Below are 144,179 nucleotides of genomic sequence, written 5' to 3'. Positions count from 1 at the left end.
CCTCTTCGTACCTTTCACCTATTACTCTCTTGTCTGCACTCTAGGAGAAAAAACCAAACAAATAAACAAACAGATCCAGGTGTTTGTATAACCCTAATGGTTCTTTGATTTGGTTCTTTTGATTGATTCTTAAGTCCATGTAATTGATCCTGCTCATTCACTTTAGTGTTTCTTTTTATGGTGCTGCCTTGTCTACAAATTGCCATCATACTCTCAGCTCTCCATCTAATAACAATATGTAATCATCTCAGTACCCAGATTCCAACAACTGCCCCCTCGGATGGGGATAGGATACTTAGAAATATAGAATTTTATGTCTTCTTGCTTTTCAATTCTTGCTTCCAAGGTCCTGAAGAAACCAACAATCATGGACTCCAGATTAGAAGAAAATAACACTCTAAAACATATTCCTACCTCAAATAAAATGGATATATCTAAAATGTCTTTGAAGAGATATATAACCAGCAGGTGACTGAAATTGATGATAGAGGGGAACTGAATAAAGAGGAGTGGATATCAAGGCAATACTGCAAAGTATAGAAGGTGCTATATCTTTTGTGGAAATTCTACATTGGGATGCTTGGCCCCAATATAGCTGGTATTTTCTGATCATAAAATACAAATATGAGTAAACAGAGAAAGGCCGAATTAAGTCCCAAACATTGCAAGACACATTAAATGAGGTGATAAAACATATCCAGCTGCTCTATTTCAGGGAGAGGCAATTAAGATTTATGGGAAATCCTTTACCCCCCAAATTTTTATATTCTCTTATTAGGATATTTAATCAGGGGAAGTATGACAGTGTATAGAGTGCTAAATACAGGTTAGGAAGTTAAAGTCTCATTTCTTAACACTGACTTCCTGGGTGGTCATTGGTAAGTTATTTAAGACCTTTGAATATCAGTTTCTTCATCTTCAAACTAGGGATAAATTACCCATAATACTAAATTCAGAGGGTTGTTGTGAGGCTCTAATAAGATCATGTATACAAAGTGTATCTGCATAAATGTCAGCTTTTATTTCCCAATAGAAGGGGAGCAGGTTTATTTTTTTGTTTTTTTATCACTATGTCCAAGCACCTCGTGCAGTTTCTTTAGCATAATGGTTGCTTACTAAATATTTGTGAATTGAACCAAAAGTTCATAAAAATAATCACAACCAGGAGTAAGTCTGTATATGAAAAGCAAAATAAACCAAGAATATTCAGTGATACCTGTGAACAGAAGCAATTTCAGTTGTACATTTGTCTTTAATTCAGGCTATCTGCATCTCCTGATATCCTGCTTTATATATGTCATAGAGCTTTACCTGTGTTTCCTGTTTTATAAAATATATAGCACCATCGCCCCAAAGGTAGTAATGTATATAAAGTAAAACTTCTTCTTTTCTTCTTCTTCTTCAATGTCAACATCATCAGTAATAACAATACCAACAGATCTTATTAAATACTTTATTGGCTTACAACAACAATAGCACTTATATAGTACTTTAAGGCCTTTTAAATGCTCTATAAATATCTCATTTTATCCTCACAGAAAGTCCAGGGGGCAGTAAGTCCCATTATTATCTCCATTTTATAGATGAGAAAACTGAGATGGACAAATTGTGTCTTGTCCAGGGTCACACAATTTGTGAGTGTCTGAGGCTGGATTTGATTTTGTCCTCCTGACTCTAGGTCCAGCACTTTATCTGCTGTGTTGTTGTTCAGTCATTTTAGTCATGTCTAACTCTTCATGACACCATTTGGGGGTTTTTTGGCAAAGATATTGGAGTGGTTTGCCGTTTTCTTCTCCATCCCATTTTACAGATGAGAAACTGAGAAAAACAAGGTTAAGGGTCACACAGCTAGCAAGTATCTGAGGCTGGATTTGACTCAGGAAGATGAGTCTTACTGATTCCATGTCTGGTATTCTATGCACTGCACCACCTAGCTACCATCCACTGTAATAACTATTTGTGTTCTGTTAGGGGATGCAAAGAAGCATAAGCTATACTCCCAACTCTGAAGGACCTATAATATCACTTTTACAAGGAAAAGATAGGTGGATACATAGTTTTATTAAAAAACATTGTAAGCTAGTTTCCTCATGTAAAAATGAGTCAATTAAAGTAGGTCATTTATATGGTCTCTCTCATCTCCAGAATTCCATATGATTGGGAGCAAGAGAGGGATAGAAACCAATAAATAAAAATACAAGACAGTATTGAACATGCTAAGTATCAGAGTAATTCAGCCTTGACAGCATATATTTTGACACTATGAATACATATTAGCAGCTTCTCTATAATTTCCTAGAGTTCTAGACTTTCCTGGGATAAAGAGTAGTTAAGAATTATATTGTAGTTGCCCAATTAGTTTGTTTTAGAGGCTGAACTTAAACTCAGGTCTTCCAGAATCCCAAAGTTGTGATTGGTTCTTAAGTCCCCTCACCCCCACTCCCACCATTTACTATATTTGGATCATTTGTTCAATTCTCAATGTATTGGTCTATCATCATGGTAACAGACTATGTATTTCAAGTCAACAACTATTTATTAATGTCCTACTATTTGCCCAGTTGCAGAATTTGGCACTAGAGACAGAAAGGAAAAAACAGAATACACTCTGCCCTCAAAGAGCTCACATTCACCTTGGCAGAAACAATATGTACACAAATTAGTCATTGGAAAATGTATACAAAATAAATACAATGAATATGAAGTTATTGGCATGGGTGAATTTAAGAGGTAACAAGGCAGGGCAGCTAGGTGGCACAGTGGATAAAGCACCAGCCCTGGATTCAGGAGTACCTGAGTTCAAATATGGCCTCAGACACTTGACACTTACTAACTATGTGACCCTGAGCAAATCATTTAACCCCCATTGCTCCGCAAAAAAAAAAAAAAAAAAAAAAAAAAAAAAAAAGAGGTAACAAGGAGGATCAGGATATGTCTTTTGTTTATGATGTATTTTTGCTGCACTTTAAAGAGAGCTAGGTATTTGAATATGCAGAGTTGAGGAGGCCTTCCAGGCCTGGGGGACAGTCTGTGCAAAGGCAAAAAGGGAAATCATCTTGTCTATATACTAGGATCACATTATTTGAACTGTACAAGAGCAAGTTTTCAAAACCCTTTGTAAACTGTAAAGCTAACCACACACACATGACTAACTCTTATCTTTCTTACTTTTATCATTTTCATGTTTACATTGAATCAATGCAGCAGAACCATAGATGTACTTTTCCATTATAGTTAGTTTGTCTTTGGCTTCAAGGACATTACTTAATAGCCCCTCCCCTCCTGGGCATTGGGTGCTATAGCTTATCAACCTATTTACATTGCATTAGAGCAAAAGTGACTGAAACCTACTGTAGATTTTGTAAGCCTTCAGTTGCAAATCACATTCTGTTTTAATGGGAAACTTATTAGAGGAATCTTGACTTTCAATAATGAAATGAAAGTTTATGAAAGTAGCGTAATTGATCGTCCTCAGAATGAATCATAATTTACATTTAATTACAAAGGCTGTGCTCAGGATGGGAGCCATGCCAATTAGCTACCTACTTCCCCTGATCTGTATTTCAGAACTGAGCAGTAATACTGAGATTGGTATTTGGGAACGTGGACTAACCAAGGGTTGTTTTTTTTAATTAGTTGCATTCACTTCAAATTAATTTGTATAAGACTGAGCCTTACCATGTACTTAGTCCACCAGCTATATATTAAGGTAGAGACCAGGAAAGAAGATATGGGCCTTGTCCTCCAAGAACTAGTCTAGCTAGGGAGAGATCCACAAACACAAAACATTTAGAGAAAAATACAAGACAGCATGTAATCAAACACAAAATTGGAAAGAAAAAAAAAAACGTCTTGTCTGCTTTATGATACAAAAACTGAGTGGTGGTTAGGAATGGGAGAAATCAGTTTGGAGATATTAGGGAAGGCCTTCATGGACAAAATAGGACTTGACATGGGCCCTAAAAAACTGGTAAGATTTGCAAGTGCTATCTTTGACATTCTTGCTATGGCCCCTTTTGCAATTTTTCATAACAACATTTTATATTAGCTAAGGTACTAAAATTTAATCTAGAGCTAAACTGATCATAAAAGAAAGATAAAGGTGAGAGGACATGGAGAGGGAAATGTGAAATTAAAGGGTATTATGCTACATTTTACAACTATAATGGTCTGATAATAGCTCATGGAGAGTCAGTGTTGTATAGTGGATAAAGAGCTAAGCTACAAGACAGGAAGGCTTGAGTTTAAGTCCCACCCGCCCCTGACACATACTAATTCTGTGACCCCAAATAATTTACTTGACCTCTTATTTCTATTTTTTTTTTGGGACAATGGGGGTTAAGTGACTTGCCCAGGATCACACAGCTAGAAAGTGTCAAGTGTCTGAGGTCACATTTGAACTCTGGTCCTCCTGAATCCAGGGCTGGTGCTTTATCCAGTGTACCACCTAGCTGCCCATGGTTGATTCGTTTATCATCACCATTTTATATCTAAAGAAGGTGAGTCACTTGAATCATTTGCTAAGTGATTTGCTCAGGATCACAAGATAGAAGTTTCAGCAGCAGGAGTAAAATCCAAGTCTTCTTGACCCCAAGTCCAGTGCTCTGTTTACTCTTAAATACTAACTTTAACAAACAGTATAATCTGGGTTGTTTTATTTTGTAAACAATAAATTAATGAACCATTCAAGTTGGTATGGACCTTAGCTAGTAATTGGTCTAAAATTCATTTGCCACACAAGGAAACTGAGGCACAGGGAGTAACTTATCAAAGATCATATAACAAGTACTTAGCAGGATCATAAAGTTCTGGAACCCAGGTCTTTTTTATTCCTAATCCAGTGTTCTCTTTATCTTAGCAGGTAGTCTTCATATCTATTTATAGATAGTAGTTCCATTGTCTTTAACTTTGGGTATCACATCTTATAAGAGATGTGTCTCTAATAAGTACTTTCTGATCTATAAATACATACTAGGGAAGAACCTTTAAAAGAATTTAAAGTACCTATAATTTATCTGTTTTCTAAGATGGTCCAATATTGGGGTTTTTTTAATATGTTGCTAACCCCAGAATTTTTTCCCTCACTCAACTGTCATAAAAATCAAACCCAAAATACATTCAAGTAGCAATTCTAGGGAATTTCATAGCACCTTTATTCCAAAACTGTGAATACTATCATATGAATAAGTTATTGAAATTAAAAATTGCAGAGAAAACCATTGTAGGATACTCAAAAATAGCATGTGTCTATACAAAAAGTAGTATCTGAGAAGGCCTGTGTTCTAGTCCCAAATCTGCCACTTTTAGCATACCTTAGACCAGTCATTTTATTAATATGAGCTTGCTTCTTGATTTGTAAAAGGAGTCAAAGGTTTTGGACTAGACAATTCTTAGGGTCCCTTCCAACTCTAATATTCTACAATTTAATATGCTTACAATATATAAAGCCTTACCATGCAACACCAAGCTCTTTATCTTTGATTAGATCCTTTTCCCTTATTAAGCTTCAGTTTTCTTATCTACAAAATGGGGATAATACCAGCTTCACTAAATTCAATGTTCTCTTGTGGAATAAGATTATGTATAGGAAAGTTCTTTGCAAATATATACTTTATGTTTATTTACAAATGTAAATATATGTAAATGTAAATAATTCTGTAGTATGGTTGCCAGTGCAATGTAAATTTCTTGTTATCAAAGACTGCTTTTATTCATCCTTCCATAACCCTAACCTAAATTCAAGTAGCTGTATAGAGTGAGTAGTTAATACATGCTTGGTGAATGGGTTTCAGGATGAAGAGTTTGATGATGGTGGTTGATTTAATTCTAGTTAATTCTGTATCTTCTCAGAGGGTTGCCTGAGTCACCAAACCTAGTTTGGCTTGGACATGTAATATTTTAGCAATGTATCTTCTTCAATCAAGATAGCCTTGTATCCTAGAAGAATTAACACCACTTGTTCTTCTTATAAATAGAATGAAAGAATCATCGAATCCCAGATTTATGCATGACCTCTGATATCATATATTGTATGTCTTCCTATGTGAAGCACAAATTTCATCTGCAATATGCCAGCAGTCATTTAGTCTTTTCTTGAATACATGAAAAGTTGCAGGTTAACTGAAATCAATTGGCAAGAATTTATTGATCACCTACTATATGCCAGGCATTGTACTAGGTGCTGAGAATCCAAATACTAAAATGAGCAAAATTAGTTCATTATGTTACAAGGCAACCCACAAAATTTTTAGCCAGCATGGTAATATAAAAACACATAAAGGGAAGCTGAAAATTATGAGGGTAAATCAGTGAAGAGAAGTCTGGAGTATTGGAAGCAGATTCCAGAAAGTAATGACATGAACATGTCACTTTCCTTAAAAGAGAATTTCTGGGAGGAACTGACCAATCAAAGGAAAGGATCCTAAGGTGAAATGATATTCCATCATGAGAAGGCATCTGGGTCATAGTGGAGAAAAATGTCTAGAGTGTCAATGATCGAGTCCAGAGATGAATGAAGGGGTAAACATGGCTGGCCTGTGCATGCACAAGCTTTTATATAATTTCCAGTGATACAAATCAGCAAAATTAATAGTCTTGAACCAATTATTCTTTAACTTTATAGAATATCCAAACCCAGACAAGCATTACAATATAGTCTAATAGAGTCTCTAAAATGAGAACTTTTACTTGCAGACATGATGCAAAAAAAATCTAATCAGTGCAAACCAAAGAATAAAGTAATGAGTGAACCAGGTTACAGAATTATTAGCTACTCACAAAAAGGTATATTCTATCCTAATTAGAGGGTAGGGGAAGTATTATCCCCTAAATCATCAATTCCAAGAATATAAAGTGGTTGGTTGATACAAGATGCATTAAAGGAAAAAAATAATTCTCAAGATTCACCAAATGGATTCAAATGAATAAGGTTGTCCAATAAAAGAAACCGAGTCATCTTGTTAAAAGCAAGTCCTTCATGGTCTAGATTAGTTGGGTTTTCTGGACCAGTGATAAAATGAAAAACTATATGAGTGTTGGTGAACACATGGTTTAGTCTCTGGAAGTCTAGAAGAACAAACTAGAAGAAAAAATATAATGCCAGTCCTGTTTCTCTCTTTCTATCATCAATTTTCTTTATTTCAGAGCTGGAAGGAATATTAGAGAACATCTCTTTCAACATTCCCATTTTTCAAATGAGGAGCTGAGACACAAAGAGGTAGCGGGACTTGTCCAAGCTCATATGTTAGGGGCATGAACTGAGACTTGAATCCAGAACTTCTCATCCCACAAAGTCTTTCTAAAATAAGAATTTTGAGTAAGTACACAGCATCATAAATTTAAAGCTGGAAGGCATCTCAGAGATCACTTAGTCCAGCCTCTTCATTTTAGAGATAAGAAAACTAAGGCACAGAAAATTATGCTACCTGTTTAACCAAGTTATACTACTATGTCCCACATAGAAGGAACACAAATTTGAGCTCAAGTCCTCTGACTTAGTTCCCATTCCATTGTCCCACAATATTGTTTGGTTTCATTCTCAGTCAAAACCTGCCTCCCTAGAAGTTCCATTCATTGGTTCTAGTTCTGCCCTCTGGGACCAAGCAGAACAGCTTGAATTTTTCTTCTACATACAACATGTTAAGTGTTGGAAAAGATTTCTCATTTCTTGAAACAAGAAATCATGGAAACTCTAGCCCATGGATGCTTACGAAAGAACCTGGAGTGATGATCATGGTTAAAAAAAAAATGTTACAGTCTGGATAAGGCAAAACTCCTCTGTCACTAAGCTGTCAATAGGCAGCACCACTGGGCCCAGATGTTTCAGTTAAGGAGTGGAGCTACTTCTGAAGGAAAACATCCAGACCATGATCCTCTGTTTTGGAGTTCCTTATGGTTAGCAAAAGAAACTATGGCTACATTCTCCTAAACAAGTTTCAGTCACACTGGTCTTCCACCTTTTGAATCAAAAGAAGGTAAGTTAAATGCATTTCAGTGGGTCAGGGCAGTTTGTGGTCTTCATTCTGTGTGTGTGTGTGTGTGTGTGTGTGTGTGTGTGTGTGTGTGTGTGTGTGTGTGTGTGTGTGCACGTGTGTGTGTTGTGTTTTGTTTTGTTTTTCCTTCAGTTCTTGTCTTTCTCCTCTTGATTCCCTCATGGTTAATCTGCTACCATCTTGTGGCACATCATGGAACTGCAGGTTCTTATTTTGAAGGAACCTGCCATTTGGTTTCTTTAGGCCTTTATTTTGGTAAAGGGGACAACATGGATATAAATGCTTTCATAAGCTGAAAGTTAGATAAGATATCTCCCTTATTTGCCTTTTGTCGGAGGGAAGACAAAATCCCTCAAAGATTAACAACAATATCAAATTATTCTATTCTTCCATATGTTAAAACATATACATGCGCACACACACACACACACACACGCACACACAAACAAACAAAAAATCAAAGCTTGCTCAGCTCATAGCCTTGGGGAGAGGTCTATAAGTAGGCAGTGGAGGAAGCCACAGTTTTGAAGCAGACAGTCTGATTGCATAGAGCTACAAGATGTTAACCAATCTAAAAATCTAGAGAGAATTCTATAGAGATATTCCAATGGACTGCAGGAAGAATTTTAGAAAGAATATGTGGGACAAGGAGGCCTTGATTCAGGTATCATCTCATGCCATGAAATTATTTGACCTTGGGTAACTCTTTTGACTAGTGATAGCTCAGTTAATTTGTAAAACTAAAGGATTGAACTGGATGATTTCTAATATCCTTTCTAGCTCTGATATTCAGGAAATCCACCAGGGATAGAGAGGAACAGGACCGGTATTCTTTTTTCCCCCTTCTTATTTGTTTAAAGTGACTATTTCTATCATGTCACATCTTTTTTGGAACCTTCTTCTAGGCTCCAAGGGACAAAAGAATGTATTCAGTAAACTTAAACATGTCTTCTTAGATGGTAAAAGCATTGAGACAAAGACAGAAAGATAGATATAGAGATAGAGATAGAGATAGGGATATAGAGATAGAGATAGATATAGATATTATATATATATACATATATGTGTATATGTGTGTACATATACATGTGTATATGTATGTATGTGTATATGTGTGTATGTATATATATGTGTATATATGTGTGAATATATATATATATATGGAGAGAGAGAGACCAAAATATAAAATGAAATAACAGGACAATTTCTCAACTATAACCTCCAAGAATTGATTTCTGACTTAATGAATTTCTCTCTAATTTCTTGCATTACTATAGACACTAGTCTTCATTAATGTCTTTCTCTGATATTTTGTTATGAGGTAGAGGTGACCCTAGGTTCTTGCAGATCCTTTTAGGGGAATTCAAATGCTGTCAGATTCTTTCAAAGTAGAAAGGCTTTGAGTATGGACTTAGTACCCCTCCCCCTTAAATGGAAGGTACACAGGCCTAAGTGAGGAGAAGCTCATCACCCAGAATGTTGGTCACCAAAGGATGACCTTTTTTTTTGGCTACGGTGATTTCTATATACCACCTATAAATTTATGGAGTAGTTGACATTTCTATATTGGAGGAAAGAGAACCTACATATATGAAATTAAGAATCCTCGAAGCAATAGAATATCAGTATATAGTGGGTGACTGTAAGGAAAAATAGTACAGTTTTTCCAAATTCAGAAATGTATGTAAAATTGCCAAAAACAATGGAGCCCAAAGCCAGAAATTATATCCTAAGCTAAAACCCCAGCCCACCTTCCTAAATGCAAACTTAAAGTCATCCTTGACTTCACTCATTCTGACCAATTACCTTTCTCAGCCTTTGCCAAATCCTGTTGATCTTGCCCCTTCGACATCTTTTGCATACTTTTTTTTTAGCAAGACAATAAATTTAAATATGGCGCATATGTGTCTGCAAACAAGGATGTAGAAATGGGTGTAGTGGGAAAATTAAAAAAAGAACTGTGAATGGGTACAGTTTTAAAGTTCTAATCATTCATCAAAGACAAAAGACATCTTGATAGTAGCACACAAGCAGTAGGTGTTCTGAAAAATCATCCTGGGTCAACTTAAGGCCAAATCTGTTTTAACATAGGTCTTAAGGCCCTACTTCTCAGATAGTTTGAGTATCTGGGTAGTTGTTCTATGTAGTCATTTCTTGTTTTGGCATTGACATTAAATGTGGCCACTTCAATAATACCTATGCACTTGTGAGGTTAGCATGTGGCGATTTTTCTGGAGACAGTGTGATAAGTGTAAGAAGGTTACCATGCTCACCACATGATAGCATCATGTATTCATTCAACAAATATTTATTAAGCATATCATACTATCATTATTATCCCTATTCCACTACTATGCACAGGTATATTCTTCACTGAGGGCATCTCCATATCTCTCATATGCACCTGAGAAGTATAATGGCATTGAGAAATGCTATTATACTTAAAACTGTATCTGTTGAACACCAAGCTGAGTAACTCTACTACATTGTAAAAGAACACTAACTCTTGTACAAAGCAAATGATATATTGACATACTTTAGTGTCTGGGAGTTCTGAGAGTCAGGGATGACAAGATTGAAATTCAGTGTACATATCCCAGTAGAGAATTGTTTCTAATAAAATTTCAGTTAACTAATCAGTAGACTCCTTTGGTAAAAATTTAAAACTTTAGTAACAACTCTTTTTTAAACTAGCATAGCTGAAATGGTTAGTGTCTTATTGGCTTTCCAGACTAGCATGCTGGCTCAAAATTGGACAGGCTGCCTTATAAAATAATGTACGTTGGTCCAAGTTTTGTATTTGTATCATCAGCACCTGACACAATGCCTGGCATAAAGTAGGTGCTTACTAAATTATATTTCTGTTGATGTTACTCATGGTTGCCACCTAGGAATCATCCTTGACATTCTGATCTCCATTACCTATTATATCTGACCAGTTGCCAAGTGTGCTTAATCCTCTATCCCTAATATCACTTGTCTCTGTTTCCTGCTCTACTTATATCACAACCACCCTAGATCAAGTCCCTTATCACACCTGTACTAAATGACTGCAACACATCTTAATTCACCTTCTGGCACCTAATCTAATCATGTATTTACTTGTATGTGAACACATTTTATCCCCACAATAGAATGTAAGTTTCCCAAAACCATTGACTGTTTCACTTTGGGATTTGATTCCCTAGAGCCTGACACAAAGTCTGAAACATAGTAGGCTTTTGATAATGCTTGTTGGTTGATAATCAGAGACTGTTCTGAGGTTTCATATAGATCTTCCTAATTTGGATTAGCTAGGTGAAAAATAATCTGATCTATTGACAAGTCTGATTTATATGCTACAAATCTAAATATTTTGTTTATGTTTACATATATTATCAATGAAACTTCCTGGTGAGAACAGGTTCTAATGGTCCTACTTTAATGAACTGATAACTCTGTTATAACATTTGCATACTGACAACTTATTTGTATAATGTCTCTAAAAACACTTTGTTTTCTTAATTAGGTTAAAGATACCCCTATAATTTTTCTTATCCTCAACTAAGCTTAGGAAATAGTTTTGTTTTCCCCCCAAAGGCAATACTATAAGCCCAAGTAATATTTGAATGATGACAAAAGATGAATTAATGGGATATTGAATGAATGGAGTTTTACTTTATTTAATTCAATTTAACAATCCAAGTATCAAGTACATACCATTTAATCATCATAATAAGAAATCTTGAATATAAAGCCCTTTGATGTTACAAAATATTTTGTATACATTGTCTCATTTGATCCTAACAAAAACTTCCTGAAGTAAGTGCAATATAATATCTATATTTTATTGTGGAGGAAATTGTGACTGAGAGGTTGTTACTTGCTCAGGGTCTCATAACCAGGAAGTTTCAAAGGCAGGTTTTGAACTTGTCTTTGTGACTTCTAGTGCTCCATCCACAATACTACATATGACTGTAACAAAAGCCAAGGTACCAACGTAGACCAACATTAGCTGAACATTCTGTTGCCTTTTGCAGAGCACCTTCACAGACATTAGATTCTGATCCCCTCCCCATTCACGAAGACCCTGTTTGGCTACTAAGACAGTCTGATTTTATACCTAAGGAACATGAATATTAGAGTAGATAAATATGTTGCCTAAATCACAAGGATTTAGTGGAGAGTTAGGACAAAAATTGTAATCTGACTTCAAGTTCAGGCTTCTTTCCACCCTACCACTAAAACAAGTCACGTGCATTTACAACACATAAGTCTACTTGGTAGAGGATGGGAAAGGGACCCCACAGGAAAAACCATAAGAAACAATTAGGAAAAAAAATTCTGATCAAATTTGTGATTAATTCAGTGCTATAGAAAAGACCAATCCAGTCTTGTAAGAAAAACCTTTTCAGAGAGAATATAATTATAACCATAAGCAAGTTGCCCATGGAAAACATGCACAGTAAATCTTTCCATTAGGCCAAAGAAGTATGTGCTCAGTGCCCCTAGAGTGGCCAAATTTCTCCAGGCTGCATCACATGGAAAGGACATAGATCCCATGTGGAAGGCTCTACCTAAGGAGTTGGGACCAACAAACGATGGAGGGCAGATTGTTCAGTCTCCAGTCAATTGTGTGACTTGGATTTTCTAGCCCAACAGGGGAACTGGAACAAAGCTGAGCATGTGTGCAAATGTGCATTGGAGACAGGTCCCGATGGACCCACCCTGGAAAAAGGGCAGATTAAGCCCTTTATATTGAGTTCCCCTCACTAGCAAAGGTTATTGAGAATGTCGATGCTATTTATAGGGCCTGACTCCACAGAGCTCAGGGCCTTTTCAAATTTATTTTTTGCAGCAATGCTGGGAGGGTCAGCTGGGTTATTCCTCTAATTTCAGATGGAAGGTAACAAAGGTCAGGAAAAATCAGCAAAATCGTAAAGTTGGCAAAGTTTGTCTTCTATGTCTTTCATCTTCCCTTGTCTTTGCCTTTGTCCCTTTCTATCCACTCCCCTTCCCTCCTTTTGCATCAGTCCCCTCATACTTCCCAGATTTACCTACCTACCCACTGCAGCATGTAACTCTAGTTTGCCTTCTCTGTATAATGCTTGGTTTTTCAAAATAATTCACCCTTCTTCCTCTTCCTCTCAAAACTCTCAGAGTAAGCTCTTTTGGAGCTTATGCATGAATTCACAATAGTTTATAAATTACTGATAATGACCTAATATGTTATTTTGTCAGGGCATTTTAAGAGGATGCTTAGACTTAGTGATCATTCCCAAAAGTATGAATCCCTAATAGTAGAATTTATACTGTAATGTTTTGGAGGCGAGAAGAAGGAAATTGGTCTTTCTGGCACTTTCAAATCATAAGAGCTTACAAAAGAGGGGCTTTAAAGAATGAGTTGCCCAAAGGTATTTGAGGATTTACAATTATCAAATACTTAAGTGGGGGAGAGCAAGTCTGATGAGGGAACAGCCCTTGCCCGTGTAAGATCTGTTAGCAATGGAATATAGAATTTGGTTTCCAAAAATTTGACTTAGGGGGCAGCTAGGTGGTGCAGTGGATAGAGCACTGGCCCTGGATTCAGGAGGACTTGATTTCAAATCCATCCTCAGACACTTGACACTTACTAGCTGTGTGACCCTGGGCAAGTCACTTAACCCTCATTGTCCTGCAAAAGGAAACAAAAAGGGGAAAAAAATTGCCTTAAACAACTTTCAAGAACCATACCAGTTGTGCTAAATAAGGTCAATTTACATTTGGACTCTTATTGATGGATGTTTGTGTTCCCTGATCCTAGTAAAGTCAGAGGAGCAGTAGGGGAAGCATGGCTTAAATGAGGATTCAGTACATAACAATATAGAGATGGAAGGGTTCTTTGAATTTATCAGACTTAGATTTGGCAGAAACCTTATAGATCAGTGACTCCAACTGCCTTATTGTACAAATGAAGGTAATTGACACCTAGGAAATTTATAGGATTTGCCCAAGATTTTACAGATGGTAAGTGGCAGAGAAAGGATCTTTCTGAGTTCAAATCTAGTACTTACTTCAGTGCATCTGTATGGCATAACCAAAACCAACTAGGGTTAATGCAAACATTAGACAATGTTAGAAATCTAGGTGTGAAAATTGGCATGCAGATTTTCACAAAGCCATCATAGGAAGCCTTAGTAAATGTCCCGTACCCTATCAGCAGATATCCAAAGATCACTGAAATACAACAGATCCCAATTGTGGTGGTTTCATGATAACCTAGCATAGATAGTAAGGGAGTTGGAACAAATTTCTTTCCCCAGTCCCTATAAGCTTTTAAAAATTCTTTGATTTGTCATTTTCCAATAGATCTTTGTGCTCCAGGAATGGAGATGTCTCACCTACCTGCCTGCCATTATTTCCAATCCAGTGATTTCTGACATGTCTCTGTGTAGTAGCCAAAAATAGAAGCAACATCTTAAATTCTTAATATCTTTCCTAGAGCTGCCATGTGCCATGACCCTGGCATGACTTACATGCACTGGGTGGGTATTTTATTACTTTTGTTCTAGAATTTCTCTAATCACTCTACCCAGCACAATATTCCTAGCACAGACCTCTTCCTGCCATAAAACAATAACTGCAGAGATATTTGCTGAGACCAAGATAGAAAGGAAGAAAAGAACAGGAAAGAGAACTTTCTGCCTCTCTTGTTTTGATAAATGAGGTCTAAAAATACAGACCCACAAAGCAAGTTAGTAGCTATCACCTTTTCATATACAAGGAGGAGCTGATAGAGGTCTGGAGAGAAGAAAAGACGGGGACCATTGCTTCTAAGAGGGTAGGTTTAGACAATGAAAAGTGTGGGCTGAGGGGCAGCTAGGCAGCACAGTGGATAGAGCACTGGCCCTGGAGTCAGGAGGACCTGAGTTAGAATCTGGCCTCCGACACTTGACACTTACTAGCTGTGTGACCTTGGGCAAGTCACTTAATCCCAATTGCCTCACACAAAAAAGAAAGAAAGAAAGAAAGAAAGAAAGAAAGAAAGAAAGAAAGAAAGAAAGAAAGAAAGAAAGAAAGAAAGAAAGAAAGAAAGAGAAAGGAAGGAAGGATAGAAGGAAGGAAGGATGGAAGGAAGGAAGGAAGGAAGGAAGGAAGGAAGGAAGGAAGGAAGGAAGGAAGGAAGGAAGGAAGGAAGGAAGGAAGGAAGGAAGGAAAGAAAAAAAAGTGTGGGCTGAGCCTTGGATTTATTTTGTTATCCACAAGTAGAGAAATAAAGTCAACCTCTTTCAAAGCACTGGCCCCAAAAGGAGATATTTGCATCCTTGCCTCTTAATATCCATCAATCACATCTTCAACTGGGCTCTAGACAGTAAGAATTTCTTGATTCTCCAATGTGTTCCCAGTCCTGTGTATGGCACTCTAAAGGGTATAGAAGTATCCTCAAGATATTGATAACATAGGTAGGGGAGACATCATATACACAGAAAGCAATTTGAGAAAGTTTACAAAATAATAAACTTAAGGTTACCAAGGTTCCATTTGCACAAAATGTGTTACCTTTAGGAAGGGCAAAGAGCAGTATAGATTAGAATTATCTCAGATTGGACTTTGTGCTTTTGGTAAGGAATCAAGGAGAGGAGATGATAGAAAACTGCGTGGTATCACTTCCAAACTTTCAATCAATCAACAAATGTGCACTGAACACCTCCTATGTACTTAGAGATAATCTTGTACAAGTCCCTTATATTGAAGAAAAGGGATCTAGGACCCAGAAAGATTCAATCAATCCAAAAACATTTATTGGCATTGGCTATGTACTAGGCTCTGTGCTAGTGTGAGGGTTTTATCTATGAAGAAGACAACCCTTACTTTCCATGAACTTGCATTCTAAGTGGGGCGGGGGTGGGGGTGGGGGGGAGGCAGGTGCATATTTGTCTATATAGAATGAATAAAAAAAGGAATGAATATCAATAATACAGATCTCTTTGGGAGAGAGGTCACTATCTACAGGAGATCAAGGAAAGGTTCATTTAGGAGGGGCTTGGGCTGCAGGAAAAGACAGGAGAGAATGCATTTCAGGCATGGAGGACAGCCTGAGCAAAGGCATAGAGAGATCACACAGGTAGCCAAAAACAAAGGCAAGGTTTGAGTCCTGATCCTCAAATTCTAAATCCAGTGCTTTCCTCATTACATCATGGAAATAGGATACACCTAACAAGGAGACACTATCTATGCCCTGAAGGAATTTATATAGTGTTGGAGATAGAAGATGTGTAGATGTAAATGTGTAGCACAAGGCAGTATGTGTATGTACATGTATACACATGAGTGTATATATGTATTATAAACAATCCATATTGTTAAGGGCTAAAATTCTAGCTAGTCTGTCTAAAATATCTAATGAGTGGTCACCAATAAATTATAAGCTTTAGCAAGAGTTAGACTTTTAAGCATTTATTAAGGAGAATAAGAATTTGGTAAAGAGAGAGAAAGGCCTAGATTCCTATCTATTAAAGGGAGAGCACATTTCTAGCTCCGCTCTCCACCAGAGTCCCAAGGAAAGAGCGTGTGACTGAGCCGCCAGTCTCTTCCTTCTTCCTCCCACTAGCCCACGTCACTTCCTGATGCCAAAGAAAAGACTCCTGGTCTTGCCCTCAAAGACCTTCACTTCATGGGCAGAACTCTTCTACAGTAAGTCTCCAGCAGGTGGCGTCATTCCAATCGTTATAACATATATCATATATGCATGTGTATATATGAATATATGTATTAGTTTCTGTGCATGCATGCTAAGGACAAAGGAGTGGCCTGGACAAAGTTGTTAAGTATAGGAATTCAAAGTAGAGAGAGATCTTTGTGGTCTGAATATTCAGGAAAGACATCATGGACCTACCCATCTTGGATCACTGCCTTGTTGTAGTGGAGGGGCTTGTGTAACTCAGTGACACCATGAGTTACATGGTACAGGTTATTTAAGATAGACAGGTCATAGTGGAGGTGATACACTGGAGGAGGAAATGGCAAACTACTCTAGTATCTTTACCAAGAAAGCCCCATGGATAGCAGTACAATGATAAAAGATATAATATCAGATTAGCCCCTCAGTTCAGAAAGTGTCCAACATATTAAAGGAACATGAGTTTGGACAGATTTCAAGAGACAGTGGCATGCTATCATCCATGGAATCATGAAGAGTTGGACATGACTGAATGATTGAACAACAAAGAGCCTAAGCTGGTTTATGAAGGATCAACAAGATTTAACTAGACAGAGGAGGGCAGACGGTCTATATGCATGTGACTAGGAAAGGGCAAAAAAAGGAATAAAGAATAGTAGGTGGGAATATTCAAGGAATTTTCCTTAGAGAATAACAGAGTTACTTGAGAGTTGTGTTGTGGAAGAGTGGTAAGGTTGGAAAGGCACTTTGGAAAGAGATCTTAATTACACAATATGTTTGTGTAGGGCTTTTCAGCAGTCATTATACAAGATGAGTAGACTTCTTACAATCTACCCTGCTGCTACACCACTTCTCTTCACCTGGACCAGATCATAGAAACCTTTCCTCTGGAATTTAATCCACTCATCTTTGGAACTGTAAACTGAAGCTGATCATGACTCATGAAGTAGAAAGTCATCTAACACAATATATCTAACCAGTCCTTGATCATGCTTCACATACTATATATAACCATATAGACATTTTGCTTTTAACATTGTTATTGCTGGCCCCTACCTTGCTATAGGAACAGTAATCACATGAATACAAACTTTGCCTTTGGAGAGGTTGAAACAAATGAGTTCCCTGAAGCTTGACTCTCTGCACCAAAAATCTCCTTCCCCAGCTCCCACTTCCCTATGTATGCTGTCTCCCTCTATTAGTATCAATCACTTGTAATCATCTTATTTTTTGGATTATATTATGTTATAGGAATGTTTGTTTTATTCTATAAATTTAAAATTAAATGAAGAAAAATTAAGAAAAAAGAATCAAGGTTCCTTGAAGACAGTAACTTTCTCACTTTTAAATTATAGTGCTGCTGGCCAATACTGGCACCCAATAGGTGTTGAGTAAATACTTTTTCAAAAATTCAAAATACAGGGAGAACACAAAGGTCCTGCATTAACAATTAGGTATCAAGCTCTTATTGTGTGTGCCTATGTTGCTTACGGTATAGATTAGAATCACAGAATTCTAGAACTGGAAAGGACTTTAAGACTGCTTTTGTTCAATCTCCTGTCTTGGGCATATTGAAGATCTAAGACATCAGTCATCTATTCTGTTTATAAATGATTGGGAAATTTTTCCTGGACATAACACTGACCATAAGCACTTGCGCACAATAATGAATATCAGACATTGTAGTTGGCTGTTCTTTTCCTACCAGGAAGTCAGGAATGGAAAGACATCATCTCCCTTAGGGAAATACTTTCCCAGAAAAATGGGGATATTCAAAATCTGTCTGTTTAGCTCATAGCTTTTCCCATGAGACTGTTCATAAAGGTTTTAATCTACAGGGTTCCTTAAGTGCTGTTAGTACAAGGAATTTGTACCCCTTCCATTCCCACCTCAGGGAGTCCTAGTGGGACACTTATGACTTCAGGTAAGTCACTGAATAGCCATTTCTAGGATGGTTAAATAAACATTTAATAATTCTATATGGCTTCATGCTAAGTGCTGGAGTATGGGTTCATGATTTCCTTGCAACAGATTGGAACTATAGAAATACTGGTGACTTGGGGGCTGAAGAATACTGGGTGTGATAACTCTCTCATGGGATAGTCATCCCTGATGTGATTATTCCTTATCTACCTGAAAGGTCCAGGCCAGTAACCATACCATGTTCTAATTGGCCTGCTTCACACAGCAACACAGCACAAAGTAAGGAGAGGAAACAGCCATGAGCTAAATGAAGAGACCTTTTCAGAAGGGAGAAATTTGGGAGGTAGCCACCTTTCTTCAGTGTTTGAGATTCATTGTTATGAGCTAAGGTTCATGGCCAATTTTATGTGAGGGGAGAGAATTTCATAGTCTTTTGTAAACAGAATGGTGAAACATGTGTTTTGAATGGTTTAGACATTTATCTTCCTCAAGGCAAAAAGGATGGGAGAGGAGAGATGAAGAAAGATAAATGTAGATGGGGGTGGAAGGGATAGAGGCAGTAGAAAAAGACCCATGCTATTTTCCTTGCTTTGACAGTGGTGAAAGTTAACAACTTCTCTGAGGTTTGTTTTCTTCAGCTTAACAAGGATATAGGGGGCAGTAAGGTGGCGCAGTGGATCAAGCACCAGCCCTGGATTCAGGAGGACCTGAGTTCAAATCTGGCCTCAGCTAGGTGGTGCAGTGGAGAGTTAGGACAAAAATTGTAATCTGACTTGACACTTACTATCTGTGTGACCCTTGGCAAGTCACTTAACCCTCATTACCCCCCCAAAAAAAACCCCAAGGATATATATATATATATATATATATATATATATATATATATATAGAGAGAGAGAGAGAGAGAGAGAGAGAGAGAGAGAGATTGAGAGTTAGTTAGAGAGTGTTGGACTTGCAGTCAGGAAGACCCAGGTTAAAATTTCACCTCAAACACTAGCTGTGTGACGTGAAACTTCTTAGCCTCAGTTTCTTCACCTATGAAAATGGGTTAATAATTCTACCTACTTCACAGGGGTCTTGTGAGGATCATATGAATTAACATTAATTAAATGTTTTGCAAACTTCAAAACACTATAGGTGTTAGCCATTATTATTAATGGTACCTGATCAAACTACCTCCCATGGCTGTTATGAAAGGCAAATGAGATAACAAGATTTGAAGGTACATTTTTAAAAGTTTGAACTAAGATAACCCCTCAATTTTTTTTTTTTTTAGCGAGGCAATTGGGGTTAAGTGACTTGCTCAGGGTCACACAGCTAGTAAGTGTTAAGTGTCTGAGGCCGGATTTGAACTCAGGTACTCCTGACTCCAGGGCTGGTGCTCTATCCACTGCACTACCTAGCTGCCCCACCCCTCAAATTTATAGTGAACTTTATACTTTCTAAGATACTTTTATGTCTATCACCTCATTTGATACTCAGTACTCAAATGGATCTGTGATCTCATTGATTTGGAAGTTGATACAATAATACCAGTAACAAGCCATATATGGCTGTCCATCCTGTGAAAATGTTATTCATAACATCCACATGGATTTTTCCACAGGGTGGTCCACTCAAGATGCTGGAGGCCTTCCTCAATTTCTCTTGAAATTTCAAAAGTGGAGCATCTTAGTTGCTGACCTGTCAAAGCATTTCCTAACCATGGGATTATACCATCTGCTCTTCTTTTCTTATATTTGCTTTATTATTTCATCTGATAGCAGGTCTTTAATAATATCTGTTGAGTTGAATTGCTGATAGATAATTCTAAGAAATTTTGACTGGAGCATTAAAGTTGAGAGACTCCCAGATTTTTATCTTTTGAGATTCCAAAAAACTAAAACCAAATCAAACCAAAAGAAAAAAAAGTAAAACCACATTTTTTGACTCTGATTGTGTCTCTTGGTAGATAGATATATAGATGATAGAGATATAGATATACATACAGATACATATATATATATACATACATATAGACATATAGAGATAGATAGGTATGTGTTAAATTATTGGGGTGCTAGGCTGGGTTTTCTAAAATATTGCTACTTATACATTAATGACTATTGCACCTTGTTTGGCAGTATTTATATAAAATATTAGTAAAGAATTGATCTTATGGCATTTAAAACAAGCATAAAAAATCCTAGTGTCATTTTGTCTATACATTACTTATACTGTCCTAAGTGGAGAGTGCTCACCAATAGGACAGCATTCTTAGCCTAGAGTTCAAACCAACTGCACACACACACACACACACATATACAATGCCAAGAAGTTATATAGAGAAAATATATAACATGAATATATATATATATACATATATACACATACATATATATATATACATACATATATATATATATATATATATATACACACATTTTAACTTCTTGGCATTGTGTACTATATCAGAAATCTCTAGACAATCAAAGTTTATGAAAAAAGCTGTTCTAGTAAACTAAGTTTTCTGAGAAAATGGGGGTTAACCAAAAGCTCATTTTGTTCTAACTTTTGCTATTGAAAATCTTTCCAGAATACATGAATCCCCTTTATATTTCCAGTCAATCCAGACTACCGTCCATGACTGCATCTGACTGACTGAAAGGTCAGTAGGACCTCAGAAGCATTATTTTGAGTTTCATTGATAGTTATCTAGCCATTTGGGTGGAGATGAAGTGGAGAAGATGAGGCTGAGAATATGCTAAACCCAAGATACTTCCTGGGAATATATTTTTTTACTAAATCCATGACACAATATTTTTTATGTGATTTGCTTCTTTCTTTTTTAAAAGTATATGCAATTAAATATCTTTTACCTAAGGATTATGGATAATTTAACTGAAGTTAATTTAATTTTTACTGTATTTCCCCATTTCTGTGGGACACCTACATGCAGATTAACTGTGGTTAAAAACATTAGGTTCAAATCTCTTGCTTTGTGACCAACTAGCTATATCACTTAGTGGAAATTAATTAACCTTCCTAGAATTCACTTTTCTTGACTATTAAGTGAAGGTGTTGAAACAGGTCACATCTAAAGTAGCTTCTAGTTCCAAATCTCATTTCATACTCCATGACCTTAATGTTTTATGATTTTGAATGACTAATAGACTATAAGTTACTTGAGGGCAAGAACTGTGTTGATATTCATGTTTATATCCCTATCACCAAGTACAATGCCTTATACATAGTAGGTATTATATGTTCATTAAATTCTATATAAATTAACTAGAAGACCAGGGTTTATACAATTCCAGCTCATGTTTCTCTTTTGTTAATTGTACCTGTAGAAAGGATGTCTTTTGCAAAATTAACTGGCAAAAGATTAGGAACTATCTAGTCCCTGCTTCAAGAGAGATAATCTCAAATAAGTACCAACCCATATGCCCACTTTCCCAACTCTACAAAATTTCTGTGAAGAGTACAGAAGTAACATAAAGGGATGTTACCAGAGAGCTGTTTGACTATATAAAAGGAGGAGTCAATCCCATAATAAAGGTGATGGTTAACTAATAGACCAAATATTCCATTTGGTATCCACTCAAAGCCTAGAGATTTAGGGAATGTCTAAGCATGATGAATGAATCCCCTATAAAAGATGTATGAGAGAAGAACAAAGACAACAGTCACAGGAGCTGTGCATATTCAGATTGGTTGCAATCTGCATCACTGGAGGGAGAAGACAGAACTTATAAGATCAAGAATCCATTAAAGTTCTGAAGTAAAAAGCCTTCTAATCAGTAAACAAGAATTTATTATGTTCTAGATACTCATATTAGCTAGATACTCAGCTAAATGTGGAAGATACAAAGAAAAGCAAATGGCAATCCTTGCTCTCATGAAGATATAAGTAGCTATGTATAAATAAGATATATGTGGGATAACCAACAGAAGGAAGCCACTAGCATTAAGAGGGATCAGGGAGGTGTCTCCTGATCAACAAATCCAATGACCTTCATTCAAACTTCATCTACTTTGACTTCATTTTCTCTGCTTCCACAATCACCACCTAAATTCAAGCCCATATCCCACATCACCTCTCACTTGGTAGTCCAAGTCCAGTGGTCTCCTGATTGATCTTGCTGCCTCAATTCTCTCATCACTCCAATTTAATCCTGGTCTCTACTCCCTCTTGTGGAGACCCTGATTCTAAACTGTGGAAATTTGTTTTGGTCTCAACAGACAGTCAAACAGTCATAGTCCTTCAGGAACAAAAGCTTGTTGGGGCCCATAACCCCACAGCACCAGCCTAACAAAGTTATGAATGGCTAGTGCTAGGATGGACAAACCTGTAGACTCAGCAGATCCAGAGCTGGACCAACAACCCCATAACACCAGTGTAGCCAGTGCCAGAGTGAACAGCCCTGTAACACCAGCATTGCAAAACTCCAAACTGCATGTACTGGGTCATATAATTAAGGAACAGAGAAGGCAAGATAGGACACCAGGACAGGATACTGTATATATGGGAAAGGGACAGTTGTGCAGAACTTCACTACACATGAGGCAAAGAGCACAGCAACTAGGCTGTTGAATTTCCCAGCACAGGGACAGGGTGAGAAGCTTTGAGATCCAACCCCCAAAGAAAACAAATTCAGAGAGGAAGGAATTAGAAAGTAAGCAATAGAGGAAATTAAGGTGGAAGGTGGGTGTGGCAGGGAGACTAAATTACCAAAGATTTCAGGAAGAATAAAAGTGAAAGACTTTGAACATAAACAGATAAATAAAGAGGAAAACCAGTAACAACAAAAGGAAGTATGACCTTCAGATCTAGTAAATTAGTTCAGGCATTTATAAGTAAATACGGGAAAAAAAAGCAAAAGAAAATGATCTATCACTTTATGAGACATAGGACCCAATGGAAATTATGAAAGCAGAATTTATGTACTACACAGGAGAGAGAGAGAGAGAGAGAGAGAGAGAGAGAGAGAGAGAGAGAGAGAGAGAGAGAGAGAACAGAACTGAAAAACTGAAATCTTTGATGGCAAGCCTCACCAAAACTTAAATAAATAAATAAAAGAGAGAACAATCAATTAGGAATTTGAATACACAAAACTTAAAGACAATCTGGAAAAAGTAGCTTTAAAATATATTCATTTATGTAAGCAACATAAACTGATCTCAATTATAGCAAAGTGACTACAGTTTGAAAAGAATTCTGTATATAGGGTCACATATTTTTCCTCTTCTAAGAAAGATTAAAATGTAACCTCTTAAATGAACTAGTGAGAGACAGAGTTGACATTCCATCATTGAGAGTGAAAAGCACAAGGAGGAGAGTTTCTGTAGGTTTCAAGGACAGCAGAAGCCAGCCAGCTCCCAGGTGTTGTTGATTCCAGTGTCTCCCAAACGTGTTTGTTGTTGGGTTTTTGTTTTTGTTTGTTTGTTTTTGCCTAGAAGTAGATCTATTTAAGTAAACACTAGCCAGAGCCAAAAAGTAGAGTGGAACTACCAGGGTGGGAAATTTAGAATGTGTTAACAGTACTGTCTGAGGGGAAACAGGGGAGGGGAGGTTACTTCCTCCCACCTTAGCATCTCTTTAGCTGCCATTGGTCTCAGTCTTGAGAATCTAAATAGCTTCTTGTCAATTGTGTTACAGAAGGAAATCTTGTTCAGTCATGAGTTGGGCAAGATAGATTCTCATGTTACTTTTACTTATGTGATTCTGTGATAATGATTTTTCTTGTCTGAAGCAGGGAAAGGAACAATTTTCCATGCTGTTTTTTTGGAAGTGACCTACAGTAAAAACAGTTAGAAGATATCTGATCTTATAAGCATTCAAGCCAAGTTATGCTTATGCCTAGAAAAATAGCCATAAAAACGTCATGAAGTGACAGATAAGTATTTTAAATCTGGAAGTCATATGACTTAATGATGCATTTGTATTGATGGAATGATGCATCTATTTTCAGTTTTACACCATTATATATTTGTTTATCCTTCTTTTAAGATAACAATTGAAAAATAGTATAATATTTGTGGATTAAGAATTGGCCTCAAAGTCAGGAAGACCTGGATTCAAGTTTTACCTCTGACATACTAGCTATGTGACCCTGAGCCAGTCACAAAATCTCAATACCCACGCAGCTATTTCAGAGCAGGTGCTAACTTGAACTGGTAGAGAGTACTCTGTACCCATGAATTTACAGGTCTGGCCCCCCAAAAGTGATTAACTATTTAATGCTTGCTATTATTTTATTAGAATTGTATTTTTCTGGAAAGTCATCCTTGGGGGTACCTTATTCTAAAGCACGGCAGTTTATCTGGAATTGCAGCTTGGCTGCCTAGGAGAAAATAAGCAGCCTCCACATAACTGGACTTCCTAATCCAAACCTATTGAGTGCCAGAAAATACCACAACACAAAAGAAAATGACTTTCACAGCCAATGAGACTCCCCTGCAAGAGGCTGAATTTTACTCCTGGTCAGTTCCAACACACAGATGCTGAGAAAACATGACACTTGAATCTGACGAAAAGCATACTAAAAATGAGATCTCTGATCAAACTAAGTACTTGTTAGTAACCCAATGGTAATGAGTCAGCATATGTGCATTAAAGACAAACAAATCCCAAAGTTTGTAAAAAACTAGAACCAGCATCATTTTTCTCATCCTGTGAATTGCCTTTGACAGGTCTGTGAAGTGCAAACCCCAACATCTGCTGAATATAATCCCATGACTCAGGATTTCCTGGGTATATTTAACCCCACATATGAATCCTTAATTATCTCAAAATCATTAAATAGAGGATGCAAAAGCTGAATGAATATGATGCCAAACATCTGTATGGGGGAAAAAAATGAAGATTTGTGCCCATCATCCAGATATTTCCAAATATCTGATTATCCAATATGATGTAGGGAAACAGAATAATAAACTCATAGTTGGAAAGGGTAATAAAGAACACTTATCCTTGGTAACAATTTAGTACAAGTGAAACAGGAGTTCCTAATATTTCCCAGAAATTGACTAGGGGAAATAGAACAGTGATGTAGTGGATATTGAAAAATATACAGACATACACTTCTTGACATCCTTGAGTTTTCCCTTTTCTCTATTTTTTTTTCTGGTGAGGCAATTGGGGTTAAGTGACTAAGTGACTTGCCCAGGGTCCCACAGCTAATAAGTGTCAAGTGTCTGAGGCTGGATTTGAATTCAGGTCCCCCTGACTGTAGGGCCGGTGCTCTACCCACTGCACCATCTAGCTGCCCCACCTTTTCTCTATCCTTAAAGTGATTTCTGGTCTGCCATTCATTTCACATTGCTAAGAGTTGAGATGGATCTAAAATGGTTTGGAACTGGGAAAGTTAGCCTGCAAGTACTTACTGTTTGCAACTCTTGATACAGCTCTTGAATCGCCATAGCTATAAACCAAATTGGATTCCATGACAGATGAACTGAGATGAGATATTTCCTCTAAGTAATTTTGTAACATTTTCTTTTACATGCCCTTGAATCTTTATTAAACTTGGGGCCAGGACCTTGGCACTATAAAATGTGTCAAACTGGAGAGGTAATATGGGGAGTAGTCTAAGCATTTGGAGGTTGAGTATACTCAGGTGAGAAGTGAGGATACAATGGCCTTTAGGACAGACAGCCTATGGACACTAAATGCCCCTGATGAAACCATTTTTTCTTAGTAACCCAAGGGTAGCACCACCTAGTAAACAAATTATATTTTGCACTTCTTAGCTGGTTAGTTACATAGACATCATCATGTCTTTTTGTTCCCCATAGATAACAAAAAGCAAAGAATCATAGAAGCACAGATTTAGAGTTTGAAGGGACTTAAGAAGTCATTAATTCCAATTGATTCCCCCTCATTTTACAGATGAGGAAACTGAGCAAGAGAAGTTTAAAAACTTGCCCAGAAAATGAGCCAAATGTGTACTATTATTACTTCTGCACTACTACCAAGGGCAAACATATACTCATTATCTTACCACACAAGAATTCCATACAGAGCTTTGACAAATGAACAACAACCTTATGTTTATTATGCATACACTTTAAACTAAACACTAAGCAAGTGCTGGGAGGGAAGGTGAGATAACAAACACTTACTAAATGCTTACTATATACCAGGCACTTTGTAAAGTGCTTTACAAATATTATCTCATTTAATCTTCACAACAACCCTGGGAAGTAGGCCCTATTATTATCCCCATTTGTCATTTAAGGAAACTAAGATAGAGGTGAACTGACTTTTCAAAGGTCACACATCTAGTAAGTGCCTGAGGTTGGATATGAATTAAGGTCTTCCTGACTGCAAGTCGATTGTGTCACCTAGCTATGGATCATATATTTTTGTTAATACAAAGATAAACAACATGGAGTCCTTACCTTCCTAGAATTTCTACCTGTGCAGGATGTAATCTTAAGGAAAAATTTATTTTTCTTTTCATCTTTAAACCCCTAGTACAAGGTTTAGCACAGAGACTTACATAGAACAAATGTTTAATAAGTATTTCTTATTGTTATAGTCTAGGAAAGGTCCTGGAACATACACTAAGATACTCAAACCCTCAAACAGACCTTTCCTCACCTTGATGTGGCCTTTCTTTTTAATGATGTGACTAGCTTCATTACTCTCCTGGATGTGCTTCTGGCTTTCTGACCTTCAATATCCTACTTCAGGTATACTTTTACCTAAGAATCTCTCTCTTTGATAAAACCAAAGACTCCAGCTTCTGTGATAGGAACTCAGTATTTGACAAAAACTGCTGGAAAAACTGGAAGATAGTATGGCAGAAATTAAGCATAGACCAACGTCTTACACCTTATACTAAAATAAGGTCAAAATGGATACACGATTTAGACATAAGAGGTGATACCATAGGTAAATTAGGAGAGAAAGGAATAGTATACCTATCAGATCTTTGGAAAGGAAAACAGTTTTTGACCAAACAAGAGATAGAGTATATTATAAAATACAAAGTGGATGATTTTGATTACATTAAATTAAAAAATTTTTGTACAAACAGAAGCAATGCATCCAAAATTAGAAGGGAGGCAGAAAGCTGGGAAACAATTTTTGAGGCCAGTACTTCTGATAAAGGCCTCATCTCTAAAATATATAGGGAACTATATCAAATTTATAAGACCCCAAGTCATTCCCCAATTGAAAAATGGTCAAAGGATATGAACAGGCAGTTTTCTGATGAAGAAACCAAAGCTATCTATTCGCATATGAAAAAATGCTCTAAATCTCTAATGATTAGAGAGATGCAAATAAAAACAACTCTGAGGTACCACCTGACACCTATCAGATTGGCTAAAATGACAAAAAAGGAAAATAATAAATGTTGGAGAAGCTGTGGGAAAATTGGAACACTAATCCATTGTTGGTGGAGCTGTGAACTGATCCAACCATTCTGGAGAGCAATTTGGAATTATGCCTAAAGGGCGATAAAGCTGTGCATACCCTTTGACCCAGCAATCCCACTTTTGGGTCTTTTTCCCAAAGAGATCATGGAAGGGGGAAAGGGACCCACATGTACAAAAATATTTATAGCTGCTCTTTACGTGGTGGCAAAGAATTGGAAGTTGAGGGGGTGCCCATCAATTGGGGAATGGCTGGACAAGTTGTGGTATATGAATACAATGGAATACTATTGTGCTATAAGAAACGATGACCAGGAGGAGTTCAGAGAAACCTGTAGGGTCTTGCGTGGGCTGATGATGAATGAGATGAGCAGAACCAGAAGAACATTGTACACAGTAACATCAACATTGAGTGTTAATCTACTGTGATGGACTATATTCTTCTCACCAATGCAATGGCACAGAAGAGTTCCAGGGAACTTGTGATGGAAGAGGATCTCCAAATCCAGGGAAAAAAAAAAAAAAAAGAACTGCAGAGTATAGATGCTAAATGAACCATACTATTTCTTTTGTTTTTGATGCTGTTGTTTTTTTTCTATTTTGAGGTTTTCTATCATTGCTCTGATTTTTTTTTCTCTTATAACATGACTAATGCAGAAATAGGATTAATGTTATTATGTGTGTGTGTGTGTGTGTATATATATATATAAATATATATATATATATATATACATATATATATATATATAACCTATATCAGATTACCTGCTGTGTAGGGGAGGGGGGAGGGAGGGGAGGGAGGGAGAAAAATCTGAAATTGTAAAGCTTGTATAAACAAAGGTTGAGAACTATCTTTACATGTAATGGAAAAAAATGATTTATTAATTAAAAAAAAAGAATCTCTCTCAATGCCTGGGGCCTCCTTACCCTGGGACATCCCTTCTGCTACCCTGGCTCCCTTATCCCATTTTGGAGATGTGGCCCAGAACAGTGTGCCTTCATCCCCTCCTTGGTGTGCTTCTCATTTTCCAGATTCCAGTACTTTCACCTTCCATCCCCAAATGCCTTTTTCAGCTCCCTCTTGTGTGTTGTCTTCTTTATATATGTAAATTCCTTTAGGGAACAGACTGTCTTTCCTTTTGCTTATATTTGTATTCCCCGTGCTTAGCACAATACTTGGCACATAGTAAAGGCTTAATAAATGCTGGTTGCCTTGCCTTATCTATACTTGCCTATTTTTGTGAGAATCTTGTCCATGTGTTCCCAGGAAGTCTACTCAATATTTTCATGGCCTTCCTATATTTCTCCTGAAAGTGCAGGGATATTGAAACATTTGGAACACACACACACACTTGAGTGACAAGCCCATCTTCTTTTTTCCATTATACCATCTTTAATGGCATTTTTTCCTTAATAGTTCCTTGTCACTTGTTGCTGCTCATTGATACCCATGATGTGCTTCCTCATTGCTTTTAGAATGATCTATAATGTACTACTTCAGAAATTGTAGTATTCTATAACTTGCATATATTAATAATGGTAGAATATTGTTAATAAAAACATTTACTTTTGTTTCATGAAGAAATTTGGAGTCATTTAAGGAATTCTACAATTTCTCATGAACAATCTAGCCTGCTCTCTTCTTCTTTACTTCTGAATTCAACTTGTTGTCCATTGGTGGTTGCTGATTACAATTAGTGCATTACAACTCAAGAGACTGAAGGGCTTCTGGATCAAGACCCAAGCCATTAAGAGTTTTAGCCCAACAATCCACATATAAGAAACAAAATGGATGAAGAATGCCTATTGTCCAAACTATGACATGCAGTTAAATGGACAGCCTATGGAATTTATCCATTAGTATATATGTGTTAGACAGACAGACAATATAAATTGACAAATTAACAAAAACATTCAAAATAGAAAAAAAATGGAACAAAAAATATGAGATAAAGCCAAAAGAAGAATCATTTTAATGAGTGTGTGTGTGTGTTTTATATAAGAAAGAAGTAGAGTAGTAGACAAGGGAAAGTTTTGTGGTGGAGGTGACATTTTGGATGGAGTTCCAGATGAAGGAAATGCCATGAGCAAAGTTCTCTATGGAAAGCATGAGATGTGAGTAATGAAATGTGGTCAGAGTGTGAAGAACAACAACAAAAAAATGTAGGCTAGGATATGAAGAGTCTCAAATGACATTATCTTATCTATTTAACTTTTTGTGGTAACTAATAAGCATCTACTAAATGATTTTAAATAAAATCATGGGGGCAGCTATGTGGCTTAGTGGATAAAGCACCAGCCCTGGATTCAGGAGAACCTGAGTTCAAATCTGGCCTTAGACACTTGACACTTACTAGCTGTGTGACCCTGGGAAAGTCACTTAACCCCCATTGCCCTGCAAAAAAAAAATTTTTTTTAATTAAAATCAAATCAAATCATGGAATGATCAGGTTTGATTTTGGTGTAAAGAATGAATTTTAGGTGAAGGGAGATTAGAGGTAGGAAGATCTAATGGGAGATTGTTGTAATTGTTTAGGCAGGTAACAATGGCAACTGGTATATGGCAGAGGTAGAAGGCCTAGAGACTAGAGATGTGATAGAAGTAGAATAGACAGAACTTAATAAACTATCTGGTATGAAAAGTAAAAGAGTATCAGAAATCTCAAATTTCAGGTTTGAATAATTGGTCATACCATTGACAAGCTGAATTTATTTTTCTTCCAGAATGTCTTCTGTGTATATTCCTTCCTTACCATTTCCATTTATACCTTGATAGTCCAGAAACCTCATTCATGGACTACTACAACAGCTTCCTCACTGTTCTCTCTACTTTTTTGCCACTGTCATCCTATAAACTGCTACAAAGTTAATTTCCCCAATGAATTTCTTTCATAATGTTGTTTTTCTATTAAAACATTTCTAATGGTTCCCAATTTTCTATAAAATTAAGTCTAAACTGTTGTAAGGGGCTAAAATTCTAGCTATTCTGTCTAAAATATCTAATGAGTGATCGCCAATAAATTATAAGCTTTAGCAAGAGTTAGACTTTTAAGTATTTATTAAGGAGAATAAGAATTTGGTGAAGAGAAAGAGAAAGGCCTAGATTCATCTATCTATTAAAGGGTGAGAGCATTTCTTGCTCCCCTCTCCACCAGAGTCCTGATGAAGGAGAGTGAGACCACCAACCTTGCCCCCTCTTCCTCCCACAAGCAAACGTCACTTCCTGATGCCAAAGAGCCACATGGCTTGTCCTCAGATGTCTTCTCCTCATGGAGGAGCTTTGCTCCAGCAGGTGGTGTCATTCTAATCATTACACTGTTTAACCTAAGAATCTAAGGCTCAAATTCCTACTGTTATTTTTCTGGAGTCAACAAGTATACTAGAGTAAAGTAAGAGCACCTAGATCTTTTACTAGCTTCCCAACTTTGTTTTTTGTTTTTGTTTTTATTTGTTTGTTTTTTTGGTGAGGCAATTGGGGTTAAGTGACTTGCCCCGGGTCACACAGCTAGTAAGTGTTAAGTGTCTGAGGGCAGATTTGAACTCAGATACTCCTGACTCCAGGGACTGTGCTCTATCCACTGTACCACCTAGCTGCCGCAGCTTCCCAACTTTGGAAAATTCAATAATTTAACCTTTCTTCCCCAGTTTTTTCATTTGTAAGATCAAATTTAAGTCCTCTTTTCCATAAAGGCCACCATGAAATCATACAAACCATGGGTTTAAAGAGTGAAATAGGCTTGTTGACATCACATGAGGCATTATTATCGATGATAATTTAGAGACACCATTCCTGCCTTCTAGGAGCTATTGAGCTGGCATGCATACTTAAATGACCTTTAATTCAAAGGACTTAATGAAATTGATAAGGCAAATAATATAGTCTATGCACTAAAGTAACAAAAGACTACACTTAAGTCAAAATATTCCATGCTTGTGAGTGGTGTCAGACTCTGTGGCATAACCATAGTTACTCAAGAAGCTCACCGAAGAACCATAAAGGTCATCCTGACCCCACTGATGTTTGCCAGCATTTAATGAACTGGTCATTATTGTGGAGCCTTTTGGCAGATTCATTTGATCCTGCAAAGTGACTCAGACATGCCCCACCCTCAAACCCCCTAAAACAAACATCACCAATTATCTAACTGGAAATCAGCTAGGGCAAGCAATAGAAGGACAGCCAACACATTGCTGTGCCTGTTTGTCAACATTTCAAAGCAGGCTCACCCTACAACAGAGAGTGCTAATAATAGTTAACACATTTCCATATTAATCGAAACCTGGCATTTCCAATTGGGTCACTGTCCCCAATGTGTCATCTTTCTATAAGGATGGAAATTAGATAATTGTCCCTGGAACCAATCATTATTCATTGGCCTTCTAGCTGTAAAAATACAAATCTTACACATGACATTTCATCATTAAGAACTAAAAATTGTTCAAATCTTTTCCTTTCCCTTTCTCTGTTTTTCCCTCCCACCTTGTTTCCCTTCTCCTTTATACTTTATTCTGCCTTTCTTTTTTGCTCTTTCCTCTCTTCCTTCTTTCTCTCTAATACCCCCTCCTTTCTCTGCCTTCTCAACTTTTCCCTATAACTAGTGCTATTATCTGATTCATGAATTCCAGGGTGCTCACAACTTTAAAGAACAAGAAGGGATATTGTCAGCATGTTTAAAGGAATTAAAATGAAAATGAAACTACATAAAACCATGTTACAATACTGTAATGGCTTTAATTCTTCATATTTGACTATCATTAAGTAAATTGGTAGTCTTTATTAGTCAGTCAATAGCATTTTTAAGCACCTACTATGTGCCAGGGACTGTATTAAGTGCTAGAGATATAAAGGAAAAGGTAGTTCCTCTACTCAAGATGATCACAGTCTACTTAGAGAAATAATATACTAACAACTGTGTGCAAATAATATCTATCTACCTATCTATCTATCTATCTGTATATATATATATATGTATATATATATATATATATATATATTTACAGAATAAAATGGAGATAATTAACAGTGAAGTCACTAGCATTAAGGGGAAATCAAGAAAGCCTCCTTGTAAAAGGTCAGATTTTAGCAAGGAATTGAAATAATCCAAGAAGTGAACAGGAGAGAAAGAATTTTAGGCACAAGGGACAGACAATGAAAATGCCTGGAATTTGGAAATGGAGTGTCTTTTCCAAGGAACAACAAGGACATAATTGTCACTGGATAACAAAGTACATCTGTAGGGGAGGTGGAAAGAATTAAAGTATAAAAAAATCTGGAAAGATAAAGGTCCAGCTTGGGAAGGATTTTGAAAGTCAGAAGATTTTATATTTGATCCTGGAAATTGTAGAAAGTCAGTGGAGTATATCAAATGGGGGTGGGGTGACAGTTATAGCTTTGCTTTCAGAAGATTAATTTGGCAGCTGAATGGAGTATGAATTGGAGTGAGGAAAGATCTGAGGTAGGGAGACCAACCATAAGGCTATTACAATAGTTCAATCATGAGGTGATGAAGGTCTGCACCATGGTGGTGGCAGTGTCAGAGGAGAGAAGGGGATATAATTGAAAGATATTATGAAAGTAAATTTGACAGTCCTTGGCAGCAAATTGGATTTGATGAATAAAAGAGAGTGGGGAGTTAAGGGAGATGCCTCGATTGTGAGCCTGTGTGACTGTGAAGGTAGTGCTACTCTCAAAAGAAACAGGGAAGTCAGGAAAAGGGGAGAGTTTGAGGAGTGGAAGATGAGTTCATTTTTTTATATGTAGAGTTTAAAATATCTCTGGAGCATCCAGTTAGAGGTATCTAATAGTCAGTTGGAGATGAAAGTCTGACGGGCAAGAGAGAGGTTAAGGCTGGTAAAAAAGATCAAAGAATCATCAGCATAAACATGATAAATAAATGCATGTGCTTATTATGTATCAGGAACTGTTCTACGCACTGGAGATACAAATACTTCTTTAGAATAAAATACTTCCTCCTCGAAAGGATCTTACATTCTGAAGAAGGAGAGAACAAGTACACATATAACATTTTATGATCCCATTACACAGTGAATACTCTATCTTATGCTCTTAAAATAGAATAATTGGGTTTTGAACTGAAAATGTCCTTGTAGATCATTGAACCCGAGCACCTCATTTAAAGATGAAGAAACTGAGACTCAGAGAATTTAGGTGACTGATTTAGGATCATACAGGTGAATAGTTGTAGGCCTTCTCAGAACAAAGTCAATGTTCTTTCACCATGCTGCCATTTAATCTTGGTTCTGCCTTTCAGCTAATTTGTATCCTTAGTAGTCATATTCCGATTATTTTGTAATTCATTACTCACTCCTAGCATTATGTCTGTATTGACATGGTTGATATTGGTTGATGACAGTTTCTCAGATCTTTCTCCCAGTCTTGAAATTGACTGAAATTGACAGGGATTGCCCCTACCTTCCACCAGAGACATGGTGGCTACCTAGTGACTTCCTACCACCTAGTGCTTAGAAATGACAAGAAGATGAAAGACAATTCCAGGAAATGGCTTTATGAGAAATAGAGAACGTGATGACTTACTCAAATCTAAGAAAGACATCTACAGCCATTGAATCCATCTTTTTGTCTCCTATCATATTAACTCATATTATTTCATGACAATTGCAAACCAACAAGAACAGGTAATTGTATGCTGGTCAGGCCAGATCAAGAAAACCTAGGATCAGGAATGTCAGCACCATGGCCAGAAGAAAGTGGTACTTAGTTTTGTTAGTGCCACAGAAAAGGAAATCAGAGGCTGTTATATTATGTCTGCATTAAAATACTACCATGGGGAGCAGCTAGGTGGCACAGTGGATCAAGCACCAGCCCTGGATTCAGGAGGACCTGAGTTCAAATTTGGCCTCAGACATTTGACACTTACTAGCTGTGTGAGCCTGGGCAAGTCACTTAACCCTCACTGTACCACCAAAATTTAATATATGGAGCAATAATTGGGTGACTCACCAAACTATTGGGGTCCCGGAAATAATGAGGGACCTCTAGGTTCAAAGCTCTCTCCCCTCCAAACTTCCTTTTTAGATATTTCACCCAGGCCAATAAGAAAGGAGCCTTACAGCTTCTTTTCCATAAAAGGATCAGGTTTTATTACTTGGAAACTAATTAAACAAAGGTGAAATTAATAAAAATCACAGATAAGGAAGTAGGGGAAAAGAAATACAGATAAATTCTCCTAGCTCTAATCTAAATCTATACAATCCCCAGCTCATTTCCAATTAAGTTAATTCAAAGGAATTTGTGTTCACTCACCACACCTAGGATATCTGCAGTTGCTCGCATCACTGAAAAGGCAGAAGAGAGAGAGAACTAGCTTTCAGGAAGCACCTCAGCCTCCCCTCAGGGAGCATTCAATCTTCCTCCCCCAAAAGGGGAGGTCCTCCAAAACTGCCTATGGAGAGCTTTCTCCTTCTGACCTCAGTAGCATGCCTAACTTCAGGGTGGGCCAGGTGTGGCCCCTCCCAAATGAATCAGCTAAAACTCCAATAAGTTTTACCACATCCCCCCACCCTCACTTTGTTTCTTTGAAAAACATGTGTGGTTTGCTCAATGAAACAGCCAAAAATAACAGAACATAATACCCTATGCTAACAAACAATATGTTAATAACAATATAGAAAAGGGAGAAAGGAAAGTTTGTCCAGAGGGGTGGTCTCTCATAAATCAGTGCTTTAACACTGGCTTGCAGCGGGAGGGCCTCTGCAGAGAATACATGTTACAAATGGTTTATATAATAACAGAAGGTAAAAAAAGGAAAACAGCAAAAGGAAACTGTTCATTTAAAGTCTTTGAGATATTTTCTTTTTCAAGTGGTCATCAGGAAAGACTGGACTCCGGTTTGGACTCATTATGGAAAGGTTACTATACCACATCTCATGGTTCTAAGACATCCAGCAATTGTTCTAGGCCACAGTTGGATGGATGGATTCTGACCATACCATTAGACTGAGTGAAAGAAAAAGAAATCAAGTTAAATTAAACTAGGTACATGTATTGGAGCTTCCATGACACCAGGCTATTTTAGGAGGGAAAGAGGAAGAAACTGGACTATGTCCAGCAATTGTGGTCTACATAGTCGCCATCATAAGCAAACTATGGACTTATGTGTACCTGTCTCTCCTCCTGTTGTACAAATATTCTCTTCAGGGCCTGCATCAAGCTCATTGTAAGAGCAATTAGTCTCTGAAATAAGTTTCCATAATTCATAAATCTCATTTTAATTCTACCTAAGACAATATGATGGTAAAAATGCATGTTATGCTGCATAACTGAGGATATACTTGTAATATATACAATAATTCCAAACCATACTCAGAGTATATAGTCACAATGACATATAAATGATAAATTAATGTAAATGGCTGATACTTAGACATTAATACATAATCTTCTTTGAGCAATAAAACCATGTCATCTTGTACATGAATTCTCTATCTAGTATGACAATAACAGATACTTAAAGTGTTAATCAAAGCATACATAACTTCAGGGTGAGCCAAGTGTGGCCCCTCCCAAATGAGTCAGCTAAAATTCCAATAATTTTTACCTATATATATGTGTGTGTGTGTACACACATATATAATACTTCCATTGGTGGGCAAGGGCTATGTGTAGCAGGAAGATTCAAGGAGAGGGACTGTACAATCAGAGGATCATAAATATGAAGCTAGAAGGGATGTTAGAAGCATTTAATTTATTTCCCCTCCCATTTTATAGGTGAGGATACTGTATTGTATTGATCCAAGGGAGGTCAAGAAATTTGCTGAAGGTTAAACAGTTAATAGGTATCAAAAGTGGAATTTGAATCCAGTGGGAATGGCTGCTAATATTTAGTTGACTGGTTATTCTTGAGGAGCCTTTTGACAGATTTACATGATCCTTTGAAGGTAACTTGGATGCAGGTAAGCATCTAAAGTGCTGAAAAGTTATGCATATATTGTTTATGATTTCTAGAATAATTGTTTAATGGAGTCTTATGTGCATATGTCATACCCATTACACTGACCTATGGGATGTTGTCCAGGAAAGTTGTATGTTGTGATGGCTCTTCCCGAGTACTTACTGTGCTTGCAATATTGGTACCTCTCAAGTAGAAGGGGATTTCATCTTTCTGCCCCAGAAAATTGTGTCATTATGAGTTCTCTTTGAAACAGCTAAAGTTGGGTCTCTATCATAATTATATAGGAACCTGCCCCATGAATCTTAGGGCTTTTTTAGTAGTATCATCAGCTTCATTTCTCCTTTTGTTTCATGGAGGTCCTGGTGCATCTTGTTCATAGGCTCAAGGAACAGCTGCCCAAATTGGGTACAATGAATTCAAGGGCAAAAAAATCAGGCCATTCTGATCACTGTAACCATTCTAATATCAATTAATTTTGGCAGCTACAACTTATTTCTCATTTTTAAGAGGCATTGTTAGTATAAATACTTATAAAGAGAATGACAAGGAATCAAACAATCATTTGATCCAAGAAATTTGGCTACTGTAGAATGTTAAGGGCTAAAATTCTAGCTAAACTGTCTAAAATATCTAATGAGTGGTCGCCAATCAATTACAAGCTTTAGCAAGAGTTAGACTTTTAAGCATTTATTAAGGAGAATAAGAATTTGGTAAAGAGAGAGAAAGGCCTAGATTCCTATCTATTAAAGGGAGAGCACATTTCTAGCTCCGCTCTCCACCAGAGTCCAAAGGAAAGAGCCCGAGACCGAGCGCCAGTCTCTTCCTTCCTCCTCCCACTCGTCCGCGTCACTTCCTGATGCCTGGTCTTGCCCTCAAAGACCTTCGCTTCATGGGCAGAACTCCTCCACAGCAAGTCTCCAGCAGGTGGCGTCATTCCAATCGTTACAGTCCCCCCTGTTGTTCCTCAAGAAACAAAATGTTTCCTTGACGGAACAGTAAAAACAATATAATAACTATTGCTAACTAATAATATGTGAACAACAATATAGAAAAGGAAGAGAGGAAAGTTTTGTCCAGAGGGGCGATTTTTTGTCCTCATGAACCGACGCTTTGACATTAGTCTTGCAAAGGGAGGGCCTCTGCAGAGAATACATATTACAGATGGTGTATATTATAACAGAAAGAGAAAAAAAAACAACAACAACACAAAACTGTTCATTTAAAGTCTCTGAAAGTCTTTTCTTAGATGTCCTCTAGGTGTAGTCGTGGAATGGAAGTCTTTTCAGGGGTTGAGGTGTGGATGCTGGTAATCAGCCAGGAAAACTTCCTACAAAATTGAGCTTAACACAACTTTAAAATAGCTTTGTCAATAATCAAATCAAACAATGAAAGTTCTCAAAAACATGTCTAAGGGAATTCAGAATCTTGGTTGTTACACATGAAACATATAATAAAACAAAAATTGAAACATTCTTTAAAATTATAATATTACTATAGTCCCCCCTTATGGAGGGTAATTGAGAAGACAATTGCTGCCATATTAATTTTTAAAAATAATTTTTATCGTTGTTTCATCACTTTTTGCATCATCTGCCTAATTATCCTCATGCCATCATGAGAAATTAAAAAAACCTAATATAATTGGTAACAGATGTCAAGGCCAAATTCAACACTGTTATTTATCATGACATCTGAGATAATTATGGGGGTTACCATAAAAGAACAGAAAAATGATGGGATATGAGCATTCCCACACTTGAGCAATATGTACTGCCCATACAGTATGCCAGGCTTAAAATAGGTGGATGGAATATATGTCCATGCCACCGAACATATTGGAAGAAACTGAGTCAGACTTAATCAGATGCATGGGATTGAGATGTCCATGGCATCAGGCATATAGGAGGGAGCATAGAAGCCAGGTGTAGAAGTGAGATGGGTGGGATGAATACTTCCAGCCATCTGTACAATATTGTGGGGAAAAAGAGAATAAAATATTAAACCAAGAGAATCCAACCTCAACATTTGTCAAAAGCTGTTCCCTCGGCCATACCTTGACTTCATGCATGTCTCCCCTCATGTGACAGTTCAGTGTCTGCTCTTGCATGTATTCCTCTTGTGATTGGATGGCATCTTGGCCAACTGGCATTTGATAACTCAGAATAAAGGCAATTAATGTCTTAAATGATAAGTTCCCATAATCCAAGTCTCATATGGATTTAAAAATTGAGGATAATAAATGATTGCAAAAAATGTGAATACATCTTGACTCAGAACACAATATATAATTATGCAACAATTTCAAATAATACCCCTTTTTTGTACTTAGTATAAAATTACTTTTGTGAAAAATCAGAACATATTTAAATACAAGTTAAAGCACAACAGAATCTCAAAGAAAACTTTTTTTAAAAAAAGAAAACTTTTACAAATGTTCCCCTCTTTTTTTTTTTTTGGAATATGCTTATCAAAAATAATACTTCTAGAATCAATTTACACTTGCCATGGCAACCAATTTGCCAGGGAAATGCTTTGAAGAGTTTGATCAAATAATCAGTTGAGAAAAAATAACAAAAACAAACAACTCAGAACATGGGAGCACAATACTCCTAGAATTAACATTGTATTATGAAATCAAAACCATCTTGCAATTTTTTAAAATTAGATAAATGTATAGAAGAAAATACACATGGAACAATAAAAGACAGTGAAATTCAAACTAAGGAAATCTAAATGAGCATGAACTTAATATTAATGAGTATTATAAAATATAAACTTGATCACATGACTATAAAAAACTTTTACAAATATTCTCCTTGTTTTAGAAACTAAGTATAAGACACAATCTCAAATGCATGAAAATCTCTATGAAAATAAACCCATACCATTAATTTCAAATGTATATATAATAGCATAGAAATCCTATGTAACCTCTGAACTGACATTAATAATCTGAGTGAATTCAGAACACTCTTGATTCCGATATCTAAAATCCCCAATACTCATATCAATACCTTGCTGCTTACTTCTACATTTCTGTAAAATATATACCCTTCCATGGCAAAAGAAGCAGAATCTTGAACTATGTTGATTGTCATTCTTATTCAGCTTAAGTTTTTCTTCTTTAACCCCTCTATATTGTCTGTCGGGCTTTTCACCATACAAATGCTTTATAAGATTACTAATTAAAGACAAAAGCAGGTTAGCAAAATTATGAACAAAACGAGCATATCTGGAATTTAAAGAGTTTTCTAAGATTGTCTCAAAAGCACAGCCAGGCCGGGGAAGGGCTGAGCCTGAAGCTGCAAATGCAGGTAGAAAAAGTTGAGCATGGGCACCAGATCTCTGGACTTCCCAGGCAGGGGAAGCTATGGGCTTGGCCATAGGAGGAGTAGAGGGTGGGGTCTGGAGAGGAGGGGAGGGACCAGAGCAATTTGAATCAGACTTGATTTTGAACTCAGGCCTGGATTCCTCTTCCCCCACTTTGCCTCCAGGTGCTAGGGGATTAAAAGCTTCTAGAGGGTGGGTCATTGCCTCCAGGCATGCAAAATTAAAGCAACAATTACTGTTAGAACTGGGAAAAGCTGCGGGAATCTCTTCAGGTTTTTCTGAAAAAGCATGGTTGGGAGAGGGAGAGATATTTCCTTGTGTGAGTAAGTTGCTGGCTCTTTTAACAAAAATAAAAAGAAAAATAGAAAATCCACAAAAACAAAGCATTAACATGATCTTATCTCCCATTTGTCTGGTTAAACAGACTAAAATCAAAAATAGGATAATTAGGGAGTTTAAAAGGTCCATTCGAAAAAATTTAAAGGGAAAACACAGCCAGTATGCCAGTACTTTGCAGTTAAAGGGAGAGGGAGGGGAAATTTCTTACCCAACCAGAAGATCAGAAGACTGAGGTTTAGCTTTCCTCTTCGTGGTCAGCCATCTGTTAAGGGCTAAAATTCTAGCTAAACTGTCTAAAATATCTAATGAGTGGTCGCCAATCAATTACAAGCTTTAGCAAGAGTTAGACTTTTAAGCATTTATTAAGGAGAATAAGAATTTGGTAGAGAGAGAGAAAGGCCTAGATTCCTATCTATTAAAGGGAGAGCACATTTCTAGCTCCGCTCTCCACCAGAGTCCAAAGGAAAGAGCCCGAGACCGAGCGCCAGTCTCTTCCTTCCTCCTCCCACTCGTCCGCGTCACTTCCTGATGCCTGGTCTTGCCCTCAAAGACCTTCGCTTCATGGGCAGAACTCCTCCACAGCAAGTCTCCAGCAGGTGGCGTCATTCCAATCGTTACAAGAACTAATCATAGTAATATTTTGAAAGAGTTGTGAAACTGGTAGAGAACCACACTATTGTAAAGCTAGAAAGATGGAAATGATAGACAAATAGATGCTGGTATAGATTATGTAAATAAAGAGATATAAAGATATAGTTAATAGCATCTATCATGTGCTTACTATGATCTAGGCTTTATGCTAAGATATAAGATATAGATATAAGCAAGCAAGATAGTCTCTGCACTCAAGAAGATTACATTTTAATGATGAAAGGCAAAATATAAAAGGGAGCTGGAAAAGAAGATTTTGGAGGAAAGGGTTGGAGCAGGCTAAGCTAATCATGGAGCAGCATTGTTTGAAACTTTCCATGAAGTGTCTTGGAGACCCATGCTTCATCAAAATAAGGCAAAAGTTCACCTATAAGAGTCAAGAGACACAAAGACATAATTTATGTTACCAGTGGGGTTGCAGTGGAAATGTTGCTTGGAATAGAAGACATAGTGTTGACTTTTCAGGGAAGGGACATAGAGACCTGGACCCTAATAAGAAAAGGCAAAAGCACATCTAACAGAGTTGAGAATTTGGTCAGCTCTCTCATTTTTATAGAAAAGATGGGGAGATATGGGCTAGATGATAGCAAAATTAAATGTATTTAGAACAGTTTGAATGACCTGATTCAAAGTCATTGTTAATGCCATTGTTAGAGGCAGGAGATGCCTAGTGTTGTGCCCTAGGGAATCGTGCTTGGTTTTGTGCTATTTGGTATTTTCATCAATGACTTGGGTAAAGGCTAGATAATACATGCATCAAATTTGCAGATTACACAAAACTAGGAAGAATAGTTAATATGATGGGTGATAGACTGAAGATCCAAAAAGATCTTACATTTGAGAGCATCAGGCTAAATCTAATAAGAGGAAATGCAATAAGATGTCAAGTCTTATATTTGGGTTCAAAAAAACCACCCTTGGGGACTTGGTAGAAGCACTTGGAGTCCTTAGTCACAACCTTAATCAACCAAAAGAAATTAGTTTATTTCAAGAAACCCTAGATATTATTGAAATGCCATAACCAGTAGATATTATTTTCCTATGCTTTCTTTTCCTGCAGATGATTCATGTTCCTGTAATAAAAAGACTTTCACCGATGCACTACTTAAAGCCTGGAACTTGGTGGGGAAGAAGCCTAGACTGATCCATCATTTAAGCCCAAGGGTATATTCAACCAATAAAAAAAGTAAGACCACCTCTGGTCATCATTTTCCCTGGATATGATTCTTCCAGAGGTAGGTTGTACTAGACATGTGATTATTAGCCTTTTTGTTTCAGGACCCCTTGGAGACCTTTTCAGAATAGTTCTTAAAATACAAAATATGAAGTAAGATTACAAAAATATGAATTATACTAAACTATAGTTATCTTTAAAAAAACAGACCTCAAGTTAAGAAACCTTTCATTCAATGGAAGAGGTTGTGCAGGCTCGCCATAATGAATTTATGGTTCAACATCCAAAGGAATTAAAAATCAAATATAGACAGGTAGATTGATAAAGATAGGTAGGTAGATATATGGCTTAGCTGTACATCTAGATATAGATTCTTTTTCTCTTCTCTGTCAGTCTGTCTATCTGTGTCTTTCTACCAGTACTACTGTTATGAAAAATCCCCAGTGTTTCCCCCTGAACTTCTTGTAATATACCAGCTATACCATAGTCAAGGTTGTCTAGTCTGGTGCTCCAGTAATGCCCTTTCTCTGAATATCCATTTAGAGGATCTTTCATGTTGAAAACTCTCAGCTTCTTAGTTCATTGGTTCCTACCTGCCTGTCACCAATCAGATATGCTTAAAACGATTCCATCCATCCCTATAAAACTTTTGGTTGTCTTCTTCCAGCTACCCCATATGGTGTGGGACAACTTTGGTGTTCTCTGAAGGTACTACAGGATAAGTGGTGAGAATGAGTATAACCTAGATCTTGGATCACATGGAGGCTATAACGTGATCATTGATCCCCTTTGTTTTTCCACAGTGACCACAAAAATATCTCATCCAAGGCCTAGACTGCTGTCTTGGCTATCAAAGATATATCCTATACATCCCTAAACCCAATTGTACCCTTGTCTTTCAAGTGGCTATGATTATGTCTCTTTGCCACCTTTTCCTCTACTCCATTCTCCATCCCCCATCCCATGAAAGATGTCTCAAGTTAAATCCTCATGTGAGATAAAATAAATCTGTAACAAGAGTCATTTGCCCTTAGAATTATTAGTTGTTCATTTCCAAAATGTTGAAAATAGTTATAAAACCCTGGGAGAAAGGGACAATAATATAGCTATTATTAAATTATACCCATTTTAGAGATAATGAAACCGTTTCAGAGAAGTTATTTTCCTGGAGTCACACAGCCAAGTATCATTAAGAAAAGCTTAAGGGGGTCAGCTAGGTGGCACAGTAGATAAAGCACTGGTCCTGGATTCAGGAGGACCTGAGTTCAACTCTAGCTTCAGACATTTGACACTTATTAGCTGTGTGAACCTGAGCAAGTCACTTAACCCTCAATGCCCTGCAAACAGATTATTAAATAATTAAATAAGCAAATGAATGAATGCTTAAATAAATAAGTAAACAAATGAATAAATAAATAGATAATCAGATAAGCAAATAAATAAGTAATAAAGATGCATAAATGAATGAATGCATGAATAAATAAATAAACAAAAAATATAAATAAGCAAACAAATAAGTGAATGAATAAATGAATGAATGAATGAATAAACAAATACATACATACATAAATGAATAAATAAATGAATGGATGGATGAATGGACAAACAAAAAACAAACAAATAAATAAATGGATAAACAGATAAATGAATGAATGAATGAATGTATAGATAAATAAAACTTAAATTCAGGTCTTCCTAACTCCAGATCCAAAATTCTTTTCATTTCAACACACCACACTCTCAAGAAGTTCCAAGGATCCTTCATATAGAACCCACACATTTGATCATTCTAGGCACTAAATGAGACTAGTAAATAGAATGATTAAAATGGCATTCAGGGTAGATAATGGCTAAAAAGTCATATGACCAAAGGGATAAATATTCATAGTTAATATGAATACTGAGCAAGGAGCTAAGATGAGAATGGAAGAAGCCCAAATTGGAAATCATAGGTAAGGGTAGGAGGTCAAAGAAGCAAGTTGTGGGTTGGTATTCAGGTCCAAGCAAGGGAAAGTGATACATCTAGAAAAGAAGTCTGAATATTCAGGTATGGGACAGGATTCAGGTTCTAAGATATGAAGAAATGAGCAAGTGTTTCAGACAGATAACAACATCTCAGGATATTTTTTTTTATCCAGTGTATCCCCTTAAAAAAAGTGTATCCAGGGGCAGCTAGATGGTGCAGTGGTTAAAGCACCGTCCCTGGATTCAGGAGTAACTGAGTTCAAATACGGCCTCAGACACTTGACACTTACTAGCTGTGTGACCTTGGGCAAGTCATTTAACCCCCATTGCCTGCCCAAAATAAATGAATGAATGAATGAATGAATGAATGAATGAATGAATGAATAAATAAATAAAAGAAACAGGGTGATTAATTTTTTTAAAAAGTGTATCCACTTTATCCCCTAAGGTTTTTCTTAATCCAAGTCCAGTCTTATATTCACTTTACCACCTAGCTCCTGCCCTAATTTGAGCGAATGGATGCTATCCTGGCATCTTCACCTTTAAAGTCCTGTATTTCCCTAGACACCATGTTCATTTGAATATTTCCAGTTAGACCTATGATCTTCTCTTAATCATATGAAATAAAAATTCTTTCCAACATTGATTGATTTGTCTAGTTCTTCTGAGAATTTTCTCTAAGTCCCAGCAATACACCTAGATACTAAGAGAGAATCTTTTTTTACCCTGACTTTAAGTAAACTATGCACTTGATGCAAAGTCCAGAGAATCAGGAGATCAGAAACTGTTATCAAGTTACAGCTGTCACTGAACTTGTAACAGTGTCATCATTGCCATCCTTTATTGTTTCTTGTGGCTAAGATCTCAGGCAGCTTTCAGCACAGACTGGTGCACAAGAATTGCCTGAGCATATAAGTGAACAAAAACACATTCTGGAAAATGTATCCAGGCAACAAGATATCCCAGAGTTGCCATGTGTTACCATTGAGAAATACTACTTGCCTCTCTTGTTTTCCTTTGTGTCAAGACAATGGGTTCTAGCCAAAGTTTGAGTAGACCATCCTAGGAGTCCTGCATCCCCCTGCATTTATCTGCTTCCTGTAGGCAGCCTCATACTGAGAGAGAAGTTGATGCTTTAGTTAGGACAATTGGTATCAAGTGCATGAGTCATTTTCCCACTGCCTGACTGCCCTACCGTGTAGTAACCAAGCCCTCTCTCTAAGTAATGTTCACAGTTCTAACATGATCCAAGAGAAGATTTTTTATATTCTCCACTCCATAACATATTAAAATCAATTTCAGGTGAGAAAAGTGTCTGATACTATATAAATTCTTTAGGAATCCAAGGGACCCTGTTCCTATGGAAGATGGCAGCTTAGGAGACATTGCCTTCTTCAGGAGGGGCAGAGCACCAGTAAATACTAAATCTGTGCCATGGCTCCACAGAGGAAAGCACCCCAGATGGAAAACATAAGAGCAAAATCCATTTCTGTTTAAAAACCCAGCTTCGAATGGCAAAGCTGCTGCACTCCATGCAGTAATTGGCATTAAGAGCTGCTTGGAACTGCAAACCAGTGATTTTCAATTGGTGTAAAAAAAAGTAATTGACATTAAGTGCTGTTTGGAGCAGCAAACCAGTGATTTGCAAATGACATTCAATAAGAAATCATTTAATGTCAATTGATATTAAACAGGCACTGGCTCACAGTGAGCATAATGGGAGAGGCAAGGGGAGGACCTTCAAATGGGATGTAAGCTATGTTGGATCATGCTTGGCCTCCAAAAGGCCATATTTAAGGGGAGACTGAATAAGCAGAACAGTCCTCAGGGAGTGATTTCTTCCAGGTTCTCAAATGGGTCCTGAATTTTTTTTTTAAATATTCCAGTTCGGATGGGATTTCAGCCTCTCATATGTGTTTCCTTCATTCTATTTCTACTACCACCACCCTGATCCAGGTTCTCATTACCTTGCACCTGGACTATGGAACAATTTCCTAACTGATTTCCCTGACTCCAACCCCTAAACCCCTTCCTAACTCCAGTCTGTCCTGCACAATGCTGCCAGTTTTCATTAATCCCCTATGAATGAAACTCTAAGGACTCCCCGTTATTGCACTATAAAACCTAGTATTGAAAGACCACTACGATCTGAATTGATAGCAAAGATTCTGTCTTAAATATCTCACACCTTTTCTAGCAAATAACCCCTAACTCAGCAAATTAAATAACTGCTCAATAAATACCTGATTATTGATTCTCTGATAGAGGTAGCCCAGCTTCCCTTAAGAGTCATTAATCATGTCAGTTCACTGTGGGATTGAGTCCTCGCAGGAATTATAATAATAAGCTCCATTTTGCTACCTGCCCAGAAAACCATTTGGCATAATAAACTCTTTCTACTTCCTATCCATAACTGAATGCTGGCTTTTTTTGGTAATGAAACCACCTCTTTTGCCATTCTCTCCAGTGCTCCAATACCCCCTGGATTTTATTCCAATAGGAGGAGGAAGCTAAATACTAAATACACCTTGCAGTATACTCTCAGACTCTTAAGACTCACCTTCTTGCCCCTCTTAAAGTTTGCAACATGCATTTGTTACCACACTCCCACATCATTGTATCTACAGACTTCCAGAATATTTTTCCAAATCCTCTAAGATCTCAGTGCCTGGTATACAGTGTTCCTCTCTACCTCAATCCTTGTCATCGTGTTCAGTATTTCAGCTCCAAGGTTATAAATTCTATTCCCCCTTCTGATTACAATCTCCTATGATACCTTCTTTAATGCTGATTCAATACCTCTAAATTTCCTATTTGTCTTATTACCTATAGACCCTTGATTGTTCCCTGTTTCCCCACGCCATCAACTATGTTCTGGGTTCTGCCTGCCTACATTTGTAGCCTCAACAAGACATTCATCAATTTCAAATGGCACCACTGACCCTTGAGTTCTTCATCCTCTTGTCTACTTAATGATATCGCCCTGCTGATCCCCAAGATGAGGATATCCTTTTTTCTGCTCCTACTCTGAAACCAGTGTGGCATAGTGAACAGGAGCCAGTCTCAGTGATGATTTCCCAGATTATGCATATTTAATGCATTCTGTCCACTCTTATTTCATTGTATGGCCCTTCACACTCTCTGTGTTCCAGTCAAACAATGCTATTTGACATTTCCTGAACTCCTCTCACTTCTCTCCCTTGTGTATTCATTCATTCAGTCATCTACTTCAAGGAACTTTCCTTCATTCTCAAGCAACATGCCCCATACCACACACACACACACACACACACACACACACACACACACACACACACACACACACACAGAGGGAGAAAGAATTATTTCCCCATATTATAGCTTCTTATTGAATTTTGTGTTCTTTGCACTTAGCAGTCTACTTTGTGTCATGCATTGTATGTATATATGTATGTTTGTATACACTCACATATACATATATATGTAATCCCATATAAAGAATTAAATTGCATATAAATGCATATAATACATATATGGTTCTTGTTTTGTGGGGCAATGAGGGTTAAACAACTTGCCCAGGGTCACACAGCTGGTGTGTCAAGTATATGAGGACGGATTTGAACTTAGGTCCTCCTGAATCCAGGGCCGGGGCTTTACCCACTGTGCCACCTAGCTGCCCCCACATATAATATGTACAAAGAATTAAATTGCATATAAATGCATATAATGCATATAGATTCAATAATATACATATGTTTACATTTACACATGCACACATAAAATATACATGTGTATATACATACATGCATACATAAATATTTTCCTGTTCTTTCCCTTTGCTCCACATTAGAATGAAGGCAGGAACTATGTTGTTTTAATCTTTCTAAATCCAAATTTAACACAGTGTCTTGAATATTGTAGGTGGGAAATAAAGTTTTGTAGAACTGAATTGGATTTTGGAGGAACAGAAAGGTTCCCGGTGACTCAGATTATCTTCTTCATCAACAAGGCAGGGCCAATGACATTTGTAATAAAAGTGAGGGGAGATCTGTTCCTACAATCAAGTAGACTTATTTTTACATTATATATCTCACACTTATTAGCTAGATGGCCAAAAGCTAGTCATTTCACCCCGTTGAGCTTCTGATTCCTAATCTACAAAATGTGTTTGGGGTTGGGAGATGAGTGGGAGAATATCCATGGTATTATGTATCTGACATGTACTGCCTGTGTGACCTTGGGCCAGTCACTTACCCTCCCTAGGCCTCAGTTTTCTCATTTATAAAATAAGGAGATTGGAGTAGATGGCTTTTGAGGTCTGGCCATCTCTCAATCTATTACCCTATTAATCTACCATATGGGGGTCTTTGAGCAACTTTTTTGTTTGTTTGTTTGTTTGTTTTTTTATTTTTTGTGAGGCAATTGGGGTTAAGTGACTTGCCCAGGGTCACACAGCTAGTAAGTGTTAAGTGTCTGAGGCCGGATTTGAACTCAGGTACTCCTGACTCCAGGACCGGTACTCTATCCACTGTGCCATCTAGCTGCCCCTCTTTGAGCAACTTTAATGAGATACATAGGCAAAGTGTTAAGCAAACGAACATATATGAACATATGGTGATGATAATGATGAAGATGATTATATGCTGTGATATGAGAAGTGATCCCTAGATTCAAAGTCTAAGGACCTTTGTTTGACTTCTGGGGTTACCTATGTAACCCTGAGCAAGTAATTTAAACTCTCTGAGCTTTACTTTCCTTAACTGCAAAATAAAGCATGGGGAGTATGGTAGGAGAAAGCGGCAAGGTGGCACAGAAGATAGAGTGCCAGATGTGGAGTCAGAAAGACCCGAATTCAATCTGACCTCAGACACTTACCATCTGTGTGACCCTGGTCAAGTTACCTAACCCTGCTTGCCTCAGTTTTCTCCTCTATAAAATGAAATGGAGAAGGAAATAGCAAACCACTCCAGTATCTTTTCAAAGCAGCTATGCTTACCAGCTCAAAACATTTTATATGATGAGCTACAAGGTACATTGAGATATCACATGTTCTACATCTTTTAACCAAATCCATGATGGTAAAGATGTGGTCTACTGCAGAATATAGCTAACGCACATTTGCCAGTTCTCTTATAATGTCCTCATCAAGCATGTTCCCAATGTATGCAGGTTATACTCATATGAACAAAAAAGACTTGTATGTAGATGAGAAATTAAGCATTTCAGAGAATGATCATTGATATTTTCTTGGCCACTTTTTTGTCTGTATTAATACAGTTTCAGGATTTTTTCCCTATATCTTTTTAAAGATTTTCCTTTGGTAAGTCTTCCTTGTCAAGCTATCTTTACTTGTTGTTTTTTTCCTTCCCTACCACTTCCCATTATTTGGTGGATACTACTAATAATCTTTAATCCTTCTCAGTAAGATTTTATAAATTAGTTTACGTTCCAGATCTGTTTGGCCCTTGGCTACTATATCTTGTCTCTTGCAAAGAGACCATGTTTGCTTATGAAGGCAATTTTTAGCTACTTATTGAATAATTGAGTTACACTAGTTACATTTCTTTATAAAATTGCTATATCCAATTCACTTTCTGAAGATCAAAAATTCACTTAATTAAGGCAAATTTGACTTATTGTAAATTAACTACATACCTTTTTTCTTATTTTTTCTAAGTTTGAAGTGATTTGATTTTTCTGCTAATAAATGAGTTCTAGCAATAAATTAATATGCCTATATTTCTATAATCCCTTCAATTTCCACTTTCCCCAGAAGCTTTTTATCAAATAGATAATTCTTCTCCAAGGTATTTGTGTTTGGGGGTTTGTGGCACATGGGCTTATTGAGTGTGCTTTTTTGTTTCACCCTTGTCTGGTGTGTTTCTTTGATCAGTTTTAAAATTATTTTTAGCCAATATTAAAATATTTCGATGATTGTTGCTTTATAATATAATTTAAGATCTGTAAGTTTTATTTCCCTCCTTTCTTACTTTTTAAAATTTTCATTATTTACCTTGGACATTATTTCCCTACTGTTTTCATGTATTTTGTGGACTGCTAAGTTGAAAGTCTAAGATTTTACAACTCTACATATTGGCTATGATACATAGTCTCATCCATGATGGAGAATTACTTTAAAAAATTTAAGATTAATGCATTTATGGGGCAGCTAGGTGGTGTAGTGGATAGAATATTGGCCCTGGAGTCAGGAGGACCTGAGTTCAAATCTGGCCTCAGACACTTGATACTTACTAGCTGTGTGACCTTAGGCAAGTCAACCCCAGCTGCCTCACCAAAAAAAAAAAATATTAGTGCATTTATTCCATGTGAAAATGCCCTTATGATGGTATTAGAAGAACTTCCCTATATCCCAAATACCCAGTTCCTAATGCTTGACTCCTACCTTCTCCATTGAAGACTTGCCTGACTACTCCCACCCTGAGTAACCACTCTCTTGTTAGAACTTCAGCACTTACTGTATTATACACCTCACACCTGATTGTGTATTCATCTTGTGAACAGAGGCTCATCATAATATAAGATTCTCAAAGATTCAGGCAAAGGTGAATAAGTTCTGACAGGTCTTACTTAACTCGAAAAGCTGAAAGAATGAGGTAGGCCAGAGACCATGCTTCTCCTGCCTGAGGAGCAGTCACCCTATTTTCAGTGACACATCACTTATAGGAGGGACAGAAGCCAATTGTCCTTTTCAGTCACAGAAACTCAAAGATTGTCCAGTAAGTTGTGGTGGAATTTTGGTTTCCTTCTAGTCTGCATTCATCATTGGTGAAATCATGCATCCTTGAGTTACTAGAATTTATGACTCACTATACGTTTTTGCCTTGTTACCCCCAAGTAATCTACCAACTCTTTGAGGGCAAGTATTATGTCCTGGCTCCCAAATATGGCTGAACATAAAAACAGTAACATAGTAACATTCAATAAAAAGTAATTGACTTGGTGAGAATGAAGTAGCAAATAGATTTCATGTCACCTGCATCTCTGTATGTGTATGTGGCACAACAGCAAATAAAACTTATACAGCATCAATCTAAAGTTCTCCACAGCTATTTGAGAGACTAGAAAGGGTCCCTCAGAGGAAAGGGGGCTTGTGTTTTGGAAGGGACCATTGTCTTCTTAATCATGTGTTTGTGGGATGTATGTATGTATGTATGTATGTATGTGTGAAAGACAGAGAGGTTAAGTAACTTGGCCAGGGTCACAGAACTGGGGGGAGGGGGAGAAAGAGAAAGAGGCAGAAAGAGAGAGAGAGAGAGAGAGAGAGAGAGAGAGAGAGAGAGAGAGAGAGAGAGAGAGAGAGAGAGAGAGAGAGAGAAGCATGCCTGTCTAAGGAACACTATGGAATCTTCAGAATAATACTTGTTATCTCCACTCATAATTGCAGGAAATGCCAAATTGCATTTAATGGTTAATAAAAATGAAGAAGAATGCTTTCATGCAAATTCTTGGAATCCCTGAAATTGACAATTTGGGGGGGGGGGAATCCTGTGGATCCTAGATTAAGTATAAAGACTCTGTGGCATGGAGGCTTTTTTTCTAACAAGAATACTGACATTTAGGGAAAACAGAACCTCTAAGCCCTGGGTACTAATTAGAGTCTTAAGAAAATGATTTAGGAATTACTTCCTGAACCCACCTTCTCTGAGATTTCCCTTTGAAGCTTTTTACAATTCAAGGGCAAGCTGCATTTCTGTCAGGCAATCCCAGGCAAAGCAAACAGGAAGAGTGAAAGAAGGAAAGTGCGACAAACCACTCAGGCACTCTCCTAAAGAGATGACATTGTTCCAGACAGCATTGCATTCGATTTACTTTGGCTGCTGGGGAGAAAAAACATTCTATCTCTAGTTCCTCTTTGTAGTAAAACTCAATGAGCTTCCAGCACTGTGGTGAGGGCTTTATAGAATACACTTTCTATGAATGCTTCACTTAAAACACTCTGCCTTTATTTATCCAGATCCAGCCAATACCTCTCATGGCCCTGGGCTCCCTACAAAGTCCCAAGTCCAAGCATTGTCTGAAAAAATAACCACCATCTAGTCATGTAATTTCTAGTAGTCTATCAGTTCTGGCCTTGGTTCCCATTAATAACACACTTTCCAACAAGTTCTTATGAATTGCAGGTACAGAGAAGAATGAATCACTTAGCAAAGTGTTTGGACATGTCTAAAGGCACCATATAAAATCACATTCTGGTCTGTCTCATGAAGCTGTCATAAATGTGACTGAAGGACTTTTTCACATTGCCCTGCTTAATTTCCACTGATTAGAAATAACATTTTTGGGGGCAGCTAGGTGGCACAGTAGATAAAGCACAGGCCCTAGATTCAGGAGGACCTGAGTTCAGATCCGGCCTCAGACACTTGACACTTACTAGCTGTGTGACCTGGGCAAGTCACTTAAGCCTCATTGGCCCACCAAACACACACACACACACACACACACACACACACACACACACACAGACGAGAAATAACATTTTCACCAGGAGTCTGGAAGCTTTTGAATTCTAGTTTTTGCTAGCTCTAGTAGCTATTTTATCTGCCAGACAACAGGGTGGGGCCTGGGGAATGAGCATATTATTCAATAACTAACATAAATCTTTTACTTCCAGAGCCCTGATTTCTTACTCAAAGTCTTATTTTCTGGAGAGGGGGTAGGGGAACATAGGAAGGCAGATAGATTGATAAGAATGAGTTGTGTTCAAGGTATTTGTGTTTCTGCTTTGGGATAGTTCAGTCTACCTTCAATTTAATTTAGTCATCATTTTTTAAATGCATACCCTGTCCTGGAAACCAAGCTAGAAGCTGGGGCTATAAAGTACCCCCTCTACACACACAAAAAGAAATAGAAAAGGAAATAGAAAGAAAGGGAAGGAAAATGAAAGGGAGGTGGAGGGAAGGAGCAGTTAGTGTCCTCAGAGAACTTATATTCTTCTAGAGGTAAGGGCAGCATGGCATGCACAAAGATAAGTTATTACAAAATCTCTACAAGGTAAGACAATGATTTCAAGAAGTACAGAACATTGGGTGGGGGATGGGGTCCAGCAGTAGCCTCATGCAAAATAGCACCAAAACTATGCTTTAAAAGAAAACAGCAATTCTATGTAGAAAGGGGAAGTACATTTCAGAATTGAGGAACATCATCATCCTCATTGCTACCACTTATATAGTATCTACCATGTGCTGGGCACTCTGGTAAACACTTTAGAAATATTCTCTCATTTGATCTTCATTTGATCCCACAGCAACTATGGGAGGTTGGTAAAATTATTATTCTCATTTAACAAGTGATAAAATGGAGACAGTTAAGTGACTTGCCCGAAGTCACACAGTAAATGTCTGAGGTCAGATTTGAACTTCCTGACTTCAGGCCAAGTTCTCTATCCACCATTCCACCTAGCTGCCTCTGAGAAAGACAGATCTGTAAGAATTTAAAGACTCAAGAGAGAGAACATCATGTAACAGGAACAGCTAGTAGGCCAGTTCAACTAGAATTAAAAGGGTTATAAAGGGGAGACAAAATGAAATAAGTACTTTAGAATTATATACAAAAAGTTACTAAGCAGTTAATGTCCTTGTTAGCTATACCACTGTTAGGTCTATACCCAAAAGAGATCAAAGAAAGAAAAAAATGTCTTATATATTTTAAAAATAAAAACAATAACAGGTTTGTTTGGTTTTGTGTGTGGGGGAGGGTAAAAAAAGGAACTCAAAAAGGTGATACCCATCAATTGGAGAATGGCTAAACAAATTGTGCCATTTGAATTGATGGAATACTATTGTGTTATAAGAAATTAGCAAATCAATGATTTCAAAGAGACATGTAGCATGCTTTGTAAATTTCTGTTTTCTGTGGTAAATGAAAATTTATCAATAAAAACAAAACTAACTTACAGAAATAAATAACTGGAAAAGTAAGTGGGGGCCAGATTGTGGATGGCTTTAAATACCAAGTATGTTTTATCCTAGAGGTAACAGAGTCATTGAAGATTGGAGAGGGGAAAGACTGAAAGCAAGGAGACCAATTATGAAGCTATTGTAATTACCTAGAAAACATAAATATCATGTAAATGGAGATGAGATGTTTAAAATGATATGAAGGTAGAATTGACAGCAATAGGAAACTGAATGGATATGGGAAGAAGATGATAAGGGAGAAGAATTATTCAAGAATAACTGAGGAAGTGAACCTGGGTGACTGTAAGGATTATGGTGTCTACAATAGAAAAAGGGTTTCAGTTCTAAGATTCATGATTCAAGCCCCTGGCCATGAAACATATGATGATCCAAGATGAGAATTAGTGCATGTTGTAGGATTTTAACATTTTGAAATGGAAGAGACCTTAAGGATTATCCAGCTTAACCCCTTCTTCTTCGGAAAGCTTTTTTCTTTTTTTAAAAAAACTGACCATTTGATCAGAAAGTCTGTACTAGATTACTAGTGTACCTACTTAATTTTTACTCATTTTACTCAAGAGGTTGGGTACAAACTGAATTTTTATAAATCATATCCTATTTTTAATTCATGAGAAAGCTTTTCTAAAAGGAATTGTTAGGGGTGTTCTATGTAAAGAGGATAATCACAAAATTCTGATGGGAACTTGGAGGTGCTCAAATATAAGCCCCACATTTTATAAATAAGGAACTGAGAAAGAAATCAAAACAATTAATATTTATATGAAAAATAATTCTAAATCACCAATAGAGAAATATAAATTAAAACAACTCAAAGGTACCACTTCACATACATCACATTGGCTAAGATGACAAAAGAGGAAAATCACAAATGCTTGAGGGGATGTGGGATAAGGTACTTTGATGAAGTATTCATAGAAAGAAAAAGAAAGGATAAAAGAACCTATGTGTACAAAAATATTTATTGCAGATCTTCCTGGAGTAACAAAGAATTGGAAATTGAGGGGATGACCATCCATTGGAGAATGGCTGAAAAACATATGGTCTAGGAATGTGATGGAATCTTATTATGCTATAAGAAATGATAAAGGGGATGGTTTCAGGGGAAAAAAAAGAATTATATAAACTTATTCAAAGTAAAGTGAGCAGAACCACAACAATTTACACAGAAACAGCAATATTGTAAATAATAATAAACTGTGAAAGACTTAGTAACTCCGATCAACACAATGAACTACTACAATTCCAATGGACTTGTGATGAAAAGTAACATTCACCTCTAGATAGAGAACTGATAGATTCATAGTGTAAATTTAATAATATATTTCTCTTGATTTTTCTTGATTTTTTCCATTACATGTGTATTGCAGAAATTTGCTTTGCATGACTTCATATTTATTTTGTGTTTCTTGCTTTCTCAAAGTGGGGGAAGGGAATAGGGGGAGGAAAATAATTTGGAACTTATATTTTAAAAATGGAATTTTTGATAAAAAATATTGCAAGAAAGTCATTAACACAGAGAAAGGAAATTTAGAGGGGTCACAGAAATAAATAGGAAGATTTTTATAGCATTGGTAAAGTTAATATTTGGATTGGATATTTGATTGAATTATCTTGTAAAAAGATAAAACATGAATAATTATTTCCAATGACTTTTAAAATTGTGGTTTTACTTTATTTTTTCTTGTTTTTATGTCATCACAATTATTATTACTTGTTCATAGCTTATATGTCTTGAGATGGAAGGGACTATTACATGATATCTAGTCTAAATACTCATTTTGCAAATGAGGAAATTGAAGCCCTGAGTAGGTTAGGCAAGGACCTTTCTAATTATTTTAATTCAGGATCCCTGATCAGAGAGTCTGGGCTTTTTTCACTGCACCACTATGCCTTTTGCTTTTATAGGAAGATAAAATTATTACATGAGGAAAAACAAATAAAGAACTGAGGCTAAGGGGGGCTGAGTGGCTTATTCAGGGTCACAGATTTAGTATCTAAGGCAGGATTTGAACTAAGGTCCTTCTGACTCCAAGTCTAGCACTCTGGCCTTCTTTCCTCTCTATCTCTTCCCCATCAAAACTTATTTTCACATCTGGGTATATATGGATTTTTTGTTTTATTTTCAAGAAGAAAAAAAAATGAATTATGTAGCACTTGCTATTTCCTCTACTCTTTACGGCAATTGAGAGAGATCGTGAATCCCAGAATATTATGTTCCATCTGGATTCTCGTAGTGGGACTGGACTCATTCCCAATTGTTATGTTCTACAAAAAAAGATACCTTGTTCCATGGGCTTAGTCAGATGACGACAGAGCAGTTAATTCTGGGATCAGTCCACCCCAAGATCTGCAAAGGCATAGAGAATATTAGAAAAGCTAGGGGTTAGCTTAGGGATCTTTTTAAGTTCCATTTAACTGATCTTGAACCACCATCCCACAGCAACCATCAGAACTTAAATAAACAGAAAAGGGAAAGAAAAAGGGAGAAAGGGAAAGGCCCCACACTCAGTAGCCCTTTCAGGACCTGTGAAAAAATACAGAAAGTTACTGGAGCCCAAACACCAAATGATTTCAATCAACAGGAAAGAAGGAAGGCTGTTCATAAAAACAGCTCGACATCTGCCAGAACAAGATGCTTGTTTACCACATTTCTGTGCAAACTGGAGTGGTGTTTCTTACCTAATGTACTGGAGAATTTTGAGATGAAAGGGGAAACGTAGAGCACTCCACATAACTTAATTGAAAGAGAATTTCTGGAATAGAGTGCCATATGTTTTATATTTGCATTGAACCTATAAATATCCCCATAACAACCCGGGACCATAAATACTACAATCAGCATGATTTCTCCCCATTTGGTAGAGACATTTCTTCCTATTCCCAATGATCGGGTTTCTAATGCTAATGCTCATCTTCTTCCCTAATGTGCATAACCATTCCTAAAGAGTGATCTATCATGTCAGTTAAATTATCAGAATATATAGTTTCACAATTTGACAGGCAGAGGATTGAGAACCTGAAAGGGCCTAAAAGATAATTGATTCTATTCTGTCTCGCTTTACACATGAGGAAAATTAACCTAGAGAGGTGAAATAATTCAGTCACATAGACTAGTAACAAGAGTTTGGATTGGCATCCATACCTTCTGATTCAAGTACCATGTTATAATTTCCTCCTACTGGGAGAACCCTGCCCATGGAGACTGCTGACCACATTGATGGCATTTGTTTAGAAAAGGGTAGAGAAAGGAAGAAAGATAGACTATGAGAAACCCTTGACTTGAAAATGTTTAATGCTAGCTTTCTGTAGGGGCAGCTAGATGGCACAGAGGATAAAGTGTCAAGTCTGGTATCATAAGTTCAAACCTAACTTCAGGAACTTACTATTTATTTGACCCCAAGCAAGTCACTTAACCCTGTTTCCCTTAGTTTCCTCATCTGTAAAAAGAGTTAGAGAAGGAAATGACAAAGCACTTCAGTATCTCTGCTGAGAAAACCCCAATTGAGGTCACAAACAGTTGAACATGATTGAAACTACTAAACTACAACAAAAAGCTTTTTTGTGGAAGAATATCATGTGATCATAGATTTAGTTATCTAGTCCAACCCCCTCATTTTATACATGAGAAATGACTTGTCAAAGATCACATAGCTAGTCAATAGAAGAAATTGGATTTAAACCCAGGTCATCTAAGTCAAGAACTCCTTACACTACTGTTTAAAAACAGTATGTAGTCCCTTGTGTATTATGACTTGGATGAGTAGAAGAAACTTTACCCAAAAGGTTTCTAACTCTACCTGTCTGGAACAGTACCTAAAACTCTCAGCATGAGTCACTGAAAGCCCTTGCTAAATATACAATTGTGTGTGTGTCGGGGGGAGAGTAAATCAATCATGATTTACCTTTCTGAATGATTTTTTTTTCAATTGTAGTTCATGCCACTATAACCTATGGATTCTCATGAACTCTGGTTCAAATAATGTGGATTTTCCCTTTTTATTTACTTATCTTGACTTACTTGCTCCTCTCAGATCAGTAAATCAGTGAGTATTTACTAAGCACCTACTATGTGCCAGGTGCTGTGTTAAGTTCTAGGTATAAAGAGACAAAAATGGAGAGGGGAGGAAACAAGATGCACATAAAAAATCACACACAGGACAGATCAGAGATATTCTTTGAAGTACTAAGAATGTTCAAAAAACAGCTCAAATCTTGTTATTCAATGATTCACCATGATAACACACTCAGGCAAGAAACAACATAGAAACGAACAAAGAAAATTTAATTGTTGGGACCATGGTAATAGTAAGGTAAGAAAGACAATAGCACAAGTTCTAGAATGACTACAGTGATGCCAAGAGAAGTTTAGGAAATGAGCTTCTCCTAAAGACACATACTCTAAGAGAGCCAGGCACAGGCAATGTGCAGTGACACTGGTCAGTATAAAACTTCAGTGAAAACATCTTGCTTGGGAACTCTTCCTGTTGCTAGCTCAGCAATCACTCCTTCTGGTATAGATACCAGATACAGCTTCATTGCTTGGCTTGCTTCAAGAAATACTCATTGCTTCTCATTGGAGTTGTCTCTAATGCTAGCCCAGCTTGCCTCTCCCTCTTTGTGGTGAAAAGTCCCAGTGGAGACCATCATTTAATCCTCATATTCTTGGCAGAAAAACTTCTCTCCCGTAGCCCATGCAGGTGCAGCTAGTCTCTCTTCATCTCTGGCAAGAAGAAAGCTGAACATAGGTTTTCCTTACACCCCAAGGAGTCACAAGCTACACAGTAGTACAGGCAAGCTTAACCAGATGTATTGCAATGGTCCAGGAGATAGATTAGTTTTGGGGGGGGGGGAGAAGAAAAGATCTTTAGAAGTTCTGGGCTGGGAAAGAGGAAAGATCTGGTGTTGTAGTGCCTCTTACATAGCCAGCGGCATTGTGAGAGTACTAAGCTACAGTGAGGGGACAGGGAAGAATCAAGAAAAAAATGTAGGGGGAATATGTTGAAGACAGATGGTTAGTCTTATTCTGTTATTTAGCTGATTCCCCCTCCCCCCCGCCCCACATACACACACACACTAGTAATAAGCCCACAATGAGATTTTGGAATGCAAGGCAATATGTTTTCCAAAGAGATGAGAAAAGTAATCAGTAAACATTTCAAAACATCACACCTGATTCTCTAGGATGAATCTTGACTTCTTTAGAAAAAAAGAGATTAGATAATGGATAATTCACAACCAAGGATCATCTCCAAATTCACATAATCATTCAACAGGAAAACTGCTTGAGGAATTCAGGTTTCCACTGCTGTGTATTCAAAGATGTACTATAGCTGGCTTTTGCCAAGAGGCAATTGTTAAATTTTCAGCATAAAATTTACACCTTGGAAACAGGCAAATAGATTTGTAGAAATCAGGTAATGATTTGTGGTTTTGTTGATTGTCCAGACTCAACAAAGTCATGGAGAAAATGATCGTTTAGACCAAATTTAAAAGTATGTTAGAAAGATGCCCCTCCCCCACAGAGAGCTGGTTATTATTTATCAGAAGATCCCTGTCTGTACTGGATGATGTGAGGCAGGGAGAATGGAGATGACAAATAAAGTATGTCTTCATATCATCATGGGTTTCAATAATCAGCTGGAATCCTTTCATTCAATTAGCAAATGTATGGAATAATTTCATTTTTCCTTTTCATTGTGGAATTTCTGGCAGTGATATTACTAAGAAGTAGCTAAATTGTCAAAAGGCAGATATATGGAAACAAAAGTTGGAAAGACTAGATGTGTTCCATAGTCTGAAAAAATAGCTCCTGGAAGACAAGAAGACAGCAAGCTCTTTCCACAGACAAAACTCATATTACAGGAAACAGCACCATTTAAAAAAATAAATGGACATTTTCAGTTGTGTTTTATGGTTATGAAGGTCAAGTAGCTGAGTGCAAAGACTGGATCTGCTTGATACTCAACAACAAAGTGAAAAGTAGAAAAAATGACATCTCTTAAAAAGTTCTCCTTACATGATACCATATAACTATATATTTGGAAACAAGGTGATGTCAAATAAAATTATTTACTGTGTTTGTATGCCATGAAAACCCAGGGAATCCAGATAGTTGAATTAAACTTAATTCAATAAATACTTATTAAATGCCTCCTATGTGTAAGGCACTGTGCTAGGTATTGGTTACACAAGCAGAAAAATGAAACAATACCTCATACATAATAGAATCATAGATTTAGGGACATCTAGGTGGCACAGTGGCTGAAGTATTGGCTCTAGAGTCTGGAGTTCAAATCTGGCCTCAGACACTTGACAATTACTAGCTTTGTAACCCTGGACAAATCATTTAACCCTGATAGCCTTGAGTGCACACACATACACACACACACACACACACACACACACACAAATCATAGATTTACAGTTGGAAGAGAATTTTGAGGTAATCTAGTATGAACCCCCAACTTTATGGATGAGCAACTAAAAATCAGGAGAGTTAACAGACTTTCCCAAAGTCATTCTGAAAATAAGTGGCAAAGTCTAGATTTAGTCCCAATTCCTCAGACTCCAAATGTAGCTCTCTTTCTACCATACTATATCAGTTATATTCTACTCAGGTGAACAACTTATACAAACATACAGTGAAAAATAAATATTTCATGGAGAGCAAGAAGATGAGATAACCTATTATATCATTTTAGGGAACTTTCAGGGAAGAAGTTTGGTGGCTCAATGGATAGAGCAGTGTGATGAGAGTAAGGAAGACCTGAACTCAAATCTGGCCTCAGATAATTACTACTGGTGTGATCCTGGCAAACCACTCAACCTTTTTGCTTTAATCTACTGGTAAAGGAAATAGAAAACCACTGAAGTATCTTTGCCAAGAAAACTTTATGGACAGTATAGTCTGCTGGATGACAAAGAGTTAGATATTGCTGAATGACTAAACAACAGGGTGGAAATTTGTAACACCTGTGTGTAGCAACACCTGTTTTGGAATTTAAAGTCTTAAAGAGTTGTATGAGGCACTGAGATACTGACTTACTTGCCCAAGGTTATCCAGAAAGTTATTTGTCAAAGGTAAAAATTAACTGCAAATATTCCTGATCTGGAAGTCAACTTTCTCCCACATACTGTACTGCCTCTCAAATATTTTATAGTTGTTCATCCTTCATTTTTGAAGAGGACCAATGACATCATGACTTGTGTATTGAATTGGATTTAAGTAAGGCAGAGTTGTACAGTCATCAACCTCACTCTCACTTCCAGAGTCATGAAAATGCCAATGGTAAGACAAAAGTGAGGATGACAGATTATAGCATGGGATCCAGTGGTCCCTCAGTGTCTGACCAAGCTCTAAGCATTCAGTCTCTTTCATAGCCACTAGAATAAATTTTCTTATACACGCTTTCCACCAAAATAAGTCCTCACATGCTTCAGGTAAATACCCCCACCAAATCACCAATAAGTTTGAAGCCTGTTGGTTTCCCTCAACCTGATTTAGACTGTCTGCTGAGATGGTTTTCCTGCACTTCTTGGAGACACAGGTGACAATTGCATGCTAGATGGCCTAAGTAAGCCTTCACACCAGAAGTGCTAGTCCTCTCTGAACACCCCACATACCCTCTAAAATTTAAATATAAAATATATATGATATATAAAATATCATATCCAAATAGAAAATACATATAGATTATTTCTGATGCCTGAGAGTAGAGAACTAACAATCAAAGGCATTATGAAAAGGATACTGCAGAAAGGTAAAACTTTAGCCATAAAGAAACTAAGTATGTTAAGAGGTGAAGGTCAAAAGGGATGACATTCTAGGTATAGAAGACAGACTGTGCAAAGGCATTGAGTTTTCAAGTATCCTCAAGATAGACACTATGGAAAGCTAAGCTATATCCTTTTCTTGTTTTGTTTTGTTTTAGTGAGGCAATTGGGGTTAAGTGACTTGCCCAAGGTCACACAGCTAGTAAGTGTTAAGTGTCTGAGGCAGGATTTGAACTCAGGTACTCCTGATTCCAGGGCCGGTGCTCTATGCACTGCGCCACCTAGCTGCCCCTATATCCTTTTCTTGATACCAAAATATAGGCAATTGCTATTGTCTAAATTTGATGGACAATCCTAGCTACATCAACCTAGTATTATATTTCTTTTTCCCAAAAAATACTATGGTCTTTTTGGCATACTGTCAGTTTTAACTCCTTTACCCTAAATTTTAATTATGAAGTAAAAAATAATTTTCATTTAGAATTTGTCTGGAAGTTTGTTTTCCCCCCATTAAATATCCACTGTATAGACCAAAAACTCAAAATAATCTCAAAATATGACCAGTTCCAACCCCAAATAACCCATCCTCTTCCTTCTCTATACCCCAACCCCAACTAAAAATCTTCCAAGAGAACTTTGGAGACTAACTTCCACTGTAGAGAAGAGTAAAGAGATCCCAACATACCAAGAAATGATGGAAAGATCATTTAATAAAATACTATTTTAATATTCTCTAAAACAGCACTCATTCTGAAAATTAGATGGAAAATTCAGCAAATCACACATTCCATTCTGTATCAGACACATGACATGCTAATCCCAGGATTCTACACAGAATAATGATTTAGAGAGATGTGTGGCTTTTGATGTCTTTAACTCTAAAGTTAGAGATTAATTCTTCCTTGAAATTCAGGATCCGTGATTCAGAAATTTGTCCTTTCTTGATGGTCTATATTTTGTATATTTATATACTATTGTTGTAATATATACAATACTTTCCCTAATACTAATAATATTATTACTACCAGCTTAACTTTATATATCATTTTGAGGCTTGTAAATCACTTTATTCCCATTATCTCATTTGATTATCATAGGAAGCAGGAGCTATTATTATTGTTATTTTCATTTTACTCATGAGGAAACTGGGGCTCTGTTAAAGTAATTGAGATGCCCAGGATTATACAAGTCTCTGAGAAATGATACTAAATTAGATCTCATTGATTCCAAGTTTAATGTTCTATTCACTATACCTTGTATTTGTTTATACTGATGGTCATTCCTCATATTCCTGTCCACTCATGAAAAACTGTGAGTTCTTCCTGGAATTCATCAACATTTTATTCTAAAGGAGGGCATGGTGCTTAGTATCATTCACAAATCTAAGGATTCTAGCATGTGTATACTCACTCTTCTTGATAATTCATATAATAATATTTAGTAAGCTTGATCACACAAATCTCTACTAATTCTTTTCTCTGTGGAGAGATATTTGTCATTAGCCACTAAAATCTGTCAATGAAAAAAGTATTATGATCAATAACTAAAAGCTAGAAGGAATACTATATAAAGGGATGGGACTCATTCATTCAGAATGTATTTCAAATTCCTGGAAACAGCCACAAATGATCTGGGATATAAAAATAATAAAGATCCAATTCAATTTAATAAAAAATCATTAAGGGCCTACTATGTGCCAGTTTCAAGTCTGGATTTGGGGTGTACAAAGAAGAAAAAAATATTATGAGGCCACAGGGAACTTTCATTATACTGGAGTGAAACAACATGTACACAAATAAGTAAACTATATATATATATATATATATATATATATATATATATATATATATATATATATATATATATATATATATATATATATGAAACTTAAAAACAAAGTAATTTGGGGGTGGGGCTTGTTGCACTCACTTGGGTTATTAGAAAATGTCTCATAAAGGATGTGATACATGAATTGAGTGTTAAAGGGATTTACAGATTTAAAGAGGTAGAGGTGAGGAAGGTGAGAATTCCAATTATGGGGAACAATTTATGCAAAGACAGAAACAGAAAATGAAATTATGTACAGGAAAGAACAAGTATACCTTTTTTTTCTTGAACTTAGAGTGCATGAGTAATGTGAAATTAGTTTGTAAAAAGTGTATGGTAGACTTAGTTAACAGGGATAATATGGAAAATATTATTAGGGTGTTTTAAAGGTAACATGGATAATGAATTAATATAAATAATTGATATATAGGCACAACATGGCATAACATCTAAATACTTAAAGGAAAAAGTAAACCATATACAGAGCAATAGACAGTAAAACTATAATAGTGGAGGACCTCAATGTATTTCTTTCAGAGCCAAACAAATCAAACCATTAAAAAACAAAGCAAAACAATGAAAGTAAGGATCTGAATAGAATTTTAGAAAAGTTAGATATGGCAAATCTTTGGCAATTAATGAATGGGAATAGAAAGGAATACATATATATGTATATATGTGTGTGTATGTGCGTGTAACTGTATGTGTATGTGTATGTATATATATTCCTCAGCTGTATCTGACACCTTTACATAAATTGGCTATATCCTATGACATATAAACCTCTTAAACAAATGGAGAAAAGCAGAAATATTAAACACATCCTTTACTAACCAAAATATTTTTTTAATATATTTAATGATAGGTTATTGAGAAAAGGTTTAGAGAATAAATAACAGTATTTTTAAATTGGCAGATCAAGAAAAATCATTGAAACAATAAAAAAATTCATTAAATATACTGACAACAATGAGAAAAATAACAGATTTTTCAGAATACAACCAAATAATCCTTGAGAAATAATTCATATCTCTAAACACTTAGCTACGAAATAGAAAAAGATCAATGAAGTAGACATGAACTAAAAAAAAAAAGAAAACATTCAGCAAATTTTAAAACTTCAAATACCAAAAAATCAAAGAAGATAATAACAAAATTGAAAACAAGCAAAAGAGAACACTGAATTATAAATTAAACTTGGATTTGACTTTTCAAGAAAAATATTAGTGTAATAACTAGCTAGTCTGTTTTTTTAAAGAAGAAGACCAAAGGCTCAAAAAAGAGAAGATACAAGAAATGAAGAAGGAATAAAGGAAATTAGTAGAAACTATTTACCCAACAATATGCCAGTAAAACTGAAAAATTAAATGTTCAAATATGTGTAAAATATGTCCAGATTCACAGAACAAGAAATAGATTACTTAAGAAACCCAGTCTCAGGGGAAGCTAGGTGGCACAGTGGATAAAGCACTGGCCTTTTATTCAGGAGGACCTGAGTTCAAATCTGGTCTCAGACACTCGACACTTACTAGTTGTGTGACCCTGGGCAAGTCACTTAACCCTCATTGCCCCACCAGAAAAAGGGAAAAAGAAATCCAGTCTCATAAAAAGAAATTAAACAAAGTATAAAAGGATGCCCAAAAGGAAAAAACAAAAAATAAAAAACCTAGAGTCTAGATGGATTTACAAATTCTGTGAAACAATCAAAGAATAATCAATTTAAATGTTACATAAACTGTTTGCAAAAAATATGAAGAGAGGAAATCTTACTCAATTTCATCTATGATATAAATATTGTCTTGATAACCAAATCACTTTGAGTAGGAGAAAGAAAACTATAGACTAATAGCCTTAATATTCTTCGAAGTAAAAATATAAAAATAAAATATTAGCAGAGTCTATAGCACAATATCACAATAATTACTGGCAATACTGTAAAAGACCATATTAATAAGAACAACAAAACTACAGATTACACAGCTGCAGACAATTTTTATTAACAAAATACAACACCCATTTCTGTCATAGTTAATGAAAATGTAGGAATGACTAGAACGTTCTTTAATGTGGCACAGTTTCATATGAAACCAAAAGCTAACACTACAGTTAATGGAAATTGGAGGCCTTTCCCATAATTAGGGGGTAAAGCAAGGATGTTCAATATCATCTCCATATTTGATATAGTGTTAGAAATGCTAATTATAGTCATGAATCAAGAAAAAACTTGAGAGAATGAACATAGGCAGGGAAGTAAAATTATCCTCTTTGCAGATAATATGATGATATACTTAGAGAACCCACAGAATCACCTAAAAGTTAATTAAAGCAATTCATTATTTCAGGAAAACTGCAAAATATAAAATAAATCCACATAAGTTATTTACACTTTTGTATATTACCAAAAAAAAATAACTACAGTATGTATAAAATACTTAGATCTCTATCCACAAAGATAGACCAAGGATCTACATAAATACAAGTATAAAATGCTGTTTAAGGAAATAAAGACAAATATAAATAATAGGAGAAATATTAATCATCATGGATATCATAGGCCAATATAAAATATGATAACTACCTAACTAAATCAGTTTAATTATTCAGTGACATATCAATAAAACTACCACATAATTACTTTATAGAGCATGAAAGCATGATAACAAAATTTATTTGGAGCAACAAAAGGTCAAGTATCCAAAGGAAAATCATGAAAAAAATAGGGAGGAAGGGGACCTAGTCAAAGCAGACCTCAAAGTACTACAAAGCAGTAATCACTGAAAGGCTTTGGTATTAGTTTTAAAAAAGAAAGATAGCTTACTGTAACAAATTAGTTGCACAACATGAAAAAGCAAAAGAACATTGTATAGTTGTTTCTGATAAACCCAAACTGTGTGTTTCTCATAAACCTTCTTTGCTAAGAAAAGGGCAGTTAGGTGGTTCAGTGGATAGAGCATTGGCCCTGAAGTTGGGAGGACTTCAGTTCAAATCTGATCTCAGACACTAGCTGTGTTACCCTGGGAAAGTCACTTAACATCAAATGACTTTTAAACATCTGGGGCCATCTCTACTCAGCCTGATGTAGATCTTGCCACTGGACCCAGATATCTTGGAGGAGAGAGAGAGGCTGATGAGTACACAGCCCTCCCTCACTTAAATCCAATTTACTTGCAAGTCATGATATCACCTTCCCAATATCATGGTCTTCTTTGAAAATGAAAGACAAAAAACAACAATGACAACAACAACAACTTTGCTAAGAACCTACTTTTCAATAGAAACTGTAGGGAACGCAAAAAGAGTCTGACAAAAATTAGCTATAGCCCAAGACCTCACACCATATGCCAAGATAAACTCCAACTGGATAGATGGCTTAAATATGAAAGATCACAAACTAAAGGGATAAAGAAGAAATTCCTTTTCAGATCTATGGATGAGGGATCATGACCAATCAAGGTATAGGGAAGATCACAAAATATAAAATGTACACGTTCAATTATATTTTAATTACTGTAAAAACAAAATTTTTGCAACTAAGATTATAAAGGAAGCATCTCATGGTGGGGGGGAATCTTGCCAGGATTTCTTTTTCATAAAGGTCTTAATTTCAATATATGTATGCATGTATATTGGCAGGGATGTATATATTGATGGATGGGTGTTTGTGTGCGCATATATATATATATATGTATATGAGACAAATTCAAATTTATAAAAATAAGATCAAGTCTCCAATTAATAAGTGGTCAAAGGCTATGAATAGGCAGTTTTCGCAGGGAAAATATTTAAGCTATCAATAGCCAAATGATAAAATCCTTAAATCATTAATGAGAGAAATACAAATTAAAGTAACATAAAGGTTACACTTCACATCGATTAGTATAGCAAAGTTGACAAAAATATGGAAAATGACAAACATTGGACAGTCTATAGAAGAGCATGAAGGTTAATGCCCAATTGGTAGAGTTATGAATTCGTCCTATCATTTTAGAAAAGAATTTGGAAGAGTGCCCCAAAAGGTATTACATTATGGTAATCGTATGACTCATACATGTACCCCAGAGACAAAAAGAAAAAGAAAAAGGACCCATGTGTACAAAAAATATTTAAAGCAGTTTTATTTTTTTATGTAATGGTTCAGAAATGAAAAGTGTTTGCCCATTAATTGGGTAACAGCTTAAAAATTATGATATATTAATATAACTATAATTAATATGGATTATTAATATTTGTAACAATATAATACCAACATGGCATATTAATTATAATATTATTGTTACTTTTAAGAAAGATTAAAAGGACAGTTTGAAAGACCTGGCAAGACTTCTATGAAGTTATGTGGAATGGCGTAAGCAAAACAATAAGAACAATTTCTACAATAAATTGTAAGGCAACTGTCATATTGCAACAACAATATAATCAAGACATAAATTTTGAAAGACTTAAGAATTCTGACCACCTGTTCAAGAAGAACAATGGTGAAGAACGCTAGCAATCTCCTGACAGAGAGATAATGGACTCAAGATGCAAAATAAGGCATGTGCTTTTCAGAGGTGGCCAATGCAGGAATTTGTTTAATTTGACAGTATATTTATTGTAAGAGTTTTGTTTTGTTTCTAGGAGTGGGGGAAAAGTAAGGAGCAAAGGTAGATAGGAGGGAGAAACAATGGATATTTGTTTTAAAATTTTAAAAGAAAAGCATTTAATAAAAATTATAACATAAACATTAAATACATGGGAGGCCACCTGCCAAGACAAACACAGGAACTATGTGACCAGAACAACAAAACACTTTACACACAAATAAAGACAGATCTAAATAAGTGGAAAAATATTAATTGCTCAAGGGGAGGCTGGGCCAATATAATATCAATGACAATTTTATCTAAATTAATTTATTTATTTAGTGCTATACCAATCAAACTATCAAAAATATTTTATAGAGCTAGAAAAAAATAATAACAAATTCATCTGGAGAAACAAAAGTTCAAGGATATCATGGGAATCAATGAAAAAAATACAAAAGAAGGTAGTCTAGCAGTACCAGATCTCAAACTGTATTATAAAGTGGTAGTTATCAAAACAATCTGGTACTGCCTAAGAAATAGAGAGGTAGATCAGTGGAATAGAATAGGTAGAAATTACACTATAGTAAATGACTAAAGTAATCCTACTATATGATAAACACAAAGATCAAAATTTTTGGAACAAAAACTAATTATTTGACAAAAACTGCTGGAAAAACTGGAAAGCAGTATAGCAGAAACTAGGTATAGACTAACCACACACCATATACTAAAATAAGGTCAAAAGGGGTACATGATTTACACATAAAGGATGATACCATAAGCAAATTAAGAGAGCATGGATTCATTTATCTGTCAGATTTATGGGCAGTGGAAGAATTTAGGATGAAAGAGGATATAGAGAGTAAAACAAAATGTAAAATAGATGATTTTGATTATATAAAATTAAAAGGGTCTTGCACAAACAAAACTAATGTAACCAGGATTACAAGGGAAGCAAAAAACTAGGAAAGAATTTTTGAAACAAATCACTCTAACAAAGGCCTCATGTCTCAATTATATAGAGAATTGAGTCAAATTTATAAAAATACAAGTCATTCTCCAATTGATAAATGGTCAGAGGATATGAACAGGAAGTTTTCAGACAAAGAAATCAAAGCTTTCTATAATCATATGAAAAAATCCTCTAGATCACTATTGATCAGAGAAATGCAAATTAAAACAAATCTGAGGTATCACCTCACACCTATCAGAATGACAAATATAACAAAAATTGAAAATATTGAATGTTGGAGGGGATGTGGAAAAACTGGGATGCTAATCCACTGTTGGTGGGTATGTGAAAATATCTAACCATTATGGAGAGCAATCTGATAGGTTTATTGCTAGGTTTATATCCCAAAGGCATCCCCTAAAAGAGAAAAAGACCTGTTTGTACAAAAATATTTTAGCAGCTCTTTTTGTGGTGGCTAAGAATTGGAAATCAAAAGGTTGCCCATCAATTGGAGAATGGCTAAACAAGCTGTGGTATAAGATGGTGATGGAATATTATTATGCTATAAGAAAACACAAGCAGGATAATTTAAGAAAAGTCTGGAAAGACTTGTATGAACTGATGTATGGTGAAGAGAGCAGAACCAAGAAAACATTGTGCACAGAGACAGCAATATTGTTTGATGAAGAACTGTGAAATACTTAACTAGTACAATGATCCAAGACAATCTCAAAGGACAAATGATGAAACATACTATCCACCTCCAAAGAAAGAACTATGGGGACCAATTTTTAATTGAGGAGTGCTAGCTAAGCAGCTCACCGCAATATTGGGGCAAGGAAGGAGACCGGCAGCCTCCCTCAAAACAGAACAAGATTTATTTTAATAAGAACGAACTTAAAAAAAAAATACAAACAGGATCAGTAGGATCAAGGGAAAGTAAATAAAATGGAGAAAGCGAAATTATAATACCTGAAAAAATACCACCGCCCAGGAATGAGCTGAAAATACTCAGCAGAACACCTGTCTCTTTCCAGCTTCCACCTAGAATGCCCAATTCTCTTCCCCCAAACCTAGAAACACCCCACACAGCCCCAGCCAATGGGATGGCCGCTCTGACAGTCACATGACTGCCCTCACTAGGCTTCCAATCATTATAATTTTGCCAGGCCCATGTAGGCATCGGTGAGGGGTGATGACTTGAGGTGCCAGAGCCCTGGCAACAGCTACAAGCAGTGGGTGGAGCACCATACGGTTTGCGGAGCCCCAGGCGAGTGCATGCCAAGGCATAAAAACCTCAAATAACAATTAATTCTTAACAGAACTGATATTGATGGAACACAGATTTAAGCATGCTATTTTTCACTTTCTTTCATTTTTTTCTTTTGTTCAAGTTTTCTTATACAAAATGGCTAATACAATAATGTTTTACATGATCATACATGTATAACCTATATCTGATTGCTTACCACCTCAGGGAGCAGAAAGGGGAAGGAGGGATAATAATCGGGACCCCAAACTATAAACAAAATGTTTATTGAATTAAAAAATAAAAGCTAAAAAAAAGCAGAACCAGGTTATAAAGAACTTTAAATTCCAAACAAAAAGATTCTTATTTTACTCTAGAAGCAATAGGGAGAGAGGGGAAATTTTTGAGAAAATAAATCAATTTTTTAGTTCTGATTAGTATACTGTTTTAAAAACTGTTAAACCAAATTGCCCAGATATATAACTCTAGCCTAGGGTCTCAAACCTGTTTTTGACCTTGGGAGTGTCATAATCCCATTTCTTTGATCTTTAAGTGGAAAAGAACATGAAAGCTACTTCTTCCTTTACTCCGGGAGTAAGAAAATATGATGCACTTTTATTCTTGAAATAAGGAAAGACACCTTGGAAGACAGGTGCTACAGAAACTCAAAGCCAATTCTCCATTCTTATCATTCTTATACTTTGTTGTTATTGTCACAGGAGTGGCCTGTATCTCAGAACAACTGAAATATCTTAGACTATTATAAAGGAAAAGGCATCAGCAAGTAACTAAATTTTTGACACTAATCCCATGAGTCATCATCTTGAGGCTCCTAGATTCAGGGACTGACAAGTCCTGGCAGAGTGTGATGGAAAAGGGACAGTTTTATTTTCATTAATAATGATTACAATAATAATCATACCAGACATGCAACTGAGCACACCTGGCTGCCTGTGAATGCTTCTGCCCTTTGCATGCCCTATTTATGACAGTCTTTGTTTCCCTGTTGTCATTTTTACACACAGGGGATTGATGAAACTAAAGTTTCTACTCTATGTCTTCACTGCCACACAGCTCATACACACAATCCTTTTCTTACTCCTCCATAAAATGTCATCCCTTTTCCTCTCTACTTGTTTGGAACCTACCTATTCTTTAGGCCCTCATCAAATCCACTTGATGGGAGTCACTCCACTCTGTATCTGCTGCTCTGCCTGTTTTAACTCCAGGGATCAAGATCTCCCCATACCAAGTGCCCCTGGTGTCCTGCCATTGTCTCCCTGCCCCATTGGATTGTAAACTCCTTGGACAGGAACTCTTTGTTTAAATTAACTCTATCTCCAGTGCTTCGCATAGCACCTGACAAGAGGTGGGTGCTTAATAATTGTTTATTGGGAGGCAGCTAGGTGGCACAGTGGATAGAGCATCAGCCCTGGATTCAGGAGGACCTGAGTTCAAATCTGGCCTCAGACACAATTACCAGCTGAGTGACCCTGAGCAAGTCATTTAACCCCAATTGCATCACCAAAAATATTTTGTTTTAATTAAAAAATTATTGGACTGGATACAATCCCATCTTTACTCTGAAGGTGTCTTGGACAGCTTAGCTCATATAGATTTTTTTTTTCTCTCCACAGAATAGAAATTCATTCCTTTTTAGACCTGAGAACTCTGAACTTTCTCTACCATTCCCCAGAAATCTGGTCATTCTGATATCTCATGCCAGCCCTAGAATTTACACACTGGAAATACTTTTCATCCCAGTCACTTCTCCCTCTGTTTTGATAGTTCTTCTCTGAACCTTTATTTAATGAAGGAACTCAGGCCAGCCATGTCTTCACGTCTTTTTCAGGGTGGTCCTCAGCCTTAAGCTACCATTTCTCAGCGCTATGGATACCTCCGGACTCTCTATCCCTCTCAGTTTCCTTAAATGCATTTTCTTCCCCTCATAGCAAATAAACTCTGAGGGTAGGAACAGTCTTTCTTCCTACCTATATTTCTGTTTCTAGCATATAACATAGTACCTGGATCATAGCTGCAGTGAAATAAATACTTGTTGATTTGCCAATTGATGTAATCCTGATGGTAGACATCACTCAATTTGCCACTTAGCCAAATAATGCTTCATATTAGAGAGACAGTGTGGTTTTGGATAGAACACTGGACTTGAAGTCAAGAAGATGTAAGCTTGAATCCTATACCAAATACCTCAGTGTCTCTAGGCACATCACTTAATATCTCTGATTCTCCATTTTGTCATGTATTAAATGGTAATAACAATAATGATAATAATAATAATAACAAAATAACACCTACCTTGCCAGACTGTGTGGATCAATCAATCAATCAAAGATCAAAAGAGATAACACATGGAAAGTACTTTTCAAACCTTAAATCTTTTTTTAAGGGAAGAATATTCTCCCTACCCCCATGGTCAATGTAGTCACAGAAAGCAAACAACAAATAACATATAATGCAGTGTGAATATTTTAACAAGGGATTAACATGGTCCTTTTTTGAATACTTTTTTTTCTGTGGGAATTAAAAGAAGCCTGGACATAAAATGAGCAGAATATTAGCTATATTTTTGAGGGCAATAAGAGACTGAGCTGCTAGCTCTATAAGCAGTTCAAGCCAGTTGCAGAGGGAGACCCTGACCTCTGAAAGAAATCACTGTTAGGAAAGAGGAAAAGATTCCTCTACCGTATTCCCCCACTGACCACATTATTTTGAAGTCTATATACTTGACCAAAAGGATAAACTGAAGCAAGCTTGGAGCCAAAAAAAAAAAAAAAAACTCCAGACAAACATAGAAATACCTTCATTTTGAGTTGACTCAGGCATATGTATTCCCTACACATGTGGCTCATGACTCTCTTTTACCCAATCTTACCTTGGCTGCATGTATCTGTGGAAAAGTGAGCTCATGTTTATCTGGGGGAATGTTTTGTAAACTCTTATGGTCTATTTTAGTAAATGGATCTACATTCTGGTTGTTAATATAAATCATGTCAGTGTGGGATTAATGATCTAATAGGAATAGGAGTGCTGAACCACACAGTACCTACTCACTATCAGAATGGCAGATAGCCTCTCAGGACCCAAACTATGAGTAAAAGAGCCAGTTGGGAGAATAGCTCAGAAGGGGTGATATGCTCATGGAAGTTTGATCTAAGATATTTGGGTTCCTTAGGATGCATAGGGTCTTCTTGGAGTGATTCTTAATTTGGACCCTCTTTCTTAAATGGCTAATATTGCAGAGATCCAACGGAGAAGAAATAATGAGCTTTCTGTTTTAGACTATCCTTAGACCCTCTGTCTTCTGGTATGTTTCCTTAGCAAGCTAGACCAGAGTCTTTGCTGTTACTTCTGAATAACTGAGTATTTATGCCCTGAAACTTAGTGTATTATTGTCCTGATATTTAGGGATTATTGTACCCCTAGTAGACTGGTGCCTACCAATTCTCCTTGACCATGCTATGGAAGCTCAGCCATATCCTTTAAAAAGAAAAATTTAAAAATTGAGCTAATATAGAGTATTAAGCAATTAAGTGGTAATTTACTAAATTGAAATATGAAATTATAAACCTCTGTGCAAGGCATTGTGCTAGAATATAAGAACAAAGAATGAAATAATCTGTACTCACAAGTAGATTGCATTATAATGAAGAAAACAAAAATTATATATATAATATATATACATCATAAATATAAAGTTAAAAATTATAAATGTACAAACATGAGGTCATTTGAGGGAGAATATTAGCAGCTGAGGAAATCATAAAAGGTTTCATGCAAAAGATGGTGTTTGAGCTGCATCTTAAAGGAACAGAGAGACTCTAAGAGGAAGTGTTAAGGAGAGAATGTGTCACAAGTATGAGAAATAGTCAGTACAAAGTCACAAAGATGGGAGATTGAGTGTCATATGTATAGAACATAAAGAAATTCTATTTGGCTGGGTAGTAGTGTGTAGGGGTCAAGGAGTATATGGGAAATAATATCTAATGAAACTAGAATGATATATTAGGTATAGGTTGTGAAGGTTTTAAATTGCTGAATAAAGGAGTTTATATGTTATTCTAGATGCAATAGAAAGTCACTGGAATTTGCTGAGTAGGGTGATAACACAGTCGCATCTGAGCTTTAAAAATTATTTTGGCAACAGTATGAAGAATGGATTAAAGTTTTAAGAGGCTTGAGGAAGGAAGATTAGATAGGAGTCTGTTAGAATGATTTAGGCAAGTGGTGATGATGGCTTAAAGAAAGGTGGTAGCCGTGAGTGGAGAGAAGGGTTTCACCGTGACCAATGTCATGAAGGCAGAAACAGCAAGATTTTCCAACTGATTAGATGAGTGAAGGAGAGTGAGGAGTCCAGTATGATACTGAAGTTATGAACCTAGTATGCTAGAATAAAATGATGCATTTGACAGAAATAGGGAACCTTAGAAGAAGGGAGGTTTATGAGGAAAGATGATGTGTTCAGGTTTTTTTTCAGTGATAATGGATTTTTATTTACCCAAATAATAAAATGAAATTTTTAACAGTAGCTCATAGCCCAAAACATAATTTATTGAGACTAGAATCTTTGTCAAGAATTTTTTTTACAAATAGAAAATTGTCTGAAAGGACTATCTTAATCTCTATTTAGTTGCATTGTGTCTCCTCTTGTCTGTAAAAATAATTTTACTATATATTTTTTAAATTTTGAGTTCCAACATCCCTCCATTTTTCCCTCCCCTAGGCCCTCCTTAAGGAGGCAAGTGATTTGATATAGATTGTACTTGTACAGTCATGCAAAACATTTCCATATTAGCCATGTTGAAAAAGAAAACATAGACAAAAATAATAATAATGGAAAGATTTTTAAAGTGATTTTTGATCTGCATTTAGACTCCATCTGTCATTTTTCTGGAGATGAATTGAATTTTTATCATGAGTCCTTTTTTTTTAAAATTTTCTTGAATCATATTGCTGAGAGTGGCCAAGTCATTAACAGCTGATCTTTGTACAATATTGCTGTTACTGTATACAATGACCTCCTGGTTCAGCTCATTTCACTTTTCATCAATTCATATAAATCTTCCCAGGTTTTTCTGAAACCGTTCTGCTCATCATTTCTTACAGCACAATATTATTCCATCACAGTCATGTACAACAACTTGTTCAGCCATTTTCCAAATGATAAACATCCCCTTAATTTCCAATTCTTTGACACAACAAAAAGAACTGTTTTAAATATTTTTGTACATATATGTCCTTCTCCTTTAAAAAATGCTTTGGGATATATATGTGGTACTGGCATTGCTGGGTCAAAGGGTATGCACACTTTTATAATTATTTGGGCATGGTTCCAAGTTGTGCTCCAGAATGGTTTGATGAGTTCAATGTGTTCAGTTTTATATATGTTATATTGAGATATCTCTGGGATACCTGATTTAAAGTGTCCAATAGTCAACTGTTAATATGCGACTTATGATCAGAGAAAAGATTAAGACTACATAGATAGATCTGGGAATCATCTGCAGAAAGTTTGTAGTTAAGCCCAGACTGCCTGCCTTACTGTGCCATGCGTCCAGATGGCTTTGCTGAGGTCCTTATGTTCTGTAGGTTCATAGGCTTGCTAATAGCCTAAAAACTCAGAGTTATCAAACCCCACATTAATCCTTTGTAAGGAGACCCCCCACCTCTTTGGAGCTTTTGTGAATTTATGTTCCTGTTTAAATGAGCTTATTTATCCTAGTGAGGGGTGAGCCTGAACTTTCCTTTGATATGTCCCGTGAGTTCTAAGGAAAATTTGGGGCATCCTATATATTTCAGTTACCCAGAAGGAATTTTTCCAGATCTCCATCCCACATATCTTAACTTTGTCTCCACAACTAAATTAAAATACCTGTGTTGTTTCAGGAGCCAGGATATCTTTTTAGCCACCCCCACTCCTTATTAAAGTATTGAACATATAACAGAATCCTAGAATCATCAGGCTTGGAAGGAACCTTAAAAGTTATATAATCTAAACTCAAATGAAGAATTTTCCCCCACAATAACCCTGATTTAGTCTCATTCAATCCCTGCTAAAATATTTCTGTAAATGAGGAACTCATTACCCTGCAAATCAGCTTGTCCATTTTTTAGCATATCTCCTTGTTGGAATGTTCCTCCTAAAAGTCCAACCTATCTCTAGATTCATTGATGTATTTCTTCCTATGATGATAATCTCACACAGTTTATCTATGCCTACCTATTTAGAGTGACTCCTTTATCTCTCATATATGTTGTGGCATAAAAATACATATAAACAAATTTTGAAAGACAAAAACATGAAACAAGCTAGGTGGTGAAATGGATTGAGTATAGGGCCTGGACTTCATAAGTCTGAGTTCAAATCTAGCCTCAGACACTTACTAGTTGTGTGACCCTGGGCAAGTTACTAAAACTCTGTTCGTCTTAGTTTCCCCAACTACAAAATTGGGGAAATAACAATACCTCCCACATTCACAGTATTTTTGTAAGAATCAAATAATATTTGTAAAAAAAAAAAGTGTTTAGCACAATGCCTGGCACATAGTAGGTGCTATATAAATGCTTATCGCCCTTTCCCTGCTTTCCCCCAGAGGCCTCAGAGTTGTGTGACATCCAGTATGGACCTCTTTTGTGAAGACTTGTGGTTGAGATGCTTTTTTCTGTCTCTGTTCCCTTCAGCTACATATCCCTTTATATTTCTGTCACTTTCCAATGAATCCCATTCCTTTTCCAAAGAATTCTTCATTTCTTTTAAACAAAGGAACACAGTGAATTAAAATCAATGTGTGCCATTTGTATCATTCCCCACATATTCTGCCATCTCTTTGATACAATTTCATACTTACTGTCTGCCTTCAAAAGTCCCAATTGTTCTTCAGTGTCCAGAAAGCATCTTGAGATAAAATCAGCCTTCCAGCAACTGTAACCTGTTGACCTTAGTTTTGCCCTCTTGGGAATTATAGACTATGGTAAAGACTTTGCTCAAATAAAATAAATACTGGGCTTTTAACAAATATTTCTTGATTACTAAATGATATAATTAAGGAGTTTATGAAATTGTCTTCATCCTGTGGAACAAAATAAGAAGCATCATCATGATATGGTAACATTATTCATCTTGCCATACAGTAGCTTCCATTGATCATAAACAGATCAATGTGGTGCAGAAGAAATGACACAAGTTAGAGTCAGCTGACCCAAGTTCAAATTCCAGCTTTACTATCAAATACCTCTGTGAGTAAGTCAATTAGCTGCTCTATGCCTCAATTCCCTCATCTATAAAATGAAGGGCTAGATTAGAAGACATCTAAAGTCCCTTTTACATCTAGGTTAAGAATCCTATGAACTTAAACACTGATCATATTTATTAAACACTATAATTTGGAGAGGAAAAAGATGAATTCTATTATAAATTTGATAAAATTTTCTGGATAATGTAGATATAGATATGTATGTATGGTAAATGTATGTATGATCTATGTATGTATATACATACACACACTCATATATGTGTGTGTGTGTGTATGTCTATATTTGAAGCTTTTAATATGGAGGTACATGTAGGAGACAAGAGGGCAGCTAGGTTGTGGAAGACCTTGAATCAGGAAGGCTCATCTTCATGAGTTCAAATTTAACCTCACACACTTACTAGCTTTAAGACACTAAGCAAGTAACTTAGCCCTTGTTTGCTTCAGTTTCCTCAAATATAAAAGGAGCTGGAGAAGAATATGGCAAACCATTCCGGAGTCTTTGCCAAGAAAGCCACAAATGGGGTCACTAAGAATTAGAAATTACTGAAACAACTCAACAATGACATGGGGACAAGAGCAAAAACTGTGCTGAAAATACAGTCTGAGATTATGAAATCAACAGCATAAAACATATACTGCTAAGAAGCATGATTATTATGTATAATGAATATTTTATTTCAAAAGAGAATTGGAATGATCTGGGAATGAGGAACCCTGACTATCATCACACACAAAAGTAAGTTGATTACATCTTTAAAATGAGGAAGCCACTTTTTAGTAACAGGGAAATCTTGCATAAATTATCTATACAAGTGTAGTTAGAATATTTGGTGGTTAAAAGAAAAGTCCAATCAATACCCAATAAAATGATAAAGATAACCAAAAAAGATACTGTATGACTACTAGAGAAGCTCCAATTAAATCTAAGCAAATCTGACAATGGAAAATGAGTAAAAGTAAAGATAAAGTCTTTCAATATACCCTTTTGTTTTACCCTTTAAAATGATTCAAAACAGGCAATTTCACAAGGAAGGTAAGTGAGCTCCATGCTTTAACTCAACCAAGAAACACTAGATTTCCTTATCAAAAAGAGACATGTCAAGAGCAACAATAGTAATTTAAAAGATAAACTAAATTGAAAAAAATATATATTGATAAATAAACCATTGTTTAATTTGATCAAAAAAAGGAAAGAAGAAAAGGAAACTACTAGTATCAAAAATGAAAGGGAAAAATATTAATTGCTCATGGGTAGTTCAAACCAATATAATAAAAATTATAATCCTACCTAAGTTTATTTATTTAGTGCTATACCAATCAAACTCTCAAAAATTTTATAGACCTACAAAAATAATAACAAAATTCATCTTGAAAAACAAAAGTTCAAGGATAACATGGGAATCAAGGAAAAATATGAAAAAAGGGTACCAGATCTCAAGTTGTATTATAAAGTGGTAATTATCAATACAATCTGGAACTGACTAAGAAGTAGAAAGAAAGACCAGTGGAATACAATAGGTACAAATTACTCTATAGTAAATTGCTATAGTAATCTAGTATGAGATACCCCAAAGATCCAAGCTTTTGGAACAAAAACTCATTATTTGTCAGAAACTGCTGGGAAAACTAGAAAACAGTATGGCAAAAACTAGCTATAGACCAACGTCACACACCATATACTAAGATAAGGTCAAAAGGGGTACATGATTTACACATAAAGGGTGACACCATAAGCAAATTAAGAGAGGATGGAATAGTTTATTCATCAAATTTATGGGCAGAGGAAGAATTTAGGACCAAAGAAGATATAGAGAGTAAAACAAAATGTAAAATAGATCATTTTGAATATATAAAATTAAAAAAAAAACAAATAAAGCTAATGTAACCAAGATTACAAGGGAAGCAAAAAACTAGGAAAGAATTTTTGAAACAAATCACTCTAACAAAGGCCTCATTTCTCAATTATATAGAGAATTGTGTCAAATTTATAAAAATACAAGTCATTCTCCAATTAATAAATGGTCAAAGGATATGAACAGGCAATTTTCAGACAAAGAAATCAAAGCTTTCTATAATCATATGAAAAAATCCTCTAGATCACTATTGATCAGAGAAATGCAAATTAAAACAAATCTGAGGTATCACGTCACACCTATTAGAATGGCAAATATAACAAAAATTGAAAATATTGAATGTTGGAGGGGATGTGGAAAAACTGGGATGCTAATCCACTGTTGGTGGGTATGTGAAAATATCTAACCATTTTGGAGAGCAAAATGATACTATGCCCAAATGGCTATAAAACTGTCCATACCCTTTGATCCAGCAATACCATTGCTAGGTTTATATCCCAAAGGCATCCCCTAAAAGAGAAAAAGACCTGTTTGTACAAAAATATTTTAGCAGCTCTTTTTATGGTGGCTAAGAATTGGAAATCAAAGGGATGCCTCTCAATTGGAGAATGGATAAACAAGCTGTGGTATGTGAAGATGATGGAATATTATTGTGCTATAAGAAAGGACAAACAAGATGATTTCAGAAAGGCCTGGAAAGACTTGTATGAACTGATATATGGTGAAGAGAGCAGAACCAAGAAAACATTGTGCACAGAGACAGCAATATTGTTTGATGAAGAGCTGTGAAAGACTTAACTATTCTCAGCAATACAATGATCCAAGACAATCCTAAAGGACTATTGATGAAACATATTATCCACCTCCAAAGAAAGAACTGATATTGATTGAACACAGATTGAAGCATGCTACTTTTTACTTTCTTTCATTTTTTTCTTTTATTCAAGTTTTCTTGTACAAAATGACTAATGCAGTAATATTTTACATAGTTGCACATGTATAACCTATATCTGAATGCTAACTGTCTCAAGGAGAGGGCAAGTGAGGGAGGAAGGAGGGATGAAATTTGGAACTCAAAACTATATAAACAAATATTTATTATTTTTATAAAATTGAAAAAATAAGCCTTGACATTAATATAAGAACAAAACAATGTCAATAGAATATATGTATATGTAACTAATAAATATTCATTCGTATTTATGAGATATCTCATAATGAAATATAATGCCATAATATGAGATACCACCAAATTAGTTAATTAGATATATGTTCTGGGGCTCAGAAGAATAAACACAAAGTAGAAATCTTCTACCTGGACTATGCCCAGGGCATGAAAGGTTTGCTATGTATGTGAAGGTAATACTCACCTCAGTGATGTCATAGATACATGGAAGCATTGAAAGAATTGATTGTTTTTTGGTGTCTAGAAATGTAATTTCATTGGTTTAGGGAATTCTAGCAAGGAAATTATCTACACTAATGCCTATTGACAGGTTTTCCACAACTTCTAGGCCTAAATTGCCTAAACTATTAAGAGGTTAAGTGACTTACACAGGGTCATGCAGCTAATATATGTCAGAGCTAGAGCTTGATCCCAGATTTTCATGACTGAGGTCAGCTAATACCACACTATCTCGTAGACTCTAGCTATCTCTTTAACTTTAGATCGAACTATTATGTAGAACTTTAAGGTTGTATCTCTCCCCACAAATACTATTTTGTGCCTCATAATTAATTGATAATGAGGATTTCTAAAATGTAATATCCTTATACATAGAAATTCTTTTACAAAACTAGAAAACTCCATATGATTTATGATAAAAACTCCTTTCCTTCACAGTACATAGGATAGCAGGACTATATCATTTATAAGTAATATGGATTAATAGGCTAATTTTGTCAATCATTTCCTTGGGAAGATAGAAATTAGTCTTGGGAAAAAATAAATTAATATACACATATATACATATGTAAAATATGCATATATACATACAAACAAACATACAGACACAGACACACATACATTCCCACTCCAGAGAAGAGGCTCTTATAAAGCATTTTATTTATTCTTTAAAAACAAATTAGGGGAAGCTAGGTGGCGCAGTGTATAGAGCACCAGCCCTGGAGTCAGGAGTACCTGAGTTCAAATCCGGCCTCAGACACTTAACACTTACTAGCTGTGTGACCCTGAGCAAGTCACTTAACCCCAATTGCCTCACTAAAAAAAAAAAAAAATAGAATCATGGCTTCCTAACTTGTCTCCCTGCCACCCATTTCTCCTTCTTTGAATTGCAGTCATGCCCATAATTGCCTGCAAAATCATTAATCTTCTGAGGTACTATTTTAGTTGTGTCACTCCCCTGTGCAAAGACTTTCGGTGGTACCAGTTTGCCTACCAAAAAGAGCCTTGATGCTATTTTATTCATATGAGTCTGTGTGGGGAAAAGCCTAAGGGCCAGCTCTATTATCAGTGTGTCTTACTGACTAGCTATGGGTAAGGTGCTATTTATACACCAATCAATGATGCTAGAGAAGACAAACAAAAAGTTGGCAGATACTTTGTCTGCAAAGAGGGTCCTTGGAGTAATTCTGGATTGGGGAGTATAAATCTATTGGTAGTCAAGGGAGTTGAACAAAATTGGAAAAATAAGAAAGTTAAGCCAAGCTAAAAGTTCAGGGTGGGGAGAACAGGGAGGGATAGAGGTAATGGAGAGAGCAAAAAAAAAAATAGATTTGAGATGAGTAAGGAAGCAGGTGAAATGGCAAGGTAAGACATAATGATTAGGAGAAGTATTTTGAAATTCATGATGAGTTAGTATAGTTCTGAGTTGATTATAAGGTGTAAGGAATGACCACCTTGTTGAGGGTAACCAAAGCAGAGTGAAAATGGCAGGCATGAGATAAGCAGTGTGCTTTAGTGGATTAAATTCTGGATTTATAGGTAGGAAGACCTAGCTTTGAATCCTGCTTAATTGAATTTATTTAAATTAATAAATAAATTATAGGCAAATTGCTTAACTTTTTTATATTTCAATTTCCTCATCTGTAAAATGGGAATAATAATAGCACCTAACTTATAAAACTGCAAATGGGAACAAATACAATTAATATGTAAGGCACTTTACAAGTGCAAATGCTTTAGAAATGGACTGTGGGCTGATAGATTAAAGTAATAAGTATCTAGACTGAGCTATAGAAAGGGATAGGGTAAATCTCCAAAGGGGAAGAAAATATTTAGTGATGGTAGCCAAGGGGAATTCTGGAACTAACAGCAGAGAGAATATGTATTCCAGCCTCCTCATCCTGTTTCCATATGACCTTGGCTACTGTTTAAGTGACACCCCCCCCCAGAACACTATTAAAAAATTTCCTAAAGGAATTTATTACCAAACAAGAAATATAGGGCATTACAGAAAGAAGAATGGCTTATTTTTATTGCATTACATTTTAAAAGTTTTGCACAAACAAAACCAATGCAGCCAACATTAGAAGGAAAGCAGGAAACTGGGGGTTGGGGGCAGGATTTCAAACAAGTTTCTTTGATTAAGGTCTCATCTTTCTAATATATATAGGGAACTGAGTTAAATATATAATAAAAGTTATTTCTCAGTTGATAAATGATCAAAGAATATGAAGAGGAAGTTTTCAGATAAATATATCAAAGCTTTCTATATAGTCATATAAAAACACTCTAAATCACTATGAATTAGATAAATGCAAATTAAACCAAATCTAAGATACTACCTCACAACCACTAGATTGGCTAATATGACAGTTAGTAAAAGTAAAATGATAACTATTGGAGGGGATGTGGGAAAATCAAGATATTGATGCATTGCTGTTGGAGTTGTGAACTGATCTAACCATTTTGGAGAACAATTGGAACTACGTCCAAAGGAAATATAAAGCTGCACATACCTTTTGACCCATCAATACTACTACTAGGTCTGTATCCCAAAGAGATCCCAAAAAAGGAAAAGGATCTATACATACAAAAATATTTATAGAAGCTCTTTTTGTTGTGACAAGGAATTAGAAATTGAAGGCATGCCCATCAATTGGGGTATGGTTGAACAAGCTGTATTGTGATGGAATACTATTATGCTATAAGAAATGACAATCAGGATGCTTTCAGAAAAACCTGGAAAGTCTTACATAAACTGTGCAAAACAGGTAAACATTTTACATAGTATCAGCATCATTGTACAGTGATCAACTGTGAATGACTTAGCTATTTTCAGCAATACAGATATCAAAGACAATTTGAAATATCCATGATGAAAAATGCTATATACCTCCAGAGAAAGAGCTTATGGAATCTGAAAGCAGATCTAAGAATACTTTTTTAACATTATTTTTCTTGGGTTATTTTTGTCATATTGATATATGTTTTTTCATGACTGCACATGTATAGCCTGTATCAAATTATTTGGCTTCTCAATAAGGGGCAAGGGGATGAAGAGCAGGAAGGAATTTGGAAATCAAAATTATTTTTTTTAATGAAGGTTAAAAAGTTTTTACATGTAATTGGGGGAAAATAAAATATTAAAAAATTTTAAAATAAGATAAAATGTGGTACCCCAAAAGTCTCCTCAGCGAAACCCAAATTAATGTGAAAGAGAAGTTTAATCATTCACACTGTTCATAGGCTTTTCAAATTTTGAGGAGGAGCAACCAACACTGGAAACAGTGACCACAGATAAAGCATCTTCCAGTATAGCCAGGGTCTGATCAATAGAAGAATATAGAAAGACTATGAGAAGAAGAGATCTACAAAGAAGGGAAGCTTGTTAATTATAGATCAGGTATTACAGAGGGCACAATGGATGGAGAAAGCCAGAGAGAAGAAGGGCTGGGAAGGGGCTGAATTGGATACAGATGAGATTGTTGAGAGGTAGTAGGAAAAGAGGATATGTGATTCAGCTGACTGTACCTCTGAATCACAACAATTAGGAAAGCAGGAATGTGGAATATGCTAGCTATAGGACAGGAAAGGAACCAACTGAATAAGTTATGAATTTGATCAGATTAAGTGACAGGAGTGTAGATAGAGGCAAAGGAGGTCACTAGTCCACAACAATGTATGGCAGCTCTTCTGTTCCTTATTATTCCTTATTCCTGTGTCAGAGCAGTGCCTGGTTCCCTTGTCCACATATCTTTCTCTCATCAGCCACAATTTTTTTCATTCATAAGACTATGTAACTTGCCTACTCAAAAATATTCCATGGCTCCTTTTTTGTTTTTAGGATAAAACAAACAAACTCTTTGTCTTGTACTTAAGGACATCCACAGTCTAACTACATATTACCTTTCTACCCTTCACACAATTCCCCTGTCACACTCTTCCTTATGCTAGCCAAATAACTGGAGCTGATTTCATTGACTGATTTTATTCTGCCCTCCCCTATGACTGTATTTGGGCAAGTGACCTTTCTCCTACTGATATACACACATATATAAACTTTGTCTGGAACTCATTCCTTCCTTGTCTTACCCTATTGAAATTCTTCTCCTTTTAACCACAGATATAATAAATATCACTTTCTCCACAAGTTCCTGCTTGATTCATCCCCCTCATCCCAAGTTTACTTAAATCTTTCCAGTACACTTGGTTTGGATCATGCCTTTGTTCTTATCACATTCTTCTTTGTGTTGTACTTAGTTATGCATTTGTCTTATTTGTTCCTTGTTAGACTGTAAGCATATTGATGGTAAACATTGACATTTTTCATCTTTTAATTCTAGATACCTAGCACTGTGCAGCATCCATAGGGACTTTCATATAATATAGATTTACACACATATACACACACATATATATACATATATACACATACACACATATACACATTTACATAAACATATATACACATGCAAATATTTAAATGTAAATATATAAAATATAAATATGTATGTATTTACATATAAACATATGGTTGTCTTTTGTTCTCAAAGAGGATATACACACACATATACATATATACATATAGATACAGTGTGTATCTATTGAGAGACACAGAGAGACAGGTGGATGGATATAGATGTAGATTAGATTAGATATAGATAATATAGATATATATCCTGGATAAAACTATTCATTTACCAATACAGGTTAGCACCTTCTCTGCAATTTGTGGTCTTAGAAAATTGTCTAGAGCCGACTTAGAGAGCTTAACCGATTTGTGCAGTGTCACAAAGCATGTTTCAGAGGGAGAATTTGAGCCCATATCATCCTCGCTTCAAGACCAGCTCTCTATCCAAAATGTAATATTGCCTGTCATATGTCACATACACAGTCAGTGATTATCCCATTTTCTTTTCACCCCGACTACACATTTGTTTATGTTGTTTCATTCACTTTTTCTCATGCCCTCCCCCTATGTTCACTAAAGTTGAAATTATAACAACAGACATATTTGGTAGTCTAAAAGGGCAGCTAGGTGGCACAGTGGATAAAAGACTGGGCCTGGAGTCAGGAAGACTCATCTTCCTGAGTCAAATCTGGCCTTAGCCACTTATTAGCTGTGTCACCCTGGGCAACTCATTTAACCTTGTTTGCCTCAGTTTCCTCATCTGTGAAATGATCAGGAGAAAGAAATGGCAAACCACTCAAGTATCTTTACCAGGAGAACCCCAAAAGGCATCACAAAGAGCTGGACATGACTTACAATTAGTGAACAACATGAAATACATTATCTCACTTGAAGCTAATAACCTGATGAGAAAAGTTCTTCAATCTTTCTTTTTACAGTTGAGAAAACTGAGGTTCAGAGAGTGTAAGTGAATTGCCCAGGATTACAACTATTAAGCATCAGAGGTAGAATTTTAACCCAATTTTTCCTAACTCCTAGTCCAGAATTCTATCCACTATAGTATACTACCTTAAAAGTCCAACTCAAATCCTACCTCTTCCAGGAAGTCTTTCCTGATTCGTCTAGCTAGAATTTATGTCTTTACCTCTACATTTCAAAGTAGCTCCTGATGCCACTCTTATGAAATGTATTGTATAGTGTGTTCTGTTGTACTCATTTGTTTACATCTTATCCCTTTACTAGACTAGTTCCCTAAAGCCAAGAGCCTTATCTTATTATTTTTCATATCTTTACTGTGCCTAGCACAGTGTCTTGTACATGTAAATGTTTCCTGTATAAATGAACAGACGTCTTATTCCTTTTGCCTGCACATTTGACACTAATTATGCTGCTTTTGGAATGTAAAACAAAGCTGACTGTCCAAGGCAGCATTGACAAATATTCAGTGAATCCTACTTTCCCACATGGTGAAATTGTAAAATGTTATCTTTTAAAATCTCATTGTGCTTAAAAAAAAATAACAGCAGGGAAATAAGACACCACCAAATGGGAGCTGCTTATGATGCTAATAAACAGGAAAAATGAAAGTGACTCTTGCAAACAATTGCATTCCCAGGCAAACACCAATTTATTTAGAATGTGAAAGAATTCAAGTTGAATTTGGCTCAGGAATGGTCAAATAAAATAGAGTTTATTATAATGGAATAAATGTATTTGATGTAGGAGATGTAGGTTGCTAAACTAGGTGAAAGAGATTTAAAGAGAAGGAATTTCATTGTTCATTTTGATTATGGCTTTTTACTCTGGATATGTCTGAATGTGTCTGTCCATCTGTCTGCCCACATCCTGGCTCTATGCCTCTATACCATTTGCCATCATTTTATATGTTTAGGAAGCTAAAATAAATGAATCTATTTCCACGCAGGTTCTGTGCTTTCCATTTGGGCAGCTGCCAGATGCTGAATGCCCAGGCTATGGGCAATATGATCCAAATGACTATGTTTTTCATAAACTGGGAGCATAGATTATTACACAATTCCACTCAATTATGCTTTCTATAAAATTCTCTTTTTATTAAAATAACAAGGCATAAGAAGTAATCTTTAATTATTAATTATAAAAAGACAAACACTTTTAGAACTAGATTGAAAGAAACACAAATGTCTTGGCACAATATGGCCAAAACAACTCACAATTCCAGAATTATAAGAATATGATGTCCCTTCTCTCTTCTCAGAATCCTCAAGAAGTTTCCCAGTGAATGTAGAGACAGCAAGATGACACAATGGAGAGAGCTCTGGGCTTGGAATCAGAAACACCTGAGTTGAAATCCAACTTCAGACACTTACCAACTAGGTAACCCTGGAAAAGTCCCTTAACCTCTGCCTGCCTCTGGTTCATCAACTGTAAAGTAATAGGACCTAACTCACAGGGTGTTGTGAAGATCAAATGAGAAAAGATTTGTAAAGCATTTAGCACAGTTCCTAGCCCTTAGGTGGAACTTGTTCCTTTCCCCCACCTCACTGTGCCAGACAGTTTGGCGATTCTGCTGATGCTGATCACTCTATTAGACTCCCTGGATTTGCTTCTCAATTGATAACTATAGTCTGTACTCAGTGACACTGTTCCTCCCACCACCTCCAGCTTCATGGTCAGATACATGAAGGCACTTCATCTCCCAATTCCAAGCATCTTCCTTCACTGGCCATTTCCCCGATTTCTAATTCTTTCCCTCCTTATTGCCAGTCCTTGGCATCCTTCAAGTCTTGCTTCAAATCCCTTATTCTATGAGAAACCTTTCCCAGTCTTCCTTAATATCTTCCTCTGAGATTATTTCCAAATTATCCCATATATATCTTGTTTACAAATATGGTAAATAATTGTTTGAATGCATTCTCCTGAATTATACCATGATCTCTGCAGGGACTGGGATTATTTGTATTTTTGTTTTCCTGCCACATAGTAGGAGATGTATGTGTACATATATACATATATACATGCATGTACATATGTGTGTATATATATGTATATATGGGAAAGTGTACACACTTTTTGGACTTGATTAGCTATGTTCTTTCAGAAAAAATAGAAACCCTTAGGATAGAACTCACAGAAACCCCTCTGGTTCTGCACTCTCATGGCCTGGGCTCTAAGCTTTGCTACCTCCTAGGTAAGATGTGAAAAGGCTTTTAGACCTTTCCTTGATTTTTTTTAGTCTTTTCATTGATTATTCCATTTTATTTGAAATTAATTGTTTTTGGCAGATGAGAAAACATATTGACTATTTTCTAAGTTTAACCATGACTTGAATATATTCCTAAGTGTGAGATAGGAAATATTTTCAAATTTAAAAAGGGACTTAGTCATGCCCTTTAGAACCTGTATATAACCAGGGAAGTAGCTGAAATTGGAATGAAGAAACAAGCCAGGAAAGGCCATTGTAACCAAATCCCTGAGAAGTAGCTACCTATAGGAGGGAACACAGGCCTTGATCCCCATCCCCATTCCCTCTACTAGAGAAGTACCTATGAACTTTGGAAGTCTGGAGAATTTGGGAATTTCCCATTTTCCTAGAAGTGCCTTCACTGGGGTCAAAGTACAGATTGGATACCACTTCAAGTCTCACCAAAGAACCCAACTGAAAACCTATACTATACTTAAGAGGAATTCCAACAAAAGGACTTCTGGAAACTATTAATTACCCTCTTATCTCATGTGCCATTCAAGCTTGATCTTATTTTCTGTTGGACTTGTATAGACTGATAGAAAATTTATCAGATTTTGGGCATTTATCTTGTATCAACATTTTTTTTTATTATGCCACTAGAGTGGCATATTCCTTTCAAAAAAAAAAAGTAAGTCTAGCTGAATAGCTGATAGCAATTGATAATCATGATCAAGAGTACATTGGTGAAGTCTCGTGAACTCTCACTAGAAAAAACACCCTCAACTTTTTAGGACTAATTTTGGAGCTGTGAGACAATTATTAATAGTGGGTTTTGGGGGGGAGCCAGTGATCCCACTCCAGCAAATGTAGTTCTTAGCAAATTCAACTAATCCAGGCCAGGAGCCCAGGGGTGGATAAATAGAAATGGAGATTAAAACCACACCTATTTGAATGCCCTCAGGGGATCTGCCAGGAGATCTTGATGTCATCTCAGTAGAGCTTGATTTTAATATGGACCACCCTCAAGTTATGTCAATCAATGGAATTGAAAGATGCTAACCAATTAAGCTTTGGTCAGTGTGTAGCAACACACCTCTATCAAAAGAGGATAAAAGTCAATCACAGTGGAGGCTCCTAGTCAGCTACATCTTAGAACTCACTTTTGATCTGCCTCCCCTCAGATGGTAAACATTCTTCTCATTACATAATGTAGGACTTGAGGCCACGTGTTTTCTCTCTTAGAAATATGGCTCTGGGGGGGTTTCAGCTTGGGTTAACTGTCACATGGTCAATGCTCTTCTAGTATTTAATATACTTTAAGAATAAATGCTTACTGACAAAAATGGGTGCAATACTCATTAATTTATAAGTGGTTCCAAAGGTTTGTCATGCCCAGGTGGGAGTGGGGATGAGCTCCCACTCTCTATAAAATGCTCCAATGGCGTGCATCTCAAATAGTCTCTGACAACCGAAGCCCAACTCCTGGCCTTCTCATGGCAGAACTGTTTCCACTAACAGGAGAAGGGGCAAAGGCGAGTCACTGGCGCCTTAAAACCAGTCGCTTCGGGCAGGTGGGGCTTGTTAGCCTTGGCAGGAAACCCACCTAGGGGAAGGAACCCTGATCTTAAACCTCCGCTGCCTTGCGGCTATACCCATATATGGGAAAGGCTTCAAAAGTTAATCCGGAGGAAAAATCAGGAGTCGGAGTCCCATAGGCAGTTGGATGTTGGACATCACATCCCTCTGGCAACTCCTGCTGTGGCACTGGTGCCAAACTGTATTGGCTCTGCCTCTCCTTTGGATCCACCAATGTCGCGTAGAGGGAAAACCTGCTGCATGGGCAACAGCTTGTTTTCCATATTGATCCACCCAGGCCAGAGCCCTGGAGAGGACACTTCAGCTACTTCTCATGGGGTAGATACAACACGGGATGGGGCAGTTACCGGTTATAAGTCACTCAGGAGCTGTGGCTTCCATATGGGACTGCATAGTCACACTGTGGCTTATGACTCTTCAAGGCGCTGATCTATGATTGTCCGTGACTGGTGGAGGCCTACTACTACTAGCAATATTTTAGAAACCCCAGTCAATTTCTCCAGTAATTTAGCATATAACAACTAGCCCAACAATATTTTAAATAACACAGAGCCCTGGGGATATCTAATAGCCAAATTCTGGGGACTCAGAGCATGTGCTACAGACTCAAACTTTTCTCTAGACAATTTCTAGATTATTTTTCTTTTAAAGATACTAATCAAATTTATTTTATGGAAAACTTAGAAACAAAGATGAGAGCTAAGTAAGGGATTTGAAACCCTTTGGTAAAAAATTCTTACATTAAAAAAGCCTGCCATATTTCTAGAGGTTCAGATAGTCCCAAGCTTCTTTTTTTTTGGGGGGGTGGGGGGTGAGGCAATTGGGGTTAAGTGCCCAGGGTCACACAGCTAGTAAGTGTCTGAGACCGGATTTGAACTCAGGTCCTCCTGAATCCAGGGCCAGTGCTCTATTCACTGTGCCACTTAGCTGCCCCTAGTCCCAAGTTTCTTAAAATCTTTTTTGAACTGTGGGACTTAGAAACTCCTGATGATGTCTGATGAGGGCAGAATAAAATGCAACTAACCTTATTCCTGGAGCCTATTCCTGTTTTTAATACAGCACAAGATTACGTTAGGGGTGTTGTTGTTGTTGTTGTTGTTGTTGTTTTTACCACCACATCACAATGATGACTTATATTGAGAAAATATAATAATTGATAATAATGATGATGATATGAATAACAACTAACATATATATATGCATATACACATATATCATATATATATATATATATATATATTGCTTATTATGTGCTAGGCACTGTGCTAAGAACTTTATAGCTATTATCTCATTTGATCCACACAAAATCCCTGGAAGGTAAATGCTATTATCTCCCCTTTACAGTTTAGGAAACTGGCCCTGGATTCAGGAGGACCTGAGTTCAAATCTGATCCCAGACACTTGACACTTATTAGCTGTGTGATCCTGGGCAACACACTTAACCCTCATTGCCCTGCAAAAAAAAAAATAGAAAGAAAGAAAGAAAGAAAGAAAGAAAGAAAGAAGGAAGGAAGGAAGGAAGGAAGGAAGGAAGGAAGGAAGGAAGGAAGGAAGGAAGGAAGGAAGGAAGAAAGAAAGAAAGAAAGAAAGAAAGAAAGAAAGAAAGAAAGAAAGAAAGAAAGAAAGAAAGAAAGAAAGAAAGAAAGAAAGAAAGAAAGAAAAAGAAAAAAAAGAAAGACAAGAAAGAAAAAGAAAGAGGTTAAGTACATTGTTCCTTGTCATAAAGCTAGTAAGTGCCTGAGACTGGATTTAAAGGCAAGTGTTCATGACTCTTGGAGCAGTTCCTGATTCTCTGAACTACCTAGCTGCCCACTAGATAGCAGTGTTTTCAGAACAACTGCTCTTCCATGCCTCCCCATCTTATAATTGTGGCAGTTAAGGTTTTTAATATGAAAACACAATACTTTACATTCATTCTTATTAAATATCATCTTATTAGATTCAGACCAATGCCTTCCAAGATCCTTTTGCATCCTGACTCTGCCCTGACACACATGGTAGAATTTCCATAAATTTCCTGCACATGGCTAGGGGAAATGTAGAAGGAGTGGGAATGGGGGAAGCATGCCAGGCTCCCCCAGATCACAGCACATAGGTGGCCACATACATTGTCTATACATAAGACCCACTCAAACAAAAGATACAAATGGCTTCATTAATAGATCATGATAAATTTATGAATGACAACCCCATTATGAATTACTCTAGGAAAATAAGATATTTAGAATATATCCTTAGCCTTTGGGAATAGGATTATACACTCAGAGCTGGAAGAGATTGAAAAGATCATTGAGTCTAACACTTTCATTTACAAATTAAAACAATTAAGCAATTGAATTGCTCAAGGTCACACTGCTATTATCTGAGAAAGTATTTGAATCCAGGTCTTCCAGAATACAAGTTTGGTGCTCTATTCAAGATGTATGTTTGATATAGAGCTCTATCCACCAACTACCCTACCTTGTCCCTCATTGCCCCTTCCAGGGACAGAGGCCTGGATTGTAGAGATGGACCATAGTCCACGTCAGAGGCTTATGCTGTTTGCATAGCTCACATGTACTCCCACTCAATGTGGGCTTTGTAGGGTTGCCTATTTCTCCACTAAATAGCTTTCTGAATCTTATTGGCACATTATGCTCTAAAGGTAGCTGAGTATATTTATTTAGATGTCGGATACACACAGTGTTAATAAAATCTGTATCTAATACACATTCATTTTTTCCATAAGAAAGCAAGACACAGCTCTTTTATATTTGCCTATTGACTTAGCTTGGCCCCTGGTGATACCACTGTAGGCTCTGATCCTCCAGCTCTTAGGAACTAAACAAGATAAAAGGTTGGTAGTATATGCATTCGAGACCTCAAGAGAAACACCTCAAGAGAGGAGATACTGGTTTTGTTTACACTTCCTTTTTTTCTTTTTTTTTTTTTTTACTATGAGCTTAAAAGTCATAAGCAAACACAAATATCCCAATTCACAAAGAACAAAAATGATTGAACATAAAATCATGAATTTGTTGTTTGTTCTTTTTAAACTGTACAGTATATTTAATAAATTATTTACAAATTCATACTTTCTATTTGCATCCTATTCGACTTCTTGTTTTCTTCTGGGTTTTGTCTTACTGTTCTTCTCTTACTCTCATCTTTAGCACTTTATCACTTCCAACTTCTCTCTTCCTTATAACAAAACAGTCAAACACAACATAAAAACAAAAGTCATCATCCTGGATATGTCTAAGAAATATATTTCTTGGGGATAGCTGGGTGGCTCCGTGGATAAAGCATCAGTCTTCAATTCAGGAGGACCTGAGTTCAAATCCAGCCTCAGACACTTGACACTTACTAGCTGTGTTACCCTGGGCAAGTCACTTAACCCTTATTGCCCTATACTATTAGTCTATTATCTCTCTTCCAAGATGTTAAATCATTGGTCTTCTAAAGTTATAATTGGTCACTACATGACGACTCAGTTCTGAAGTCTTTCAAAATTGTTTTCTGTTTTGTTTATATTACTACAGGCATTGTGCAAGCTGGTCTCCTGATTCTGTTTATTGAAAATGCTGACTTGGGGCAGCTAGGTGGTGCAGTGGATAGAGCACCAGCCTTGAAGTCAGGACTACCTGAGTTCAAATCCGGCCTCAGACACTTGACACCTACTAGCTGTGTGACCCTGGACAAGTCACTTAACCCCAATTTCCTCACTAAAACAAAAACAAAAACAAACCCCAAAATGCTGACTTTTCAGGAAGATGTTCCCTCCAGTTTCATTCTTTTGAGGAAGAGTAATAATAACTCACTTTCATAATAGTTTTCATTTCTGTGACACTTTAAAATTTTAAAGTTTGTAATGCTTTTGCCATACACATCAGCAATATATATTTTAAGTTAGTTTTATATATGAGAAAACTGAAACTCAAAGAAGTGATATGAATATCCTAGAGCCATCTAGCTAGTAGGAAAAGAACTAGGATTTAAACTACATCTTCTGACTTGAAACACTCATTTTTCTACTCCTCATCTATTACCTGTATTTGGGAACAACTGACCTCTGAGACTCATTTCCTGGGTCATGCTAGGGGGATAGAGAACAAGGGGAAACAAAATGGTATCCTATGCTCCTAATTCAGTTCCGATCAGAGTTAGAACATTGAAAAATACTGAAGGAATAGAGTTGGGCTTCAAGAATAACATGAGCATATGGGGCAAGGCCACATGTGATGGAACAGGACAAAGGCAAGAAGACAGGAAGAGAATTCAAAAGGTATTTGCAGATATATGGGACTGGAATATCAGAAAATGCTCATTTAGATCCTATGCTGATAGAGAAATCAGAGAAAATTATAGCTTTTATCGTTGGCACTATCCTATTCAACATTTTTGTCAGTACTTGAATGGAAAAGGTACATTGGTAGAAAGAACTCAGAAGACTGGAACTTTAAACATGTTTTCTAATACTGAAATGGAAGGATTTGTACTTTGTCTAATGAGTAAATAGGAAAATATTTTTAGGAGGGAGGAAGCTCTACTCTTCAACCCTGAAATCTTGTTACCCAGGTGGCCACCTCCACATAAGTCTTGCTTACTTTTGATCCCAGAATCATTATGAAATCTATCTGAACAGAAGGAGCCCACTGTATACTGTCTACCATGATTGATTTTTCCAGGAGAGTTTTCTATCTTACCCAGAAGTCTCTGCCTAAATAATTCTTAGGGATCTATCATCCTCCCACTGGAGCCCATGGTCACATTGAAAAGTGAGAGCGCCATGAGGAAATTAGGTAAGGATGAGGATCTGTCCCTCTACTGAGTTCCTGAAAGATGAGACTGCCATTTCGAGGATTTATTTGGTCAATCTGTGGATCATCTCCCATGGCAGGGCAGATGTAAAAGGTTAGCCTTTGAGCTCATTTTCTTTTCTTCCCATAGAGATTCTTGGACCTCACTCTTGTTACCTTTGCCCAATTTCAGGGCTCTCCCTGTTCATTTGCATTTTAATTCTAGTGTGGCAGTGCCCAGGTGTTAAACGTACAGGAACCTGATGAAGCAATAAGGAAACCAAAGCCCACAGCCCCAGCCAGACACAGCTGCCATGAGTTCAGGCAGATCGTATTTCAGAAGAGGAACTAGACTCTCACTCTGCCAACACAGGTGCAAAGCAAGCTTGGGGCCTTGATTATTGAGGCAAGGAACATAAGTATTTTCCTTTGGATCCAGAGCAGTCCAATGCAGAATTCTCTTATTGAATGCTGTGATATGACAGTAATTCAGCACTGCTTTAGAAAAACAAATCTTCATATTGACCCTTTAATTTACCTTTAACAATGTTTTAAAAATGTTTTAAACAGGATCATATTTGATATTGCCCAACATAATGCTTGGTATAAAGCAAGCAAGCAATTGATAAGCCCTGATTAAACACCTATTATGTTCCAGACACTGTGCTGGGTTATGGGGATTTAAAACAAAAATGAAATAGTCCCGGGTCTCAAGGAATAGGAGCTTAATTAAATGCTTATTGATTGAATATATATATAGGTGTGTGTGTACATATATGTATATGTAGTATTGTCTGTGTATGTATATGTGTCTGTGTATGTATGTATATACATTTTTACATATGCATACACAAACACATATACTCCAAATACACACACATCTATCTATCCATCTATCTATGTATCTATTTATCTATCTATCTAGGCACATGAGATAGATGCCTACACTGTGTGTTTTAAGGGATTCCTGCCCAGATTTCCCCCTATTTAATACTCTCTTTCCCACCCCAACCTGAAGTTCTACATTATTTAAAATTAAGGCCTAATCTCCTGGTAAAGCCCAGTTGGAGGTGGGAGAGGAAGGTGAAATTTATTCATTAATCATCATTAATATTGGCAGACCCAAGATGGCAGTGTACCAAGAAGCAATGCAATGTGGAGCTCTCCCCCAAAACTCCTCTAAACAGATATAGAAAAAACACCACATAATCCTGACAGGGAAATCCAAGAAAAATCTATGGTGAGTCATTTGTCTTGCCTGGATTAGCATAGGGAGATAGAGAGGTCTATGTACACTGAGGATCCTGGTCCAGAACATGCAATGTATTGTACATACCAGAGCCCAGGGAAAGAGATGTAGTGTACTGGGATCAGGAGGAGTCCCATACCTAAACCAGGACACCATGAGAGGGACAAGTAAGAACTGGCATTTTTTTTTTTTGTCTAATATCCAGTTCTGAGTCAAAGATCCATGGAGGACTGCTGAGAAGATCTGTGCCCTTCCCATCAACCCAGCAATCTCATGCCTAGGAAGTATACCAAGAAGCAAGCAACAATAGTGCCTCAGACCTCAGGCACACAGTCTGAAGCCAGCAGTGAAATAACCAGGGCAGCAATCCATGACCAAAGAGTAGACTGAAATTCTCTAACTCTGAACCAGCAGAGCTTCCCAGTTGGATGCCAGTGTCTGAGTCCAGCAGCAATTTACTATTGCTCCAACACAAATCCAAGTAATGAACTTGGAAGGGTCAGATGAGGAAGACAACAATCAGACTTTGCCTGAAACCAGACCACTTTAGTAGTACTCAAAGATTTCAGGTGCCAAGACTGAGTTGTTTCTGAGCTCTCAGAACAACATAACCCTTAATGGCCCCAAATAGCTAGTTGACATGTTCCCTACAGAAGGTACACAGAGCCTGGCCATAATATCAAATCCTAAGTCAGGAAATACGATGAAAGTATGAGCCAACAAAAAGAGAACTGCATCATCCAAAGGAAAAAAAAAACTCCCTTAATCTATCTTCCTACTAATTTCTTCCTCTCCAATCTCCCCATTCCCTATTATCTCCCAGTTAAATGGTTATAACACAAACATAAAAGAAAATTATTCCCAAGCATCCATAATGAAGGACAAAAAAAAATGTAGCTTGGGCACAAATTCAACTAGAATTCCTAGAAGATATAAAGCAAAAGGTTTTTTGTAAGAGTTGAATTTTTTGTCAATGAAATGAGATTTCTAGAGGGGAAAATGGAAAGGAAATGAGAGCAATAGAAAAACTGGAAATGGAATGAACAGTTTAACACAAGAGACACAAAATCTTACCCAAGCACCAAACACCCTGAAAATTAGAATGGACCAAATACAAGTCAATGACTCTGAAACAATAGAAAATGTTAAAACAAAGTCAAAAGAAAATTTTAAAAAGTAAAAGAAAATATAAAATATCTCAAAGCAAAAACCTGGGAAACATCACTGAGCTACCTGAAGAACAAAAGAACCTAGACATCATATTTCAAGAAATCATAAAAGAAAACTACCTAGATCTCTTAGAAACAGAGCACAAAATAAAAAATAGAAAAAAATCCACCAGTCTCCTCTTGGAAGAAATTTGAAAATAACAGCTCCCAGGAATATTAAAATTCAGAGCTTCCAAGTCAAAGAAAAACACTAAAAGCAGACAGAAAGAAAGAATTCCATTAACAAAATATTCAGTGAAACCAAAACACATTTTCAGAGTCATCATAAAAAAGTGTAAAACTTGGAATACTTGATTGCATAAGGCAAAGGATATAGACTTACTGTAAAGAATTACTTACCCAGAAAAATTGAGTATAATTCTGAAGGTGGAAAATGAACCTTTAATAAAAGAATGACTTCCAAACATTCCTGATGAAAACCCCAGAGCTGTATAGAAACTTTGAAGTTCAAACATAGCAGTTAAGAGAACACAAAATGGTAAATATACATGAAAGAATTATTATAAAGGAATAAACAATGACAAACTTCTCATGTTCTAATAAGGAGAGATGAGATGGAGGTTCTCCCACTGAAATCTATCATCATCAGGAGTGATAGAGGGAATCTAATTAGACTGGGAGTGGTTCTTGACTATTTTAAAAGGACAATGTAAAAGCAGGTGAGGAGAAATTCACTGGGAGGTGAGGAAGGAAAAGAGGTTAGGAAAGATTATCTCACATAATAAGTGTATGGAAGTAATTATTTTTATGAACAAGGAGGAGGGGCTAATGCTTGAACCTATCATTCAGCTGAATTGGTCAAAAGAGGGAAGAATACACACAGAGAATTGGATACAAATAAAAGCATTTCATTCAGCAAATGAATAATAGGGAAGGGGGAGGAGGAAGAAGCAGAAACCAGAGAAAAGATAGAGTAAGAGAGGAGATTAACCCTAAGTAAAACAAACCCTGGAGGCAGCTAGGTGGCACAGTGGATAAAGCACCAGTCCTGGATTCAGGAGGACCGGAGTTCAAATCCGACCTCAGACACTTGACACTAGCTGTGTGACCCTAAGCAAGTCATTTAACCCTCATTGCCCTGCAAAAACAAAAAAACAATACCTAAGGTGTATAAAAATATTTATAGTTTTTTAAAGTAATAAACCATAGGAAACTAGGGAGGTACTTATAACTTGTGGAATGGCTGAACAAGTTATGATACATAAATGTGAGGGAATACTATTGTGCTAAACAAAGTATAAAGGGGATGGTTTCAAAGAAATCTGGGAAGATTTATATGGACTGATATAGAGTGAAATGAATAGAACCATAAGAACAATATTTGGTAGAAGTAATTTCCAAAAAGGAAATTTCCTCTACCAGGGCAGGTTGTCACTTTCTATAAAACTTAGATTCTTAGAGAGTTGCCTAGAGGACCAAGAGATGAAATATCTTGCCCAAGGTCATGTAGTTAGTATGTGTCAGGAGCAGGACTCGAACCCAGGTCAGCTCCCTATCTATCCCTTATGCTAAAATGCCTCTTTTCTTGGTTTTATAACAATGCTAATACTCTCTTGCACTATTGTGCTCTTAATCCTTCTAAGCAATATTGCATTTATTTTCTCATTTGATCCTCACAATTCCCCTCTAAGATAGGGAAAGTAATTGTTTTTAATTTCCATTTTACCAAAGAGGAGACAGTTGCCATGTGACTTGTTTAATGTCACATAGCAAGGTAATGATAGAGCCTACAGCTAGAACAGATAAGTAAATGACCTTTTTCTGTTTTAATTTTTTTATTATTGACTTAATTGTCAACAAAAACAAAAATACACTAAGAAGAAAAAAAGAATGATGTCTATGAACCCATGAACTATTACATTTTATTTGGGGGAATATTAAATTTAACTAGGCAATAACAAAATTATTTTTATCCCCTTCTGATCTTTTTGTTTTCTTCTTTGCTTTTAAAGTTTTGTTGATGTTCTTTTTCTTTCGCATTTCTGTCACTTCTCAGTAACCCACCCCTTAGTAGAAATCACCCTCCCTTCAAAAGAAATAAGTATAGTTAAAGAAAACAAATCATTTTCTTGGTCATACTTGAAAACCTAGGTCTTATTTCTTCCTCTATTTCAGGGGTTCTTAACCTTAGATCCATGAACTTAAAAGAAATGGATGATTATATTTCAACATAATTGGCTTCCTTTATATTCCCATATATTTATGCATTTAAAAACATTCTGAGACTAGGTATGTAGGCTTCAACAGACTGTCAAAGGTGTCCATGACATAAAACTGATTAAGAGCCCATGCTATAATCCTTTACCTCCATACCCAGAAGACTTTCAAAGTCATTTGATTTTATCTTAGTGTTATCATGTAAATTAAATTCCTGATACTTCTTATTTTGCTTTTCTTCAGTTCATGAAAGTCTTTCCAGAGCTTTTCTTTTTTCCAAAATACTTCAAATCTTTCCTTTCTTGCTATGCAATAATCTTCTATTGTTTTCAAAGACCACAGTTTATTCAGTTACTTTCCAATTGATTGGTACCCACTTTGCTTCCAATTCATTGAAATAATAAAAATGACTACTATAAATATTTTTGTTGAATATGCATCCTTTCCTTCTGTCTTTAATTTTTTTATAAATCTAGTAGAGATATCACCAATTTAAAGATTATACAGATTTAAGTGAGTTTTTAGCTATATTTCAAAACTGTTTTTGAGAATGGTCAAAATAGATTCATCAAAAGTATATGTGCTCCTTTCCCCACCCAGCTCCTATCATTTTCCTCTTTTATCATCTTTGTTAATTTTATACTTGGGAGGTGAAACCTCAGAGTAGTTTTAATTTGCATTTCATGATTTAGAGTATTTTTTTCATATATTTGTTGATAGCTTCCATTTCCTCATTTGAAAACTTCTTGTTCTTTGGACACTTTTCTGTCAGTGTGTGGCTCTTGTAGCTATATGAATGGCTTCATTCATTGAAGGTAAATGGAGGACAAGTAGAACATAGAGGCACAGGACTAACACCCATATTCAGGACTCAAAATGGAAGTAGGTTCAACAGAGTTTAAGAGGAAATTATTATTTTTCCCTCTTATGTAGCTTTGATTCTCTTACTTCTAAACAAGATCACACCATTCTAGATCATATCTTCATTCCAACAATTTCACTCTTTGCATCTTTGTGTTATTTTTTTCCTGTATAGTGATGGAGATGAGGGAGGAGTAGAGAGTCAGAGGATGGAAATAGACAAATTTTATGAAAGGAGACCACATTCTGAGTCTCATTGCCCTCACTTGTCATTGGTAAAACATTAAAGTCCTGTGTACAGGTAGAGTAGATGTCATCTGCTATTAATATTCATATATCATTGGGAAGGATAATCTATTAAGTCTTAGCAGATTATAGATTATTCAATTATGAGTTTACTTTTCAGAATTTACAACTCCCTTAGGGCAAGACCCTACAAGAAAGGCATATGGGACAGGTCAATTATAATGACAGAATAGGAGGAACAAAAGTGCATGGTATAGAATATTACCTGAGAAGAGGAACTACAAAAACAGGAGGCAAGAGGGTGGACAGAATAAGAACACTGGGGATCTCTCAGAGATGGAATGAGGCAAGAGACATAGATGGGAGAGATAGCCATTACAATGTCTTGAGTTTGCTATATGTTGGCCCTACTGGTTTTTTTATCAGAAGGGAAGTGGGATTGTGACAGAATGAGCATGAGTCTTGCAATTTGGAAATCAGAGTTTGAAAGTCAGTTCTGATGTGTTACCTAGACCAAGTCATTTAAAGTCTCTAACCTTCACCATTCCCTAGAATGTGAAGATAACATATGTACTATCAACCTCAAAGGTAGGTTGTGGAGAAAATATGGAAAAATTTTAAATAATTATATGTGTGATATATTATTACCTTGAGTTTTTGCCAGATGTGACTGAGATTATAGATTTAGTTCTTCAAAGGATCTTATAGATTATTCACATTCCAGTGGAAGATAAGCTCCTTGAGGGCAGGGTTTATTCCACATGCCTGGCTCAGTACCTTGAACCTATCAGGCACTTAATAAATGTTTGTTGAATTGAATCTCTTCCAGCACTCAGATTTAATAAATGAAGAAACCAAGGCCCTGAGAGATAAATAAATGCAGAGCCAAGCTTTAAACATGTCTTCCTACTTATATACAATGCTTTTGTCTTTACATTCCCAGTACCTAGTACATGGCTGACAAACAGTAGATATTTAAAAAATGTAATTCTCAAGTCTTCTGAAAAATTAGATTGCTGTGGGTTTTTCCTTCTCCTTAATAAATGCTTGTTGAATTGAACCGAATGTTCTTGTCATAGTACCACATCAAAATACTATAGGGAAATAAACATTGGCATACTTGACTACATATCCTTGTGGATTCACCATTATATCCGGACTCCTAGCGAACAGATAAAGAAACCCACAAGGGAGAGAGGCAATAATGCTGACTATTTCACCTCCAGAAATCAATAGACAAAGCTGAAGACAAAAACAATTCCCACAGCTCTCAGAAGACTGTTCTCTGGAAACATTGGCTTCTAATTTTTGTGGGATCCCTTGACCATGTCACTACAAGCCCATAACTACCCACCCTTCTTTATCAGAAGGATGGAGACTCTTCAAGTCTGTCTTGAATTCTGTGGTAGACATAAACCGTGATTCACTCTTACTGAGATACCCCACAGCATCATTCCCCAATCTGAACATTTCTTTTTCTGCCTTGGCTTTGCCCCTACTCCCATAAGGAGCATAAAATGGTCCAACTGGTCTTTAAGACAGCCCATAAAGCAGCATGACATATTTCAAGCACTGTTGGTGCTCAGTGCCTGATATCACACATTGCAAATCTGCTGATGCCAGTCCTTTGGCCTTTCCCTGATTCTGGCTCAGGGCCTGTGGGCTGCAAGTACACATCCTTTTCAAATTATAATCTCTCTTCTTTCAGGAAGCCAAACTCCCTGTTTTCAAAACTCTGGACAATAGGGAAGTTATGACTATATTTTTAGAAGCAAAATGAGTGAACAGTTCATATTTTATTTTCCCCATCCTTGCATAAAGCAGCAAGATTAGAAATCCCTGTCATTGGTTTTTCAATCATAAGTGTGATCCAATAGCATAGAATTATAGAGTCCAGTTAGCCCTTCAGTAGTCTTTTTACCTTTAAAATGAATCAAAACTGAAGATCATAGATATAGAGCTCCAAATGATCTCAGAGAACATCAAGTAGAAACTTTTCATTGTATAACTGGGGAAACTGAAAGTAAGGAAGGTTACATGACTTGGCCACAATCACTAAAAGTGGCAAGATTTGAATTTGAATCCAAGGCCATCGGAGGTCACAAAGAGAATCCATGGTATCTCCTGAAACCCACTCAAGAGTTGTGTCCTCCACACTGCCAGAAAGTACTTCCTTATTTCTTAAATCAATTTCTCATGCTATTGTCAAATCCATTTCCCTGTTCTTCCACCATCCCCCCAGTGAAAAAAAAGCTCCACTTCTTACTAGAGCTCCCTAAAATAATAGCTCTTTATCTCAACATGTGTTTGTTTCTATCCCCCCATCTGACTCCACTGCCCAGCCCAGAGACCCCAAAGAAGACATATACTTCCTTTTCTCTTAGTCTCTTCTTTTCAGTATCCTGGATGTTCTAACAGGCAGCCCTCTTTGTGCATCATTTTCTTATTCCTCTCTCTTTCTCACTTGGGCACAGTCTGATCTTCTGCCCAGAGCTCTTTGAATTCTTTCCCAATCAATAAGGTATTAGATAAATATCATATCTCTTGGCATAGATTTCTAGGCTAGATGTACCATAAGCTTCTCTTTGCCTACTTCTCTTCCATGCACCTTATCTTTCTGGGGTTTGTATGCATTCAACTGAATTCACACTGAGAGCTTATTCTGTGAAGAACATAATAGAAGGTAAATATACCTATTGATCTCTGTAGTCAACAAGGTTCTTGTCTAGTAAAGGAGATAACTGGTACATGAAAGTGGAAGCAGGGATTGTAGATAGCCATGGGCTTGGAGGCAAAAAGACTTGGTTTCATATGTCAACTAAGACACTAATTTGCTGTGTGACTTTGGAAAAGTCACTTGACCTCTCTGGAGCTTATAATAAATCCTACTTTAAAGGGCTGTTATGTAATATAATGAACCTTAAAGAGCTCCAATCAAGATAAATAGGTGGCACAACAGATAGAACAATGGACCTGGAGTCTTAAAAACTTATGTCTAAATGGATCATGACTTGAGGGTTGGACTCAATGTCCTGTAAACTCCCTTCTAGGTTAAAAGATATGATATTATGAAATCTGTGATCCCAAGAAACAGTGACCCTAGAACCATGTATAAGTCCTAACTAGTTTAAATTGGTTAGACCATAGGTAGTGTCAGAATTTAAAAGAGAAAGAGGTATGCTAATGCATGTTTACCAACTAACTAAGCAGGGGGGAAATATATTCTGGACACACTTTTTATTTAGTATTTGATTTTCCTCAGTTCCATGTACAAACAATTTTAACATTAATTTTAAAAATGTTGAGTTCTAAATTGCATCCCTTCTTCCTCACCCCCCTCAATTAAGAAGGCAAGCAATTTGATATAGGTTATACATATGTAGTCATGCAAAACATATTTCCATATTAGTTATGTTGTAAAAAATTATATAGACAAAAAAACCCACCCAAGAAAAATAAAGTTTAAAATATATGTTTTGATCTGTATTCAGACTCAATCCATTCTTTCTCTGGGATCATAAGTGCTTCAGAGTTGTCTTAGGTCATTGTATTGCTGAGAATAGCTAACCTATGTGATAAAATAATGGAATTTGGCAGACACCAAGGGGTCCCACCTGAAGATTGATTTAGAATTATTTGAATTAGGTAAGACTGAGAAACTGACTGAGTACCTACTTATGGGTGATTGGATGGAGACCACACCTGTCTGGCCCTGAGTGACATGTTCTCAGAGTCTGTGGACTACTGACATCAACAGGAGACCACTCTCAACCAATTAACTTGAAGGACCTCCCCTTTTGGGGAGGGAGACAGGAAATTGGATGCAGAGGTTAGCTTGCTGGATCTCTCTCTTTTCAATGGAGGAACTGGCACATGGCGAGAGAGACAAAGAAAAAGAGATGGCCTCTTTTCGTTGGTACATTGGCTTGGTGACAGAACTTCACATGGGCTGCTAGGAAAGCAAGGTTTTTTTTCTCTCTGACTATACCGAATAGATCTAAGCTAGGATTTTCCATGCTATAAGGAATCTGTTCTCAATCTCTTTCTCTCTTCAATAACTTCTAATATATTTAAATAAACCCTTAAAAGCCTAAACTCTTGCTGAATTTATCAGTGATTTTAGCCAGCTTCCCCCCCAAAACTGGGGTAGGGCAGATTAGAACCCACATTTAGATTTTAAACATTACACTTAGACACACTTCTAAGGGTAATATGCATTATTAACCTTTTCTCTATCTTTTTTTTAAGTTCAGACAATTAACAAAACAATAAATTAAGCCCCAATTTGAAGCACTTGACAATTCCAAAGGTGTAAATGCTTCCACTGAAAATTTAACAAGCAACCTTCATGAGCCAGTTAAAGCTAGCTCCAGCACACCCCTGAGTAAAAATCATCTGCTATTGATTCTCTGTGTGACTTTTAGCAAACCACTTGGCAGTATGGAATAATGGAAAGGATACTGGATTTGGTGGTAGAGAACCAGGGTTAAAACCTTTAGTCTGCTATTGCTACCTATGTGAAGTTGGTCAAGTCCTTTCATTTCTGAGTTTACGTATTTATAAAGTAATAGTGTTAAACCAGATGATCACCAAGGTCTAGTCTAGTTCTAAATCCTTCTTCACTTCTATGTTTTTCTAAGGAGAAAATATGGCCACAGCCTAGAGCATTAACTCTAGTAACCAGGTGATCAGTTGCTAATTGGGTGTCATTTGTCATCAATGTTCTCTTCTTTCACTTTCTTCAAACTTTCCTAACTGTAGTGCCACCATCCCAGAATTTCTGTGCCCTGCTCCCCGACCCATCCAAATGTTCAGGCTTTCTCAAACCTTGCCAATATTCAAAATGGTTCAAACTTTTGCTTTCACCATTTTTCTGATGATAGTTTTGGGAAGTCTCTTCATTTATCCATCATCACCACCAAATAGGTTTCTTATTGCCAGATCCTGTTTCTTAATACTTAGAATCTCTTTAACATGGAGTACAGCTTTTTGTTCCATTCAGAGTTACTTCTGACAATTCCTTGTATGGGAATATGTGCATTTATATTTATCTGAGGAGTAAATACTTAGATCCTTTTCTCAGGGCAGTTTGTGTTGAGGAGGAAAGAGACATGAGGACAGTAGATGTGTAAAAGTGGTCTATGGAAACACCATTGCATAGTAGATGAATTAGTTAACCAGGATTCATGAAGATCTGAATTAAAATCTATCATCAGGAGTTTAATGAGCTGCATGGGCCAGCAAGTCATTTAATTTTTCTCACCCTCAGTTTCTTGACTTTGCTTAGTGTCTCTCAAATTTGGAAGTACTATATAAAGATTATTGAGGTACTTACTTGGTGTAGTGGATGGAGAACTGGGTTTAGAATCAGGAAGGCATGAGCTCAAATAAGGGTAGTGGATTTAATGGTCTCTTATAATATCTGTTCCAGCTCTAAATCTGATATCCTACTAGTTATTATTATTGCAGAAAGTGTAATTGTAGTAGAGGTTAAAAGGGAATGGGGGGAACTTCATTCATCTCTGGCCCTCAAAAAGGATTCCTAATTCATAAAGCAGCTTGGGAAGTGTGAAATATTCAAACAACTGATACATTTTCTACAAAACTAATGTCTTAATAGTGAACAAGAAGTTATAGCTCATCCATCTTTGAGAGAAGGTAAACAAATACCTTCTCATGGAGTATGCCAGGAATTGGTCTTTGTCTACCAGGCAGTGGCATTTTAAGGGAAATCAAGGTACCCAGTTGACACTTGACCGACCTCAAGGGATTCTCAGTTCCTTTCCATTTTTTTAAATGAACTTCTCTGTCCTTTGATTGGTTAAGAATTCATCTATTAGTCAATGTCAAAGATGGGAAAATATGTGAATCTCATTATAAATCTTGTACTGCTATGTAAATATTAATGATAATGATATTTTTTAATTTTGAAAAGCCTATTTTATTCTCTTCTTTTTTGTGATGTGATCTTTCATATTTAGGTGACAACATACCTACTTGGAACTAAGAGTGCTAAATGTGTAATGGGCTGATCCAGACTTCTTTTCTTTTTTTTTTTTTTTTGCGGGGCAATGGGGGTTAAGTGACTTGCCCAAGGTCACACAGCTAGTAAGTGTCTGAGGCCGGATTTGAACTCAGGTACTCCTGAACCCAGGGCCAGTGCTTTATCCACTGTGCTACCTAGCTGCCCCCCAGACTTATTTTCAACCAAATTGTTATTCCATTTTCCTAGAAGTTTTTGTCAAAGACAACTAGACAGTTATTGCTTTTATTTCTGAGTCTTGCTTATTTTGTTTATTCTAGAGATCTACTTTTTTGTTTATGTATATATATATATACATTTATACATATACATATGCATATCCACATACATATGCATATAAATAAACACATGTATATACATATATAAAAGCAGACCAAATAGATTGATAATTTCTGTTTTATTTCAGATTGAATATGATGTTACCCTTTTCTGGATTTACATCTGTATACTCCACATTTTTCCATAGATACAAAAGAGTTAGCAGACTATAAACAGTAATAACTCAACTACCTTTTGATTTTTTTAAAAAAATAATATTTTGTTTTCCCCAGTTACATGATAAGTGATTCATTTTTTATAATAAACATTTTTATTTATAGTTTTGAGTTCCACATTTTATCCCTCCTTTCCTCCCTCTCCTGTCCCTTCCCTGATGTTGTATGCAATCAGATGTGGGTTATACATGTGTAATTATGTAAAATATTACCATGTTAGTCATATTGTATAAGAAAACTTGAATGAAAGAAAAAATGAAAGTGAAAAATAGCATGTTTCAGTCTGTGTTTAATCAATATCAGTTCTTTCTTTGGAGGTGGATAGTATGCTTCATTATTCGTCCTTTGGGATTGTCTTAGATCATTGTATTGTTGAGAATAGTTAAGTCTTTCACAGTTCTTCATTGATCAATATTACTGTCTCTTTGCACAATGTTCTCTTGGTTTTGCTCACTTAACTATACATCAGTTCATATAAGTCTTTTCAGGCTTTCTGAAATCATCTTGCTTATCATTCCTTATATCACAATAATATTCCATCACCATCATCTACCACAGCTTGTTTAGTAATTTCCCAATTGATGGGCAATTCTTTGATTTCCATTTCTTAGCCACCACAAAAAGAACTTAAGCAATTCTTAATATTTGGATTTTCTTAAAGATTTGCCTTCCAAATTCTATCCTTCTATCCCCTCCTAAAGACCGGAAGCAATCTGATATAGGTTATCCATGCATAATCATGTAAATATTTCCATGTTAGTCATTTGGCACATGTAGACCCCCCCTCAAAAAAGAATGCAAGAAAGAAAGAACATTAAAATAGTATGCTTCAATCCATATTCAGACAATATCAGTTCTTTCTCTACAGGCAAATAGCATGTTTCATGAGTCCTTTGAAATTGTCTTAGAATAGCTACATCATTCAGAATTCTTCATTGTACATTCTTGCTGTTTACTCTGTACAATGTTCTCCTGGTTCTGTTCACTTCATTTTGGATCAGTTCATGTAAGTATTTCCAGATTTTTCTGAAATTATACTTCTTATAATTTCTGATAGCACAATAATATTCCATTGCAATTATATACCATGGCTTGTTTAGCCATTCCCCAATTAATGACTAGTATATCAGTTATGGGACATATATATGGCTCATTACCAGTGGAGTAGAGGAGAGAGAGGAGTCATCCATCATAGTAAAGTCTCAAGAGGAACTTTTTATAAGAGAAATTATTATTCAGGCCTGGGCCTTGACAAAATTATGATAGTGTCAAAGATTGTCTCTGACATGATCCTTCTACCCTTTCTATTTCCTTTTGCTTCTTTATTTGTGCCTCCTGTGTCCTTCTTCTTGATATTTATATTGTTGGAGTCATTCCAGGACCAAACCCATACACACTTAAGTTTTGGCCTCCTGTGGAGAATCTCTCCTCCTCTCTTCTCTAGAAGTATAGACGTCTTAAAAGAGGAATCTGGAGAACATAGTGATTGACTGAGTCAGTTAATCCATAATATAAATAATAATGGCACCTACCTACAAGAGTTGTTGTGAGACTCAAGTGAGATAATATTTGTAAAGTATTTAACATAATGTCTCATGCACAGTAAGCACTTATTTAGTGCTTAATGATTATTCCTTTTTCTTACCTTTACACCTTATATCAAACCAACATACACAACCAAAGATACCGTAAGTAGACCTATGGCCCAAAGAGATCAGAAAAAGATGTGAAAAGTCCTATATGTACAAAAATAAGTAATAAGTATCAAAGCCAGGATTAAAATTGAAGTCTCAACTCTTAGTATAGTGTTCCATACCTATATCTACCTAGTTTCCAGAGTCATATTCAGGAAGATAGGTCATCAATAGATAAAACAATAGAATTACAGTAAGGAAGACCTGTGTTTGAATCTGGGCTTTGATACTTACTAGCTTTGTGACCCTGCACAAGTCACACAACTTTTCTAGGCTTTAGTTATCTGTAAAATAAAGGAGTTCTATTGAGTGAACTATAAGGTGCTTTCCATCTTGAAAATCTATAATCTGTAATATAACTTTACCAGCTTTTCCTCTTTGTCTTTAGGGTGTTGATCTCTATACAAGCCAGCCAAATTCCAATCCAAGTTGTTGAGTTCTAATGTCCTTACAGCTGCTGTGTAGGGATGGAAAACATATGGCTTGGTGAGAACCCTGGCTCTGGCCCTACCCTGCAGTATGGAGAGCTGTAGATTATTAGCTTTGCCTGGGAGGTACAAGGTTCTGGCTAAAGGAAAAATCTGAGATTAAGTATTTGGCCCAGCATAAAAATGTGTGTGTGTTTGTGTGTGTGTGTGTGTGTGTGTGTGTGTGTGTGTGTTGGGGGTGGGGGGAGGACTGGATCCATTCAAAATATTGTCATGGTGCCTCATTATTGTAGATGTAGCTATTTCCTCCAAAGGAAGGACTGATAGCATTCCAGTTGCTATGTATTACTCATTCTAACCAAGACCAAGAGAGCATACTTAATTTAATTTTTTTCACCATTCCAAACAACTATTTCCCCATTTATTCAGTCTCCAGAGAACTGGCATCTGCACAAGAATTCTAATTATGAAATGTAAAAGAAACCACATCCCCAAGGCTGAGGATACTCTTTTATAATTAATCCTGATGAGGGCTAATTAATTAGTGGCCCTTCTAGATGTGTGGTTTTATGGTCAGATTGAAATATAGAGCCAATCCACCCTGGGCAAGACATTCTAAGTTCAGACAGAATAATCACTTACAGTGAAGTGGATCAATATGAAGGTGGCCAAAATCATAGTGTCTGCTCCTCTAAATGGATATCATCCTCATCCTCACCATTAGTGTGAAAAAACCAAAGACTCAATAAGAAAACAGGGGTTCCAATTCAACTCCTTGCTAACTGTGCTACCTCAGGTAAGCTGCTTAAGCTCTCTGAGCCCCCTTGGTTCATGTGTGAAATGGAAATGTCAGGATCTGTTGCTGGCACAAAAACAGTGCTTCCTAGAAGAATTAGCTGAGCTTCACCAAACATACTGAAAGCAATCAGCCCTTCTATTGAATGTGTTTGAAGGAAGATATATGAAGGAAATACATGAGTCTTAACTGGAGACACATAAGTTAGGGGAAGGCAGAAATAACAGAAGTTTATAAGGTTTCATGAGTTTCTCCACTGAAATCAGGATCAATACTTTCATAGAAAAGGAGTTCCTCATCACAGAAACTGAGATTGACACAACCAAACTAAACTAATTCACTGACTGCCTTCATACTCTGGCCAAGAATAATGCCTTGGCACAATGGGCTTGAATTGAGGAAAATCTGAATTCAAATGCTGACTTGGACACAAACTACCTGGGTGATCTTGGCTAAGTCACTTTTCCTCTCTTGGCCTCAGTTTCCTTAGCTATAAAAATAATGGGGGAGGCCTTGATGGCATCTAAGGCCCCTTTCCTATCACTTCCAAAGTAGTACTAGCAATGGGCAGTAAAGGTATATAACCAAGGATATCACGAAAGAACCTCTGTGACAAGGCCTTAAGGTAAGAGTAGAAAGGAGGAGATTCATCATGGTCCAATATTCCTGGGCAGCTCAGGTAGTTCTAGAGTAAAAGTAGCTTTCAGCTCAGGGGCCATGTTTTCTGGAAGGGGAAGAGTCTAAATAAGATGGATCTATAGGTTTTCTGCCCTTTAGGTCACAGGTAGAAAAGATACCAAACATGTAGGAAATGGGAAGTTTCTAGTCAAGAACATTCCAAGGTTGGTTTGTTTTTTTACAAAATAATTTTCCGGGGCAGCTAGATGGCGCAGTGGATAGAGCACTGGCCCTGGAGTCAGGAGTACCTGAGTTCAAATCCGGCCTCAGACACTTAACACTTACTAGCTGTGTGACCCTGGGCAAGTCACTTAACCCCAATTGCCTCACTAAAAAAAAGAAAAAAAAAAAGAAAAGAATTTTCCTAATTGGAGAGTTGAAGAGATGAGGAAGAGTGTTCTAGAGATGGTACCAAACAGAAGAAAGAGGGAATGACTAGGTGAAAATATACAACTTGTTGAAAAGAGAACAGCAGGGGCAGCTGGATGGCGCAGTGGATAAAGCACCAGCCCTGGATTCAGGAGGACCTGAATTCAAATCTGGCTTCAGACAATTGACACTTACTAGCTCTGTGACCCTGGGCAAGTCACTTAACCCTCATTGCCCCACAAAAAAGAAAAAGAGGAAAAAAAACCAGCTAGACAAGGAAAACCAGTGGCTTTTCCATATTGTAGCAGGGGACAGTAATGCTGGTACTACTTATAGCTCATGGTCATTGTAAAGAAAATACTTCTTTAAACTTGTTATTTAACAAAAAGACAAAAAAATTAGTGATTTTTTCTGTCATTGTTATCATCTGTGGGTAGTAGAGAGAACCCTAGACTAGAGATGATATGTATTACTCTTTTATGCCCTTAAGTTACTTTGTGACCTTGGGCCAGTTACTTAACTGGTCTGGGCTACAGTTTCCACATCTATAAAATGGGAACAAGAATATTTTTCCTTGCCCATTTTATAGGGATCTCAAAAGGAAAGTACTTGAAAAGAGTGAAGCACTGTGTGAATATATTATCATTTCTCTTATTAAGTAGAGAAGATGATTCTGACAGCAACATGAAAGACTAACACAGGAGGCAGGGTGGTATTGAAAGTGGGGAGTCCAGGATACAAAATGAAAAAAGAAAATATATATGGAAAACTTTTCAGCAGGAGTCTGTTACTGGGATGGACATTTTCTAAGATCTGGGAAGATACATTATGGGGTGGGAGGGTAGACATGGGCGAATGGAAAAGCAGTCTGCTTTCTATTACCCATTCCTACCATTCAGAGAGATTTCTCTAGGGTGAAGGAAGATACTCCCTGACTCCAAAGTCCTGAAATCTAAAGTTATGATAATGATAACTTTATGCTTCTTAGAATTAGAAGTATCACTAAAAAAAGGGGGGGGGGCAGCCAGGTGGCACAGTGGATAGAGCACTGGCCCTGGAGTCAGGAGTACCTGAGTTCAAATCCGGCCTCAGAAATTTAACACTTACTAGCCGTGTGACCCTGGGCAAGTCACTTAACCCCAATTGCCTCACTAAAAAAAAAAAAAAAAGAATTAGAAGTATTCCTCTGCACTCTCACCTCCATGCCCTGCTTTGATCAGGTTGTATCTTTGCTCATGAGTTCACCTTTTGTGGCATTCCCTCCCTCTTCTTGATGTATTCAAATTCTACTCATCCTTCAAGGCCAAACTAAAGTGTAAGGTCCATTATGAAGACTTCCTTGATCATTCCAGTCCTCAGTGATCTCTCTTTCAACTTCAGTAATCCACTTTTGTCTTAGAAACATAGATTTAGAGCTGGAAAGAAGTTCAGAGGCCAGAGAGGCCAAGGAATCTTAACATTTTTGTGCAAAGGACTCCTTCGGTGGCATGGTAAAGACTATCAATCCTTTCCCAGAATACTATTATTAAATGTGTGAAATCAAATACATAAGACTACAAAGGAAACCAAAGATAAAGAGAAAGACAAAGACAAAAACAAAGATGTAATTTTCCCATTCAAGATCATCCAAGTTCTAAAATATATTCATGGACCCCTGGGGAATCCCTGAACATCAGGTTAAGAACCCTTTATCTAGTCCAACATCCTCATTTAACATATTTAAAACCTGAGGCCCAAGGAGCTGAAGTGACTTGTCCAAAGTTATATAGTTAAACATTTGAACCCAGGACTCTGAAACCTGATTAAGTACTCTTTATCCTAGACCTTAACTACTCACTCATTGTTGATCACACAAGTCAATGAGATTTGTTGAGTATCTCCTATAATTTTCCTTTATGAGTCTTGATTTTCTCAAAAGATTACAAATGGCTTGAAGGATAGGATCTTTTACATATATTACCCATTGGGCCTAAGATAGGAATAGGTGTATAGAATATAGCCAATAAATGCTTGTTCTATTGAATTCCATAAATATATACATATATACATACACACACATGCACACACATATATCTATATATCTATCTATATAAACATCTATATATGTTCATATATATATATATATGAATTCCACAAATTTGGTGGAGTTTTATTTCAAGTCACCCTGTGTCTCTGTATTCCTTTGAAAGGATTCCCCCAGTCTGGCTATGGAGCACATTAGTGATTACTTTAATGGTATAGGATTTATCAAGGATACATGAAGTTGGAGAGAAGTTAATATTTTTAAATTACACACACACAAAACACCTTGGTGTGAAAGCAGGGGATACTCAGTGGGTGTCCATTCCAAGCATATTGAAATTTCTCTTAGAATCAAAGGGACCACCTCCCCTCCCAGTATAAAATTAAGGCGAGGAATGGTTATGGCTTTAAATAGGATCTAAAGGTCAAAACCCTGGGCCAAATCCAACCCAGGTGATGTTTAGCCCACATAGTGTTTTTTATAACCTGGGTTCAAGGCCACTTGCTAATTGTGCATACTCTAATCACATTCTCAGAAACAAGGGGATGCATGATTTTATCCAAAATATAACACAGTAGGCATGTAGCCATGTAATTCTGGATACTATAATCCTTATTTTTTTTTTATTTTATATGAACAATGCCTAGCACACAGAAAGCATGTAATAAATGCTTATCAATTAAGTATACATAAACAGAGTACAATTCCAAAGCCAAAAGTCTAGACATGGAGAATATAAAAATAGTGACCTCATAGATTACTTGAATTAAGACTACTAGGAATCAGCTGACATAATAGATTATTGGAGATATTTAGTCCAAATCACCTAATCTACAGATTAAGAAAATTATGCACAAAGATATGAATTGACCAATATGACATACTTACAAAGGGACAAATCAAAATTAGTAGTGAAATTGATTAGAGAAATGTAATTTAAAACAATTCCAAGGAACCACTTCAAACCTATCAGATTGGCTAAAATGACAGAAAAGAAAAATTAGAAATGCTAGGAGGAATATACAAAAATTGGAATACTAATTCACTATTGGTGGATTTGTAAATTAATTCCACCATTCTGCTGAATGATTTGGAACTATATCCAAAGGGCAATCAAACTGTGCATACTCTTTGATCCAACAGTATCACTACTAGGTCTGGCCCCCAAAGAGATCAAAGGAAAAAGATCAATATATACAAAACTATTTATGGAAGCTCTTTTGTGGTAGCAAAGAATTGGAAATTGAGGGGACACCCATAAGTTGTGGAATGGCTACACAAGTTATGGCATATAATTGTTATGAAATACTATTGTGCTAAAATGAATGGTTTCAGAAAAACCTAGGAAAACTTACATTAACTGATATAAAGTGAAGGGAGAATCAGGACAGCATTGTACACAGAAATAGCAAAATTGCAATGATGATCAACTGTGAAAGACATGGGTACCCTGATTAAGATAATGATCCAAAACCATTCTACAGGACCTATGATAAAAAAATGCTATCCACTTCCAGATAGAAAACTGACAAACTCTGAGGGAAAAGTAGGGTAGGGTTTTTTTTTTTCAGTTTTCTATTTTACATGATTTTTTTTTACAACATGGCAAGGATGGATTTTAATTCTACATTCATACATACATATGCCTAATAATTTTCTTACTTTCAATTTTATTAATATAATCATTTGGTTTTTCAGGATTTCTAATTTGGTACTTAATTGGAGATTTTTAACTTGTTCATTTCCTAGTTTTTCTTTCATCTGCATGCCCAATTTATTGATTTGTTCTTTTTCTATTTTATTGATGTAAGAGTTTAGAGAAATAAATTTTCCTGTAAGTACTGCTTTGGCTGCATCACATAAATTTTAGTATGTTGTCTCATTGTTGTTATTCTCTTTAATGAAATTACTGATTGTATGATTTCTTCTTTCACCCACTTATTCTTTAGGATTATATTATTTAGATTACAATTGATTTTTAATCTGGTTTTTATTGAATGTATTTTAATATATTTTATAATATGAAAGGATTCATTTAATATTTCTGCCTTCATACATATGATTTCCAGGTTTTATTCTTCTTTTGAGCCTTGAGATTTAAAATCAATTTTGTTGTTGTTGTTGTTGTTGTTGTTGTTGTTGTTGTTGTTGTTGTTGAGCTCTGTTCTTTTCATCAGAAAAGTTTAAAAGACTTCTACTTTGTTGAATGACCATTTTTCCCTTGAAAGGTTATGCTCAATTTTGCTAGCTAAGTGATTATTGCTTGTTATTCTAGTTCCTTTGCCTTCCAGATTATTACATTCTATGCCTTCTGATCCTGAAATTTGAAGCTTCTAAATCTTGTGTAATCCTGACTGTGGATAATATTTTAGTTGTTTCTTTCTCACAGCTTATAATATTTTCTCCTTGATCTGGGAACTCTGAAATTTGGCTATAATGTTCCTGGGAATTTTCATTAGGGGATCTCTTTCTGCAAGTGATAGGTGGATTCTTTCAATGTTTATTTTACCCTCTTGTTCTAGAATGTTAGGGAAATTTTCTTTGATAATTTCTTGAAATATGATGTCCATGTCCTTTTGTTTTTTAATCATGGCTTTTAGGTAGTCTAATAATTCTTAAATTATCTCTACTGGATCTAATTGTCCAGGTCAGGTGTTTGTTTATTTGTTATTGTTTTGTTTTGTTTTTCCAATGAGATATTTCATGTTTTATTCTATTTTTTTTATTCTTTTGTTTGATTCTTGATGTCTCATGGTCTCATTAGCTTCCACTCATCCAATTCTAATTTTTAAGAAGTTATTTCCTTCAGTTAGTTGTTCATTTGTTTTTGCCTCCTTTTCCATTTTGCCAATTCTACCTTCTAGTGAATTGTTTTCTTCAGTAAATTTGTATGCATTTTATTCCATGTTTGGTACTTCCTTTATCAAGACGTTGACTCTTTTTTTCATGATTCTCCTGCATCACTCACATTTCTTCCCCAATTTTTTTTTTCTACTTCTATTATTTGATTTTTAAACTCCTTTTTTGAAATGTTTCAGGAGTTCTTTTTGGGACTGAGGCTGATTCATTTTTCTTTGAAGTTTTGCATGTAGCCACCTTAACATTGTTGCTGTAAGGGCCAAAATTTGATATACAGTGTTATTTGGATGACTCACCTTAATATTGGGGTCCTGGAAATATGAGGGACCTTTTAGGTTTATCCCTCCCCTCCTAACTGCCCATTTTAGATATTTCTCCCAGGCCAATAAGAAAGGAGCCTCTAAGCTTTAGTTCACAAAAGGATAAGATTTTTTTACTTGGAAATTCATTAAACAACAAAGGTGAAACTAATAAAAATCAAAGATAAGGAAATAGGAAAATAGAGATACAGATAGATATTCTTAACTCTAAACTTAGCCTATGCAATCCCCAGATCATTTTCTATTAAGCTAGTTCAAAGGAATTTAGTGTTTTCCATAAGTACCTCACCCAACACCCACCATTCTAAGGTTGCTCACATGCCACCAGAACAGCAGTCCCCAGACAGAGAGTCCGTGAACACGAGCAGCCAGTGCAAGGGCCCAGAAGGGAAAAAAAAGCGAGTTCCAGAAGATGCCTAGTGTTCAGGAAGCAGCCTGCTTCCCTTCAGGGAGTGTTCAATCTCTCCTCCCTCAAAAGGGGAGGTCCTTCAAAAGCTGCCTTTCTGAGCTCAGTAGCATATATAACCTCAGGGTGGGCCAGGTGATGCCCCTCCCAAATGAGTTAGCTAAAAACAGGAATATTAATCTTTACCACAAATAATTTTTACCACACTGTCCTCTTCTCCACAGTAACTTCCTATGGTCAGGGTCTTTTTTTGTTTTTTGTTTCTTTTGCTCATTTTTATAGCCTATTTCATTACTTTTAAATTTGAGCTCTGCTCTTGGGGTAGAAGGAACATTTCCCAAAGCTTCTTGTGCTTAGAGCTGAAGGTCCTGGCTGTTTGCCTGATGGTACACTGAGGCCCATGGGAAGCCTGATATTGTACCAGTTACATGGCAGGGTATGGGGGGGGGGCAGGGGAAGGTAAACCAGACTGCTTGCCTGGTGCTGTGCTAAGGCCCAGAGTGGTGAAGCTGGAGCTGCTCAGGGGACTTGGATCTGGCATTGCACTGGGAGCCAGTTGGGGATGGGTGTGCTGCACCAGGGCTTTTGGAAGAGCTTGGTTGTTTGCCTAGTATTGCACTGGAACACAGTGGTGGTGGTGGTGGGGACTGGTGTTGGGACACTGGCTGCCTTGTTTTGTGTTCCCCTTTTACCAAAGTGAAACAGTCCTTTCCTGCTGACCTTCCAAGTTGTCTTGGGCTAGAAAATTGTTTCACCCCTTCTATTTGTTGTTTCTACAGTTCTAAAATTCATTTTGAAGTCCTATTTTTATAGTAGGTTTGAGGTGAATATCGGAGAGTTCAGGTGATTGCTTATTCTGCCATCTTGGCTCTTAGAAATCAAAAAAGAATCTTAGGCACAAATTATATATAATATATATATATATGTGTGTGTGTGTGTGTATATATATATTTTAAATACATACTATATATTTATGTATTTTAAAAGAGTAGTGAAGCTTTCTGGAACTCAGAATTTTTAAAAGGAAAGTTAAAATTAAATGATTAGTAATAAAGCTTACTAAAACTTTTTTAAAATGTTAAAAATAATCATTTTTTTAAAAGATTAGTACTAAAACCTTCTTTACAGCATTTTTCTGTCATACCATCAGAAAAAATCTACACCTGATAAAGATAGTAATTGCTTAGAAGAAAGCTAAGTGAGGCTTGGTTCCTCTTGGAATTTTAGGCAATTCCTACCAGGCAATAGAGATTGGAACTGTGAGCTCAGGATAAGCAGAGTTTCATGGGACAGCCAAAACAAACAAACAAAACTGATGTTCTCTTAGGCTGTTTTAAGAGAGGTTTTGTTTCAAATAACTGTCATCCACAAAAGAATAGAAGTTCCTTAAAGGTAGGGACAACTTCATTGTTGTCTTTATTTTCCTGTCACTTTGCATAGTGCTTGACACAAAGGAGAAGACTAATAAATACTTATTGATTCATTATTTTAATATTTTAATAAATTTATGATCCCATCAATCATTTTTTTTCTGGGTCAATGAGGTTTAAGTGACTTTCCCATGATCCCACAGCTCATGTCAAGTATCTGAGATCAGATTTGAACTCTAGGTCTTTTAGTATTTCATGGGTATCAGGGTGGCATTCAGGTTATACATAATAAGAAAATAAGTATAATAATGAAGATAATAATAGCATCTACATAGCATTTTAATGTTTGCAAATCATTTTACAAATATTTTTCCATATTATCCTCACAAGATCCATGGGAGGAAAGTGCTATTATTATTACCATTTTACAGATGAAGAAACTGAGGCCCAGGGTCACTCAGCTAGTAAATGTATGAGGCTAGATATGAATTCAAGTCTTCCTGATTCCAAAATAATAAACCAAGAGAGTGGGTTGGATTCCATTTGAAGAATGATGCAGTAATTTCCATGATCCCAAGCTGCTTCTGGCCATGGAAGTTCATTTTTTAAAAATGCCAACATTCTCCCTGTGATGCTGGGGGAGTGAGAAGGGTGGTAGATGGAGGGAAGGTTCACAGCATTGCATGTCACCATCTCTGAGGAATCAAAATTTGCATTTTAATGGAGGCCTTTAATACCTTATCCCAAAAGAATGAATCTAATCATTGAATTGCAGGCACTGTGACAGGCCAAAGAGGGAGCTATTTGAAGGCTAGTCTTTCTGGTACCTCATACATAATACTATATAGACACCCACCTACTATGGCTGCTTTTAAGAACAGCCCCATTCAAATCATTCAGGTTAAAGATGGAGGAGATGCTTTGTGGCCAAACTGAGCAATTCTGTTCACACCAATGTTTTCATTTGTGGACATTTTGGGTGTTTGTGTCCCTCCCTGTCTTTCCCTCTCTTTTCCCGAAGGACCAGTTCAGGAGTTTTCCCACACACTTGCCCAGGGCATGACTCTCATTAACATGGCTTAGAACTCTCTGCTGGGGATTTTCTTTCCTCTACTGAATTCAGAGGAAAGCTGTTTGTTCTGCTGGCAGCTCCTATGTCAATCTGAACACCAGATGTTGGAGCGTTGAAACCAAATCTATACCCTTTTCTGTCTAGTCTGAATATGAACCTTCTCTTCCCACACACCCCCCTAAGCCCCCGCCCCACCCCCCATATACACACAGGACACACACATTCTTATTGTAGGAGGGGGTCCTAGGAGAGCTCTACAGGAAGATTAAGCATGTAGGTGCCCAGAGGGTGCTCCGATTATCAAGGAATTATCTGTTTATCATTCCACTTGAGCTATTTGTCTTTCCTTCTCTGGCTGCTTATCTCCCTATACACCATTCATGCTTTATTCTCTGGGCCCCTCTCCCAGGTTACTTGCCAAGTGAACTGGTAATGTAGAACACAGGTCTTACTGAATGTGAAATGGGGAAGGGAGAACACACACACACACACAGACACACACACATGATTTTTTTCTCCCCAGGAAAACTGCTAGTTTTATTTACCACCTCTTTTTCAGCACTGGTCAAACCATGTAATCAGAGTAGTCACATAAGGACTATACCTGGGTCCATTGTAAACCACTGAATGAGTTCTAGAAGATGAAAGGAGACAAAACAATATAATGGAGCAGGCAATGGATTTAAAGGTTATATGACCTAGGTCCCAACTCTACTATTTACTAGTTTTGTGACCTTGGAAAAGGCCTGCCCTCTTTTGGGCTTCAGTGTACTCATCTATAAAATTAAAGTATTGAACCAGATGACTTCCAAATCCAAATATGATCATCCTAAGGCAAAGGTTGACTTCTCTAGCCCAGGCCAGTTAAAGCAATCTAATCTGAATGGAAGAGTGCTGAATGATTTATTTTGGAAAGATAATGGGGAGTGAAGATGGCAGAGTACAGGCTGGGACCCAGCTGAATTCTCCCAACATTCCCCTCTGAAGAACTTAAAAATAACACTTCAAATCTAATTTTGGGGTGGCAGAGCCAACACAAGGTCAGAAGGAGACATTTTTTCTAGCCTAAAACAACTTAGAAGATTTTCAAGAGAGATCTATAACACTGGGGTAGGCACAGGCCCAGAGAATGGCAAGAACAACAGCAGAGTCAATAGGAATATTAGCAGCAACAATAGCTTCAGGATCTCTCAGCAGAGAGACTGTCAGACAACTGTTCAAAAAGGGACCCTTTGCTAGCAGTGTGTGCAGGTGGCACTGATCAGCAACTCTATTGTTTATAAGCAGTTTGGAGTCCAATTTCAGGGTGAGGAGGAGTGTTTATGATCAGTCATAAGGGAGCAAGGTCTTGGTCACTGTTCCAGATCCACAAGGAACAATAGCACTTGTAGCTACAGGGGAATAGGAGCCCTTCCTGGGTAAAGACCAGAGCATAGAACAGAACAGCAATGACCACAACTTTCCCAGGAGGACACTGTCTTGGAAGCATAGAAAATTTGCAGATCCCCAGCAACATAAAGAAGCCTGAAGTTTGGCACAGTGCCTCCCCACATCCAGGTGATCTGAGCCCAATTTTAACATAAATTTTTAATTGAAGAAATGAGCTGGGAAAATTAGCAAACAAACAAAATGTTTTACCATAAAAAACTAATAAGGTAGAAGGGAAGCTGATGACATAAACTTAGAAGAAGACAACAATGTGAAAACAGCTATAAGCCAAACCTCAAAGAAAAATGCTAATTGTATTCAAGGTCAGAAAGAATTTGTAGAGGAGTTGAAAGAAAAAATAATAATAGAGGAAAAATTTGGAAAAGAAATTAAAATGATGCCAGAATACTATGAAAAGAGAATTAACATCTTGATAAAAGAGGCACAAAAAACACTGAAGAAAAAAACACTCAAAAAATGGAATTAGGCTAAGTACATAGAAACTCACTAAAGAACTCCTTGGTCACAGCTAGGTGGCACAGTGGATAAAGCACCAGCCCTAGATTCAGGAATACCTGAGTTCAAATGCAGCCTCAGACACAACACTTACTAGCTGTGTGACGCTGGGCAAGTCATTTAACCCTCATTGCCCCACCAAAAATTAAAAAAAGAAAAGAAAAAGAAAGAAAGAAAGAAAGAACTCCTTAAAAGCAGAATTAGCCAAATGAGGAAAAATAGGTATAAAAGCTCATGGATTAAAATAATTCCTTAAAATTTAGGATTAGGCAAATGGAAACTAATGACTCCACGAGACATCAAGAAACAATAAAATAAAATCAAAGAACTTGGTTGGGGTGTATTATTTTATCAGAAAATCAATTGACCTAGAAATGACTCAAGGAGAAAAAAATTAAGAATTTGCAGAGTACCCAAAAGCCATGATCAAGATGGGGCAGAGAAAAGAAAGACCACATTTCAAGTAATTTTCAAGGAAAACTGCCCCAATATCTTATATCCAGAGGGTAAAATAGAAATTGAAAGAATTCATCATGACTTCATGAAAGAGTCCCCAAAATAAAAATCCCCAGGAATATTATAGCTAATGGGGATCAAGGAGAAAATTTCAAGCATCCACAAAGAAACAACTCAAATATCATGGAGGCACAATGAGGATCAAAAAACTCCAGCAGCTTCTACATTAGAGGAGTGAAGGGCTTGGAATATGATATTCTGAAGGGCAAAAGAGCTAGGATTACAATCAAGAATAACCTACCCAACAAAACTGAGTATAATTTCTCAAGGGGAAAAATGGATATTAAAAGAAATAGAGAGGGACAGCTAGGTGGCACAGTGGATAGAGCACCAGCCCTGGAGTCAGGAGTACCTGAGTTCAAATCAGGCCTCAGACATTTAACACTTACTAGCCGTGTGACCCTGGGCAAGTCACTTAACACCAATTGCCTCACTAAAAAAAAAAAAAGAAAGAAAAGAAAAGAAATAGAGGCCTGTCAAGCATTTCTGATGAAAAGATAAGTGCTGAATAGAAAATTTGGCATTCAAACAGAAGTTCAAGAAGATATTTCAGAAAAACATGGTGAGAACAGTCACAAGGTGTTCTGCTCCTCTGCCATATATTCCTCTTCTAACAAATCTCTTTTAATTTACAAGATTCATGATGAGCCTCCAGTTCTTTTGTTGAGCTGGTCCTTCAAATCCAGGTCACAAGTCTCCCCCAAATATTTCTGGTGCCAAAACCCAGGAAGGGAAAAGTCATTAGATAGTACTATACTCTTCCCCAAATGGAGAAGCCAGAGCATGAAGACATCTGTGAATACCATCTGTACTCTTGTCCTTGCCCTGGTGGCTCTTATAAATGGCAGGGCTCACTGGAAGTCATTATATCCCACATTATGCATGCTCACAAGAGCGTAAATACCCTCCTTAGCCAAAGACATTAATTTTCCAGGGGCCGTCAATTGGGTGATGATGCAGTCCTGCTTTGGCCATCACTTCATGTTGGTGCTGGAGAAACAAGAGAAGTATGAGGGTCACCAACAGTTCTTTGCCATTGTACTGCTAATTGGGACCCAGAAGCAAGCAGAAAACTTTGCTTATAAACTGAAACTGAATGGCAACCAGCAGAGTCTGACCTGGGAAGCCAAGTCCCATTCTATCCATGATGAGGTGGCTACTGCCACCTTGTTTTTGAAACTGCTATAGCACAACTCATTGCTGATAATGGGAACCTCAGAATCAATGTGAAAACTTTACCATGTTGTCCATGATGTGTTTTTTAGTATTAGACCACTGGAGAGTGGTCAGGACCTTGTATTTTTACACTTTGATAAAATGTTATTTTTCAAATTGTAAAAACAAAAGAAAAAAGAAAAACATGGTAAGACCTAGATGACCTGATGCAAAGTGAAATGAGAAGAATCAATAGATCATTCTGTCCTGTAACAGCAATATTGTAATGATGGTCCACTCTGAAATACATGGCTACTCTGATCAATGCAGTGATCCAAGATAATTCCAAAGTGATTATTAAGACAATATGCTATCTACTTCCAGAGAGAGAACTGATGGACTCAGTAGAAATTAAAGTATAATTTTCTATTTTATTTTTGCTTTTTTATGATGTAGCTAATGTCATTTCACACATGTAATTGATCATATTATTTGTCTTTTCAGTGAATGGGGAAAGGGCAATAGGAAGGTATAGAATCTAGAACTTAAAATTTATAAAGAAAAGAATGTTATAAAATGAATGGTATTTTTTTTTAAAAGAAAGCTTCACAAAATCCCAAACTCCTAGATCAGATCCAATTCATGTTCCCATTCTAGGATAGTTTTATACAGGGGTATGATTGAAGAGCAAGCCCTCCTTCCCTAAATGTCATCTGTACACTAATGTTCCAATACATTAAATTCAAATATTAAGAGTTATATACATTGGATTTAATCATTTCCCACCCCATAATTCTCAGTTAAATATAAATTCCCTAGAAAGGGGAAGCATTGAATATCTAATATTTTAGTGTAGTTGAGTTTATCAGAATCTTTCCTCTAGGCATGATGGCATAAAATTAGTGGGTACCACAGATATCATTAGTCAACTTTACAGATAAGTAAACAGAAATTTACAAAAGTAAATGCCTTGCCCAAAGTCACATAGGAAGTGCCCAAGGTCGAACTTAAACAATGGTATTCCTGACTTCAATTTCAACAATCTACCCTTTGTGCTGTGCCATGCTTCTCCTATTTATTAATTAATTCATTCACTTATTTATTCATTTTCTGATGATTTATGTAACAAGTGTTATACGCATATCTCCATACTAATTGGTAGAACATCACAGGGAAAAGAAGATATTTCATTGGTTACTTGTGGGCTTTTTTCACTGAGAAAAATGTATTATGAAGAGAAATATGATAATTCAGGACATCCTTAAGATTGGATTAAACCCAAATCTGATGACACTCTGGATCAGCAGTACAAGGTTATTAAAGACATCTGGGGTGAATTGTTCTCCCTTAAGGGTGTGGTGGGGGATGCAATTCTACATGCCACATATGAAGGACTTTGAAAGACATTTTAAAATATGTTATAATAGAGCTGAAAGACTGGACAAAAGTGAGAATATTGCTCCAATCTCCAGGAGACCTAGTGAAGCCTGGTTTTGTTTAAAACACTTTATTTGAGCTAGCTTTTTTAGACTTCTCTAGGACTTGGGGAGCAGGAGGACAAGGAAGGTATCCTATACATATTGGGTCCTCTAAATGAAAAGATCAGGGAATGAGCAGAGTTTGAGTTTGCTTTGCATCAGGCAATAAGAGAGAGGAAGTGGAATGGGCTACAGTACCAAAATGGGTTAATGCACTTGTACTTTGCATAACCTTGGGAGCTTTCAGGGAGTTTACCCAATATCCTAAATGTCAAGGGAATTTTGCCAGCTTGCATATTCCTCAAAGGTTCAGGCCTATTATTAGTATTTTCTCTTAGGACTTTCAGAGTCTGGCTGGTGATGTTGAAAACTCTCCAACGAGTGCTTTGATGACTTAGGAAAGTCGGAAGAGAAGGTAGAAGTTATAGAGAGGCAAATTTCAAGTTGGTAGGGTATATAAAAATGGAATGGATGTCCTTAGAGACACTCAGGTTCCAGGCACTGTAGTTATCCAGTGTGGAAATTTCTTTTGATTTGGGGACCCTACCTTTAGGCTGAGATTAGAAAGCCTTAGGCCCTCAGGGTCTCTTCTGTGTGGGAGGAGCTGGTGCCCCTCCCCCTATGCTTCAACTGAGTCAAAGAACCCCGTGGGCTATACAAGACACCAGGTCAGACAGCTGGGGGAAGGGAGCGCTAGCTCCTTCTACCCTGAGTGGAGCTATCCGAGAGATCCTGGGCTTGTCCAGGCTGGGCTCTGGCATAGCCTGTGCCAAGGCACATGAGGCTCGAGTGCACCACCCTCCCTACCAGCCGCAGCCCTGGCTGGAGGATTAGCTTGGTCTGTAGGTGCACAGGAAGCCCCGAGATTTGAGTGGAGAGAAGAAAAGGTATATATAGACCTGGGAGTTAGACGAGGGGGGGGGGGTGCTACAAGGACGCAGGAGAAGGCTAAAGGACTAGGAGCAAGATAGACTGGGTGGACAAGATTAGAAGTTCCAGGCACAACAGGTGGGAAAGAGACGCAGTGGAAAGAGACGCACCGCAATGCAGTCAGGTTGTACATTTTATTTCCCTGTATTCTTAATTTTAAATAGTATCTCATAAATAAATTATTCTTAGATTATTTAGTTAAGAGGCTTCTTAATATTTTACTTATCAATTTGGGAGTGGAGCAGTGTGGTGGAACTTTATAAATGGCCCATATTGAATTAATAGCAGTCAGATAGCCAAATAGTCAAAAGTCCCCAGATTAGTCCTCCAGTCAGATTAGCCCCCCAAATTAGTCCTAGTCATTCAAAATATTTTCACACCAGGCTAAGGCTAAATGGCCACTTCTCAGGAATGTTAAACACATTTGTGATCTGGGCAGAAGTTGAACTGAGAGGGCCTTTGCAACTCCTAGATTCTGGATAGAGAATTCAATGTCACTGCACCTGCTTCTGAGTAGAATTGAACATTTTCCACCACCCATTTTCCCCAAGATTATTTCCAGAGATATGAATATAAAAGGCAAACACCAAGGTCAGAATAATGGGCAATTAAAAAGGACAAAGGTATTTAAGTTCCTAAATTCAGACCAATTGACAAAGTTTTTGTACATGAGTCTGTCATCAAAGTCTCCTTAGGTCAGGAATATTATAGACTGGGAACAGGTAAATAGGAGATTTGGGTCATACATCTTTGGAGATGGATTACGTGATGGTTATTCAACAAAAGGATTATCAGAACACTAGATGGGGACTCTGGTTTTAGCAATCCTGATATGTGGAATTCTAGATTAAAAACTAAAAGCAAATAAATTTTAACTTTTTTATACAACATGTGACAAAATTCTTAGTGCAATCTTATGTATTAAAGCTTCAACTGCACCAAGACTATGGGGACAACCTATATAAGGATCCTACCACAGTATTCTTTTAAATAGGGTAGCCTTAGTATATTCTGAATAAATTCTGATACATAAAAATGTGGTTTGCACCCAATTTCTTTAAAAATGTTTCTAATATGAAGTATTCCTGTAATTTGGCAGATAGCGATAAGGATGACATAGTCCTTAAAGGAGAACAATTCATTTAATATGTCTTTGTGACCTCATACTACTAAAGAAGGAGCCTCTGATTATTAGAGTCTAATTCATCAGAAGACTGGGGAATTAAAGCTGAGAGACCTTTGAGGTCATCTGATCATCTCTAGGGCATGGCCTATGACTTGAAGGGTACAGTTCAGATGGTGAAAGAGCTAGAATGAGTGTGAAATTTTTAGCTAACAGTGTGATGAACTCATTGTGATATTATTCTTCAGGCATTCTCTGTGGTCCCATCTCTGTAAAACAGAGAAGTTTTCCCAAAGTTTTCAACATAAATACCATTTGTAGTGTCTCATTATGAATTGTGTCCTGTTTATAAAGAGGACAGACACATGGCATATAATTTATTATTAATAGAAGTTTTCTTTTTTTTAACCAACTTAATGAAACAGTGTACATATGGGTTTAATAACAATTCCTTTTAGAACACAAAACCATAGGCAGCAGGCCCCCTGAAAAGACTGTTAGGTAATTTAATGAGTGCTCCTGTAGAGTTCAAAGCATCTCTCCCCACAGGATTTCCAAGAATTTCTGTTCATTTCTCTTTGCCTCATCTGTGTTTCCATTTCCCCACGTGTAAGCCCTGTCCTAAAGGTAAATGACTCTTAGCTTTTTTGAAAGCTCTTAAAATAATATACCATGAGTCAATTTTTCCCCTTTTTTTCTTCTCTTACCTCAGGTCTATTGGTTTGGATTTTCTAAGAGCCCCTGTCATAGGTGGCATTTGCCCACAGATATTTCTTAAATCTCTTGCCCAGAGTTGTTCAAATAAATAAAGGACAGTCTAAGTGAATCTGTTTATATAAGATGGACTTTAGAAATTCCTTCATCCAGCCCCTCTAATTTTAAAGGAAAAAGAAATTAGGTAATTTGCCCAAGTGAGCTAGTGCCAAAACCTGGATTTGAACCTAGAGCTTCTGGTTCTTATTCTAAGTCCAACTGCACTCCTTCTTATCTTAATGGACTGGCACTGCCCAAAATGCCATCTTTAAAACTGCATCATCATTGGTCTGTTATTTCACATACTTCTACTACCACCACCACCACCACCACTCCAGCTCTGCTTCAACAATCAGGGATTTTTTCATTATATTCCTTTTTTTTCTTTTTTCTCACAAATCATTGGGTTTGCAGAAGATCACATTTTCTCTAGTGTTTCAATATCCTTTTAAATTAAAAATAATCTCAGGCACCATCTTAAACACAGCATCCCATCTAAGCCTGAGTAACTTCTGGGAAAAAAGAATACATTATTACATTTCTAACTTTGTCTATGGATACATATTTAGTAAGATATAACTATAGATGTATATATGCATATCATTGGCTTCTTTCCTTAAAATGGTGATGATTTCTTTTCTTAAAGGAATCACCTTGAAAACTGATGTTCCATTATTACCTGATATCACCCTCCAGATCTCAGTTCTTGACTTAGAGCCTGCTCTGTCACCATACACCATTCAGTACCTGTATAGGAGATTTTATTACTTTCCCAAAAGACATACTGCCTTCAATTTATTTATATTAAATCTTGGCTCCCTGAAAGCAATCCAATGCTTCCATCATCCTGCTCCTCTAATTACTTCACTCTACCAGTGGATAATTCTAGTAACTTCATATTAAAATAGGTACTCTGTTCTTTTACTCAACTCTTTTCACTGATGACTAATAGCCAGAAAAACACAAGCTACAAGATCCTGATGTGAAAGATGGGAGAATTGCATACAGCATAAAGTTTTGTTTTTATATTCAAATAGAAGTGCTTTCGGATAATCTTCATTCTGGGTATTTTAAACTTGTAGCACTTCCCTTTTCAGTATCATTCCTATGTCTGAGATCTATATTAATTATTAATGCTACCATTGTCAGGTTTTTACATAGGATTGAAACTTTAGTAGTTCCATATTGTAGATGAAAGCCTAAAGCACAGAGGGGTTATCAGTTAGTGTCTATAACACATATCATATCAGCCAATCCTCTATCATCATGCATTCTATCCTATCCACAGTCCAGGGACTTGAAGAAAAGTGGAAAGAATATCAAATCACCAAACATTCAGCATTTCTGGATTTTATCCAGAGAGTTGACTTAGTGGAAAATGAGACTCGTGTTGCACACATTGCATGATAGTAAAGTACATCCAGGATGTATTGACATCATCCATGAAATAATCACCGGATGCAGAATTGAAATCCAGCTGTTAATTGAACCTTGCCAAGTCAGCATCCACAAAGGACTGTGACAAAGAGATGCAATCTGCCCCCAAATTATTCATGACTACCCTGAAGGCTTTGCTCTTGTTTCTTGACTAGAAAAACAGGATTATGACTGATTGAAAACAGCTCATAAGATAGCTTTTTATAGATGATTGCATCTTATTCACAAATGCAGTTTAAGGATTCAAAAACAATAAGCTACAGCAGCTTAAAGGTCATTGAGACTGATCAGCATGGCAATGAAACTCTATGAAGCAAAGTGTATATATGAAAGAAACCCTATTCACGGGGCACAAGATGTGTAGATGGTTGAAGGTTAAAGAAGTATTAGAATATTAGCACCTCAACCTCTGTAAATATAAAAGCAGTAATGGGGACCTTACTGAGCCAAAGAATGCATAAGCCATCTGCATTAGCTTTAACCACCATTGCATAAGAGTGAATGGCAAGCAGGTACACACAAGATAATCAGATCAAAAATGTTTAACTGCACATTGAGCCTGTGATAATTTATGTCTTAGAATTCTGGTCCAAAGGTAAAGAGGAAGCATAGAAAGCTATCTTATTCAGCCAATAACTAATGGGGCAAATGATATATGAAAACTTTCTCTAAGATCATGTGACACATGAAGAACTCCAAAGAAGGTTAAGGGTAACAAAGGTATTTGAAGCATTCTAACATGAAAGAGACCCTAAATGGGTCATGTAGTAAACATGATGGATAATTGAAAAAAAAAAATTTCAACTAATAGACTAGGTCACATTGCCAAATGAGGATTAAGCCACTTGAGGTAAAGGAATATTGAGATGAACCAATTGTCTGGCTGTTTTTGTATGGACAAAAAACAGTGAGTGTAGTATTATAAGTTCAGGTGTTTGATAGAACTGTATTCTCCTGATAAATAATAAAAATTAAAATTTTATTTTCATGTTTCACTTGTTTTACAAATGTCTTATCCAGCAAAGTGGTACAGTACATAGAACTCAAGGTCCTGGAATCAGTAAAACCTGAGTTCAACTCAGTTCTCAGACCAGGCACAAATCACTTAACATAGCTGCCTGCCTCAGTTTCCTCAACTGTAAAACAAGGTTAATAATACCACCCACTTCCAAGGATTGTTGTGAGGGTCAAACTTAGCACAGTGTCTAACTTATATTTGGATTAATAAATGCTTGTTGCTTTCCTTCCTTTCTTCCTAATCATGTAAACCCTTTAGAGGCAGGAAACCCTGACTCATCTATTCTTGCTTCTAGGGCAGCACCAAGCACAGATATGATCAGAGCAAGTACCTAGCAAGGACCTATGGAGATGAATTGAATTGATATAGTAGGTGTTACATAGGAAGATAGGAAACAAAGTTACTTCAAGCTAAACTTAAAGTTCAGGTCAAGATTTTGAGAATATAAATTCAGTGTGACATACAATACCCCATCAAATCAGAACCCATTACTTTCAAAATGGCTACAATCCAGACAGTAACTTGGCTGAAGTTTCCTTTGAACTTTTTGTTTTTCAGAGAGATTTTTAAACAAAGTAAACATGCAAATAAGATAGCAAGATTAAAATGGCATTGTTTAGTTTACCTAGAGCAAAGTCTTTTTAAGTATTTTAGAAGCACCTGTATAAATAATTATTACAAATCTAACTTACTTATTCATCAACAGCAATGAACAAAAGGGTAATTCTTACAAAACTTGTTTGAGTTTGCATATTTGAAAATACCCAAAAATATATTTCTTATATAATATATAGCATTCAAATATATAGTTAATACACACATGTATTAACACACATATATGTAAAGGGATGTATTGCACTGTGTTATATATAAATACATGTAAACACATGCATGTGTGTAACTAAATATACTTTTTTCAAGTACATAAAATAAATCAAACAAGTTTAGTAAGATGGCCTAAAGAGAATTAATAGCTTTCAATGGATAGATAAGGGATGTTCATGTGTATATTTGTGTGTATACATAAATACACATATATATGCACACATATATGTTTGATGTGTATATGTGCATAAGAGAGAGTCAAGTTTTGAGGTAGACATGTTGTAAAGCCTTATTTGGATTCATTGAAGGAGATGTCATTTTGGTAACATGGAATGTCTGAATTACAGTGTATGTATGTGTATATATATGCATACATGTATGTATTATGTATGTAAATATAGGTATGTATAGATAGGTAGACAAATATAGATAAATATACACACATATACATATACATAGGTATACGCATACATAATCTGAGAGTGTATATGTATATACTGCAACTTATGTCTACTTCAAAACTTGACTCATAAAATAAAAGAGGTGGAAAATGCAATGTATTTTAAATGTATTATCATCAATTAAAATATTTATTCATTTCATTAAAAATGCTATTGCTTATAGGAATATAAAACTGAAAGCAACTTTGGAGATGATCTGCTAATCCTACCTAATTTTTTATTTTTTGCTTTTTATTTGGAATTTTATTTCTCCTCCAATTACATGTAAAAACAATTTTAACATTCATTTTTAAAACTTTGTATTCCAAATTCTCTTTCTCCCTCCCTCCTCACCCTCCCTCCTTTAATAATACAAGCAATTCAATATAAGTTATACTTCTGGAGTCATGCAAAACATTTCCACATTAGTCAGGTTGTGAAAGAAAACATACTAAAAATGTAAGAAAAAGAAACTAAAAACAAATATGCTTAATCTGTATTCAAGCACCATCAGTTCTTTCTCTGGAGATGGATCCATTTTTCATAAGTCCTTCAGAGTTGTCCTAGATCATTGCATTGCTAAGAATAGTCAATAATCCTACCTAAATTGATAAAGAAACTAAGACACAGAGAACTAAAGTGACTTGACCAAGGTCACACATTTAGTTGGTGGTAGAGCTAGGTCTAGAACTCCTCTGAGTCTCCAGTCCAGTGCTTTTTATTTTTCTTTATAAGACATACTATCTAATTGCCTTGGATTTCCTTCTGTCTCCCATATATTTTTCCTAGATTCCTATTTCTTGTATCATCCTTTTATTTTTATCTCCAAATGCCATTCTAGGCTATATTTATCTTTAGGTAAGTCTAAAACCTTATTTTGATTTTATACTCTTCTACTTTATTTGCACTCACTCTTTCATTTGTCAAAGCAAATGAGTTTTTAAAAATGCCACCTCTTGTCAGTCATTCTTATGTTTGCCTCATCTTTTCTTTCCACCTACATGCCTTTATTTCTCATTTTTAAACTTCCAATTAGAAAAACAATATTCTATAACTGTTCATTCCCACTTCTACTACTTGTTTCCAGCCTTCCTAGAAACATTAACAAATGGCCCTAGTTTCCTTGAGAAGTTTCCCTCCTTCTTCTTTTGTTTCTTAAAGTTCAGGTCCTTTCATTTCCTGTAACTGAGGAATTCAATAGAAATGCAAATCACAGGACTTAAGAGAAGTCTTGAAGTCTGGGACAAATAATGGGATTTAAGACCTGAAGAAACTATTCACACTAAGGTGGTTAAAGTTTATATTTTAATGCATTCTAAATTTTTATAGATGTCATATTCAATGGACTCCAATTTTAAAGCCAATTTACATTCCTAAGAATTTTCTAATTGCCTAATTTGTGTTCAACTTATTTCCAGGTTTTTTGGAGAAATACAAACTATGTAAAACACAGTCCCAGCTCTTATATAGCTTCTACACTCATTGGACAGACAACTTATACACACAGGACAAAGAGACCCATAAAAAGTCCTTTTTAATCAAATGATTTAGTCATTGAAAGATATTGACAGGAAGTAAAACAGAGGAGGGGGAAGAGAAGGAAAAAGGAAGGAAGGAAGGAAGGAAGGAAGGAAGGAAGGAAGGAAGGAAGGAAGGAAGGAAGGAAGGAAGGAAGGAAGGAAGGAAGGAAGGAAGGAAGGAAGGAAGGAAGGAAGGAAGGGTGATGAGTAAAATCTCATGTGTGGTCACCTTATTCCTGTCCCAAGTGTAGGGAAAATTAGCTAGGGTTTACTTATAAATTAGAAGCTTGAGCACCAGTTTTGGGGCATTAGGCATTTATTAAAGCATACCAAGTGTTAGTAAAAATAGAACACTTGGCTCAGAAAGTTAAGAAAAGGCCTATCTAGCTTAAAGTTCAAGCCTGGCCTTATTCTTCCTCAAGCCCTGAGCCTTTTTGACAGAGTAACTGGAGAGGAAGTTCCTCCTGCATTCCAAGGAGAGGCCATCCTTCCACACTGCTTCAAGCTAATTGGCTGGCATTACCCAAATCCATTGGTTCACTGGACTTGAGGGTGGTCCTGTGTTGAGGGCAGAGCCAGGCAGGTGTGGTTTCAATCAAGTCAACTTCAAGTGAGTCTATCAGCAGAGTCAGTCAATCCAATCAATCCAAATCAATCCCCTCCAGCTGGGGACTTTGAGCTTGGCAAAGCCCATTATTTTCTCATGGAAGGAAGGAAGGAAGGAAGGAAGGAAGGAAGGAAGGAAGGAAGGAAGGAAGGAAGGAAGGAAGGAAGGAAGGAAGGAAGGAAGGAAGGAAGGAAGGAAGGAAGGAAGGAAGGAAGGAAGGAAGGAAGGAAGGAAGGAAGAAGGAAGGAAGGAAGGAAGGAAGGAAGGAAGGAAGGAAGGAAGGAAGGAAGGAAGGAAGGAAGGAAGGAAGGAAGGAAGGAAGGAAGGAAGGAAAGGAGGAAGGGAGGAAAGAAGGAAAGAAGACAGGGTTATGGATCTGGGGTACCTCAGAAGTTTCCTGGGGGAAATCAAGGAACCTTCTCCTTGAGAAGCTAAACCAAAGGACAGACACACCTCAAGAGATAAGCAAGGCATAGGGACTGAATTAGCTCCAAGACCACCATCCTTCATTCTAGTCTCCCCCATCCCTTGAGGAAATAAGATTAGGTGTAGACTCTGTCTTGGTGGAGCCAGAGGGATGGAGATGGGAGCCACCTCTCACCTAACTTCCCCCAGCCACCGCCAGTGGGGGACAATCCTCCCTTGGGTGCTTGGGTGACCATCCCCAATAATGGAACTTTTTTTTCCATGGGGCAATGAGGGTTTAGTAATTTGCCCAGGGTCACACAACTTGTAGGTGTCAAGTGTCTGAAGCCGGATTTGAATTTAGGTCCTCCTGAACCTAGGGCCAGTGCTTTATCTACTGAGCCACCTAGCTGTCCCCTGGGAACTTTCAACAGTCAGATGATCTCTCCACCATCCATCATCAATCTTGCTCCTGCTCAAGGAGATAGGTATCTCAGATAACCATGTCTCTGTGCCATGCCTTCTCCCATGAGAAGAAGTCCAAGGACTTCTCTCTTGGTTTCTTTTCCTTAGCACCTAAATAAAATATTATTTTATTCTAATTGGATTTGTGTGTGAGAGGGTGTAATTCTTTGAAGAGGAATTCCCAAGGACACCCTCTCTGACCACTTTCCCTGTAACATAATTGAGGGAGGGAGGAATGGAGGGAGAGAAGGAGGGAAAACAAGAAAAAACCCAGGATATTGAAGGTTTCATGAAGGAGGTAAGATCTGAAATAAGCCAAGAAGGAGGATAAAGATTTTATTAATGTTTCTCTTTTAAAGTATCCTGCTTTAACATCCAACAAATCTATTTATGCCCCTTTCTACATCCTGAAACTATTTCAAAATACGCTGCCTTTATAGTTAGGATCCCATAGTTGATAAACTTGACTGTTCATTCCCTTAATTATAAATTCAATGTTTATTTTGGTTCAACAAAGCATTCATTAAGTACTAATTTTTTTGTGTGTTACTGTGCTAGGGGCTGGGGATCCAAAAATTAGAAAAAAGAAAAAGAAAGGCTTCTCTCAAGTGGTTTGAAGTCTAATAGGGAAGATACAAGTACACAGATAGCTATAGATATAGAGATAGAGATGGAGATGGAGATGGAGATGGAGATGGATAGATAGATTAGATAGATTCATAGATAGATACATAGATACATACATGGATGGATGGATGGATGGATGGATGGATGGATGGATGGATGGATGGATGGATGGATGGATAGAAAGATAGATATCAATAAAGGTGATATGTATACATAAGTATTTACAACACAACTTATATTTATGATAAAGGCAAAAACTAAAAAAAGTTCTATCAAAAGAGGAAGGAAAGAACACTTCTAGTTTGAAAGTGTCACAGACTTCAAAAAGGAGACGCTACCTGAACTTATTATTATTCACCTTCATTTTCCAAGAGGACCAATGACATCAGAAGGCTGATGTCTTAACTTGAAAATGAATTGGATTTGACTGAGGCAGAGTTGTGCAAAGTCATCAGTCTCATTCTTTCCTCTAATATCATATGAATCCAGTGGCAATTTACCTATTGTTCCAAGCTGTTTCTTTTTCTCCCTTCTGAGACCAAGTAGAAAAATTAAAATCCCTTTTTGATATGAAAGCTTTTCAAATACTAGAAGACAGCTACCACTAAAGCTTCTCCTCAACAGGTTAAGCATACTCACTCTTTCTTTAGCCAAACCTTGCATGGGATGGTCTTGAAAGTTTTCATCATATTTTCAATAGACACTAGTTACATGGTGGTCATATTTCTCTGGACAAACTCCATTCAGCTACTAATGGTCTTCTTAAAATGTAATGACTAGAACAAAATACATTCCTCCAAATGTGCTCTGGACAATAGAATTGAGGGTAAAGAGTACATTGTTTTGTTTCTGTCTTGTATTCATTTGTTTTTGTTCTTCAGTTGTTTTGGTCACATTGGGCTCTCCATGACCCCATTTGGGATTCTCTTGGCAAAGATACTAGAGTTGTTTGTCATTTCCTTTTCCAGCTCATTTTACAGATGAAAAACAGAGATAATCAAAGTTATATCACTTGGTTATGGTCACACAGCTAATAAGTGTCTGAGGCTGGATTTGAACTCATAAAGATGAGTCTTCATGATTCCAGTCCCAGTGCTCTATCTACCATGCCACTTAGCTGCTCCCTCTTATTCCCTATTACCCAGTATAGTGCCTAGCAGACATTGGGCATTTAATAAATGCTACTCGAATTAAATTAAATTGAATTGATCAGGGTGAAGTGTAATAGCACTATAACTTCTCATTTTCTAGATCCTTTGCCTCCTAATGCATTCTAAGATCACATTATCATTTTTGAATACTGTGGCACACTATTAACATAAAGCACTGGGCCTGGAATCATCTTATTGGATTCCATCCATTATTCTAGGCTATCAAGATCTTTTCTATATACCAATTCTTTCAACCAACAATTTAACAATCTTTCCTAGCATTGAATTATCTGCAAATTTATTATGTAGACCATGTCTTTATTCATGTAATTGACAAATACATTGAATAGGATAAACAAAGCCTTGAGAGCACTGAATATCTCCCTTCAAATTGACATCAACCAAATAATAGTTGCTAATAGACTTTCATCATTCAACAAGATCTAAATCCTCCCAACAGTACTATTATCAAAACAAACAGCATCTCACCATCTTTTTCATAATAATAACACAAAATACTTTATTAAATGCTTTTCTGAATTTCAGGCATGATTTTTTCCTATAGCATTGTCATAATCTATAATTTTAGTAATGCTAACAAGAAAAGAGAGTTTCTTCAAACTATACTCCACCCCACAGTGCTTGATTTCTATTATAAACCAGGTTATATACATCCAATCCACAAGTGTCCTTTTTATCAGTTCTTGTTTTAGGGGTGCATAGTAAGCTTCCTCATTAGTTCCTTGGGATTGTCTTGGATCATTGCACTGCTGAGAGTAGTTAAGTCATTCACAATTGCTCATTGAACAATACTGCTGTCACTATGCACAATGTCCTCCCAGCTCTGCTCACTTCACTATACATCGATGTTCATTAGTCTTTCCAGGTTTTTCGGGGATCATACTGTTTGTCTTTTCCTATAGCACAAGACCATTGCACTACAATCATATAACACAGCTTTTTCCATCACTCCTCAATTGATGGACATTCCCTTGATTCTCAATTCTTAGCCTCCACCAAGAATTGCTATAAATATTTTTTGTACAATTTTTCCCCTTTTCTCTTTTTCATGAATACTATTATTAACTGTTTCCCTTCCATCCTATTCCCTTCCCCATGATATTTATTCTATTATCCATCTTCTTTCTTCTTAACAATCTTCAAAAGGGATTTGCTTCTGTCTGTCCCCTCCCCCACTCTGCCATTCCTTCTTTTGCCCCTCTCTCTTTATCCCCTTCCCTTAGAGAGATTACTACACCCAATTGAGTGTGTACATTATTCCCTCCATGAGCCAATTCTAAGAAGATTGAGGTCTTTGAGCCAACTCTGATGAGTGTTAGGCTCATTTACTGCCCAGATTAAACAGATTACTTCACCCAGTTGGGTGTGTCTGTTAATTCCTCCTTGTGGCAGCTCTGATGAGTTTAAGGTCATTGAGACTTTTCTGATGAGTGTAAAATTAATTTACTGCCCTGCTCCTCTCCCATCTCTTCCCCCACTCCATAAGCCTTTTCCTGTTTCTTTCATGTAGGAATTCACCTCTGCCCTTCCCCCTCCCCCAATGAATTCCCTTCACCCCTCAATTTAACCCTAAAGATGTTATCATCTAGCTAAGTGACACAGTGGACAAAGCATCACCCCTGGACTCAGGGGGATCCCAGTCAAAACCCAGCCTCAGACACAAGACAGTTGCCCACTGTACGACCCCAGGTATGTCCCCCAGCTCCAATTTTTTTTATGGTTCTCTAGGGTCTTGTATTTGAAAGTCAAATTTGCCATTCAGTTCAGGTCTTTTCATCACAAATATCTGAAAGTCTTCTTTTTCATTAAAGTCCCATTTTTTCTGCTGAACAATTATGCTGAGTTTTGCTGGGTAGGTGATTCTTGGTTGTAATCCCATTTCCTTTGCCCTTTGGAATATCATATTCCATGCACTCTGGTCCTTTAATGTAGAAGCTGCTAGATCTTGTGATATCCTGACTGGGGCTCCACAGTACTTGAATTCTTTCTGTTTGGAAGCTTTCAATATATTCTCCTTGACCTGAGAGCTCTGGAATTTGACTATAATATTCCTAGGAGTTTTCTTTTTGGGATCTCTTTCTGGAGGTGATTGGTGGATTCTTTCAATTTCTATTTTAGCTTCTTCTTCCAGAATTTCAGGGCAATTTTCCCTGAGAATATCTTGGAACATGGTGTCTAAGCTCTTTCCTTGATCATGGTTTTCTGGTAGACCAATAATTTTCAAATTATCTCTCCTGGACCTATTTTCCAGGTCAGCAGTTTTTCCCAGAAGATATTTCACATTGCCCTCTACTTTTTTATTCATTTGGATTTGCTTTATTGTGTCTTGGTTTCTCATAAAGTCACTGGATTCCATTTGTTCAATCCTAATTCTTAGGCAATTATTTTCATCAGAGAGCCTTTGTACCTCCTTTTCCATTTGACTTTTCAAGTTGTTGACTTTTTTCTCATGTCTTCCCTGCATCACCCTCATTTTTCTTTCCATTTTTTCCTCTACCTCTCTAACTTTATCTTCAAAGTCCTTTTTGAGCACCTCTGTGGCCTGAGACAAATTCATATTTTTCTTGTAAGCTTTAGATATAGGGGCCCTGATGTTCACCTCTTTCTCTGAGGGTGCCCCTTGGTCTTCCTTGTTACTGAAGAAACTTTCTATGGTCCTCACCTTTCTGTGTCTGATCATCTTGCCTTTCTTTTACTAGACTTTTAGCTCCTTATTGTGGCACACTGTTTCTAGGCTGCTGTATCCCAAGCTTAAGAAGTGCCAGGTGGTATGATTTAAGGAGGATCAGGTTCTTCACTCACCTGGCCTGTTCCCTGGTCCTTAGATGACCCCAAACCAACTTGCCAATCAACCAGCTTTCTGTGTTGTGGTTGTTAGCTCCGATAAACCTGTGCCCCTCCCCCACCTGAGCCACTGCTACTTGAACCTACCTCCTGGTTCTCAGCAGGGGTGTAAAATCCAAGTTCTACCTTAGCACCAGCATAGACCCCTGTAATCTCCCCCCTGCCAAGAACTTAGCCCTCTGACCAGACTGTGAGCTTAGTTCCAGACAACACTGGTGCTTCACCTGATTCAGAGGCTCTGGGGGTCTGCTTCTCTGGTGAGGCCTTCCTGGGACTGGATCTGTGTCAGGGTGACTGTGAGATTGGGCTCAACTCCTGTATTAGCACAGCATGTCCCTACTTCTGACCTTCCAAACCGTTCTTGGTTAGAAGATGATTTCAGCACATTCCTCTGTGAGTTTTGCTGCTCCAGGCATTTTCCTGTGGTATTATTTGGATGTTTTTTGGAACGATCGTGTCATGAGTTTGGGCTTGACTTCTATTATAGAAAAATTTTTATAATGCATCAAAAAAGAGCTGATTTGTGAAAATTTAAAAGTGATAGTGATGATCAATAAGAAACAGCATGGAGTCAACAACAGTCTCTCTCTCTCTGTCTCTCTCTCTCTCATTGTCTTTCCATCTGTCTCTCTCTTCTTCCCCAACCCATTTCTATGACCACTGTATATCTTGAATTGTAACTTTTCAAAGACAATTACTTGATCTCCAACCATCTCCTCACTTAACTTACATTTCAACTTGTTGTAAACCATTTTGCCCAGTCCTTCCAACTCTAACTTTCATTATACTTGGCGGGAAAAAAGGAGAGCAAAATTAGAGTTAAGTAGTTCAACCTCACAACCATGTATTATCATCATCATTATATCTATCCTATCCCACCCAGTAATAGTATCACATGTTTGATTTTTCTCTTGCTTCCAACAGAGAATAAAATGTTTTTTGGGGGTTTTTTTGTAGTTATTATTCTTAGCATCCTTCACCAGCCTCACCTGATCCTGTGCTTTGGTTGTTGTTGGTCAGTTGTTTTTCAGTGGTATCTAATTCTTCATGACTGCATTTGAGGTTTTATTGGCAAAGGTACTAGAGTGGTTTGCCATTCCTTCTCCTGGTCATTTTACCATGCTTAATTATTTTGACCCAATTCTTTTTTTTTTTGAGGGGGGGGGTTAGTGAGGCAATTGGGGTTAAGTGACTTGCCCAGGGTCACACAGCTAGTAAGTATTAAGTGTCTGAGGCTGGATTTGAACTCAGGTACTCCTGACTCCAGGGCCGGTGCTCTATCCACTGCGCCACCTAGCTGCCCCTTGACCCAATTCTTATAGGACTGTTTTAATGTTTTGTATATATACTTCCTTTTTCTGCCTTTCTTTCCTGCTCCTAATCTTGTATTTTAAAAATCTAAGCTGACTAATATAACTGTCCACAACCACATCAGCCATTTTAAATAATATTCTGCTCTTCTTCCTTATCATAATTGTACACATTTGTCTTCAGAATTCCATGCTTGGAAGCATCTAATCCCTCTTGAAATATCTTCTACTGTAAACTTTTAGGGTATGGAATATAACCTACCTTTTCCCTAAACCATTTGAAATCTACTCCCCTTAAATCTAGGGTGTATATCAAACTATATTAAGATTTCCTCTCCTATATCATGAATTCTATGCTGGAGACCAAAAAAAAAAAAAAAATAAGGAACATCCAGTTAGTAATAGAACCAAGAAAGATGAGAGATTGGTATTATGGAAGCCAAAGGAAGAGAGACTATAAAGAGATCACAGATGTTACAGATTTTAAAAATCATTTATAAGCAAAGAAACTGAATCCCAGAAATAAGAAATGACTTTCTGAGTGATAATTAGTAGCAGTCATAACTAGAACTCAGGTCTTTAGTATTCTATTATACCACACTGGTCCCATATTTGCTTTCCCCCTTATCATTCATAAACTCAAGATATATTTAATTTGCACCCTGTTAAATTATGTAGGAGGAAATGAGCCACTGTAAAGGAAAGTCAGAAAATATTGCATATTTTCACATAAAAGCATCTGTGGGCATTATGGTTCTTCTAACACACTGATTCATGGGCATTTTACTAGGCACATCCTGGCAGTGCTATTCTCAGATTTAGTGGTGCTCAGAAAAGTCAGAGGAAAAATGGAGACCATCGAAACAATTGCTTAGTGATTTTCTCACTCAATGGCCTTTTGGGTGAATAGAGTTTTTTATTTCTTTTATATACTGTCTTTCTTCCTACAGTGTTCAGTAAAAAGGGTCCTGGACTAGTGGGCCTGATACAGATTTTTATTTCTTGAAGGAAGGAAGGAAACAAGCATTTATTAAGTACCTACTTTATACCAAGCAGTTTGCTAAGCATGTTACAAATATAATCTCATCTGAGCCTTGAAAAAATACTACAAGGTAGTTGCTATTACTGTCCCTCTTTTACAATTAAAGAAACTGGGTCACACAGCTAGTAAGTGTATGAGGATGAATTTGAACTCATGGATTTTCTAATTCCAGGCTTACAACTCTATCAACTGGGCCACCTAGCTACCTCTGGTTGTACTAATAACTTATTCTGTGCTAGAATATTTTAGCGAACATATGTTGCCCCTTAACAGTTTATAGCTATATTTTGGAGTGTGTGGTGGTATTCAGGGAAGACAAGTACCTCTAGTGTGAGGGCTGCTTTCTACTCTTGGTGTCTTCCTGATCTACCTAACCTGTGGCTCCAAGAAACCATAGTTTTCACAGCAGCCACATCCCAGTAAATTATTTCAGCAGATGGGCTAAAACAATTTGAGAGTAACTAAAGGGTCTCAAAACCATTGACGAGTTGTGGGGAGGGGTTGTCTAACCCAAGCATGTGAAAAATTCCCCTGATAGAATTGGTGCATGAGAACAATTTGTCCCAATAGTCATGAAGACAACTGAAGGAGGGACTGTGAAGTGTTTAGAGCTTGGCTAGATGCCAAAGATGCCAAGGTCATCCACTGCATCTTGAGCCATCACCAATCATATTACTCTGTCCTGCCACTAGACTGTGATGACTCCAAAAGATAGAGTGAGGCTGACAACTTTGTGCAACTCTGCCTTACTTAAAGCCAATTTATGCATGAGTCTAAAGACATCATCCATACCAATTTACCATTTTTAGCTATCTCAAAATCCTGTGGTAACAGGCAAGTGATGAAGCAGCAGGTGACAAGCAGAGGACAAGCTTTTAATTCTGGGTGACTTTAATGTCCAACATTAAAATAGGCTCAGACTAGCACACATGGAAGGGAATCCCTGGGAGGAATGGAGTTGAAAACAGCATCAGCAATGGTCACTTACTACTGAAGACTTGTGCATTGTATGACCTCATCTCCAACAGTGTCTTTTATTTACCTAAATACAATAAAACTTCATGGATTCACCCTTACAGCAAAAAAAAATGGCATTTAATAGACTATGTTTATGTAAAGAGAAGACACAGACAAGATGTGAGAGTGATGAAGGCAAAGTGTGGTGCAGAGTGCTGGACTGATCATAGACTTATGCTATCCAAACTAAATATTCACATTCAACAAAAGTTGTGATCCCAAGACAAAATGACGACCAGGTGACTTAATGTCAACAGATTAAAATGCTTCTCCGAGTTGGAAGAGTTTATTGCTAATTTGGAGGAAAAATTGAGCCAACACATAGTTGGCAACAGTGGAACAGAAAAGGAATGAGCAGCTTTCAGAAATTTGTTATACAACACTTCATTTACTCATCTGGGTCAGAACACTCTCAAACATTAAGAATTGTTTGATGAAAATGATGGGGGAATTCAGAAGCTGGTAAATGAAAAATGGGAACTTGACAGGATTTACCAGCAGGATAGTTCATACATCTCTCTAAGAAGACAGAATTCAACTCCATCAAAAGTAAAGTATAAGCAAATCTTATAAAGATGCAGGACTCTTGGCTCAGTAAGAAGAAAGATGAAATTCACTTTTATGCTGATAGTAACAATCCAAAGCACTTTTATGATGCCCTCAAGGACATTTAATTGCCAAAGACATATGGTGCATCTCAACTTCTCAGTGCTGATGGAGCCACATTAATTAGCAATAAGGATATGATCCTAGAGAGGTGGGCTCAACACTTTTATATCATTCTCAACAGATCATCAATAATCAACCCTGAAGTCACTGACTATTCACCTTAGGTTGAAGTCAACCACTCTCCAGATAAATTTCCACCTGAAGAAGTTTTGAATGGCATTAGGCTGCTCTTCTATGGCAAAGCACCAGGTGCTGATTTTACTTCAGCTGAGATTTAGAAGGTGGGGGATCCATTGCTCATATAAAAGCTGACTTAAATTTTCTGGATTATGTGGCAAAAGGAGGTTATCACTCAGGAGTTCAAGGACACCTCCATTATTCACCTCTATAAAGGTAGAGAAAATAGATTATCCTGTGAGACTCACAGAGCTGGGGGGGGGGGGGCGGGTCTCAGTTGTTGCTGGCAAAATTCTTTAGAGAGTGCCCCTTGATAGACTGATCTATCACCAGGAAGATGGTCATCTGCCTGAGAACAAGAGTGGCTTCTAAGGGGCAAAGAAATGGTCCATACAGTGTTTGCTGCCTAAGAACTCCAAGAGAAATGCCAGAAGCAGAACCGAAGTCTGTACACAATGTTTGTAGATCTGCCCAAAGCCTGTGTTACTGTGAGTCATGAAGGCTTATGGAAAATTATGTCAAAATTTGTTTGCTCAGAGACATCCATAAGTGTCATAAGTGAATTTCATGACAGTATGCTTGCTAGCATGTTGTTTTAGCTGTGTTATCAAACACCTTCAATGTAGACAAACATGGTACTGAGGTCAGCTACTGTACTGATGGTAAACTCTTCAACTTGAAAAGGCTACAAGCCAAGACTAAAGTAGATGGAGTGTGGGTTCATGATTTTTTTGTTTGCAGATGATTGCGCATTCAATGAAGTCTCTGAAGCTGAGGTGCAACAAAGTATGGATCAATTCTCTGCTGCTTGTGTTCATTTTGTCCTAACCATTAACACCAAGAAAATTCAGGTGTTGCATCAGCCATCACCACACCATTCATACATGGAAACATTAGGTACAGCAAATGGAGAAGTTTTGAATACTATGGATAAGTTCACTTACCTTGGCAGTATATTTTCCAGGGATGTACACATTGATGATGAGCTTGGCATATGCATTGCTAGACCTTGCTCAGCATTTGGCAGGCTCCAAAGGAAATAGTGGGAAAGAAGAGGTATTGGATTGAATACAAAACTGGAGGTCTACACAGGCATTGTGCTGAACTCATTGCTGTTTGCGTGTGAAACCTGGACCAGTACACCAGTGCCATGCCAGGAAACTGAATCACTTCCATTTGAATTGTGTTAAGAAGATTCTGAGGATCACCTTTCAGGATAAGATACCAGACACTAAAGTAATTTTTTTTAACTAACCTGCCAAACTCCGATAGGCTGGCCACATTGTTTGAATGCCAAACATATGCTTGCCTTAAAGACTGTTTTATAGCAAACTCACA

The 144,179-nt window shown here is 36.7% G+C and overlaps 1 pseudogene; it reads left to right on the top strand.

Moving 5' to 3' along the window:
• Positions 1 to 22,873: 22,873 nt before the first annotated feature.
• Positions 22,874 to 123,080, top strand: LOC122747680 (annotated as a pseudogene).
• Positions 123,081 to 144,179: the final 21,099 nt, after the last annotated feature.

Source organism: Dromiciops gliroides, chromosome 3 (genome assembly GCF_019393635.1).
Source record: "Dromiciops gliroides isolate mDroGli1 chromosome 3, mDroGli1.pri, whole genome shotgun sequence".
Taxonomy (NCBI): Eukaryota; Metazoa; Chordata; class Mammalia; order Microbiotheria; family Microbiotheriidae; genus Dromiciops; species Dromiciops gliroides.
Note: the sequence above shows the minus strand (reverse complement) of the source record. Positions and strands in the feature narration are given on the sequence as shown.